Source organism: Armigeres subalbatus, chromosome 3 (genome assembly GCF_024139115.2).
Source record: "Armigeres subalbatus isolate Guangzhou_Male chromosome 3, GZ_Asu_2, whole genome shotgun sequence".
Lineage (NCBI taxonomy): Eukaryota > Metazoa > Arthropoda > Insecta > Diptera > Culicidae > Armigeres > Armigeres subalbatus.
Genome location: NC_085141.1, coordinates 189112743 through 189256921, shown reverse-complemented (window position 1 = coordinate 189256921; position 144179 = coordinate 189112743). Strand labels below are relative to the sequence as shown.

The window sequence follows — 144179 nt, the reverse complement described above, 5'->3', positions numbered from 1 at the left end:
AGTCGTGAAATACGAAGGCGCATCATCTGTGGAAATCGGGCCTACTGCGATCTCCAGATTAGGTACTATGTCAAAAATGTTTAACTTGAACACATCATCTGCAAATAAAATAAGTTCTGTTATAATTTCGAAGGATTTTAAAAACAATCACTTACGTCGCTCGGTCTCATCGGTACAACGCTCTGTATACATAATCGAGGTAGGCTCGTAAAGAAAATAACAGTTCAAAAGTGACGTGATTGCTATCGCAGTATGAACGAGTACAAAAGAAGGCCAAACTCAATCGTAGAGCGTTGGATTACTTCATCCCGAGCAGCGATAGCAGTGACGTCAATTGTTTGCAGTGACAATTTATGTTTACGTACGTGTCGATAGTGCCTTATTTTTGTATGCCGTGGATACAACACATAGGACAGACATGGTAAAGTTACCCGTTAAGCCGACATTAATGACCAGAGCTACAATTCTTCATAGTGATTATACAATTAATCTCCTGGTGAATATTGCGCTTTTTGCACATTACAAGAGTTTTGCGAGATTTATTTCTCACACTCAATTCACTAAAAAAAAATTGATTTTCCGTGAATATTATTTGTGTGTGAGTGCGCAATCTGAAAACAAATAGACGTCAAATCATGGCGGGAATCGATTTAGTGTACACGCTTACATGTGACTAACGAGTAATGAGTTATAATTGGGTTCTGTACTACATTTCTGTACCAAAAAAAAAATATATATATATACATTAAACATCTAGTGAGAAAAAACCATGGTTTTGTTCGAATATTTAAATTGTACAACAGTCTTATAATGGAAATTTGACCTATATAATAAAAATATATAATGCTATAAATATTTATGAAATCAATTGTAAAGTCTTATAATCTTACTGTTTTAAATGTGAGATGTTTTCTACAAAGTGGCCCAACTTCACTTGAAAAATTATTAATGTTTTATCGCCTATAAGCAGAATGAAACACCAGAGGCCACCATAACAATATGTACGTTCGTATCCAGATACCTACGTGATAAAATTTTGATTAGTGCAATTTATTCTCTCACTTTCGCGTCAAGAAAAAGTTATTTACGGAACAACAGACTCCCGTGTTGATACGAGTTACGATCATTGGCATCGTTACCTACATAAAGGGAAAACAAACTTTCCATTCTGGAAAATATCGTCTGTCTGTTCCTTTCGCTAACGCACCCAAGCACGTACGTATGTTCCACCGACGGTGGTCAACGACGATGAATCTTTTATATATCAATGAATTCGGCCTTCGCCCAATTCTGCAAACACGTTTGAGAGGTTTTTTGGTGAGATACGCAAAAAATTTCACCGTCCTGCTCGGGAGCCTAGGATGCGATGGTCGAGGCCGCGTGTTGCCGTTTTAAGAAGAGCTGTCCCATGATGATATTCACAACAAATCGAATCCAATTTAGTAGGAAGCAAGAAATGTATTTTAAATCTAGTGTGGTGGGATGGTGGACGTCCAAAAATGAGACGTTTTTTCTTTATTACTGAGAAAATCCTCAGCGGACCTTTTCGTCACCTGTTCATTAGAACCGTATTATTCAGTAGATGCGAAAATTAAACTTTTTTATGAGGGTGTTAGCATGGGACCAACTTGCTTGTACCGGCAGCAAAAAGACAGCGTTTTCTCATCATTATCATGATACTATCAACCGCTTGTAGTATGAGAGATTCCGTAGAGTCGTAACAGCGCTTTCGAGTAGTTCGGATTTTCCTTTTGCCCTTCACTTGTCGTTAGTTTGCATTTTTAATCGATCCATTACTCTGTTCTTGTGTTTTTCCTCTATTTCGCTCACCGGCCATCTCTAGGGTTGTCGAAGTTTGCCAAACTGGCCCGATCTGTTACGAGGAGTCGTCAATTCAGTGCGCATTTGCCTACGCTAAAGGATCCAACCAAGCAATCAAATCTAGCTCATGTAAGTAAAGTACTTTGTAAACCCCTATCATGCCGTCTACAGTATGATTTATTATGTAAAGCTTTTTTGTATATGTTTAGGACCTTCCGTATTTATGAAATACTTTGATAATGCAAATCTTTGCACGTGATTTTTCTCAACTTAAAATAGTACACTATGGCCGATACAAATATTTAAAATCAAATATGTCTCTCTCTCAGATTTTTTTTGTCCAAAAATAATATTTTTAGGGGGCAACAAATTTTGTGGATTTTCAAAACATTCTTCAGTAAATCCGAGGAGATTTTTGATTTTTGCCTTTCTCGTACAACAAACTTGTACCGAAAGGCTATCATTTCACTCCGAAAACGAACTTTTTATAGAAGCTTCGGAGACCCATAGTGTTATATACCATTCGACTCAGCTCGACGAGCTGAACAAATGTCTGTCTGTCCGTGTGTATGTATGTGTGTATGTGTGTGTGTGTATGTGTGTGCACAAAAGCTAAGAAAAACATTAGACAACTTTTCTTATAGTAATCCTTAACCGATTTCTTCGCAACAAGTTTCATTCGACAGGGGGCAAAGGCTAGTTGATCACTATTGAATTTTAAAACGATCGACCGTTGCGTTGAAAAGTTATAAAGAAAATGGTACATCGAACCATATTCACCATATAAGGTTGGTGTCTTGGCTAAATGCGAGAAAGGCAATATCACTACTCGGTGAATTAAGTTGGGTTTTTTATTTTAATGTTTATTTTTAATTATCTCTCCCCCTTTGAGCTTTCAGAGACCATAGGACATAATTTAAATTAAATATTTATATCAGCCTTTTAGTACATAATACAATAAGAGCAAAACCGTATATGATAAATGTAAGAAAATGACACGTTTAGATTCAATGCAACCATCTCAGGATCATGCTTCATATGATCAAACTATCTAGATAATAATTGTTGAAGCGATAGCGGTCAAAAATCAATTCTTGAGAGCTGGCTCTTTGCTGGCCTCTGCCTGATGTACAAATGCATGTTTACAGCACTCCTAACGTGACATCAAATTGAGGTTGATCTTCTGAGGCTGGTTTTATGCTTTCGACAATGGAGCGAGTCCCCGACGGATAAGCACATACGCAGCAGAATGTAAATACACTGTGTAATAAAATGTCCGACCATCCTGAAGAATCTCTCTATCATCGCTGTCTTGACAAGAAAGCGATTTTGTTATCTGGTCACGTTTATCTTTACGGAAGACAAGGGGTGACCTCTATAGTCACGGAGACGTAGTTTCGGAATTCAGTTGAACCGTATTTTTTTGGGACATTACATATATAGTCTCGACTCCCTGGGCATAGTGTATCCATTGTACTTGCCGCACGATACATACTCAATGGCGGGCATATAAAAGCTTCAATTAATAATGCCGTTACAAATATTTAAATAACTTTTTAACCTACTGGTCTCCGGAAGGTCAAGGGGGGGGGGCGGTGTAAGCGGTGATAAAAAAAATTGTTAAAGAATGTTTTGAAAATCCTCAAAATTATTCGAATTTTATCTTGAAGAAAGAATTCCTCTACGTTAATGAAGATTTCCGGAGAACTCGAGGAAAAAAGAATACTTGTATTATTCTGGAAGAAGATAGTCCATAAATCTCCTGGGGGAGGAATTTCTCAGAATTCCTGGAGAGCGCATATTCCAGAATTTATGTTTCATAATTGCTGGTGGAAGGTTTCATCAGAATTCTAGAAAAGGGAATAACTGAACAAAAATCCATAAAATACTTGGATGAAAAATTCCCCACAATTCTTGGAGCAGTAAATTTTCAGATTTCCTGGGAAGAAATTCCCTAAAACTCGTGAGGAAGGATATTCTAAGAATTTAAGAAAAAAGAAGTCTCCAGAACTATTGATGAATTCCCTAGAATTCTTAAAAGACAAGCTCTGCAGAATTCCTTCAGAAAGAATTGCTAATGGCGGAATTTTCTCAGAACACCTGTAGATAGAATAAAGGCTGTCCACGCTGAATTTGGGACACTTAAAAAAGGTTTTAGCTTAAGCTTGATTGATCGCCTGTAGTTGCTACTCTATTTTTGCCTAATCAGCTGTATTTGTACAGGGATCCAACAGATGATTGCTTGATTTTAACATTCGTCTCCAATGTACAAGTAGGACTGGTGACCTTATTTGTTTGGCAATACTGGTGCCTTACACGTCATAATGCAGATCAATGTAGTGAAAGGGATGGAATTGATGATGAATTTGTTCGTGGCCACTAGCCGAATATAACTCTTCACTAATGCGGATTTTCATGGGTTTGAGAAATCAGTATTTCGTCTTGGTTAACGGATTACGGATTATTGATGCGAGGATTAGCTTGAGAAGGGATTAAAAGAATATGGAAAGGTGGAGGGTGTAATACGGATAGGTTTTAACGAAAGGTTATTCTTTTGTTTCTTTCTAAAAATTGATTAATGGAATATATTCACATGTCGCACTCACGTGATCGTTCTCCGTGCTAATCAAAACAAAAACAAATGCGCATTTTTACTCACCTACTGCACAAAGTAGAACCACAAACTTGCATTGTTCTGCGTCCTATATCCGAAACACGAACAATCGCGTTGATTCACTTTCCTACGCACACAACAAATCTAAACCCCCGCATCCGTGTCCGATACGAAACACGTTCAATCGCGAACTAATTGATTAGTGTTTTGAGAAAGAATAAGAAGAAATATATATATAGTATATATAGTATTATATTTTAAATAAAAAATAATAATTGGAAAAAGAAAATATTTTTCTCTTCTCGCTCCATATAAGTTATAATAAATGGGAAGCCGGTGTTAAATAAAAAGTAAAAAGTGAGAAATGTGTAGTATGAAATGAAAAGTTAGCAGTGAGGTGTAAAAAGTGAGAAATAATAAGTGAAATTCAAACAACGAAGCATTTGGCAAAGTTGTAGAAAAACCTTCGCACTAGAAGTCCACCATACAACACATTTTGAATTTCAGCTTCTGGAATGAGTTATTGACAAACTACTAAATGATCGAACGCAAATTACTAAATGATCCATAACATCCTTGGTGAGCAATGAGCTGTGAGCACTGGGCAGTAAGAAATAAGTATTGAAAAGAGAGAAAACAATAAATTCTCATTATTCTTCCATTGCCTTTTTGCCTTTCTCGTATACTAAGTATACGAAAAGGCTATATGATCGCTCCAAAAAAAAAAAGACTACTTAAATCCTATTTGATTATTTCTTTTTCTTTCTTTTTAATTCTTCCTTCAACTCTTCTCCTTCCCCACTTTGTTCTCACTTCTCAACTTTCACTTCTTTTCTCTTTCTTTTAACATCCTAACTGTCATTTTTCTCTTTCAATCTTTCGCTTTCTATTTCTACTTACTTTATATTTTCTCACATTTTACTTCTCAATTTCCATTTAACTTCTCATTTTCACCTATGTTCCCATCTTATACTTCTCATTCCTTACCTATCACATCTCACCATTCCCATCATTTACTTCTCACTTCACAATACTCGCTTCTCACTTCTTATTTTTTTTCTATTTGGCATCTTATTTTTTACTTTTCTCTTCTTACTTTCACAACTCACTTCTTACTTCTTACATAACTCACTTCTCAATTCTGACTTCGAACATGTCACTTCTCACTACTCATTTCTCACTTCGAACATCTCACTCCATAATACACATCTTATTTCGCATTTCTCATTTAAATACTTAATATGCTTAATGAGAAAAACAGTCCAACTATTCGGCTAAACGGCACTTGACCAGTTGAACATTTCGGTTGAATGGCATACATCCAAACGGTATTCGGCCTAATGACCTTTGAAAAAACAATCACGGCAGGCGTAGCATCGTCAACGACAGCCAGACGCTGCTCTTGACCATTTTGCTCCCTTCCAAAAAATTGTATAACGTATGATCGATTTTAGGTTTTCTCCTTACCGGGACGGGAGTCGAACCCACACTCTACAGCCCATGCGTCTTGACGATTGACGTCGCTGACCGCACGGCCACGAAGGCCACGTGATTATGCTGTAGTTTATAAGGGGCTTGTTTAATACATAACATTATTATTTATTATAGAACAACTTATGAGATTGTCAGAAGAGAGAGAGAGATAAATCCAAATTAAAAATGGAAAATCACAGCAAATCAAATAAATTGAGAGGCGGTAAGTGAGAAGTGAGTTGTAAGGAATGAAAAGCTAAGGCACGAATAAGAAATTAAAAACAATAATAATTAAGACGTGAAAAGTGGTAAGTTGCTCGTGAAATTAAGAGAGAGAGAGCAACATGCAAATAGTAATGGAAAATATGAAATGAAGAATGCGAGGGAAACATGTTAGATAAAACGTTAAAAGTTATAAGTGAGAATTGATAAGTGATGAGGTATGATAAATGAGAAGTATGAATCAAGAATTAAGAATTGGGTATCAGAATACTACGAGTAAAAAGTGAAAGGAGAGAAGCGAGAAATTCGAATCAATGTTCAGAAATTACTAGTACTAGAAAGTAACTAAGAGAAAAGCTAGTGTTAAGTGAAAATGAAGAGATAAGGTGACTAGTGATAGGTAGAAAGAAAGTGGGAAGCAAGAAGTGAAATATATAAATTTATAAGTGGAAATCGATGAATGAAAAGTTACATGCCAAAAACGTTTACATACGTGAGAAAATAGACGCAAAAAGAGAGAAATGGAATGAAGGAAAAGAAAGTGAAAAGCAAGATGTGACATGTGTGAATTGAGAAGTGATTAGAGAGCAGTAGGACAGAGAGGGAAGTGAGACGCGACAAGCGAGACATGTAAAATGACATCTGAGATGTGAGAGCAAAGAGAATATAAAAATAAAATGAGAAGCAAGACGTGAAAAGTAGGAAGTGAGATGCTAAAAAAGAGCAGTAAAAAGTAAAATGTGAGATGTTGAGATGGGTCAAACTTGAGACGCAAGAAGTGGAAAGTGAGAAGTACGAAACGAAAAGTAAAATGTTTGAATTGGCAAGTGAGGCGTGATAGATGTGTGATGTGAGAAGATATGTGTGATGTGAGAAGCGTGGTATCAGATATGAGAATCCATACGAGCAAAATGTGAAATATGGATATGTTGTCAAACATCAAGTTATGTTGATTAATAATTATTATTTAGCGTCTTAGTTACAGAGTAAAAAGACTTCACTATTCCATTTACTTCCACTGTGATCTGCATCTTTAGTCTTTTAACTCTTAACTCCCCAATCAATTTATGTGTTTTACTTATTTTGTGTGCTACTCGATTGATGTTTGATTCTTCAAACATTTTCAGTGCTCTTTGTTCTCCTTTTCAAAGTGGCTCGGAGCGGCGCATTTCCACTTACATGGTTTGGATTTGCACGGAAATGCAAATGGTTTCCCGGAATTTAATTGATTTATCTTCCAAATTTTTGTTTGATAATATAGCTGATATGTATGTAAATTATTGGTAAACATTTGAAATTGACACATTGTGGAATTCAATTATCGTTAAATTGAAAGATTTATTAGGTTTTTATTCTTTATTAACGTGATTTTTAAGTTTACACAAAGTTCATCACTACAGATTTATTAGGGGAGCACGTTAGGTGGATGTTCCATGTGAAAAAAAGTAGAGACTGCAGCGTGATCATATAAGCAAAACAACTAAAGCCAAGAGCTTGAACTCGCAATGAGCATGGAAAAATAGAACACCTGCATTTTGGCATGAGCTTTGAGCAATTCGCACAAATTCGTAAGTGGTACAAGCCTAGACTATTGTATGGGAGACGGAACTCTTCCATCCGTTATCACAGATATCGATTCGAGACTAGTTACTTATTTCTTGGGCGGAGGTAAGGCACTGTCCAGCAATCGAGAACTCTCCTGGTCACGTCCACTAATTTGTGTTACAATCAGCTAATAGAAAAAAAAGGCTAATTGCTAATTTGCTAATTTTAGCTTGCTAATTTTCTCCATTTGGGAACAAATATTATCCATATGTCCTTTCTCCGTATAAATATGCTGTTGTGGATACCATGTTCCTTGATGTTTTAATTCATATCAGAAGTCGTGAACCGAGATGACATTGACTGGTATCTTGACTGGTACAGTCGTGCAGCAAGCAAACAATGTGATGCTTAGCAGTAGTGCCTCGTAATGAAATAAACTCGAGCATTCTTTCCATGCACACCAGCAGCAGACTCATCGTCATTGCTGCCATCGACATAAATTATTCAGCTTTCTTTATGGGTGTCTTATATATCACTATTTTAATTTTAAATATCCCCGTTTTCTGGTTTCTTTGCAACTTAAATTACGGTGTCTTTGGCTCCTTTAAAAATGTATCTAAAACTCCCACTACATAAATGTAAACCTTTCCCTCTCATAAAAGGAAAAGTTATGTTCAGGGTTCTTCTCCCATTTATTAATGGGGTTTCAAATCGACATTTGAAAAATAATTTGCATTAGGGGGGACAGCATATTTTCGATTAACAAAACTAATAATCATTAATTTATTTGGTTTATGTTTCAATGATATTGATTTTCTTTTTGTTAAACCTTAATCTATCGCAGAGACGCCGTGTGGGACTCGTTTTTCTTCTATTCCTATCTATGTTTTCATAGCGTAACTAATTCCTGTCATTTTGTCCTTTCTTGGCACGTCTCGCTGCTTGTGTGGGATGCCACCATCCCTGGACCGGACATCGCGGTGCGACGAACCAGATGATGTCATTAAGTGCCGACGTTATGCCACAGTACCGTCAGGAAGCGCCAAAAACACCGCCGCATATATTACTGCATTATTGTGCATTTAAAGCAATCTGGGATTGGGTGATATTGTGTTTAACATTTTATACTGCAATTATGGTGAGTATTTTTTTATCTAATCTAAGACAGAATTTCTTCCGCAATGTGGATGGTTTCGTTTCTTATCATTTCGAGGGTGGGCATGAGCAGACTGCAGACCGTTCTGTTTTTTTTTTTTCAAATTGATTTATTACTGCCAACTTACTATGTACATAATTTGATGATGAGGGAATCGAAAGTTCTGTGGTGTTTCATAGCTTCAATTACGTGTTGAGGCTTTCCAGAGACAATTTGTTTTTTTTTAGTGAAACAACGATTATTCCCTCCACAGGCTCTAAAACGACATGCTACTACCATTACTTCACGGTACACTTTTATGCTGATTCTAAAAAATTACAAGAGCTTTATGCTTTTCACGCATTAAAAGCCATTGGGTCGTATGAATAAAAAGTAGTAAGTTCAACTTTACTACATTTTCAGTAGTAAACGTCACTTGTGGAACATGTTCGTATGAATAAAAGAGACTTTACTACACTACATTTCGAACATACTACAAACAACTCATTCGGTATGAATAAAACAAGAGTTTACTACTGATTTCTTGTAGTCTGCTCAAGACGTTGCTACTCATGTTTCAAATGCAGATTATTCATCAGAATCGAAGCGAATCGGCATTGTTCTTAAAAATAGAAGTTCAATTTAGGGAAAACAAACAAAACAGACATGCTTTTTGTTGATTAGCCGCAAAAAAATGATGAAATCATCATCGTCATCATGGGGTCTATTTTGTTTGGACGTTTCTCCGTGTAGTAAATGGTAGCAAACTGTAGTAAAGGCTAAGTTCGAATGTAGCATATGCCATAAGTTCGAAAATGTTTTTATTCATATCAAACATGTAGTTTTCTCTGTGGACTTTATTTTTGAGTAGATACTACAAGCGTTGAGTTTTGCTACTGTTTATTCATACGACCCATTGAATCGCCACTCGCTATGGTTAACGACCATGCGTCTCCATGCACGTGTGGTCGTAATTGATGTGTATGAAGAATAATTGAATTTAAATTATTTTTTGAAATTGAAAATCCAAAACGGCTTGTTCGACATATCTATTTTTTATTTCTATTGTAGAGGAACTGTTCACGCGTGCTCAATGTTGTTACAATCACACATTTTTTGAACAAATAAAATTTCTTTCCATTGCATTGTTTTTTATGTAATGAACATAGGAGCTATGAGATGATTACAGGAGCAGAAACCCTACATCTTTGAAGAAATTCTTACTGAACATTGGGAAGAAAAGTAATGCATTGTAATACAAGTCACCTCAATCAAAACAAAGCCACCGCTCAGCAAGCTGCAGAGCTAGGGATCTGATTTTAGCCGTTTATTCGATATTCGTGGACGGATTTTATTCATTAATTAAACTAACTATTCGTAAAAGTGTAATCTCTCGAAAATATATTTTCATGCGCTGCAGAAAGAACTACAAAAGAGTGTAGTTTTATGTAATAATTAAGAATTTCCAAGTGCTCAGTTGCACCAGATTTCGGTGCCCACAATAATTCTTTATCTGTCCACAATAATTCTTCATCTATACACATTATAAGCAAACCTTTACTCTTTGTCTCCATATCTTGTATCACTGATTTCAGTTTTTACCGGATAACGAAACGACACAGAGATCCAACAGTTATATTGCTTTGATAACCATACGTTTGTAGTCACATTCAATTAGTATGATATTGTTAATGTTCACAAATAGGAGCAAATGCTATTTTGGGTAAAGCTTACCATCTCTGCACTCGCATTTCACGCGACTATCACGACAATCCTTTATGCCCAGAAATGTGAATAAAGTTCAAGAATGTGTTCTATTATAAATAAGTAATGTTCTGTGCATATTTAATCGCATATTTACAACTACCTAGATGGTTGGTAGCCTTAGCTTGCAACAAGTTGTATCCGACGCGGAATCCTTCCTATTTTTTTGCCCAATCGGCTATTGCGTTCCAGGGTTATTAAAAAACATTGATTTTTCCCCATTTTTCCCCATGGAAAAAAAAAATTCAAAACCGATTTTTTTTTTAAACTGCTGCAATGCATTCAAATAAACGCAAATAAATGTGAATTGATGGAAATAGCTGAATTTATATTCCTAAAGTGCAATTTTGGCCTCTCTTATATGCTTTTCTTGTTACTATTTTGTATTTTCTTGTCTTATAGTACACGAGAAAGGCACCATCACCGCTAGGTGGATTATTCTGGGTTTTTTATCTTTTGCATTGATTCAAGACAATATATAAGCTATACTATAGCCCAAAATGGCAAAATTAAAAAGTAAGAAAAATTATACTCCTTGTTCACCTTCGTGGAAACGAAACCAATCGCATCATCAATCGACCCAATACGGAATTCCCACTCACAATATGTCTTTCCTTTGGACCTTTTGATTTCGATCCCGCCCAGGTACCATACAATGTAGCCTTCAAAAACAAGACATCCGAGGATGTGTCACTACTGGTAGTCGATTCGATAGTAGATGTAATATTTTTCATAGATATCGGTAAGTACGCCTTTGTGCTTTGAATTGCTATTTGCATTGATTCGGTCCAGACAAAGCGTATCAATCAACTCTGAACGCTCCCCCTATTCAATTATTTATAAATCCAATTGAAGCCCAATTGCAGAGACAATAAGATTCCGTAATGGATAGAATTTAGTGTCTGGTATAGAGCCCGCACTTCTGCAAAATTCCAATTATTTTGTCATTGTGGGCTGGAATATTTGAATTGAACAAAAATGCACAACATTGTTAGCGTTTTTATTTCTGAAAATGCGTTTCTGGCATATTTTCACTCGTGACGCTGATGTTTATTACAATGTATCTAACGAGCTTTTATTATCTTATTGCAGTATTAAATTTCCACACCACGTTCGTAGGCCCGGGTGGTGAGGTGGTTAGTGATCCGAAGGTTATTCGCATGAATTATTTAAAATCATGGTTCATCATTGATTTGCTTAGCTGTCTGCCATACGATGTCTTCAACGCTTTCGATCACGATGACGACGTAAGTATTTTTTGGTATTGTTTTTGTACTTGTAATTTGATTTCTATGGGTTTTTGTTATATTCGACATAGCTGAAGTTTGTTTGTGCAAATAGTATTATAGAATATAAGGACAATTGTGTAACAAGTCAACGACAATCAGCAATATCGAAAGTTTTTAGCAGCGTCTTGAAGAAACCCGTTCAAACTACATTAGAGATGTCACATTTCGAAAGTTAGGACTTTGAACGAAATGAAGCTGTAACAGAAAAATGTCAATTACGGATGTTCTGTTTTGGAAATTTGATAAGTTTTGAACAAGAATACAATTTATTGGTGTTTTTGAACGGGTTAGAGTTTTCCTGTTAGAGCTTTCCGAATACAACAACTACCTTTTGGTAATATTGCTTCATCTCACTTAAGGTAATTTAAATAGTTTCATAAAATGAAAAATAGTTCTTTGATTCAACTAAAACAGTAGGAAAGTGTTCCCAAATCGATCCTCCTGTCTATCTCATTGATGGCATTATCGGCAAATATGCCCGTATTGTCATTAGAACACTGCCGCACTACTAAGGGGCTGTCCATATACCACGTGGACAGGTTTTAATCAGGTTTAGATACCCCCTCCCCCAGCGTGGACATCTGCCCATATACATTTTCAAAAAATTGTATGAGTTGTGGACATTCGCCATACTCCCCTCCCTCTAAACTGCCCACGTAGTATAAAGACAGCCCCTAATTTGGACGTGGGCAGCTATGTTCCAAAAAAAATTTACGGAGTTTCCGAGCCATATTGTGTTTGAATTGATTTTTCGGTTGCAGATGATATCGGTAAAATATTTTTAGCATGTATTGAGAAATTGAGCGATAAGTAATCCTTATTGCTTATGGTCTTAGATATGTTGCACGCTACTTAGGTTAGGTCAAGTCGTATGAGGTGGTATTGTTGAACAGCGCGTCATTCTGCAAAAAAAAGTCGGAGTGGTCCGAAACAAACCGGCAGGCAGTAGTCCGAAAACAACCCCCCATTTTATTGCACTCTACCTTTTTAACTGCATGTTTCGAAAAGGGAAAATAGAGTGAACGAGTTTTTAAATGATTTCATGGATTGTAAGACAATTCCCCGAAAACCAATTCCCCGAATGCAATTTCCCCGAATGAAATTTCCCCGAATAACAATTCCCCGAACGTAACATTTCCCCGAATGTAACAATTCCCCGAATGCAACATTTCCCCGAATGTAACATTTCCCCGAATTGTTTCCACAGTGCAGATAAAACTAAATCTGAAAAAGGAATCTGCGTCGTTTAACATAAGGTCGCATAATTGGCTTTTGACATACTTTTGAGTTGCAACAAAAGTGAGGATCGCGGGACAACTCGCTTAAAAATTGTAAAAAAAAAGATGCTGAGACATTGGGCCGAAGACAATTATGCCGAACCGTCATTAGGCCGAGTGAGAAGTAAGAAGTGAGAAATGAGTAGTGAGTAGTGAAAAGTGAGAAGTGAGAAGAGCGTAATGAGAAGTGAGAAATGAGAAGTGAGAAGTGAGAAGTGAAAAGTGAGATGTGAGAAGTGAGATGTGAGAAGTGAGAAGTGAGAAGCGAGGAGTGAGAAGTGAGCAGTGAGTAGTGAGTAGTGGGAAGTGAGAAATGAAAAGTAAGCTATGAGAAGTAAGGACAGTAAATAAGTACATAGTAAGAAAAGAAAAGTATGGAGTAAGAAGTGAGAAGTGAAAAATCTGATGCAAGAAGTGTTATGTGAGGAGCGGGAAAGGGCGAAATACGAAGTGAGATGTAGGAAAAGAGAATGGAAAAATAAGGAAGAAGGAGAGAGATAAAGGAAGAAAATTAATGTGTCTTCCGGTATAAGGTGAAGGGAAGGGATAACGTTTTTTTATAATCGCTTCGCCCGGTATTAGGGGAAGACGAGTTATAATGCCTTCTTAAAATGAACACGTTTGCCCGGTATAAGACAAAGAGGGTAGATGGACCCTTCTTCAATTGTACACGTTTGCCTGGAGTAAAGCGAAGGAAGGAGATAATGCCTTCCTTAAATGATCGCGTCTACGAAGTATAAGGACAATGGAGGAGATATTGTTTTCTTTGAAAGAACACGTCAATTTTTTCGGTTTATATAATTATTGCTAGATGCGATCTCATTTATTATATCTATGCCAGCCAAACTCGTCTACATCAAAGGAAGAGACTACATTTATCATAACCTTATTGCAGGCAAATTCCTACTTCTGAAAAGGTAATTTCATTCTACTTTGGCTTATTTCGAGCTAACGCCTAACTTTAATGAATTGATCACATCTACCGTTTCCATATACCAGGTAGAAACAGATTTTAAAAAAAGGAATAACATTCACTCCTTCATTATTCTGGAAAAACACCTACTTTCAAAGTAGAGATCAAATTAATCCATTGCGTTGAATCCGAGTAGATGTACTACTTTTAAAGAAGGGATCACATTCACCGTTGCCTTATTCCGGGAATACGCATTATTTTTTTTAAGGATTTATATCCACGATTACAGTAACTTCTTAAGAAGAGATAGACCTTACATAGGACAGGAGTTTGATTTCACAAATTTTTACCATGATGCTTTCAAACGGCATTTCTGTTCGCGATTCTGCTCCACCAAATAATATCAGCCTATGTTCGACTATTTTAGAAAAAAAAAAATGAATAGGAAAACACTTTATTATAATATCTTTATAATTTAACAATAAGATATATAATTTAACAGTGCGGAAGATCAAGGGGATACAATACTATCGAAAGATTTGGTCCTGTTCGGCATGTCCAAAGAGACACTCTGGAACAAATCTTTGAACGCTGCTCTGTTCGGGCGCCAATAGTCGATGACAATTATGTGTTTTCAAAAACTACTGTATTTTCGGGAATTTGTTACATTCGGGGAAATGTTACATTCGGGGAATTGTTACATTCGGGGAAATTGCATTCGGGGAATTGTTACATTCGGGGAAACTGCATTCGGGAAAATTGCATTCGGGGAATTGGTTTTCGGGGAATTGTCGTACAATCGATTTCATGATAGATTATTTTCTGAGATGGGATAAAAAGGGGGGGGTGGGGTGATGGTTTCGAGTTCGGTGGAATTCCACTCGGCATATGGTCGGCTCGTATGCTTATAAAACGCAACATCGATTTGTGGGTCACGATCGATGGCCAGCAGGCGTATATCGTCTGCAAGGGGCAGATTTAAGCCCCAAACGCAATACAACGGAACGGCGACGGAAACGGCAAATTTGACAGAAAATATATGGGCAAACTGTCAAATTTTCCGTTTCCGTCACCGTTCCGTTGTATTGCGTTTGGGGCTTTACTCTTGCAACCACTGAAAGAGCAGGCCCACACTGGCGTTTCTTGTGTACAAAACAAGAAACTACTGGTCCAAAAGCCAACGTGACGAAGCAAGCTGGACCACGACAACCACCGCAGAAGGCAAACGGTGCTAAGCCCCCGATCGCTAAACCGGTCGACCAGCGCTCTGTCGCTCCTCGACCAGCATTGCTGGAAGCCTTTCCCGTGCTACCGAAGCCGACGAGAGAGACCGAACCGTGTAGCTTCAAAAATCAACCAACAAGTTAGCCAGGAGCAAGCACCGCACGAACGGTGTCCCCCATTTCACTTACAAACACAACAGGCACGCAGCTCTTCATCGTCGTCGTTGTGAACAACCACACAACCACAATGCGCCGAAGTGGTATTAGTGGATAAATTCAGAAAGCCTGTTGTCTGAAAGCTATGTTGTCCTCCCGGCAAGAAACAACGATGCGACGACGGAGACGCGAGCGGGACAAGAACTACACACCACAAATGGCTCTCGCGTCACGTACCAAACGAAACTGAACGCACTCCGAACCTTCATCAGCAGCCAAAGTCTAGATATCGTGTGTCTGCAGGAAGTCGAGAACGAACAGCTTTCCTTGCCTGGCTACGTCGTTTTCGCGAATGTGGATCACACGAGAAAAGGCACAGCTGTTGCAGTGAAGGAGTACAACCAGGTCTTTCACCTCGAGAAAAGTCTGGACAGCCGGTTGATAGCGCTGAGAGTGCACGACACGAGCATCGGTAATGTTTACGCTCTCTCCGGTACTGCGTAGCCAGCGGCCGAGAAGCCGGCACGCTGGCCTAGTACCTCTGTCACCACACCGCGAACGTCATCATCGTCACCTACTTCCAACACAGCCTCCCGTATCGGTACACCTGGAGCTCACCACTGCACACAGAATCACAAATCGACCACGTTCTGATTGATGGACGGCACTTCTCCGACATTATCGACGTCAGGACATGTCGTGGCGCTAACATCGACTCTGACCACTATCTGATGATGGTTAAACTGTGCCCAAAACTATCCGTCATCAACAATGTTCGGTACCGACGACCGCCGCGGTACGACCTAGAGCGACTGAAGCAACCTGATGTGCATACGTGCAGCATCTCGAGGCAGCGTTGCCGGAAGAGGGTGAGCTCGATGGGGCCCCTCTTGAGGACTGCTGGAATACAGTCAAAGCAGCCATTAACGACGCAGCGGAGAACAACGTCGGGTATATGGGTCGAAGTCGGTGGTTCGACGAAGAGTGCAGACAGATTCTGGAGGAGAAGGACGCAGCGCGGGCGGTCGCGCTGCAGCAAGGTACTCGGCAGAACGTGGAACGTTATAGACGGAAGCGGAAACAGCAGACCCGCCTTTTTCAGGAGAAGAAACGCCGCCTGGAAGAAGCGGAGTGCGAGGAGATGGAGCAGCTGTGCCGTTCTCAAGATACACGTAAGTTCTATCAGAAGCTCAACGCATCCCGCAAAGGCTTCGTGCCGCGAGCCGAAATGTGCCGGGATAAGGATGGGAGCATCTTGACGGACGAACGTGTGGTGATCGAAAGGTGGAAGCAGCACTACGAGGAACATCTGAATGGCGCTGAGAGTACAGGCAGTGAAAGTCAAGGCAGCGGAAGAGATGACTACGTCAGTTCAACGGACGATGGAAACCAACCAGCCCCCACCTTGAGGGAAGTTAAGGATGCCATTCAACAGCTAAAGACCAATAAAGCAGCTGGTAGGGATGGTATCGGAGCTGAGCTCATCAAGATGGCCCCGGAAAAGCTGGCCACTTGCCTGCACAAACTGATAGTCAGAATCTGGGAAACCGAACAGCTACCGGAGGAGTGGAAGGAGGGGTTATATGCCCCATCTACAAGAAAGGCGACAAACTGGAGTGTGAGAACTTTCGAGCGATCACCATCCTTAATGCCGCCTACAAAGTGATATCCCAGATCATCTTCCGTCGTCTGTCACCATTAGTGAACGAGTTCGTGGGAAGTTATCAAGCCGGCTTCGTTGACGGCCGCTCGACAACGGACCAGATCTTTACTGTACGGCAAATCCTTCAAAAATGCCGTGAATACCAGGTCCCAACGCACCATCTGTTCGTTGATTTCAAGGCGGCATACGACAGTATAGACCGCGTAGAGCTATGGAAAATTAGGGACGAGAACAGCTTCCCTGGGAAGCCTACCAGACTGATCAAAGCAACGGTGAATGGTGTGCAAAACTGTGTGAAGATTTCGGGCGAACACTCCAGTTCGTTCGAATCGCGCCGGGTACTAAGACAAGGTGATGGACTTTCGTGCCTGTTGTTCAACAATGCGCTAGAAGGTGTCATGCGGAGAGTCGGGTGTAACAGCCGGGGTACGATTTTCAACATATCCAGTCAATTTATTTGTTTCGCGGATGACATGGACATTATCGGCCGAACATTTGCAAAGGTGGCAGAACTGTACACCTGCCTGAAACGTGAAGCAACAAAAGTTGGACTGGTAGTGAATGCGTCAAAGACAAAGTACATGCTTGTGGGCGGAACCGTGCGCGACAGGGCCCGCCTGGGAAGCAGTGTTACGATAGACGGGGGATACCTTCGAGGTGGTCGAGGAATTCGTCTACCTCGGATCCTTGCTAACGGCTGACAACAACGTTAGTCGTGAAATACGAAGGCGCATCATCTGTGGAAGTCGGGCTTACTACGGGCTCCAGAAGAAACTGCGGTCGAAAAAGATTCGCCACCGCACCAAATGTGTCATGTACAAGACGCTTATAAGACCGGTTGTCCTCTACGGACATGAAACAGGGACAATGCTCGAGGAGGACTTGAAAGCACTCGGAGTATTCGAGAGACGGGTGCTTAGGACCATCTTTGGCGGTGTGCAAGAAGACTGTGTGTGGCGTTGAAGAATGAACCATGAGCTCGCCCAACTCTACGGCGAACCCAGTATCCAGAAGGTAGCAAAAGCCGGAAGGGTACGATGGGCAGGACATATTGCAAGAATGCCGGACAGCAACCCTGCAAAGATGGTGTGCGCTACCGATCCGGCAGGTACGAGACGGCGTGGAGCAGCGAGCGAGATGGGCAGACCAGGTGCAAAACGACTTGGCGAGCGTGGGGCGTATCCGAGGATGGAGAGATGCGGCCTCGAACCGTGTATTGTGGCGTCAAATTGTTGATTCAGTGTTATCTGTTTAGATGTAAACTAAATAAATGAAATGAAAATGAATGAGCCGCATAAATTGGAGCAAATCTGCTTGCCATTTTCTCGAGCCTTTACACGGAAGCAGCGGCAGACAACAACAAGGACGGGTTTGTTTGTGAGCGAATACCACCAGACGATCCTTTGAATGAAGCATGAGCGGAAAAGATCACAACAGCAGACATTTTGTCTGCCATTAGAGCTAGCGCACTGAAACGATCCCCCGGAGCCGACGGTATCCCACGAGAGTTCTAACTTCATAAGTTCAACGTCATCCACCATGAACTGAACCTGTTTCTCAATAAAGCACTCGCCGCTACATCTTCCAGGCGACTCTTTCTCTGAAAGATCGGATAGCTAGCCTCCGTTACCACCGTCGCCCCGGTAAGCTTATCAGTTTTGATCTCGAAAACGCCTTCGAACAGGTGCGGCATTCGTTTCTCTTCGACACCATGCAGTCGCTCGGATTCAATGAGGAACTCATTGCTCTTCTCGCGCGCATTGCCAGCCGGTCCACTTTCCGGCAACTTGTGAATGGGCGCCTCTCTTGTTCGTTTGATATTTCTCGTTCGGTGTGGTAAGACGACCCTTTGTCCATGCACGCCAGCGTGATCGTGACGTCACCGTGGCAGATCGAGGCGATGAGGGATATCTTTCGTCGTTTTGGTCTTGCCACCGGCGCGCAACTAAATTTGCAAAACTGTTCCGGTGAATGTGGGGTTTTGCGAAGGGAATATGTTTGAAACCCAGTGGCTACAGACTACTCATGTAGTCAAAATTTAGGGTATTTCCTTCGCAAACTCAATACGGTTGATGACAACGATTAATTGGAACGCATTGGTGGGCAAGTTTGCGCAGCAAATGTGGCTGCAATCGTTAAGGAAGCTCACAATGCACCAGAAGGTAATCATGCTGAACACGTTCGGCACGGCGAAATTGTGGTACCTACCTATCTTCGGTGCTGTCACCATTCGGCGTTCATACGGCCAAAATCATGTCGTCGATGGGAAAATTTCTGTGGAGAGGAATAGTCGCCCGCGTTCCCATAATGCAACTTATCCGGAAGAAGCAGCACAGTGGCTTAGGTCTGCAAGTTCCGGCACTGAAAGCGAAGAGTCTAGCAATCCATAGACATATTACAGAGATCGATTCCATTCCTCACTACAAATCCCTTTTTTCCACGCAATTCCTTGCCCAGTATCTCTAATGGACAATCCCGACATCAAACAAATCCTTTTCAATTTATCCCACATTACCCGCCAACTCCTACAAACTGCTGTATGTGCTGCAATTGGTAGCCGACGAAAACTGCCAACACTGTGGCAATCTTGAAACACTTCAGCATAAATTCTTTTCCTGCGCTCGTGTCGACTCGGCATGGATGGTCATGCAGCAGAAGCTGGTGGAAGTAATAGGTGGATGAAGACGACTATCATGCCAAGACCTCGCCAGGCATTCAGAAGACAACTCGAGTGACAATTATTCTGAAAATACTTCATAATTACAACTGCTTCATTCAAAATGTAATGATATAATTGATGTTAACGTTTTCAAGTTTGAATTAATCTTAGATTTTTGAAATTGCAACAACATTATAAATACTAACACTATTTGACAATATAAACTAAATTTGTCATGATCGGGATTTGAGTCAAAACGTTACTCAGATTCAATTATATGTTCAACAGTTCTGTTTACACATATCAAGTGTATGAAAATGTTATTAGTTTTTGAGAGAACAGGGAGGATTATGTGTCCCAGGGGATCACATGTGTCCAGTTTCCCTACTGTTGTTGTCCACGTTCGAAAAACTCACTATAAAGTTTGAATCATATAGAAAAAAAAAATTATAAAATCATGCACAGCTGTTTCTCAGTTCGTCAACCTTGTTTTCGATTAGTTTTTGGAGTAAAATTTTAGACTTTCGGTATATAAATTCTGAACTGCCTATCAGACTGTGCAATACTGTTCCACGTCTCACTACTGACAGTACGGTAAAATACAAACTTGCAAGCAGCATTACATAGTTAGGATTTGTTTTTCGATAAAAAATGCCCCAGGAGTAATCCATTATGCTTGCGGTGCTGCAGCAGTAGTGAGATAAATATTCATGCAAACAATCTGCATAGCTCAGAGTTGTCAAACTTTCATTCATCTGATAGTTCTGGGTGCCAACCCAATTCCAAGCTCACAAGTTATTTTGCCGTTATGGCAGAGTTTATGCAGTCCCCGTCTTGTTTCGACTATTAATCACTAATTCGTTCGTGATAAACGTTTATTTTCCAGGGCATTGGATCGCTCTTCAGTGCATTGAAAGTAGTTCGATTGTTACGATTGGGACGAGTCGTAAGGAAGCTGGACCGTTACTTGGAGTACGGGGCGGCGATGTTGATTCTGCTGTTATGCTTCTACATGTTGGTGGCCCACTGGTTAGCGTGCATTTGGTACTCGATTGGTCGCAGCGATGCCGACAACGGGGTAAGTTCAGGCCAATTAGCATTATCCAAATTTAGTGCCCGCTTTGGTATAATAACAATTACACAAACTACATGCCGGTTCAAATGTTCTTTCTCTGCACATCTCCCCCACACAGGTTCAGTACAGTTGGCTCTGGAAGCTGGCGAATGTCACGCAAAGTCCGTACTCGTACATCTGGTCCAACGAATCTAATGCCCCGGAACTGGTCAATGGACCGTCAAGGAAAACGATGTACGTTACGGCGCTCTATTTCACGATGACATGTATGACATCGGTAAGCAAATTAAAATATTGATCCAATTTTCAACCACTCTCTCGCTAGGGCTCTCTCTGTGCATCTAAAATTGATTCGAGTGTTCAACACGTTACAGATCTCCCGTGGGGGATTGCCCGCTACATCCAACTCAAATTAAGTTTTAAATTTTAAAACAGGTGCATCAGCACTATTCCAGGATCACTGGTGTGCGCAGATGGGGAAAGGGGGTTAATATAGTATTACGAGATGCTACGAGTTGAACCGGAATAGGGCCGAAAATCTCGTAGATAAAGATAATAATAACAATAAACTATAAGAAACTCACAACGGTCCACGGGTGAATGGCGGAATGTTTCAACCGTACCGTGTTGAGAGAGTTACTGGAAATCATCACTCATCTTCTGCCGAAGGATCGAAACACTTTGAATCCAGCCAAGTACAGACCAATAACGTATGTTCCGAGTCTGTACAAAGTGCTGTCACCGGTAATAGCGAGGAGGGTGCAAGGTTCAGTTCATCATCGATGCAGTCGTTGTTGGACAGGCCACCCACAAGCAAAGAAACCTGTGCATGGCCGTATGTCGACTTCAAGAAGGCGTTCGAATCTCGTAGTTTTTTAAGTTACTGCAGTTGGACAAGATAAACGTTAACGTCATCAGGCTGAGGCAGCACACTATGGTGATGTGGAGCATATCCCTACACATTACCGACGGAGAAAGGGTTTTACGGTCCAGGAATCTCAGCATTAGGAGGAGCATTTTCCAAGGCGATACCTTCAGTCCTTTATGGTTTTTCCTTGTCATGCACCCTTTTAGCAGAGCACACACAACTATGGCTCTCACTCGTAGAGTGGGAAAAGGAGTACAAACATTACCCACACTTTTTTATGGACGATTTGAGGCTGTTTGCGGAATCTGTGGAGAATCTGCATCAATTTCTGCAGCTCGTAACGGTATACAGCAACTACATCCGGATGGAGTTAGGAATCGATGAATGTCGATCCATACATCTACACTGCTGTAACCTGGTGGATGCCAACCGTTTCCTGCAACTGAAGGGAAATCGCCACATGATGATCAAGAAGGAGCTGCACGAAAAGTTCTTGCATCGTGTCAACGGAATTTTAAAGAGCTTCTTGTCGACGGGCAACAAAGTGAAGGCAATAAACACTTTTGCCGTGTCCTTGTTGACGTACAGTTTCGGGGTGGTTAAGTGGACCTAGACTGACTTGGAGATTGACTAGGAGGCGTTAGAACGAGCAGTACGAGTGGCGTTCACCAAGCATCCCATGCGCCATCCAAAATCGTCCATTGAGAGAGTCACCCTACCATGCTCAGTAGAAGGAAGAGGCGTCACCGATATACAAACACTATCTCGCGCTTAGTCCTATGATACTAAGCGCGAGATAGTGTATTGATCGATTTTTCTTAATCGATTTTATATTTTGTTAATAACTCAATTGTTTCAAAAGCTACAGCCGTGATTATCGATTCTGGTGCAAAATATATTCATCCTTTATCACACCAAACCATTAAATCATCGACAAACTAGCGCAATTCGCTATAATAATAAAAAGAAAACACTGACGAAAATAAATCGGTCAATACAGTTACCCCCCTATGAAACTAAGCGCTAGCTATGTGTTTCCCAGATCCAGCAGTTGCAGAAATACTTCGTGGAGAGCCAGAACCGTCACGAAAAATCTATCGCGGTGTATGTGAAGCTGACCATGGATTCAGTGCCCTGCATTTACAAAGGAAGATTATCAGCTGAATTGCGACATCAAAACTGTCGACGAGATTATCGCATAGTGGAAGCATAAGGAAATACGTAGGACGCACCCCCCATCAACTGGAGCTGGAATATATCGACACAGCGGTGTCGAATACGTGACTGGTGTGGGGTGAACTCTTCTCAGAAACAGAAGGATTTATGGTAGACATCAAGGACAGGATAATTGCGATGAAGAACTGCGGCTGCAGGAAGTGCAATTCAGTAGGAGAATCGATCGAGCATATCGTGTCCGGGTGTTTAGCCTATCTTGATCGCCATAACGCTAAGATTGTGTACCAACAGATTGCTTTAAAGCACAACTTGGTTGACTAGTTTGTCGCCTACTATGAATATGTGCTTGTCCCGGTTCTGGAAAATAGTTTTGTAAAATTGTACCTACTGGGATCGCGAGATCAGATAGGATTTCTCGCTTAACTTTTCAAAAAGACCTAAGTAACATTTTTTTCATGAATTAATTTGAATAGCACAATCAATAGCTTTTATGTTTTTCTGTTGATTGCGCTATTCAAATTAATTCATGATAAAAATGTTACTTAGTTCCTTTTGAAAAGTTAAGCGAGATTTGCTCATTCGTGCCAATCGGCTCGATATTGTGGTCTACGACAGAGGACGTGCGTATAATTCCGATAGTCATCTCAGCAATCGGAATCGTCCTGAAAGCCCCTTAGGAGAGCTGGAACTATCTTATAACCTCCATAGCATAAAAAACAGTGGTTCTTGGAACTTGCAGCATCGTTAGAAAATACTCGAACCACCATAACTAATACATCCGGTACAAACGGATTTTAAATCAACCGGCGAATGAGATCCACAGAGCCTTATCCCCTTTGGCATTCAGATTGCCCAAGGCGTTTTCACCTTGCTAGCTGCTTTTTTGCCCATTAAGCTCTAAAAATATATGAATATATTGGCAAGCATTTTTGTTTTCTTTATACCTGTACTTACAAAAGTCAAATCGCTTCGCTACAACAACTGGCTTTCAGTTTTGGAAGTGTTATATGAAGGTCACGCGTTGATTATATTCAATTAGATTATGGGAACGGCTTTTCACATAAGTAGCGATTTCCATAGTAATTTCTATACTAACTTCAAATGAGGCGTGCACATTCAAATTACATCCAAATTAGCTTAAAATTTAGGAAGTCTATCAAAATGATAAATACGATCGATTGAGCATAGGGGAGCAATAAAGTCAAAATTTGAATCACTCTAATGTACTCTAATGGGCCCTCCTTAGCCGTGCGGTAAGACGCGCGGCTACAAAGCAAGACCATGCTGAGGGTGGCTGGTTTCGATTCCCGATGCCGGTCTAGGCAATTTTCGGATTGGAAATTGTCTTGACTTCCCTGGGCATAAAAGTATCATCGTGTTAGCCCCATGATATACGAATGCAAAAATGGTAACCTGGCTTAGAAACCTCGCAGTTAATAACTGTGGAAGTGCTTAATGAACACTAAGCTGCGAGGCGGCTCTGTCGCAGTATGGGGATGTAATGCCAAAAAGAAGAAGAAGAAGAATGTACACGGTGTCGTGCCATTTGGCCGAATGTCGTTTGGCCGAGAAGTTAAAAATACACTTAGATTGTGAATAATGAAAGTATGTAGTGAGATGTGAAAAGTGCGAAATGGGAGTGAGAAGTAAGAAGTGAGAAGAGAAAAGTGAGATGTATATGATAAGAAGTTAAAAGTGAGTAGTAAGAAGTGAGAAGTAGGAAGAAAAAAGCAAGAAGTGAGAAGTGAGAATTGAAATGTTAAAAGTGAAAAATGCTGAGTTAGCTTTCTCCTTTTTTAATCCCCTTTTCTTTTTACTTTATTTTTTTGCCCTTTTTCTTTTTTTTTTCCCTCGTTTGTCGGGTGAAGATCACTGCGTCCAGATTTTAGGACTATTGTGATATACCCTTTTGCTGTGAAATACGCAAGTTATCTCAGTAACATGTTTGTCACTGAGATACCTTGGTATCGACTGAACTCAAGACCATCTATTATTGATGAATAGAGATCCTGAGTTACAGTATGTGACTCCCCCATTCTGGCGAGACTAGCTTTATGAAGCCAACCACGTCCTTGGGGGATAAGATCCATATGTTAGCAGGCCCTAAAAAGGGCTTGCTGAGAACTTTGAACCTACGTTGGGTGAGTGCACTGCAATAGCAGAGGATGTGTTCTGATGTTTCTCTCTCCTCGTCACAGAAGCGGCAATTTGAGGTTTGGATTGCTCCGATCTTTTGTAGATGGTATCTGCAGGGGCAGTATCCAGTTATTAGACCGGTGTAGATGTTGAGATCCCTTTTGTTGAGACCTAATAGTTGTTGGGTTTTCTTGGGGTTAATCGTTACGAGCCTTTTGGATTGGCTCGTATGGGGAAGTGCATTCCAGTTTGATGTGATTTGACTGACCATATATTTGTTCAGTTCCATTTTACAGAGCAGTCTGAGATCCCGCAGAAGGGCTCAGGGCCAATGAACCTTTCATTAGATCCATTCCTGGCTAGCTCATCAGCAATCTCGTTTCCCTCTAGACCCGTATGTCCTGGGATCCAATATAGGTAGACTCGATTGCGTATGGATAAGTTTTTCAAAGCCAGAATGCATTCCCACACTAGCTTTGAGTTACAAGTGTAGTTATTAAGCGACTTAAGTGCCGCTTGGCTGTCAGAGAAAATACATATTTTTGCAAATCTATACTTTCTCCTCAGGCATAATAACACGCATTCTAATATTGCATATATTTCCGCCTGAAATACTGTGGGCCACTGTCCTAAGTGGACAGAAATTTTTGTTGTAGGGCCATAGATTCCGGATCCTGTCAGATTATTCATTTTCGAACCATCTGTGAAGAAATTTATAGAGCCTGTTGGAACGCTGGGTCCATCTCCTTCCCACTCCTGGCGGGAAGGAATGAACACATCGTAAGGTAAGTCATAATTGACTACCGTTTCCATCCAGTCACTACAAATTCCTATTGTGGGATTTATGGCAAATTCATTTAATATGCTGAGGTGACCCGTAAGGTCTCCCGACAGCAGTGTTTTTGTTCTCTTTAACCTTAGAGCACTTTTTTCCGCTTCCAGCTTTATGAATTGATCTAACCGGGGCAGGTGAAGCATTGCGTCTAGGGCCAAAGTGGGTGTACTACGAACTGCACCAGTGATGGCTATGCAAGCGGTGCGTTGGATTTTGTTGAGCTTAGCCCTTGCAGCAGCCTCATCAGTTTTAGGCCACCAGACAAGGGAAGCGTAAGTTGTCCTGGGACGGACAATGGTTTTATATATCCACATGATCATACTTGGTTTTAGGCCCCATCTTTTACCAAGGGTTTTTGAACAAACCCAAAGTGTATTGAGACCTTTCTGCACAACTGATTGGAGATGAGAGTTCCAATTAAGCTTTGCGTCGAGTATGACACCTAGATATTTTACTTCACTTGAATAAACTAATTGTGTTTGATTCAAGAAAAGGGGTTTCAGTTGTACCTTTCTCCGTTTGGTGAAAGGGATAATGGAAGTTTTGTAGGATTTAGGCCTAGTTGATACTTTTGACACCAGGAAAAAGTGTGATTTAGGGCAGATTGCATTCTTTCCACGATAACACTTTCGAATTTGCCTCGTACAATAATGACAACGTCATCAGCATATCCAACCACTTCGAAGTCTCTTCTCTCTAAGCTGTCTAGAAGCTCATCCACCACCAGTGACCACAACAAAGGAGAAAGCACTCCGCCTTGCGGACACCCCCTTGTTGCTTTAACAGTGATGTATGAATCGCTAAGCTCAGAGGAGATTTTCCGATTAGCTAGCATAGCATGTACCCAGGTAGCAATGCATGGGTCGAATTTTCTCCTCAACATTGCTGACCCTATAGACGAATAAGAAGCGTTATCGAATGCGCCCTCAATATCAAGAAATGCTACAAGAGCAATTTCTTTTGCATTAAGTGTTTTTCGATTTTTGAACTACCGTATGTAGTGCAGAGATCGTAGATTTTCCACTTTGATAAGCGAATTGGTTTTTGACAAAGGCATTGCTTTCATAAATTTGTGATTTATGTACTCGCATAGTACCTTTTCCATAATTTTGAGCATTACAGAGGATAAACTTATCGGCCTGAATGCTTTGGGGTTGGTTTTATCTCTCTTGCCTGCCTTCGGAATGAAGACAGCCCGGATTTGACGCCAATCGTTAGGTATGTGCCCCAAAATCAGACTCGCCTTAAAAATCTCAACCAAGGGTGGAACCAGTGTTTTCTCCTCTTTTTGGATCAACGCTGGGAATATTCCATCCATGCCAGGAGACTTAAATGGCTCGAAAGATCTCACAGCCCTCTCAACCCTGGCCCTAGTGAAAGCTTCCTTTGCAACCTTTATTGCGTCTTTTTTAGATCCAGAAACCCATGATTGGATCTCTTGTGGATATGAGACAGCAATTCCAGTGCCTTGGTCGCCGATGCTCGACTCAGGGATTGAATCAGGGAAGTGGATCTTTAACAATTCGCTCAGTGTATCGCTAGGCTCTACAGTGAGCGAACCATCCATCTTTCGGAAGCTACCCACACCATTGGAGTGGTCTTTTGAAAGAGTTTTTTGAAGTCTGGCCACTACGGGTGTATTCTCTATGCTTTCACACATTAGAATCCACGATTTCCGTTTGGCTGACCTTATTTCTTTGTTGTAGTTCGTCAGGGCCTTTCTGTATAGGCTCCAATCGCCGGTTCGCTTAGCACGGTTGAACTCCCTACGCGCAGTTTTCCTAAGCTTCTCAAGAGTTTTATTCCACCATGGAACGTCTCTACTCGAACTAGTTGATTTAGTTGGACAGCTCTCTTGGTAGGCGTTAAGGATTTTGTTTTTAATGGATTTGGACGCATCTTCCAATTGTGTTATGGACTTGATGTGACTTTCTATGATGTACTCTTCGGATCGTAGGATAGCTGAGTAGGATTCCCAATCAGTTTTCTTAGGATCTTTAAACGTTTTTCCATCGTTAGACCCCTTCCCATTCGAAGATGATGTGTTTATGGTCTGACATTGATATTTCTTCAGAAACATGCCAGTTTTTATTTTATCAGAGATAGACCGACTACATAGAGTCAAGTCCAAAACTTCCTGACGAATGGAGTTTTCAAACGTGGGCTTGTCACCAACATTACAAATGTCAATGTTCTTGGAAGAGAGAAACTGTAACAGGTACTCACCTCTGGTGTTTATATTGGTACTTCCCCATACGGTGTGATGTGCATTTGCGTCGCACCCTATGACGAAGGGGATGTTGTATCGGTGGCTGTAGGCTACGAGCGCAGCTATTTCTGGAGGAGGGATTTCGTCCACGTCACCTGGGAAGTATGCCGAGACCACCAAGATCTCTCTACTCCCTCTGGCGGAAGGTACCTCCATCCTGACCGCTACGATGTCCCTTTTTATGAATTCTGAAATTGGAAAGTATTTACAGTTGTTATGTAATAAAATAGCCGCTCTAGGAGAAAGCTGGCTGTCATCATATACCAACTTACATGAGTGTTGTGGAATACCTTGTATTCTGGATTTATTGACCCATGGCTCTTGAATGAGGGCCACGGTTAAATTCTCTTTGGTGAACCTCCGACAGAGCACACCCGTGGCGCTTTAAGCATGGTGGAGGTTCACTTGCAGAACTTTAGTCGCCATTTCCGGGGTTCCCGCTTTTTTCCGGACGACGACTGTCCGGCTTTGGATGTTGCGGATCATCAGGATGTCGTTTGATATTACAGTTTGGGTTTTCTCTCTTCCCTGTAGCAACCTGGCCCGCCAGTTTCGCCTCTGTGGTCAAACTGTCGCTTTTTGCACCCCCTTTGCCCTGTTTAGATACCTTTGGTTTGGTACCACTAGAGCAAGGGGTCGCATGTAAGCTTCGAGCTTTTCCTTTAGAGGCGGACAGACTAGCCTTTATGGTGCTTTTGGGGTGAGATTTACTAACCTCGCCCGAACCGGAGGCTTCCTCAGATTTCTCTTGGGTCGGCCTTCCAGTTAGTGAACCTCGCTTGAACAGGAGGCCTCCTCAGATTGCTCTTGGGTCGGCCTTCCAGTCGGATTGGCGGTAGCGGCAGTCGGTTGATCTGTAATCTTCCTTAGTTGGATTTCACCAAATCGGTAGTTGAGGGTGTATTTGGACTTCTTCAACTTTTCCATCGACGCACCCTCTACTGTGAAGATCCATTCAACATGAATATCTTTCAGAATGGATCGTTTCACAATACGCCAATTAGTTGTTGTGATGTCATTTTGGCTTTCTATGAGAGCCTTTATTCGGTCGTCATCATAGCTGGAGCTTTGTGGGAAGAATGTTCGGATCATCTCTGGACGTGGAATCGCCACTTCGTCCATTGCCATCAGCTCTGCACCTTCCCAGGGTTTCATGGATGGGGATATTCTCTTTAACCACTCAGCAGTCTCTTGATCCTTACAGATTAGAACCATGTAACCGAACTTGTAGATGAGGTTGTTGAATTTGGGTTTTATTGGCTCGTTTCGCTGTTGAACTACTCTGAGCAGGAGGGTTTCTTGTAGAAGGTCTAGCTGGGCTGTAGTGAGTTGGACGGTGGGAAAGTCTTTGGGTATTATCCCGACCTTCACGCTTTTGGCCATATACCAGCTGATACCAGCTGTTTTCCTCATGGGTGGGTTTTTCTCCAGACACGTTTTTCTGAGGCGCGCGGTTTGAGGACTGTTGGGCGCGCTCTCTCGGATCCAGATGGTGCTTCACCCTTTTTTGTTTGGGGTCCTCTGTGGCGGATTTGTCTAGGTCGTTTCTCGAGCGTTTTGAGGAAGTGGGCTCGCTCTCCTTATTCAGGATTATGGACAAGGCCTCATTCCGGTCTTTTCCCTTCTCCCGGAGAGTTCTAAGCTGCTTCCTCTGCGAGCGTGTGAGTGTGGGGATTTTCTTTCTCGGAGCACCCTTGGCTTCCGTAGAACCCTTGTTATCTTCGGATCCTTTGCTACTTGCTAAAGATTTTTGGGGGTTGATGACGATCCTTATACCATCATCTTTGTTATCTTCCATGTCCAGCAGGTTGGAGTCGGTCGATGAGGGGGGTTGTAGATCTGGATCAGCTTTGTCGAAACATGTGCTGCTCCGGGAGATAGGCGTTGAGGGGCAGGATATTTCCATCTTCTCCTGCGAACTACTGAGTAGCTGGTCTTCGGTAAGGCCAAACTGATTCAGAGTATTCTCCACTTCGCTCTCACACGACTGAGAGAGGCAGTCGTCACCTTGAGGGTTGTTTGTAGAATTTGTACTCATTTTTGGTCCCACGAGTAGCTAGAGAAATAAATGTCCGCAGCACCAGTGCCCCGCCGTAGTGCAGTAAGGGCTGCTTACTGGGGTGTTCGCCCTGGTGCACCCCAGGCTCCGTTCGCGGTTGAGCATGTTTAGAACCCCCTCAACCATTCAGCCCTCGGCACGGGTCGCATGACACCATTTTTTCCATTACTCTTTCCCTTCTTCTCTCCCTACTTTCTTCCGCATTCTGCTTCTTCCTTTCTTAGAAAGAAGTGGGACTTGAGAAATGAGAAGTGAAAAGTGCATACATAAAACTCGATGCAAGGCCGAACACAACACACAACACTCGATGCTGCCCAGCCCATCAACAGGACGTGGACCGCTGCCCAAAGTGTGACAACCAATTCAAAAATTTTAGATTCTCCATACAAAAAGTGTGACATAGTGGGGAGGGGGTTTGAAAATGGAAAATTTTTGCATTACGTAAATAATTTGCATTACGTAAATAAATTTTTGCATTACGTAATTTTGCAATACGTAAATAATAAGCACAATCTCTAAAAAATGAGTGAAGTGAGAAGTGCTATGTGAGTAGCGAGCAGTGGAAAGTGAAAAGTGAGAAATGAAAAATAACAAAAAGAGAAGTGACAAATTCGAAGCGATGTGTAAGAAATGAAAAGTGAAAGTGAGATGTGAATAGGTAGCAGTGCTAAGTGAGAAGTAAGTTGTGAGAAATAGGAAGTGAATAGTAAGAAGTGAGGAATGGGAAATGAGAAATGAGAAAATAATAGTGAGAAGTACTAAGCGATAAGTGAGCAGCGAGAAGTGAAAAATAGGAAATTGGAAGTTAGAAGTGAGACTGAAGACCGAGAAGTGAGAAGTAGGATCGGAATGCTAAGCAGCTAGATGTTAGAATTGAAAATTGTGAAATTAATCCTCATTCTTCCCAATTTCCTTCATTCTTCCTATTGTTATTTATATATGTGTTCCCTATCTCGATACCTCCCTAACTCGATGGTCCCTTCAATATCAAGTAAGGGAGAGTTCACTGTACTACGGAAATTGTTTATTGTATAATTTTGATTGCCTACCTCAGACCGATTTGGTTATCTATTCATTTTGTTCGGAACGGTAATATTTTTATTTTATTTTATTGGATCATATTTGACATAAGCTTGGACTAGTATAAACAAACATCAATCTGCACAATCAGAATGAACGGTATCACAACATCAGTATAACATATAGAAATGCTTAACTTTGGTTGTTCCTGAAAGCAGGATGTGTGTGGATGGACTGCTTTAATACCCATGGATTCATCATATTGGTTTTTAGTATGTATTAGGAAATTGAACACATCGGCTCTTTTGTGCAAGACAGAGACAACTCGAAATCTGTGTCAACATTGACTCCGCCCAATGGAAATAGACAAGTTGACCGTCGTAGAGCTGTCCGAGAAACCAAGTTTGTTAATTTATGGGGGCAACCGATTTTCCTTGCGTTTTGTCCGGCAGAATGACAGAAACGTTTCGGACATGTGCGCAGACTTTGTTTCATTCGAACTATATTTCTCGGGTACTTATTCAAAAGGACGTATGTGATTTTGTAAACAATGATTCAAACGTCGATTTGTCCAATCTGATAGCACTCCCACGCAAACCATCACCACAGACAGGTAGGGGAAGCCTTCGGCTAGCTGTTGGTGGTGTTGGTTTGCGTGTGAGTGCCATCAGATTGGACAAATCGACGTTTTAATCTTTGTTTACAAAATCACATACGTCCTTTTGAATAAGTACCCGAGATTTGTTGATGGTAAGCGAGAAACGACGTTTGGAGCAATGCGAGTGGTTGAATTGGTATATCCGGTTAGCTTATTTATCGTAAATAATGCGCTTCGGATTTAAGATTTTAAAGGAGCTCATACTTGAAGAAAAACCAAACATCAGCGAAAATATTATTCCTTGTTGGTTTTATTGAAGTCTCCTTAAAAATATAATTTTGTGTTGTGTTGGTTAGATTTTACATGTTAGCATTTAATTAAATTACTTAAAAATATCTTATCAGTACAATTTTCGGCATTGTTCAATATAAGAGTATGAAATCTTCTCAGTTCTTAGAGACTTAAAATACTTTTTTTTTCGAGAAAACTGCGATCAACATTTTTATTTTGAATAACTGTTATATGAATAAAATATCTAGCTAAACATTTGAAAACAGCTTTACAGCCAAATTGTATTCTTTCTGATTTTTTGTCCATGTATATAGCTCTGTATGTAGACGAGGAACCGGTAAGAATCAATTTTGGCATTTACGCCTTTTTCAAATGTTGGTCTAGATATATTGTTGTCTTTGTATTAATCCCCTTATTATCACACTGAAGTACCTAACCTGTGCACATCATTGTATATTATCTCCACCTTGTGTCATTTAGGCCGTGGCGGTTCTCTTTAATGGTTCTAAATGATTGCACTTACAACCATATGCTCACCATATCCCAGCCACTACATATATAAAAAAACTCTTTTCTCCCATTCTCCTCGTTTTAGGTTGGATTCGGAAATGTGGCGGCCGAGACGGACAACGAGAAGGTATTCACTATCTGCATGATGATAATTGCAGGTGCAGTGTTCTACGTTCCGTTGCCACGTCCTGTTTTTTGACACCGTTTTTATGCGTAGTTATTTTTAGCAAAATCAACTGTCCTATGCGGCTCGCTCTCACTCTGTCCCCACACTACCTTGTCGGCTTGAGTGCAAATATTACACACTGTTGCTGAAAGCTCAATAGGCGTGTGTGTGTGCGTCCTACTATTGGTTTTATCTAATCTGGAAGCTAACAACGATTGGCCAAAGTTCTAACCAAATTACAGTATATTCTGTTGTCTTTACGATCGCTTGTTTTTAAATCGATATTCTCGCTTTCGTTTCCTGTGCTTTCTGTTTGTTTTATGTTTTGAACGCGTCCTGTTTGAATTGTGAATTTTTAAGCACTTATGATTTCTTTTGTTGTGTCTTTTATATGTTTCTATAAATGTGTTTGGATTCGCTTCGGTATCATAGGGAGTAAGTGATATTAAACTTTTATTATACTTGTCATAGGAAGCTTGATCCTTTGGGAATAAAGATTCATTCCTTCCATATTTTATTGTACCCCGCACTATTTGTTCATTGTGTTGAAGCAAAATTCACTATTTGGATTGCGAAGTTTTGCTCAAAATCGTCAAATAGTTTTGTTCGTTTATCAAAGTTTCAGTGCATGATAAGAACATAACAAAGAAAAATCTTCAGCTTTACACCGTGTTCTGACATTACACTATGTTTCAATCCCATTAGTAATGTTATAATACTTATGGTTTTCTACATTTAATGCTGAACTCCAACTTTAAGAGATATCATGAATCCAAGTTGGTGGGAAATGGGGGTCTTTTTTTTGGAAATTGTTGATATATATGCTAAATAAATTAGAATAAATCGAGACAGCTTTGTGATTTGGGCGTAACCTATTTTGTAAACAAACATTATAGCGTTTGTATTTAATACTAATTCCCTTATCTGATAGAGGAAAGCTTATTCTGTCGGATACATACCGCGATTTTCCCAGGAAATACTTGTTTAGCAGAAATTCATTTTGCAATGTTTGTTTACATAATAGTTACGCCCAAATTGTCTCGAAATGTAATAATTGTTGGACAATTTGTGTTGTTTTGGTGATATGAAAGACCATGAAATTTATATGAAATGAAAGAATATTGGAAAATTTTGCAGCAGATTTGTCACTTACGCCTTTTTGCTTCTACCCCCCTCACTAATAAGCATTGAATTTCATATTCGGTACCTACTCCAGAAATTAAAAAAAAACTGAGTTAAACTGTCTCCCCACTGGTACGTGCCGAGAGACCCAATATCTCTTTCACTCATTGGTAATGACCACCCCTAGGGGTACATAGGGCCAATAGTTCTCCCTCCATTCTACGTTGCTCCTTGCTTCACCCTTGACCTGGGCCAGGTCAGATTCCTATAGTCTTTCTTTTTTTTTTTTTGTTGAGGCTTCATCGGTCTGCCTCTGCTGCGATGTCCTTCCGTATTCCAAACCAGAACTTGCTAACAGATTTCGTCTTTTTTGTTTCGTAATGTGTGACCAACCCATCTCACTTATTGATGGTATCAGCGATGAAGCTCAGCATTTGAGATCCATTTGTGAGACAACCTGGCTCGAATTATAGAACTTAGACATTAGTTGATGTGTACTTGAAGCTTCTTTGTGTTCTCTGCTGATACACACAGTTGAATATTCGAAATTTTGGTTAATCTGATTGAATCTCCATTTATTTCGTAAATTTGTTGAAGCAGCCTTAGTCTTCCTAATCCATGCTAGATATATACTTATGTTGGGGGGCCCTCCTTAGCCGTGCGGTAAGATGCGCAGCTACAAAGCAAGACCATGCTGAGGGTGGCTGGGTTCGATTCCTGGTGCCGGTCTACACAATTTTCGGTTTGGAAATTGTCTCGACTTCCCTGGGCATAAAAGTATCATCGTGATAGCCTCATGATATACGAATGCAGAAATGGTAGCTTGGCTTAGAAACCTCGCAGTTAATAACCGTGGAAGTGCTTTATGAACACCAAGCTGCGAGGCGGCAATGTCCCAGTGGGGTATGTAAAACCAATGAAGAAGAAGATATGTTCATGTTGGCTCCGTAATCCATCGCTAACGGGCTGCCAAGATATTGAAAGCTTCTCCATCGCACCTTCTCCATCGCATGCCAAATGCAGGGGTTGTTCGTGTTGCTATTCAACAGTTTAATCTTGTTCACGATGATGGTAAGACCTGCCGTAGATGAGCAATTGAAAGCGACTTGTGGTAACCGGAAGTGGTCAGAAATTATTCAAAAGTACACTGTAAATTTACAGAAGGCACTTATTAGCGGCCGAAATAAATTGTGAGTGAATCAAAATATACTGTGAGTGAGGAATAGCCGGTGACTGATGATTGACTAGAAGTAGGCCGTAAGCAACTATGTATGTATGACATAAAAGCTCCAAGAAAGATTTCGTAGTCTAAAAGCAACTACATAAAATCCATCTGTTTGATACTCTTTTTTGAATTAGTTGTAAAAGAATCCAACCTTTTTTAATACGAATGTAATAATTTTGTATATGCTGAGCGTTACACTGTACCGTTTTATACATGAGGATTGCATCGAAACAAAAAAAATGGAAGCAGTTATATGTACCTTTTAGCTTCGGATTAAGAATCTCTTTTAAAATGCTCAGTTCCTTATACATAGTTCTTTGAATCATTTTATTTTAATAAATTCCTTACTTTCCCTCCTTAGAATTTTCGCTAGTCAGTGCAAAACAGGCTGGTTTCCTTCCTTGGAAACCAGAACAGCTTCCTTTAGATAAAACCCTGACCGAACCCGTAGACTTGTTTTGCTAGAAATAATCCTCACCATCGCCCACCGAATGGGACATAAATGTCACGTAACGCTAGTCATAAAATCTCGACTCACACATCGGACTGGTGGTTCGGATGCGATGAAGCGTATCTACAGAACGTGTCCATAAAACCGCAGAACATCGAGTGAATCGGATTCGGAAAATCCTGCTCAACGTGTGCTCTCGTGATCAATGTCCATTTTCATATATTTTCCATCTATTATCTGTTAAGCTAGAACGCATTTTTCTCTTTTGTTTGTCATCCCCTAATCGCTCAGCCACAAACCTATCGTTTTCGTTAGTTTGGAAACACTTGATTTCCGTACTCTCACCACATTCCCGCACCCAGCCAAGCCACCCGCCGAGCTTAACCGGTTTCTGTTTCCATTTCATTTGCGGCTATCAACAGCACTCCTGTACGCCACAATTTTCGGTCATGTTACCACAATTATCCAGCAAATGACATCCGCCACCGCAAAGTACCATGACATGCTGAACAACGTGCGGGAGTTTATGAAGCTGCACGAAGTCCCCAAGGCGTTGAGTGAGCGGGTCATGGATTATGTGGTTTCCACGTGGGCAATGACCAAAGGGCTGGACACGGACAAGGTTAGTATGGTACTTAACGTGATTATGATATGATTCAGTGTTTCCCAAGCGTCATAAACCAAATAGTTTGTCATTTGATTGTAAGTAACACATTCGGTCATCAAGACGCTCATGGTACTCTATTGTAGAGGGTTAACTAATTAAATAGTCATATGTCAGTTTAATTTGGATTTTCGTCAACTTATTAACTATGTTCGTTAATAGTGTAAAATAATTGGGTTTTTCAGGGGTATTGAGATTATTACATATCTTGAATCTATCTTAAAAACTGAGCCCAAATTCAAAATTTTATGAATTTTGGAGCACGGGAACTATTTTAAATCAATTTCGAAAAACCTAATAATTTCGCGTATTGAACACCCTTAACTTGATTTTACTATGGGTCGAGCTGTCAACCTGTGAGCTAACTGCCAAGCAGTCAAATTTCCAAAAACGTTTAAAATGGATTTTAAACATCAAATTTAGGGGTTTATGAGTGTGAAAAGAAATATGTCGTGGCTCAGAAAAAGGCGTTCTATCGAATGAATAAAAAAAATCAACATGTTTTACAAAATTGAAAAAAAAAACCCAGATTAATCCACCTAGCGGTGATGGTGCCTTTCTCGTTCGTTCAAAAGGTTTGAAAAAATCTAAAATAACACCAATATGTGGATTGGTCTTATTTTTAATATTTCTTAATATGTCTAAAAAAAATTCTCGCCAAACGCAATTTGTTGCAAACAAATCGGATGAGCATAAGAGCAAAAAATGGCATTTTATTTAGTAGTTTTAAAATTAGTATTTCCGCCATAACTTTTGACCCAATTTTACGATCCGGCCAAGTTTCTATAGGAAACAATGGGACAAGATTCTGCGTCGAATGCAATCTGTTACGAGCGACCTGAGAAGCACACATATTGCACCTCAATCACAGTAACTTATATATGACCGGATTCAGTCACAATATGATTACTGCAACCAGATTTGTTGAACTTGTATTGCTTGGGGAATAGATGAAGTCTAAGTGCTAAGAAAGTGAGCTAGACTTTTTTGAACTCTTTTTCACAATAAATAGTAATTTGACCATAACATCTAAGCCCATAGTCCGATCTGGCTGATTTTCAATAAGAAAATATGAGACATTCCGCGTCGAATGCAATTTAATGCGAGCAAATCGGTTGAGGAAAAGTGCCTGCAAAATGAGTGACATTTTTTTTACCGATTTTTTCATAAAAAATGGTATAATTTTCGATCCCATAGTCCGATATGGCCAATTTTCAATAGGAAATAACGGGATTCTACGTCGAATGCAGCTTGTTGTGAGCAAATCGATTGAGGATAAGTGCCCGGAAAATGAGTGACATTTTTTACGCGATTTTTTCGTATGAATTTGTGTTTTGGCCATAACTTCTGATCCCATAGTCCGATCAGACCAATTTGAAATAGGAAACAATGGGACAGGATTCTGCATCGAATGCAACTTGTTGCGAGCAAATCGGTTCCCGGAAAATGAGTGACATTTTTTACGCGATTTTTTCGTATGAATTTGTATTTTGGCCATAACTTCTGATCCCATAGTTCGATCTGGCCAATTTCAAATAGGAAACAATGGGACAGGATTCTGCATCGAATGCAACTTGTTGCGAGCAAATCGGTTGAGAATAAGTTCCCGAAAAATGAGTGACATTTTGTACGCGATTTTTTCGTATGAATTTGTGTTTTGGCCATAACTTCTGATCCCATAGTCCGATCTGACCAATTTCAAATAGGAAACAATGGGACAGGATTCTGCATCGAATGCAACTTTATGCGAGCAAATCGGTTGAGAATAAGTTCCCGAAAAATGAGTGACATTTTTTTTTTGATTTTTTCGTTTGGATTTGTGTTTTGGCCATAACTTCTGATCCCATAGTTCGATCTGGCCAATTTCAAATAGGAAACAATGAGACAGGATTCTGCGTCGAATGCAACTTGTTGCAAGCAAATCGGTTGAGGATAAGTGCCCGAAAAATGAGTGACATTTTTTACGCGATTTTTTCGTATGAATTTGTATTTTGGCCATAACTTCTGATCCCATAGTTCGATCTGGCCAATTTCAAATAGGAAACAATGAGACAGGATTCTGCGTTGAATGCAACTTGTTGCAAGCAAATCGGTTGAGGATAAGTGCCCGAAAAACGAGTGACATTTTTTACGCGATTTTTTCGTATGAATTTGTATTTTGGCCATAACTTCTGATCCCATAGTTCGATCTGGCCAATTTAAAATAGGAAACAATGGGACAGGATTCTGCGTCGAATGCAAATTATTGCAAGCAAATCGGTTGAGGATAAGTGCCCGAAAAATGAGTGACATTTTTTGAGTAGTTTTGCGCACACACACACACACACACACACATACACACACACATACACACACACACACACACACACACACAGACATCACCTCGATTCGTCGAACTGAGTCGATTGGTATATAACACTATGGGTCTCCGGGCCTTCTATAAAAAGTTTGTTTTTGGAGCGATCATATAGCCTTTACCGTATACTTAGTATACGAGAAAGGCAAAACTATTAACAATAGATCCCAATAACGGTATTTTTCACTTTCTGCTATAAGTCGAGTTGCAAAATAGATATTAATAACAAAAAGTTAATAAAATACTCATGTTTACGACGTTTTTTGTTGACATTAACATTTAAAAGTCTGAATTAGCACAATAATTAGTTCATAATATTCCTATTGAATCTTTTAATCGACTCTCCAGCTCCACTTAATTTTCATGTTCTTCTCTCCTAATATAGACCCCAAAATAATTCTATTATGGACAGATAGCGTTCATTTTTATAAAAATTGTGAAGAAATCAGTAATGTCTGTACTCTCCCAAAACGAAAACGAAAAAAAATATTGGTGCCATTATTTGTGAAAAACGGTCTCTTGGTATAATCAACGTTAGAGCCATCTGATTGATGACTATGATTTAGTCACGGTGCGTACACCATACGGCAAATTTTCACTATTGGAATTTGAAAATATTTTTCTGTTGTTCTTTTCCATTTTCAAACTTTACTGATACTGGAGAATGCAAAAGAAAAATAAAAACCCAGATTAATCCACCTAGCGGTGATGGTGCCTTTCTCGACCTTCGTAAAATGTGTGTGCTTGAAAATAGATGAGCTAGTAGCTAGGAGTAAAAAAGACAAATTTCTTTGTCCGTTCTATGAAAATCAGATTATTTATGGCAAAGATATTGTAGATCCAGTTGAAAACCGAAAATCATATTTTGTCCCATTCCCGGATGTCGCGACTGCATCGCGAGAAAATGCGATTGTCGCGAGACCTCGATTCGGTTTTCAGCTTGATCTACAATATGCTAATAAGAATTTCGACATTTTTGTTTCCTTTTCCAATCTTTCTGACGTACATACCCCTGTTTTATTTTACCCAGTCATATATTTTAAGGATATCACTTGTGGATGTGAATTGAACTGAAGCTCCGACTACACAAAATGAAAACGAAAATGTCATTCCCATCAAGCGAGCGGAGTGCAATATTTGTTATGATATAAATCTCATGACCGTCTTTATGCCAAACTCCCGTATGAAGAGGGTGGGAAGTGTATCAGTGTGGAAGCATCCGATAGTTCGTTTTCGAAAGAAATTATAGCCTTTCGGTACAACTTTGTTGCACAAGAAAGGCAAAAAATATTACAGCCATAATTTCTAAGGTAATAGTTCAATCTGGCCAACTTTCAATAAAAAATAATAGAACAGAATTCCGCGTCTAATGCAATTTGTTGTGAGTAAATCGGTTGAGGGTAAGTCCATTAAAAGTCAGCTAGGCTTTTTTACTCGCTTTTTTATAACACATAGTATATTTTGGCCATAATTTCTGTGCCCATGGTCCAAATTTTCAATAGAAAACAATACGAGAGCGGGGGGTCCCGTAGCGTAGTTGGCTACACGTTCGCCTTATAAGCGGACGATCATGGGTTCGATTCCCAGCCCCTCCACCAAGCCCTTGTAAGTCGCCTGAGGTGCAGCCCAAGCGGTGGCGTTTTGGGGTGCGCGTCTTACCGACACGGCTGCCCGATGACGACTAACAAATTGTTCTTCTCGGAGGCATACCTCCAAAGTACCCGGATGAGCGGCAACCGAACAATGCAACGAGCAATTGGATACACGATACGGACAGAAGGACACAATGGACTCACGATGAGATGGACCCGGCAATGATAACAAAAACGAATGTCTAAAAATAGATTCTGTGTGGATTCTGTACAGCAGAATACCACAGTAGATGACGGCACAGTAGCGGTTAAGATACACAGAGTGCCTACCAAATAAAGAAATGAATAAAAAAAAAAAAAAACAATACGACAGGATTCCGCGTCGAATGAAACTTGTTGGAATTATAGATAGTGGAATACATAGATGAGTGAAGATAAATCCTCTGTCTCCAAACTGTCAAACGTGTTTCCAAACGAGCATGACGTCACGATTTCAATGGAAACGTTAAGGGCTGTGACGTCATATGCGCGTGTGCACGGGCAAAAAAATCGACTCAGCCATGCTTTCGCTCATCTATATATTCTACTATCTATAGTTGGAATTAAATCGGTTGAGGATGAGTTCCAAAAAAGTGAGCTAAACTTTTCGCACTTTTGGTGCGCGCACACACACACACACACACACACAGACATCATCGCAGTTCGTCGAGCTTATACGTATATAACACTATGAGTCTCCAGGCCTTCTGTAAAAGTTTGGCTTTGGAGCGAACATACAGCCTTTTCGTATAAAAAGGCAAAAATGGTGTTTCAGCCATAAATTCCGATCCCATAGTCCGATCTAGCCAATTTTCAATAGAAAACAATTGGACAAGATTCTGCGTCGAATGCAATCTGTTGCGAGCGACCTGAGAAGCACACATATTGCACATCAATCACAGTAACTTATATATGACCGGATTCACAATATGGTTACTGCAACCAGATTTGTTGAACTTGTGTTTCTTGGGGAATAGATGAAGTCTAAGTGCTAAAAAGTGAGCTAGACTTTTCGAACTCTTTTCACAATAAATAGTAATTTGACCATAACATCTAAGCCCATAGTCCGATCTGGCCAATTTTCAATAAGAAAATATGAGACATTCTGCGTCGAATGCAATTTGCTCGCAAATCGGTTGAGGAAAAGTGCCTGAAAAATGAGTGAGTTTTTTTTAGCGATTTTTCCATAAAAAGGCAAAAAATGATATAATTTTCGATCCCATAGTCTGATATGGCCAATTTTCAATAGGAAACAACGGGGCAGGATTTTACGTCGAATGCAACTTGTTGTGAGCAAATCGGTTAAGGATATGTGCCCGAAAAATGAGTGACATTTTTTACGCGATTTTTTATATGAATTTGTATTTTGGCCATAACTTTCGATCCCATGGTTCGATCTGGCCAATTTCAAATAGAAAACAATGGGACAGGATTCTGCGTCGAATGCAACTTGTTGCTAGCAAATCGGTTAAGGATAAGTGCCCGAAAAATGAGTGACCTTTTTTACGCGATTTTTCGATAGTCCGATCTGTCCAATTTCAAATAGGAAACAATGGGAGTGGATTCTGCGTCGAATGCAATTTGTTGCGAGCAAATCGGTTGAGGTAAGTGCCGAAAAATGGTGACATTTTTACGCGATTTTTTGTATGAATTTGTATTTGGCCATAACTTCTGATCCCATAGTCCGATCTGGCCAATTTCAAATAGGAAACAATGGGAGAAGATTCTGCGTCGAAAACAACTCGTTGCGAGCAAATCAGTTGAGGTAAGTGCCCGAAAAATGAGTGACATTTTTACGCGATTTTTTGTATGAATTTGTATTTTGGACATAACTTCTGATCCCATAGTCCGATCTGGCCAATTTCAAATAGGAAACAATGGGAGAGGATTCTGCGTCGAATGCAACTTGTTGCGAGCAAATCAGTTGAGGGTAAGTGCCCGAAAAATGAGTGACATTTTACGCGATTTTTTGTATGAATTTGTATTTTGGCCATAACTTCTGATCCCATAGTTCCATCTGGCCAACCTCCAATAGGAAACAATGAGACAGGATTCTGCGTCGAATGCAACCTGTTGCGAAACAAATCAGTTGAGGTAAATGCCGAAAAATGAGTGACATTTTTACGCGATTTTTTGTATGAATTTGTATTTTGGCCATAACTTCTGAGCCCATAGTCCGATCTGGCCAATTTCAAATAGGAAACAATGGGATAGGATTTTGCGTCGAATGCAACTTGTTTGCGAGCAAATCAGTTGAGGGTAAGTGCCCGAAAAATGAGTGACATTTTTGAGTAGTTTTGCACACACACACACACACACACACACACACACACACACACACACACACACACACACACACACACACAGACATCACCTCAATTCGTCGAACTGAGTCGATTGGTATATAACACTATGGGTCTCCGGGCCTTCTATAAAAAGTTTGTTTTTGGGGCGATCATATAGCCTTTACCGTATACTTAGTATACGAGAAAGGCAAAAAGTTAAAAGGACGAAACAATGTAACAATCAATTGCAACGGCACGGCAAATTATAAGTGATGCGTACCATTAGTACTTTGCGTACTTGAAGGAATAAAATAGACCCCATCTCGCGGTCCTTAGCAGTTTACCCAGCAAATCCTATCCCTATCCTACCTCCGAGCATCCTTGGGAAAGGTCGTCTATTACCCGTGTTAGGGGCGGCTGATCATCGTCCGAGTGCCAGTGAGTAACTCTAAGCAAAATTGTGCACCATGGACCTCGGAAATTTAGGCGGAATGGTCCTCCGGTAATTTAAGGGTTGGTGTTAGGTCCTGCCAGGGGCAGCAGGGACCATGTCCAAGGGCTTGACGATCCCTCCCCAGGCCATCTGCGAGTTGTGGGGCTTGCCTAGAATGTGGTGGGGTTTGACAGTGGGCCCTGTTAAACCTCTATAAAAATCTGCATGTAGCCGCAAGTAGGCCCCACCAAAGCGACCGTGAGCCGCTCAAAGTGCACAAGCCCAAGTCCTGGTGTTAGGTGGGACGCTAAACAGCCCTGACACGACGGCCCTCCGACGAGACAAGAGGTTTGCGCAGGCCCAATAAGCCGCCTGGAAAACCTATCATTACGAACAATATAAGAGATACTGCGACTCGATATAATCGGCAAAGACCTAGGCGACGAATACAGGATCACGATTGGAAGCTTGGAAAATGGAACTGCAAGTCGCTAGGTTTCGCAGGTTGCGACAGGATGATCTACGATGAATTACATTCCCGCAACTTTGACGTCGTGGCGCTGCAGGAGATTTGCTGGACAGAAAGTGTGGAAAAGCGGGCATCGAGCGGCTACCTTCTACCAAAGCTGTGGCATAACCAACGAGCTGGGAACCGGCTTCATAGTGCTGGGTAAGATGCGCCATCGTGTGATTGGGTGGCAGCCAATCATCGCAAGGATGTGTAATTTCATTTATTTAGTTACCATCTAAACAGATAACACTGAATCAACAATTTGACGCCACAATGCACGGTTCGAGGCCGCATCTCTCCATCCTCGGATACGCCCCACGCTCGCCAAGTCGTTCTGCACCTGGTCTGCCCATCTCGCTCGCTGCGCTCCACGCCGTCTCGTACCTGCCGGATCGGAAGCGAACACCATCTTTGCAGGGTTGCTGTCCGGCATTCTTGCAACATGTCCTGCCCATCGTACCCTTCCGGCTTTAGCTACCTTCTGGATACTGGGTTCTCCGTAGAGTTGGGCGAGCTCATGGTTCATTCTTCGCCGCCAAACACCGTCTTCTTGCACACCGCCAAAGATGGTCCTAAGCACCCGTCTCTCGAATACTCCGAGTGCTTGCAAGTCCTCCTCGAGCATTGTCCATGTTTCATGTCCATAGAGGACAACTGGTCTTATTAACGTCTTGTACATGACACATTTGGTGCGGTGGCGAATCTTTTTCGACCGCAGTTTCTTCTGGAGCCCGTAGTAGGCCCGACTTCCACAGATGATGCGCCTTCGTATTTCACGACTAACGTTGTTGTCAGCCGTTAGCAAGGATCCGAGGTAGACAAATTCCTCGACCGCCTCGAAGGTATCCCCGTCTATCGTAACACTGCTTCCCAGGCGGGCCCTGTCGCGCTCAGTTCCGCCCACAAGCATGTACTTTGTCTTTGACGCATTCACCACCAGTCCAACTTTTGTTGCTTCACGTTTCAGGCGGGTGTACAGTTCTGCCACCTTTGCAAATGTTCGGCCGACAATGTCCATGTCATCCGCGAAGCAAATAAATTGACTGGCTCTGTTGAAAATCGTACCCCGGCTGTTACACCCGGCTCTCCGCATAACACCTTCTAGCGCAATGTTGAACAACAGGCACGAAAGTCCATCACCTTGTCTTAGTCCCCGGCGCGATTCGAACGAACTGGAGTGTTCGCCCGAAATCTTCACACAGTTTTGCACACCATCCAACGTTGCTTTGATCAGTCTGGTAAGCTTCCCAGGTAAGCTCGTCCATAATTTTTCTTAGCTCTACGCGGTCTACACTGTCGTATGCTCCATTTAAATCAACGAACAGATGGTGCGTTAGGACCTGGTATTCACGGCATTTTGAAGGATTTGCCGTACAGTAAAGATCTGGTCCGTTGTCGAGCGGCCGTCAACGAAGCCGGCTTGATAACTTCCACGAACTCGTTCACTAATGGTGACAGACGACGGAAGATGATCTGGGATATCATTTTGTAGGCGGCATTAAGGATGGTGATCGCTCGAAAGTTCTCACACTCCAGTTTGTCGCCTTTCTTGTAGATGGGGCATATAACCCCTTCCTTCCACTCCTCCGGTAGCTGTTCGGTTTCCCAGATTCTGACTATCAGTTTGTGCAGGCAAGTGGCCAGCGTTTCCGGGCCCATCTTGATGAGCTCAGCTCCGATACCATCCTTACCAGCGGCTTTGTTGGTCTTTAGCTGTTGAATGGCATCCTTAACTTCCCTGAAGGTGGGGGCTGGTTGGCTTCCATCGTCCGCTGAACTGACGTAGTCATCTCCTCCGCTGCCTTGACTTTCACTGCCTGTACTCTCAGCGCCATTCAAATGTTCCTCGTAGTGCTGCTTCCACCTTTCGATCACCACACGTTCGTCCGTCAAGATGCTCCCATCCTTATCCCGGCACATTTCGGCTCGCGGTACAAAGCCTTTGCAGGATGCGTTGAGCATCTGGTAGAACTTGCGTGTTTCTTGAGAACGGCACATTCCATCTCCTCGCACTCCGCTTCTTCCAGGTGGCGTTTCTTCTCCTGAAAAAGGCGGGTCTGCTGTCTCCGCTTCCGTCTATAACGTTCCACGTTCTGCCGGGTACCTTGCTGCAGCGCGACCGCCCGCGCTGCGTCCTTCTCCTCCAGAATCTGTCTGCACTCTTCGTCGAACCAATCGTTCCGTCGACTTCGACCCATATACCCGACGTTGTTCTCCGCTGCGTCGTTAATGGCTGCTTTGACTGTATTCCAGCAGTCCTCAAGAGGGGCCCCATCGAGCTCACCCTCTTCCGGCAACGCTGCCTCGAGATGCTGCGCGTATGCAGTGGCGACATCAGGTTGCTTCAGTCGCTCTAGGTCGTACCGCGGCGGTCGTCGGTACCGAACATTGTTGATGACGGATAGTTTTGGGCGCAGTTTAACCATCACCAGATAGTGGTCAGAGTCGATGTTAGCGCCACGATATGTCCTGACGTCGATAATGTCGGAGCAGTGCCGTCCATCAATCAGAACGTGGTCGATTTGTGATTCTGTCTGCAGTGGTGATCTCCAGGTGTACCGATACGGGAGGCTGTGTTGGAAGTAGGTGCTGCGAATGGCCATATTCTTGGTAGCGGCGAAATCAATTAGTCGTAGGCCGTTCTCGTTCGTCAGCCGGTGAGCGCTGAACTTTCCAATAGTCGGTCTAAACTCCTCCTCTTGGCCAACCTGAGCATTCAAATGATTTTGACGTCGTGGCTTGGGCAGCTGTCGTACTCACGTTCCAGCTGCGCGTAGAATGCGTCCTTATCATCATCAGTGCTTCCGGAGTGTGGGCTATGGACGTTGATTATGCTGAAGTTGAAGAACCGGCCTTTGATCCTCAACCTGCACATTCTTTCATTGATCAGCCACCACCCGATCACGCGCCTTTGCATATCGCCCATCACTATGAAAGCTGTTCCCAGCTCGTGTGTGTTGCCGCAGCTCTGGTAGATGGTATGATTACCTCTAAACGTTCGCACCATTGATCCCTTCCAACAAACCTCCTGCAGCGCTACGATGCCGAATCCACGGTCCTTGAGCACATCGGCGAGTATGCGTGTGCTCCCGATGAAGTTGAGAGATTTGCAGTTCCACGAACCGAGTTTCCAATCGCTAGTCCCTTTTCGTCGCAGTAGTCTTCGCCGATGGTTCCGGTCCGTACTCTCTTGTTGATTGTTCGTTGCTTATGATTTTTAAAGGCTGGCTTGCAGGGCCTGACACCAAGGATGTGTAAGCTGGGGATTAAACGCCGTTTCTTCAACTATAGCATCATCAACTTGCACTGCCCACACGAAGGGAGACCCGACGACGAGAAAGAAGCGTTCTACGCACAGCTGGAGCAGACATACGATGGAAGCCCACTGCGGGACGTCAAAATCGTCATCGGTGACATGAACGCACAGGTAGGAAGGGAGGAAATGTATAGACCGGTCATCGGACCGGATAGTCTGCACACCGTATCGAATGACAACGGCCAACGATGCATAAACTTTGCAGCCTCCCGCGGAATGGTAGTCCGAAGCACCTTCTTTCCCCGCAAAAATATACACAAGGCCACATGGAGATCACCTAACCAAGAAACGGAAAACCAAATCGACTACGTTCTAATCGAAAGGTAAGTTCTCTCCGTCATCACGAACGTCCGCACTTACCGCAGTGCGAATATTGAATCCGACCACTACCTCGTTGCAGTATGTCTACGCTCACAACTCTCGACGGTGTACAACACGCGTCGAAGTAGGACGCCGCGGCTTAACATTGGGTGGCTACAAGACGGTAGACGCGCAGCAGCTGGAAGTGGCACTCCCAATGGAAGAGCAGCTAGGCGCAGCGTCTCTTGAAGATGGATGGAGAGATATTCGATCCGCCATTGGTAGCACCGCAACCGCTGCACTTGGCACGGTGCCCCTGGATCAGAGAAACTACTGGTATGACGGCAAATGTGAGCAGTTAGTAGAAGAGAAGAATGCAGCATGGGCGAGATTGCTGCAACACCGCACGAGGGCGAACGAGGCACGATATAAACGGGCGCAGAACAGACAAAACTCGATATTCCGGAGGAAAAAGCGTCAGCAGGAAGATCGAGATCGTGAAGAGACGGAGCTACTGTACCGCGCTAATAACATACGAAAGTTCTATGAGAAGTTAAACCGTTCACGTAAGGGCCACGTGCCACAGCCTGATATGTATAAGGACCTAAACGGGAGCCTTCTTACGAACGAGCGTGAGGTAATCCAAAAGTGGCGGCAGCACTACGAAGAACACCTGAATGGCGATGTGGCAGACGAAGATGGTGGTATGGTGATGGACCTGGGAGAACGCGCGCAGGACATAATTCTACCGGCTCCGGATCTCCAGGAAATCCAAAAGGAGATTGGCCGGCTGAAAAACAACAAAGCCTCTGGGGTTGACCAACTACCAGGAGAGCTATTTAAACACGGTGGGGAGACACTGGCTATAGCGCTGCACTGGTTCATTACCAAGATTTGGGAGGAGTTGCCACAGGAGTGGATGCTGAATGCCGCCTACAAGGTACTCTCCCAAATTTTATGCCGTCGACTAGCACCAATTGCAAGGGAGTTCGTGGGGCAGTACCAGGCGGGTTTTATAGGCGAACGCTCCACCACAGACCAGGTGTTCGCCATTCGTCAAGTACTGCAGAAATGTCGCGAATACAACGTGCCCACACTTCATCTATTAATCGACTTCAAAGCCGCACATGATACAATCGATCGAGACCAGCTATGGCAGCTAATGCACGAACACGGATTTCCGGATAAACTGACACGGTTGATCAAAGCGACCCTGAATGTCGGACAGTAACCCGGTGAAAATGGTTCTCGACAACGATCCGACGGCCACAAGAAGGCGAGATGCGCAGCGGGCAAGGTGGATCGATCAGGTGGAAGATGACTTGCGGACCCTCCGTAGACTGCGTGGTTGGCGACGTGTAGCCATGGAGAGGTTTGTTGAAAGGGATCAATTGGTCGGGTTCAGCCAAACCAAGCGGCTTTTTAACTTACTTGTGATACTAGGCGGAATTTATGGGTGAACGCTCTACCACAGACCAGGTGTTCGCCGTACGTCTGGTATTGCAGAAATGCCGCGGATACAACGTGCCCGCGCATACATCATCTATTTATCGACTTCAAAGCCGCATATGATACAATCGATCGGAACCAGCTGTGGCAGCTAATGCACGAAAACGGATTTCCGGATAAACTGATACGGTTGATCAAGGCGACGATGGATCGGGTGATGTGCGTAGTTCGAGTTTCAGGGGCATTCTCGAGTCCCTTCGAAACGCGCAGCCCCTCTGCGGCAAGGTGATGGTCTTTCGTGTCTGCTATTCAACATCGCTTTGGAGGGAGTAATACGAATGGCAGGAATTGACACGAGTGGTATGATTTTCACGAAGTCCGTCCAGTTATTTGGTTTCGCCGACGACATTGATATTATGGCACGAAACTTTGAGATGATGGAGGAAGCGTGTTTTTTTGTCATCAAACTGAATAGGTCATTTGGTCCAATAGGTCATATGGCCGAACAGGACATTTAGCCGAGTGGAACATTTTGCCGAACAGAAGATTTGGCCGCATAGATCATTTAGTCGTATAGTAAAAAACTGAGAAGTGAGAATTGAGTAGTGAGACGTCTCACTTTTCACTCAATCTTTCTAACTTTTCACTGTGAAAAGCGAGTAGCGCGAAGTGATAAATGGAACGTCTCACTATTCAATTTTTACAGATTTGGCCGAATAGATCATTTGGTCGAACAGTAAAAAACTGAGAAGTGGGAATTGAATAGTGAGACGTCTCTCTATTCACTCCTTATTTCACACTTCTCACTGTGAAAAGTGAGCTTAACTTTTCACTGTGAGAAGTATGAGATGAGGAGTGAGAATTGAGACGTCTCACTCCTCTCTTCTCACCCCTCATTTCTCACTTATGATTTTTCAAAGCATAAAGTCAGAAAGGGGGCGCCTCTCTTCTCACTCATCTCTTCTAACCTCTTCTTTCTCACTTTTCACAGTAAAAACTTGTTCGACCAAATGACTTATACGGCCAAATGACCTTTTCGGCCAAATAACCTATTCGGTCAAATGTTCTATTCGAACAAATGTCGTATTCGGCCAATTTTCTTACTCGGCCAAATGTTCTATTCGGCTTAATGGGTTTCGGCCAAATGTCCTATTCGGCCAAATGTCCTATTCGGCCAAATGTCCTATTCTGCCAAATGTCCTATTCAGCCATTTTTTTATTGAGGTTTCGCCGCCATGAGCCTCTGGGTCTGCCTCTGCTGCGATGTCCCGCTGGGTTCCAACCTAATGCTTGTTTACAGATTTCGTTTCCGCCCCTACGTAGAGTGTGGCCGACCCAGCCCCACTTCCGATCCCGAATTTCTGTTGCTATCGGCCTCTGGTGACAACGACGATGGAGCTCGTTGTTTGAGATCCAGTTGTGAAGCCACCAGGCTCGAATTATATACCGCAGGCATCTGTTGATCTTGGTACCGCCGTCTGACGCCATTTGGCCACCAAGATATTTGAAGCTTACAACATTCTCCACTGGTTGTCCGGCTACTGTGAAACTGGAGGACGTTGATGACTAAACCTGCCGAAGAGGAGCGCTCGGCAAAGTCGTTGAGCTTACTCTGCATATCAGTGCACCGTTAAGCGAGGAGTGCAACGTCATCAGCCAATTCAAAGTCGTTCAGGTGCTCCATGGTTATAGGCTGCCATAACAGCCCGCGGTTTGGTTCACGGTCAATCGCACCTACCAGAATCTCGTCAATTACGATGAGGAACAGTAGCGGTGATAGAATACATCCTTGCCTCACACCAGCTTCAACTCGGATAGGGTCGGACAAGACCCCGTTGTGCAGCAATCTACACGAGAAGGCCTCGTACTCTGCCTCAATGAGGCCATGGGCGTAGCCAGGATTTCGAGAAGGGGGGGGGGCAACTTTTTTGGTCTTCTAAATCGTAGTTTTATAGAAGTTTTATAAAAACACATGAATATTAACACATGAAACCAAATCCTAACCAAATCGAAACAATAATGATTAAAACAATAATGGATTTAAAAATGCGTGATTTATTGCTCAAAGTGAGAAAAATATTAACGAACTTAGTATTCAGAAAGAATATAAAATCGGCTATAACAATTATTATAAAAATCCTGCATTTCCCATAAGTTTAAGAAAACTAGAACCATACATCTGAATTTCTAAACAAATCCTCTCTGAAATAATATTTATTATAAAATAGGCAGAAAAATCAATATGCAAGCTTTCTCCAGGAATTCCTTCGACAATTGCTTCTGGCATTCTATCCGAAATTCTATCAGGGATTCTTTAGGAATGTCTCCAGCAATTTCTTCGGCAGTGTCTTCAGGAATTCCACCATAAATTTTGCCGGGAATTGATCCGAAAATTCCACCATTATTTACTCCAAGAAAAACTTCACGAACTTCTTTATAAGCAATTCCCTGCAATAATTCAAATAATTTCGTCCTGTTTCCATATTTTTAAAAAATAAGAATATTCCGTGGAAATTCCGCAGAATTGGCAGTAAACATTCCTGAAAATTTCACGAAAAATCCGAATGTCTTGTGTAAGTTCCATAAAATTTTCCGTGAATTGTTTCGAATAATTTCTTGTGAAAATTTCAAAGAATTTCTCTAGGAATTCCACCAGAAATTTATACAGAAATTATACCGAAAATGAAATCAACAATGGAATTTTCGGAGGAATTCCTAGATTAATTCGCAATGAAATCCTGAAAGAATTCCGGTGGAAACTTCAAGATTTCCACTGGGAGATCCTTCAGGAGTTTCTCCGAAAATTCCTCCTGGAATTCTTCCAGGAGTTCCACCGGCATTTCCACCAAGAATTTCTCTAGGATTTCCTTCGAGAATTATTCCGGTAGTTCTATCGGCATTTCATCTAAAAATTCTTCCGGGAATTTCGGCAGAATCGGCCTTTTTTTTTTTTTTAGCCTTTTTCAGGAATAGCCTTCTTCAGGAATTTATATGGATTTTCCATTAGAAGCTACTCCGAGAATTTCTCTGCGAGCTCCTCAGGGAATTCTCCGGGAGGTCCTCTGATGATGATATTAGTTCAGCTACAAACCCCGACAAAGGTTTCAGCTAGACGAGATTTTTTTGTTAAATATCTTGGCTGTGCATATGCACAGCATATGTTTCGAAATGGACAAATTGATATGAAATTTGCGAAAAAGAATCCACGTGTCTTGGAGGGACTCGAACCCTCAACCTCCTACTCTCTAGATAGGCGTGATAACCCCTACACAACAAGACCACTTAAAGGTCACGTTTGCGGAAAAGCCATCAGAATCCAGTACCAACCTCCACCGCGGTTAGCTCTCTTTTTGCAAATTGAATATCTTTCGGATGTGATTTGCCCAATCTCACATTTGCTTTACTGTTGTATATCCACAGCCAAGCGAGTGCACATTGTTTATTAAACGAGAGGATCGCACTCCATGCCCCAACAACAGACTGGGCAGGACAGTATAGAATGCAATTCAATCGCACTCTGCTGTGCCAAAAGCTTGCTTGGCTAAAGCATTTGATGAGTTTGATTGCCTTTGTACGTCCGCCCAGTCCGTTGCTGGGGGCATGGAGTACGATCCTCGTTTAATAAACAATGTACTCGGGCGGATATACAGTAAAGCAAACAATCAAACATCGAAAGATATTCAATTTGCAAAAGAAATTATGTGGTACTCGGATTCGAAGCTTTAGGACTTTAAACTGTTGTGTAGGGGTTATCACGCCTAGAAATAGGAGGTTGAGGTTCGAGTCCTCCAAGTATTCTTGTGCAAATTTCATATCAATTTGTCCATTCGAAACATATGTGTATATGCAGCCAAAAGATATTAACAAAAAATGGTTTCAATGTACGAACCGAGTTGCCGAATAATATGCAATTAATTGTAATCAAGTGTCGGTCTTTTCTCCGTCATTAGTCGTCTGAGTACACGCGACCGTTTACGTAAAGGCAATCAAACTCATCAAATGCTTTAGCCAAGCAAGCCTTTGGCACAGCAGAGTGCGATTGAATTCGCATTCTATACCGTCCCTTGCCCAGTCCGTTGCTGGGGGCATGGAGTGCGATCCTCTCGTTTAATAAACAATGTGCACTCGCTTGGCTGTGGATATACAACAGTAAAGCAAATGTGGAGATTGGGCAAATCAAGCATCCGAAAGATATTCAATTTGCAAAAGAGAGCTAACCGCGGTGGAGGTTGGTACTCGGATTCTGATGGCTTTTCCGCAAACGTGACCTTTAAGTGGTCTTGTTGTGTAGGGGTTATCACGCCTATCTAGAGAGTAGGAGGTTGAGGGTTCGAGTCCCTCCAAGACACGTGGATTCTTTTTCGCAAATTTCATATCAATTTGTCCATTTCGAAACATATGCTGTGCATATGCACAGCCAAGATATTTAACAAAAAAATGGTTTTCGTACGGCCGAGTTGCCGAATAATATGCAATTAATTGTAGACGAGATTTGTCTATAAGATGAATTCTCTTGTTTCCGAGAAGGCTTCTGGTAGTTTCCCCGGGGTTCCTTTGAAAATTCTCCCGGGAGTTTCTTTAGAAATTCTTCCAGAAAATTCCTTCGAAAGTTCCTCTCGGAATTCCACCAGCAATTCATCCGGGAGTTTCTCCGGAAATTTCTCCGGGAGTTCCACCAGAAGCTATTCCAGGAAATTATTCAGGCTTTTTCAGGAAATCATTTAGGCTTTCTTCAGAAATTAAGCTTGAAATTGCTCCCGAAGTTCTTCCGATAGTTTCTCTGGGAGCTCATCCGGGAGGTCCTCTAGGAATTCTTCTAGGAGTTCCTCCTGAAATTCCTCCGGGAGTTCTTACGGGAGGTCCTCCGGCAGTTCCTTCGGGGATTCCTCCGGGAGATCCACCAGCAGTTTCTACGAGAATCTCTCCGGGAGTTTCACCGGCAGTTTCTCCGGGTGTTTCTCTGAAAAAGAACTCCCGGGGAATTTTTATAGGAATTTTCAGAGAAATCATCAGAGGAATTCTCGGAGGAACTGCCGGTGGAACTTCTGGAAGAATTTATTGAAGAACTACAGGAAGAATTTCCGGAGGAAATCCTGGAGGAAATCTCGTAAGAATTCTAGGATGAACTCCCAAAGGAGCTTCCGTAAGAATTCCAGAAGGAACTCCTGGAAGCATTCTTAAAAGAACCTCCCGGAAGAATTCCCGTAAGAACTCCCAGAGAAATTCTTCGAGGAACCTCTGGAGAAATTTGTAGATAAATGCCTAAAGAAATGCTAAATGAATTCCTGGAAGAAAGCCTGATTGAATTCCCGAAGGAACTAGTGGTGGAACTTAAGAGGAACATCCGGTGGAATACCTAGAGGAAGAGAAAAAATATTTCTGAAGGAACTTCCGAAATCCCATTTCCAATATCGTCCCAATCCATCCCAATATCGTCCAGGAATTCCCTGTGAAGTTCCTGAGGTATTACCGAAGAATTTCTTGGAAAAACTCCTGGAAGAACTCCCGGAGGAACTCCCACAAGCACTTCCGGAGGAATTCCCACATGGAAGTCCTGAAATAATTCTTTAAGAACTTCCTAAAGGAATTTCCGAAAAAATATCTGAAGGAATTCCCAGAAAAATACCAGGAGGAATTAATGCAGAAATTCCCAGATGAAATCCTGAAAGTATTCCCAGATGAATTGCTGAAGAAAATCCCTGCGGATTGTTCCGAAGAAATTTCTGGAAGAACTCTTGGCAGATATCCGAGTAAATTTCGAGTGAATTCTAGTACACTTCCGCGGAAAATCTCCCGGAGAAATTCCTGGAGAAGTACCTGAAGAAACTCCCGAAAAAATACCTGTAAGAATTTCTGGGGAAATACTTGGACGAATTCCAGGAGAAATTCATGAAGATATTTCTAGAGGATTTCTTGAAGGATATTCTGAAGTAATTGCGAAAAGAATTCCAGATTGGAATGCTAGATGATTTCGCTATTGAATGTTTGGAGGTATTCGGAAAATTTCCTGGAAGTAATCGGAGGAATTAAAGGTAGAGTTCCGAGAGGAATGCCCGGAGAAGTTCCTAGAAGAATTTCCGAAGGAATTTCTTATAGATTTACAAGTGAAATTATGGAGCTAAATCGGAGGATTTCCGTCATAAATTTTTGAAGAAACTTCTAGTAGAATTTTGGGAAGAAATTCCGTATGTATTCTTGACAGAACTCTCAAATGCATGCCAAAAGGAAATGCCTGATTCTTCCTGAAGAGAGAATAGCCGAAGAAATATCTAGAAGTAAATCTTGGAGAGAAGAAAAGAAATCTTCAAGGAATTTCCTCGTGAATTTACTAAAAAAAAATTAGGGGGGGGGGGGGGTTGTTTTCTAAATAAGGAGGAATTACAATTACATGAAAAGGATTTTCGAACGATTTTCAGAGGAATTTGTGGATAACTTTCCGGAGGAATTCAGAAGTTCCCAGGGGAGCTTCTAGAAGGATTTGAAGGAAATTTTTTAGCCCGAAATGTTTCTAGTTGTTTTGAATTTTCTTATACAATGGATCCTGGATGCCCTAATAAGTTTTGGAAATCTTTTGAATTTTAACCACCTATTTCTGTATATGATTGGATCGTAAAGTGCACATGTTTGAGGGAATTAATTTCAGTACCCGTTCAATCTTTCCACAATTTAGGGGAAGATTTTTACATATTCTTCATTGCATTCATTAAATAACCTTTTTTCACTTAAAACAATGGCTAATAAATCCATATGTGGACAAAACATACGCCTCGATTGAGTTTAGACGCTTTTTAGAGAGAAATCATTTTTTGGTGAATGGGCGAAGTTGTGCAATTCTGTCAAAGAAACTCAAACTCGCAAGCGAGTTTGCTCGTGCATGAAGTCTTGATGAGTGAGATTTGAGTATGATTCTACCAACACTGGGCGTAACCTCAACGGCTTGCCATCCTACGAAAGCCGATGCCGATTATTGTGATTGAACTCTTCTGGGTGATATTGGTGCTTCTTGGATTCTGACTCGGCCTCTTTGACAATGAAGCTTCCTTAGACTACAGCAACATCAAACTAATTACGCGCAACAAGATCCCATAAGAGGCTTTTTAATTTATGTTATGATGATTTCCACTTCAATTAGTAGTAGTGACTTTCGAAACCGTGTAGTATATTCAAATGTGTTTAGTTCATAGTATTTCTATTCATGTAGACAATCAAATTCGATGGATGTTTTTGGTGATAGTAATACTAATAATAAGCTGTATGCGGCGACATCTAAAAATATGACGAAAACTAATGGAGGCTTATCGTATTCCTTGAACATTTTTTACCAAAACAAGTACGAACACTGTCTTTATATCTATTTTGGTGCTGTCTAATATCATTGGGGACCACTGGATCAGTTGGCCAACTTTAATGATTCATATGTTCTATAACATTTCTCATTTATTCATTTGCAGGTTTTGAACTATTGTCCCAAGGACATGAAGGCAGATATTTGTGTGCATCTGAACCGGAAGGTATTCAACGAGCATCCGGCCTTCCGATTAGCGTCAGACGGTTGTTTGCGAGCGCTTGCCATGCACTTTTGTATGTCCCATTCAGCGCCAGGTAGTTGCATCGTTGTTTTGAATGTCCCAAAATCGAAATCGGCTATTAATGATTTAAATAATTGTGTTTTGTTCTTCTGATATTTCGGTCAGGTGATCTGCTGTACCATACGGGTGAAAGCATCGATAGTTTGTGCTTCATAGTCACCGGGAGCCTGGAGGTGATCCAGGACGACGAAGTGGTCGCCATTCTCGGAAAGGGCGACGTGTTCGGTGACTCCTTTTGGAAGGACTCTGCGGTCGGTCAAAGTGCGGCCAACGTGCGAGCGTTAACTTACTGTGATTTACATGCGATAAAACGAGACAAACTACTCGAAGTATTAGATTTTTACCAAGCTTTTGCTAATAGTTTTGCAAGGAATTTAATTTTAACGTATAATTTAAGGCATCGATTGATATTTAGGTAAGTAGTCACTACATTTTTCAACAATTTAGACTGTTTGAAAAGAGTGAGGAAATTGACTGTAAAAATAGTGATAAGAAAAATTCGTCCGTACTATTTTACTATATTTAACTTTCTCATGTACTTTGAGCGAAAAGAACTCTGCAGTAACAAGTTTATGCGGGAAATTAGATTCTCACGCGAAAAAAAGAATAAAAGTTGTTTACTATTTAACGAAAAAACCTGACATCACCATTCCTCAATTTCAGGAAAGTAGCAGATGTGCGGAGGGAAAAGGAGCTGGCCGAGCGAAGAAAGAACGAACCCCAGCTGGGCTCTAGCCAAGACCACCTGGTAAGAAAAATATTTTCAAAATTTAGAAGAGCTCAGCAAAATGCACAAGGACCAAAGGAACAAACTGGCTCCACTCAGAGCGACGTTGAGAAAGGAGATACAGATACAGACAAAGTGAAGGTGAATATTAAAAGAATTCTTCTACGAAAAACAAAATATGCTAAAATGTTTGGAAGTTGATGTGCAATAAATGAGTTTAAACTTGTTTCATTGCTATTTAGCAGTGTAGTGAAATCGTAAATCATTTTGCTAAGTAGAAACATCGTGTGGAGTATTTAAACCTGTAGATGCACAGTGAAAAAATATGTGATGTGTTCGAATTTGTTTACTAGTAGAATATTTTGAAATAAATCAATTCGGAATTAACTATAATTAGCACATTGCCTTGATTGTCATGTAGAGATTCAAATGAATCGAAGCCTGTGAAATACTTGCAGTATCCTCATTAGTCGGTGTTCGTTCTATAAATTAAGTCCTGAGTTTTTCGGTTTGTTATGTGCACGTGCTTTGTTGCTTGAAATTGGATACTTATAAATCCCCTGCAATTGAAATGTGATCCCAATCCAATAATAGCTCGATTGATGTTGTATAAGAGAGCAACGAACACAGAAAGGCACAATTGGACAATCAAAAATGTTTTCACTCGATTTCAGCTACCAGCCAAGCTTACACTAACCGAAGACTCTCGCGTCCTTACAACCGTCCCATCTCCGTCACCATCACCGTCGCCTTCTTCGGGACCTCCATCGGCGAAAGGGGCCCGAGCAAGCAAATGGGGCCGCCTGTTGGGTAGCTCCAGTGTCGATTCGGCCAGCGATACAAGCACAAAGGTAGCCGTGTCTAGAAGTTTAAGTGCACGTGAGAGTTTGCGTGAAAGTGCACAAGGTAGAGCAAGTAGTAGCTCAAGTAGTAACGGCGGTCAAGGCAATAAGGTAGTTTCCACTGTTTAGAGGCACTTTGCACGAATAATGCACCCTAAATGAGATTCCTTTTTCACGTGTTTTCTGTTCCGTTAGATATTCCCCAAGACACCGAAGCTAACTCCAAACCCTGCGACATTGGCGCGGCAGGATACAATCGATGAAGGAGGAGAGGCGGACCAAACGCCCAATCGGGAACGGCCGAACGTAGTGCACATCGAGCGCGAGCCAGTGAAAGCACCTTCCCTGGAGCGCCAACCAACGGAGAGGGACCGACTGCTGGACACGAGTACAACTACGACCCGGGATCGTGAACGGGAACGGGATCGAGAACGCGAACGTGAACGAGAACGGGAGCGAGAAAGGGAGCGTGAACGCGATAGGCACATGGAACGTAATTTGTCATTCGAACGGGAACGGCAGATCGAAATGGCACAATCCAGGGCGACAACGTCCGATACCTACGATACGGGACTTCGAGAGCAGCCCTCAACATTGGCACAGCGAGATCTGATAGCGACAGTACTGGATATGAAAGTAGATGTCCGCTTGGAAATGCAGCGGATGGCACAAAGGATGAGTAAAATAGAGGATCTAATAGGTGACCTTATCAGCCGGATACAAGTTGATTCCTCTGGACAGAGTTCTCCAGGCGATATGACCGGCACCAATTTGGTGCCGACGTCGACGGCAGGCACAAACCCCTCCAGTTCTAACAACCCTTCGACAAGCAATCTGAATCCGGTGTCTTCTCTGGTGGGACCAGCTACCCCCTTGGGGTCCGGCGGTAACGGACTTGGACCCATTCTGTTGCGGAAACGAAGGTCCAAAAGTCGGAAAGCACCTGCCCCGCCCAGACAAAGTCCCGAACAAACCCGACTGCTGGATACCGATCTGCCATCGTCATCCACCCGGAAGCGTGAATTTCTCTAGCCCCGGATTCTACTGCGTCATCAATCAGACAACTTGAACGATCAGTAGTGGTTCAGTTCGCACCTGTTTCCCCCACCCTGCAAAACGTGATCTGCTTGATGGCGTTCTCCCATGCACACGGCGTTAAATTTTTACCCTTGATCGGTTTGATGTGTGTTTCAATTGCTTTTTTTTTTCTGAAAATTGTTTTCGATAATATTTTCTAAAAGCGGTGCGAACATAAATGTAGTTGATGATGAAATAGTGTCATTAAGATTGCACTTAACGTATTCATGATGGACGAAACTTCAAAACCACGCGTAACGTAAGAATAAGACCAGAGAACCACGCGACACATACGGTATATGTTTTCCTGAAGTTCCAACCACTTAGGGGAACTGTTCCGCTCTCCATTTTACTGAACATATATTCATCTCATCGCAAAACAGAGAAATACAGCACCAATCTTGTCGCTTTTTTTTGCTAACATGCGTGCTCACTACTGAAAAGAAAACACAAAAATTAAAACAAATCAAATTCCTTTTCATTGCTTTGTTATTGATGGGATGGAAATGGGAGCTATGAGATGAAGTACCGAACCGTTCCCCAATCACTTTGAATTTCGGATACTCTGACCAACACAGACCATTCTACATTTTTGGAAAATGTTCGTTGTTAGCGGCTTTGGTGTCACTGACAATTAAGCCATCCATCGTATCAGAATGCCGGTGAAATAAAAGATTCATTTTTTTTATCTATGGACGTTTTCCTAAATGACATTCCATTTTCATTTACTTAGCCTTCATGTATACATCTATACAGATACGATGAATCAACAATTTAACTCTACAATACTCTGATCTCAGGCATATCTTCCCTCTATGCTCGGCTGGGCCCCAGACTCGTCAAGTAGTTTTGCAGCTGATTTGCCACCTAGATCGGTGCGTTAACGTGGTTTTGTACCAGCCGGCTCTGGAGTGTACACCGTATATGCAGGGTTGCTATCCGGCATTCTTGAAACATTATCTGTCCATCATATCTTTCAAGTTTCAGCTACCTTCTGAATACGGGGATATCATCTAGTTGGGCAAATTCGTGATTCGTTCTTCAGCGGTATCCCACCGTTCTTTTGCACACCTAAAATGGTCCTACCTAAATAAAATAATGCTTTTAAGCTAGTTTCATAGAAGTCATGTAGGGCACATAATGGATCTTAAGGCCGTTATAAAACCAAAAAAGTCACTTGAATAAGCCACCCACTCAGGTGATATAAGCCGTACTTGCGACTATAACTCTATCACAGAGCTAACACGCTATATACTGACTCTATCATAGTCCTACAAAGCCGAAAAGGCGGAATATTGTGCTAATGGCAACTTAGGTGCGCTCGTATAGCTCGAAATCACCAACTACTAGTAAGGCCTCCTCGATCATGCTCATAGTCTCATGTCCATAAAGGAGCACCAGTCTTATGAGCATTTTAAAAATTCGAAGAACTTGGGAGAATTTCCTGGGGATTAGAATATTCCGCCGAAAAAAGAAACTTTCCCGTTAATGTCTTAAAAATATCAAGAAAAAATCTATCTAACGCAATAAAAAATCTTCCCGCCACCGGTGGCTAGACTGGGTGTGACGCCGACCAAAATGATGACAAACGCCGCAGCCGACGATTATTGGATTGGTGCATAAAGCTAGTCACAACCTATAAACGGAACAACGGAATATTTTTTCAGCTTTTATTTAACTGGAATTAAGATTTTCAGCAACAACAAAAAATGGCTCGATAACCGAGTCCACCCTTTATTCAAAAGTAGGTTATTTTACATATAGTACGCATGATCATTTTGTAGGACCTGCCGTACGGTTAAGATCTGGTCCGTTATCGAGCGGCCATCAACGAAGCCATTTTGATTCTTCTTTTTCTCCCACAATCAATCGACATTAGTTGTCAAAAATAAGGGTTACCAACTCGACAACTATCCCCGAGTCTGGCGCTTAGTGCTCGGCGCTGAAACCCAAAGGTTGTGAATAACATTTTGGGATTTACGCGCAATTACTTCCCTCGAACTAATTTACTATGCCTTATGGACGAGGACACATTCGGGGTATCCTGATCTGGGCCCTATCTCCCAAAAGAGGCGGTCTGCTGCCTCCGTATCCGCATACTATAGTATCGTATTCTTGTAAGTTGTACTACCTCTCTTAGAAATACTTTGGGTCAGATCAGTGTTTACCGGGTGCATTCAAATAACATTGGTATTAGACAGGGCATTCGTATTCCGACCAAAGACCAGGACGCACGTGTCTTGTCGTACGGCTTTCCACAGGATACTACACATACAACATCCCACGTTCTGTCGGGACTCATGGTACAGCATGAACGTTCACGCTGCATCCTTCTCCTCCAGAATCTGCCTGCCCGTCGCCTCCGTCCTACACACCTGACATTACCTCTCAGCTGTTCCATCAATGGCTGCTTTCATTGTATTCCGGTCCAGTAGTCCTGAAAAGTAACCGCTTTCAGCAACGTTGCCTCGAGATAATAAACTCAACTTTCTATTTTAACCTTCCTAGTGCATTGGGGTCCATTTCGACCCAAGCACACCTAAAACAACGCTTTAACTTTGTAACGCAACGAGATAAAATCTGAAAAATTCTGACTTTTCCTAACTTTTGGAAACTGAGATTCCCTGAGAAAATCAGCTTCCAGCGACATCTAGGAAAGGCGCCACAAAAAAATTGACACATTGTGCATTGGGGTCCATTTGGACCCAAGATTTCATCACGATCCCAGAAATTCAAATTTCAACCGATTTTCGATCTCTAGGCACCAAACGAAAGCTGTAGGTAAAGTGTACTATACACATGTGGAAGTGTTTGCTTGAGAAATGGATTGCGAGTGATTTGACTATGCGTCCAATTTGGGAATCACGAGCTCATTCAGTAGCCGCTAGGTTGCGAAGGCCGACGGAGGTCCTTCGTAGCTTAGTGAGCAATTCACTGTGAAATCGAAGGTCGATTTATTTTTGTATTTATTTATTTTTCTGGAATTTCACAAAGGTGATGAAAAAACATAATTTGCATCATTGGTTTGCCATATTGTCTTTAGCTTAATTTTTGACAAGGGCCTAAGCAAAAACACCTCGAACACTTAAAAAAAATATCTTGAAAACGGCTTGTCCGATCGTTTTGATGTCTTCGGCAAAGTTTTAGATAATCAATGAGGCTATGTGAAAAAAATATACACTGCGAAAAAAATTGTCCAAACATTGAAAATAAACCTTAAAAATCGATTTTCTCAAAAACGATTTTTTCAATATTTTTTTGTTTCATAGTCATAATGGAGAAATGATGGACAAAAAAGTTATATTTTTTTTAAATTAGTTGGTTTTTCAAAAATGGTGGAAATTTTTTTTTACGTTTTTATCGACCCGATTTTATGAAAGTGCGTTAAATATCCAACGCTAACGGCTTTTTTTTCTAAGTGCTACCGTTTCTGAGATACAGCAGTTATAAGAATAAATATATCGATTTTTTAATTTTCAGTCATTTTCGAATTTTTTTTCGATTCTATTCAACCTAGAATCAAATTTTACTGAACCGTTAATATTTATTGACAAATGCTTGTAATGTAGTAGTGGTTGACCATTTTCATGGTATGAGATGGTGGAGCAAAAATTCTTTACTAAGACAAAATCAAATCTGAATTTTCAACCTTACTAATGTTTGGTATATCATTTAGCCAAAGGCTTCTATTCAATATTGAATAATCAGGATGGACTAGTGATAGACAAATATAAGAAATAAATTTGAAAATTACAAATCTACGATGAAACGGAAGACTATCCTTGGCCAATAGTAGAGGAAACGCCGTGTGCATGTTTCAACCCTTTGGCATTTGTTGCAGTATATGAATTAGTATTCCAATTGTTCTAGTCTTGCATGAATTGAGAAATATAGCCAAAAGTTGAAATTGTAGTGTACTAACAGTGAATTTTCTTGAAAACTTTATTGAACTAAGATCAATCATTCGAATATTTTCCTTTTCATTACACAATAAATCATTACCACTAGATTGGGTAGTTTGTCTGCCCAATTCCAAATATACAGCAACTTATTTAGCAATCAGAAAAAAATCTGAAACGTTTTTTAAGCACGTTTAGTAATCCTTGCAACAGGTGTCCATCTTGAAATGCATTATTACCTTCTGAACTATCTTAAGCTTGTTATCTGCTTGTCGTTGTCACAATGAATAAAATGCTACTTCTTTTGTACTTGCCAACTATAACAGGAGAGCGTTTGATCGAAATATCATATATCATTATATAATATATAAACATTTCGGAAATATCCCGTCTTTTTGTATATTTTTTTAGTTTCAATTTTTGCCCACCTTGATCTACTGTGCAACAGCTTTCTCCTATAACGCATATCAAAAGTAGTGTAGTTGAAAATTTCTTTCTCAAGGTGGTTCACTTAACAAATTATTTGTTTTTTCTTCTACGTAAGGTTTTTTCCACAACCTCATATAATGAAAATAATCAACCACTGCTCCAAAACTAGCATTTGTTAATAAAGGTCAATAACTCCGTAGAATTTTATTCTAGGTTGAATAGAATCGATGAACATTCAAAAACGAATGAAAATTTTAAAAATCGGAATGTTTTATCTTATTATTATTATTATTATTTCAGACTAAGGCCGAAGTGGCCTGTGCGGTATGTAAGAGTCTTCTCCATTCGGCTCGGTCCATGGCAACACGTCGCCAGCCACGCAGTCTACGGAGGGTCCGCAAGTCATCTTCCACCTGATCGATCCACCTTGCCCGCTGCGCACCTCGCCTTCTTGTGCCCGTCGGATCGTTATCGAGAACCATTTTCACCGGGTTATTGTCCGACATTCTGGCTACGTGCCCGGCCCACCGCAGTCGTCCGATTTTCGCGGTGTGAACGATGGATGGTTCTCCCAACAGCTGATGCAGCTCGTGGTTCATTCGCCTCCTCCATGTACCGTCCGCCATCTGCACCCCACCATAGATGGTACGCAGCACTTTCCTTTCGAAAACTCCGAGTGCGCGTTGGTCCTCCACTAGCATTGTCCAGGTCTCGTGTCCGTAGAGGACTACCGGTCTAATGAGCGTTTTGTAGATGGTCAGTTTGGTACGGCGGCGAACTCTATTCGATCGAAGCGTCTTGCGGAGTTCAAAGTATGCACGATTTCCAGCCACTATACGCCTCCGAATTTCTCTGCTGGTATCATTTTCGGCAGTCACCAGTGAGCCCAAGTACACAAATTCTTCTACCACCTCGATTTCATCACCACCGATGCCAACTCGCGGTGGGTGGCTCACATTGTCTTCTCTTGAACCTCTTCCTATCATGTACTTCGTCTTCGACGTGTTGATGACTAGTCCGATCCGCTTGGCTTCCCTCTTCAGTCTGATGTAGGCTTCCTCCATCTTCTCAAAGTTACGTGCCATAATATCAATGTCGTCGGCGAAGGCAAATAGCTGGACGTACTTATTGAAAATTGTGCCACTCGTGTTAATCCCTGCTCTTCGTATTACCCCTTCCAAAGCGATGTTGAATAGCAGACACGAAAGACCATCACCTTGCCGTAACCCTCTGCGGGTTTCGAAGGGGCTCGAGAATGCCCCTGAAACTCGAACTACGCACATCACCCGATCCATCGTCGCTTTGATCAACCGTGTCAGTTTATCCGGAAATCCGTTTTCGTGCATTAGCTGCCATAGCTGGTCCCGATCGATTGTATCATATGCGGCTTTGAAGTCGATGAATAGATGATGTGTGGGCACGTTGTATTCGCGGCACTTCTGCAGTACTTGGCGAATGACGAACACCTGGTCCGTGGTGGAGCGTTCGCCCATAAAACCCGCCTGGTACTGCCCCACGAACTCCCTTGCAATTGGTGCTAGTCGACGGCATAAAATTTGGGAGAGTACCTTGTAGGCGGCGTTCAGCAATGTGATTGCGCGGTAGTTGCTACAATCCAGCTTATCGCCCTTTTGTAGATAGGACACACGACACCTCCCATCCACTCCTGCGGCAAAACTTCCTCCTCCCAAATCTAATGACCCAGTGCAGCGCTCTAGCCAGTGCCTCACCACCGTGTTTAAATAGTAGTTGGCCAACCCCAGAGGCTTTGTTGTTCTTCAGCCGGCCGATCTCCTCCTGGATTTCCTGGAGATCCGGGGCCTGGAGATTATATCCTACGCGCGTTCCCCCAGGTCCATCACCATACCGCCATCTTCGTCTGTCACATCGCCATTCAGGTGTTCTTCGTAGTGCTGTCGCCACCTTTGGATCACCTCACGCTCGTTCGTAAGAAGATTCCTGTTTATGTCCTTACACATATCAGGCTGTGGCACGTGGCCCTTACGTGAACGGTTCAAGTTCTCATAGAACTTTCGTGTGTTATTAGTGCGGTAGAGTTGCTCCGTCTCTTCACGGTCTCGATCTTCCTGCTGACGCTTTTTCCTCCGGAAAATCGAGTTTTGTCTGTTCCGCGCCTGTTTATATCGTGCCTCATTCGCCCTCGTGCGGTGTTGCAGCAATCTCGCCCATGCTGCATTCTTCTCTTCTACTAACTGCTCACATTCGCCGTCATACCAGTCGTTTCTCTGATCCGAGGGCACCGTGCCAAGTGCAGCGGTTGCGGTGCTACCAATGGCGGATCGAATATCTCTCCAGCCATCTTCAAGAGACGCTGCGCCTAGCTGCTCTTCCGTTGGGAGTGCCACTTCCAGCTGCTGCGCGTATTCTTGGGCTAGCCTACCGTCTTGTAGCCGCCCAATATTAAGCCGCGGCGTCCGACTTCGACGCGTGTTGTACACCGTCGAGAGTTTTGAGCGCAGGCAAACTGCAACGAGGTAGTGGTCGGATTCAATATTCGCACTGCGGTAAGTGCGGACGTTCGTGATGTCGGAGAAGAATTTACCGTCGATTAGAACGTGGTCGATTTGGTTTTCCGTTTCTTGGTTAGGTGATCTCCATGTGGCCTTGTGGATAATGTTTTATCTTATAACTGCTGTATCTCAGAAACGGTAGCACTAAGAAAAAAAATACTGTATGCCTTTTCCGTTGGAAATTTAACGCACTTTCATAAAATCGAGTCGATAAAAACGTAAAATTCTCACCATTTTTGAAAAACCAACTATTTAAAAAAAAATTATAACTTTTTTGTCCATCATTTCTCCATTATGACTCATAGTGCAAAAAAATACATACATTATCTGCTACAACATATCAAAAAATAAAAAATATTGAAAAAACTATTTTTGAGAAAATCGATTTTTTAGTTTTTTTTTAATGTTTGAACCATTTTTTTTTACAGTGCATATTTTTTTCACATAGCCCCATTGATTACCTAAAACTTTGCCGAAGACATCAAAACGATCGAACAAGCCGTTTTCAAGTTAAATTTTTTTGAAAGTGTTCAAGATGGTTTTGCTTAGGCCCTTGTCAAAAGTTAGGGAATATAGGAAAATATGGAAAACCGCAATGATGCAAATTATGTTTTTGATCACAAAGAATGTACCGTCGTCGGGGGTGACAATGGGTCAAATGGGGGTGAGAATGGGTCACTGTTTCAAGTACTAAAATTTCTTGTAGAATAGATTGAATGTATCTGAGGGCAAGAAGATTAAAATATAAGAGACCTTTTTGAACGATTTTGCTCTACGACCTCCAGACTGCCTGTGAGAGCGATGACCCATTCTCACCCCCCAGACCCACTGTCACCCCCGATGGCGGTATATGCAAAATTTCAGAGAAATCAAAAAATACAAAATTGAAATCTCGAAAATAAAAACCTGATTTCACAGAGAATTGCTCTAGTTGGTTAAAGCACCAGTCTAGCGTACTGTAGGGTCATGGGTTCGAGTCCCATCAAAGGGAAAGTGGTTACCTCCAATACATTTTCCAAATCAATATCTTCCACATAATGTACATATTCACATATGAGTTTTCACAACATTGTAAATTAATAGTAAATGTTTTCTGTGACCCCTAAATGCCCCAGAAAAGGTTCTTCGGAAGATCTATAAAATTCGTAAAATGGCCAATTCCAAAAGTTCATCCCAGAGCTTCACGATTTTTTGGTTACCATTCATTCTGGCAAATTGTGGGTGCAATCAATAGTTCAAGTCTTCTGTGACCCCCAAATGTCCCAGAATGGGTCCTCCGGGAGATCCGGAACATCCGTGAAAGTGGTCAATTCCAAAACAGAATTCACGGAGCAACTTCTGGATTTATCTGGAAGAACTTCCTTGAGAATTTCCGGAAGAATTCCGCGAGGAACTTCCGGAAGAACTTTCAGAGGAGTTCCCGGAGCAGCTCCCCGAGCAATTACTTGATGAACTTCTGCAGGAATTTGCGGAGGAATTCTCAGAAGAACTTCTAGAGGAATGCCCTTAGGAACTTTCCTGGGGATTACTTGATGAACATCCGAAGTGATCACCGGAGGAACTTGTGGACGGACTTCCGGAAGAAGTTCTTGAAGAACTTTCAGAGGAGCTTCTGGAGAAGCTTTGGAGGAATTCAAGAAGGAACGCCGCCACGCTGCCGTCGCTGGCTAATGATGATCTGTTACGCTAACTATTGGAATTGGCCTCTTTTACGGATGTTCCGGATTTTACGAAGGAATTTTTATTATTAATTAGAAAATTAGTTTGAGCTATCAGTGGCATGCCTTTACTTGCCATCAGACGAGTTTGTTCAATTCTATTTAATTCCACCACTTGATTGTACCTTTGACAGATCAAGGGACTGACACTTGTATTCCTCCACCACAGTTTGTTTCGTAGCCACCATCGGACATTCTGTATCTGACAGCCATAAGGATAATTATGGGAAGGAAAGAGATAGGTGCGTTCCACACTGACAGTTCCATAAACGAAAAGCAGAAGAAAAGAGACTGCATCTATACTACGAAAACACAATCAAAACATCAGATCCCCGTGACAGATACGTGTTTCGAACTTAACAGTGAGGCCGTCTTCAGTGTCTCGTATTTGAGTCGACTTCTATTATTGTCATTGCATAAGGACTGTATCGAGAATAAGTTATCCACTTTCAAAGAGTTGCTTCTCATAGACTCATGAAGGCATTGTTTTGTTTTACCCTGCATTCGACGTATTCATATGTTAAGGTTCAAATCAGAATTTGATTTTTCGTTGAAAATTTGTTGTTTCCGATGTATCACAAATTGAAAGTGATATGGAATTTTGAGTTTTGGACACATGGCTCCATAAGAAGGGCATCGAGATGGATTTTTTGACCAAGTGTTTCGCTATCCACCCCTAAAGGTAAAAATTCATGGTCAACAAGCTTGGGGAACTACACGTTCGCTAACCTGTCGGAAAGAGGAAGAAAATCAAAATCAAGTGACCGGAATTTGGACCAGAAAGTAATCATGTTTTAAAACGAGGCAATGTTATGCCGATTTGTGACCAGGAAGAAAAATGCTTGAATAAGTGTTGGAATATGGCAATATTTATTCACTATTATATTTTTTCATAAAACTTAACAAACAAAATTAACATATGTTGCTAAACAAATTTTAATAAATTTTTAAAATTCATCCAATTTTATTGGAATAAAGTAGTGTGGATAACTTATTTTCGATACAGTCCTTATCACATAATTCACCCATATGAATGAAAGCGAAAATTAGCAAAGCTGTGGGATGAACTTTTGGAATCGACCAGTGACCAGTGAAAACTGATATTCCTGATCTCCCAGAGGACGGTTTTGTGGACATTCAGACGTCACAGAAAATTCCCTCTATTGATTGCACAATTACTTCCCCGCTATGGATGGTTTCGAAATAAAATGTGGAGCACTGGGATAAACTTCTGGATTTAATCATTTTAGCGGATGTCCCAAATTTCCCGGATAACCGATTTGTCAACTTTTGCTGTCGACAGACGTAACATGCCGATAACAATGTTTTCTAAAAAATCGAATGTGGTTAACTTTTGGTAGGTCACAGAGGACTTTCACTATTTGCTCCACATATAATTCACCGTTACTACGTGAATGCTAACTAAAATGCTCTGCTCTGGGACCAACTTTAAGGATTAACCTATTTTACGGATGTTTCGGGTTTTCTGAGGACCGTATTGTGGCCATTTCGGGTCACAAAAGATTTTCACTATTGATTGCATAATCAATTCGCTGATACGAACAGTTTCTAAAATTTGTTTTGAGATGAACTTTTGGAATTGGCCACTTTTGGATGTTTCGGATTTCCCGAAGAACCGTTTGTGGTGATCTTAGAAGACTAAAACAATTTATTGCGTACACAATTTGCCCGTATGGATGGTTGCGAATAAAATAGCAAGGCTCTGGAATGATTTTTTGGTATCGGCCACTTTGGGGAGCATTTGCGGGTCGCAGAAGACTTGTACAATTGATTGCACAGGCAATTCGGTTATGAGGAAATTGCGAAGCTCTGAGATGTACTTTTTAAATTGGCCACTTTTACGTATGGTCCGGATCTTTCGGATAACCGTTTCGGGAGCGAAACGGATTACGAAATAATGCGAATCTCTGGGATGAACTTTTGAAATTGACCATTTTTATTGATGTTCCGAATCTTCCGAAGCACCGTTTTGTGAGCATTTGGTCTCAGAGTACTTTCACTATTGATTACATACACAATTCGCCAGTATGAATGGTTACGAAAAAATCGCGAAGCACTGGGATGAATATTTGGAACTTGTCATTTAACGGATTTTCCGGAATATGCGGATGACCGTTCCTGGGACATTTAGAGGTCACTAAAGACTTCACTATTGATTGCACCATCAGTATACCAGAATGGATGGTTACCAAAAAATTGCGAAGCTCTTTTGGAATTGGCCACTTTTACGGAAGTTCCGGATCTTCCAGAGGACTCTCCGATGACCGTTCGAGGGATGTTTTTACCCAGAAATGGCATATACAAGATAGCAAATACAGTTGGGATCATCAGAGCACATATTTGCAAGCAGTTTTATGTTTCATAACACGAAACAAGAAAATTGAGAAGCTCAAACAGTACCTCTTTAGTACAGGTTCCCCAGGGACTAGAGAGGTCGATTTGGATGAGTCACCCCATGGGCTTATTTTAGGAACCTATAGCTTTCGATTGGTGCCTGAAGATCGAAAATCGGTTGAAGTTTGATTGTTTGAGATCGTGATGAAATCTTGGGTCCAAATGGACCCCAATGCACAATGTGTAACTTTGTTCTAATTCATTAGGAAGGTTAAGAAGCACCATTTTCTATAAAGTAGTTCAAAAATCTGAAAATTATGCTATAGAAATATTTGAACCCATATTATATTTGTGTTTAATAGCTTCTACTTCTACTCTTCTAAAGACCATGCTGAGGGTGGCTGGGTTCGATTCCCGGTGCCGGTCTAAGCAATTTTCGGATTGGAAATTGTCTCGACCACCCTGGGCATAAAAGTATCATCGTGCTAGCCTCATGATATACAAATGCAAAAATGGTAACCTGGCTTAGAAACCTCGCAGTTAATAACTGTGGAAGTGCTTAATGAACACTAAGCTGCGAGGCGGCTCTGTCCCAGTGTGGGGACGTAATGTCAGTAAGAAGAAGAAGAAGAAGAAGAAGAAGAAGAAGCTTCTACTTTAAAATTGTTTTCTTGTACGCAATATAATCGAATTGAACGGAGCCTTTTTTGTTACATCATATGTGATGTAATATTTTATTATAATGCGTAGTGCTGCAACCAGGGCCAGATTTTAGGGGGGTGGTCTAAGGAGGCCATTCCCAGTGACATTTAGAGTTTATAATGGTTTTATGGAAGTTTTGTAGAGTTAATAATAATTTTCAAGACCGTTATTAAACTAAAAAAAACCACCCGCAAATCGTCGAGCTGCCTTCGTAGTAAATCCATGGTTGCAGCGCAGACAGACGTTTAAGCTCATACATTTGAATTCGTTTTTCTTGTGTAAAATTTCAAATCTAAATACGTTGGAATTTCATAGCACGCTAGCGCCGCCTATACAACTTATTGCTACATGAAAACTGACGTTTAGCCATATCGCCTTCTATCTCACCCACGTTTGCCACCCACCGAACCATGGAAGCAAAACAGAAACACTCAACAAAGATCTTCCCGCATGGCCGCAAAAATCATTTTCATCTGAACGACTTTACCATCGACTTTAACAGTGTGGCTAAGCGAATCACTTTACTTGCAGTTCTTGCCACGATATAGTAAAGAAATTGTGAAGCTGTGTGTATGATATTACCATCTTTTCGGAACTTTCGCGTTGGCTCTTTTACGTAGATCCTTTTACATGCGTGTTATTTGACAATTGTGATTCAAAACATGTACCTGGACCGAAAATCATAAAGGTTTTCGTTGCAAAACCAATGAATAGTCCAGTCAAGTAGGACATGGAAAAGAATTAAAAAATCAAAAATGAAATAACCCCTCCTGAGTAACAAATATCATCTCTGGCGTGCTGATCATTTTTCGATTAATTTCTCAACAGCGCGTGTGTGCGTGATCATGCATTTTTAATAAGAGTCCCATCGAACAGATCCGATCAAGAAACTAAAAGATTTTGACGAAATCAAAAATCAAAACAAAACGGGAAATAACGTTTGCCGTTTAAACATGTGGCGCCATCTCTTCGCTTATTGCTACTTGGCAATCCGACGGCCATGTTTTTTACACAAGTTAGTGAGTCGAACTTGAACGTCTGTCTGCGGTTGCAGCAAATGTAATTGCCCTCGAAAACTAAATCGACATTTTTTCAAAATTCGCCATTAAAAGTCCTTCAGCAACATAAGGTTTTGAAATCAATACTTCTATTGCGCATTCTATCTGGAAGTGGATTGCGTAAAGATTTTTTTTACACGAATGCGATTTCAGAAAAAAAATAATAACAACGAAACACAATCAAACTTATTTTAAACCTCACTCACTGCTCATTAGATCGTAGAATTAACAAAATATCGATCACAAACACTGTTTCAGATTAACCGTACTTTATATTATTCATCAATAAGCAAAACAGATCAGCATTTTTATATGACAAAACACGAATAAAACAGAATCTTCCTACAAAACAGTTTGATAAACTTTTCACAGATTATTGCTTTGGTATTTTTAGCTTTGGAACGGAACTCGTATTTAGACTAGGGAAAACAAACGAAAGATCTTGAATTATTTACAATAGAACGGACAAAATATTCGTTGTAAGTTTCCTAACACTAACCAAAACCTGGAAACATAAACAAACAAAAAAGGCAATCAATAGATTTTTTTCACTCCACAGAAGTTTGTATTAGTTAAGTGTAAGAACAATTAAGAAGATTTTCTTTGTATTTTGTTGAGGTTTTGAGCTTTCTGCACTTGCAAGCCGTTTTGCGTGCAACAAGAAGTATTCATTCAAAACTATTGAAGGAAACGAAAAGTATATGAAACATTTAGGTTTAAATGAGACTGATTTGACAACAATCATCTGTTTGAGAGTGCGACGCATTTGTAGTGGATATTTAGGCAAAGTTACGTACGAACATAACAATGAGATTTAATTAATTTTTGAAATCGCACCTCTTTCCATCATTGCATATTACCTAGAGAACAAAGATAACATTGGTAATGGTTTCGCCGCACTGTTAATTCAGAGTAATAAAACTTACAATGCAGGATGAATATTGAGAACAGAGTAACTATTGTGTAAGGAAGAGAACTAGAGAGCGTGCTGTAGAGGATATTGAATAGAAAACCGCGTGTAAATAAAAACTTTTTATAGAACAAAAACGCGATAGGAACGAAACTGTAGACATTTTTAGGACGAAATTGAAGGCATAAAGCGGGTACATCATTTAGGCTCGTTTTTTTTACTCTCGATAGCAAACACGTGTGATAGTATTTTAATGACGTTTGAGTTTATTTCGCAGTAGTTACCACATTAAGCCACATTAAACCATATTGCAGTTGCACAACTCGGTTGCATTTGTGGCATGATGGAATCGATTATAGGAAAATTATCATTAAATTGCTGAGAGTGCTAACTTTTTAATTCCAAACGCGTAGTTCAAGCATCAAGGTAAGAATAATGAAGATTCTCTGAGGAGATCGACGATTGTAACAAGAAATACTTCGCCTTAAACCGCTGAATGGTTACAAGCACTGCATAATCACTGTTATAGGAAAAAGGTTCACTTTGCGTAGCAATTATATCATCAAGTTCATTACGTTGGATATTGAAGTAATCCCCATTCACAGTTATTAGAGCTAGCATTAAGTAGATCAACGCTCATCGTGAAACTCTCGAGAAGTTGAATCCTTCACAGTCATATTCCATGAATTCTGATTCATTCTACTAAGTAGAGCAAAGTCACAATAAATTGTTTCTCATAAACTAGAGGCTCGTCAAATTGTATGTGTATGTTTCATCCAGCTCCTTACGTCTCATAATGACTGATGGTCAGTAAAAAGCTGAGCAGTATAGATACGGTTTGACAGTTTAACCATGGGAAAACTGGCAAAACTCACGCAAACGTATCTATTCTGCTTAGCTCTTTAGCCGAAACGCGTCACGGAATAAAATGCAGTGTAGCTTAAGGACGAACTTTTCGAAATCTAATATTTTTTCACCTCGCGTTTTCAAGGGCACCACTACCAATACTGAAGCAACGAGCAGCTGTTATTATTTTTTTATTGCACGCTTGCTGCGACGCAGCAAAGCTAAAATAAAAATATGACAATCATTCGTTGCTTCTTTGTTGAGGTTAGTGCCTTTGAAAATGCGAGGCATTTTTTTCTAGTTCTGGACAGTTTCACCTTAAAAATTACCGAAAAAGCCAATCTTGTGGATCAATTAACTTAAAAATGTTTTTTCCGCGTTTTCGGTAACAAGTACCCTACATTTTAAACGAGATTAGCCGAAAGCATTGCCGAGATCTCAGCTGTTGGATTCTCGGCAAGTGTTAAGCCAAAGTAGTTGGCCACATCGGTCATTGCTAGAAGTATCGACATCCGAAAGGCTTGATTGGGATTGCTTTAGCTGATTTCCAAGCCGAGAACAAGAAGTTATTCCAGAAGACCCATTTAAAAATTGCTTATGAATCTCCACCTAGTATCGTCAGAATTTTCACGTGTTATTGTTTTCTTCATATTTTCGCAAAAAAAGCTCTTTTATTTTCAGCTAAAAATTAACATCGGTATTCAAATTGACGAGTCAAAAGTTTTTTTTGTTACACACATCCCTATTTTTTCAATCAACTTGGTGAATCCGCCTAACAACTGTTTGTTTAAAACCATAAAAAGTTTAATTTTTATATTCGTTTTCATCGTATATTTTTGATGTTAATCCATTTTATGCACAAATTGAAGGACATTTTAAATGTTTTTAATTCAATACTCCCTGTTATAATTGGATATCGTGATGACAAAGGTGCATAGCGCCTTGATGAAAATTATTTGCGTTTTGTTGTAAACGGATCAAATTCTATTGTTTTGATTATTTCTAATCATAAGCAAACTGCTGTCCCTCTAGTTTACATTTACTATTGGATAATAAATAATGAAACATAAATATTGAATTTAAATCGCTCAATAATCTTGTTTAAATAGGAATTCTCCTGAATCTTTAATTTCAATAGGAATTGTGTAGAATTTTTCAAATATAACAGCAGATAATAACACTTCATTTTCAGTAGTTCATTGATAATTAAATCCTGTCCAAAAAACTCATAAAATCAAACCTGTTTGTAAAAAGTATTAAGTACCGGGTATATTTCTGAAAAACAAACTAATACAACACAATAACTATCGGATGCATATACTACTGTATATAACACAAAGATCACATTATACAAATAAAAAATGAAAAAATACACAACAAAAAACTGAAAAATTCTAAATAAAACGCAGCCATGCAAGAGTGAATTAACCCTCCCCCGTTTGTATTTATTTTTTGCTCTAAGCGAGCTTTATGAAAGAAACCCGATTGGCAATCCCGCACAGGTTCTTCCCCACCTGTATCTTGATGTAGCCCCGATCGCCGAACTTCGGTCCCCATGAATTTTTCACCAGGTAATAGGGAATCTTTCCCTCCAGATTGTAGCCAACGATTTCGACCGCGTGGTTCAGGTCCTCGTACGATCCCTCGCAGTGGTACTGGATTATGCCGCCCAGATAATACTTCCACGAGGCGGCATTCACGGCGGCCACCATCGGGCCTTGCGTTGCCAGATAGCGCAGCATCAGATGTTCTCGATCCACCAGACTGCAAGAAAGAAGAAGCACAGAAGTTTAGATATCGCTTTGGTTTCAGGCGTGAATAACGAAATCGGCAGACGGCAGCATAAGTCTTTAACGAAGAGTTTAAACGCAGGCTTAACTTCGGTATTCCGGATGGCATCGCGTATAGGTATGTGTCGGACTTTGCAGCATCTATTAACAAAAGCGGATTTTACAGTCAACCAAGTAGAAAACGGTAATTTACAACATTATGAATTCCACCTGACCGATTAATAAGAGGCAATCGACAACCTTTGTTAGCAACACGGAGTTCGACGCAGAATCCTGTCCCATTGTATCCTATTGAAAATTGGATCGTACAGACAATTATTTCACCTCTCGTTCACAAGTATATATAACATGTATATACCTACAATAAACCCTTTTTTTTTTTTTTTTTTTTTTTTTTTTTAACTAATTTTATTTGCTAATTATCTAATACATGCATTTATCTCTTAGACTAGGTGTTCCGTGTTTTCTTAACACTATCATCCTTATTTGCTATGTTACGCTTTTAGATATTATTAATACATTTCAATTGCCTCTGGCAGTTACGATATTTCCTCTGGTTGAATTAAACCATGTAGGAATTACAATGTTTTCTACTTAAACTAAACTTAACCTAATTTATACTAAGGGTACAAGGAGCTAATCGTTGCAATAGAAGATTGCAACGATTTTTATCTAAAATTGGAAATTATTTTGTTGGACATTTGTTGCAATGTCTCAATATTAGAAATTCTATGAAGTTCATTGGTACTATATACCACATGGAGGTAACTTCAGAATCGTTTTCAAAATTTTATTTTGAATCCTCTGAAGTGACTTCTTTCTGGTATTGCAGCAACTAGTCCATATTGGCACAGCATACAACATGGCTGGTCAAAAATTTGTTTGTAAATCAAAAGTTTGTTCTTAAGACAAAGTTTTGATTTTCTGTTTATAAGTGGATATAGACACTTAATATATTTGTTACATTTGGCTTGAAGGCCTTCAATGTGATTTTTAAAAGTTAATTTTTGATCTAGCAGAAGTCCTAAATATTTAGCTTCGCTAGACCAATTAATTGGAACCCCATTCATAGTGACAATATGTCTGCTAGAAGGTTTCAAATAAGAAGCTCTCGGCTTATGTGGGAAAGTTATAAGCTTAGTTTTGGAAGCATTCGGGGAAATTTTCCATTTTTGCAAGTAAGTGGAGAAAATATCCAAACTTTTTTGCAATCTACTACAAATGACACGAAGGCTTCGCCCTTTGGCTGAGAGACCTGTGTCATCTGCAAACAAAGATTTTTGACACCCTGGTGGTAAATCAGGTAAGTCAGAAGTAAAAATGTTATACAATATGGGCCCCAGTATGCTGCCTTGGGAACACCAGCTCTAACAGGTAATCTATCAGATTTAGAATTCTGATAGTTTACCTGCAGTGAGCGATCTGATAAATAATTTTGGATCAGTTTAATAATGTACAGAGGAAAATTAAAATTCATCAATTTTACAATCAAACCTTCATGCCAAACACTATCAAATGCTTTCTCTATATCAAGAAGAGCAACTCCAGTCGAATATCCTTCAGATTTGTTGAGCCGAATTAAGTTCGTAACTCTTAATAACTGATGAGTGGTTGAATGCCCATGGCGAAAACCAAATTGCTCATCAGCAAAAATAGAATTGTCATTAATATGAACCATCATTCTATTTAAAATAATCTTTTCAAACAGTTTGCTTATTGAAGAAAGCAAACTGATTGAGCGATAACTAGAAGCCTCAGCTGGATTTTTGTCCGGCTTCAAAATTGGAACAACTTTGGCGTTTTTCCATTTATCTGGGAAGTATGCCAATTGAAAACATTTGTTAAATAAATTAACCAAAAAGGATAAAGAGCTCTCAGGAAGTTTTTGATAAGTATGTAGAAAATACCATCATCACCCGGGGCTTTCATATTTTTAAATTTTCTAGTAATAGATCTCACTTCATCCAAATTAGTTCCCAACGAAGGGTCAAAAACATTATCTTGGTTGAGAATGTCTTCGAAGCTTCGTGTAACCTGATCCTCAATTGGACTAGTGAGACCTAGACTAAAATTATGGGCACTCGAACTGCTGAGCAAGTTTTTGAGCCTTTTCGCCATTTGTTAATAAAATTTTATTTCCCTCTTTAAGCGCTGGAATTGGCTTTTGAGGTTTTTAAGAATTTTCGTTAATTTCCAAAAGGGTTTCGAACTGGGATCCAACTTCGAGACATTATTCTCAAAGTTGGTATTTCTCAGAATAGCGAAACGTTTTTTAATTTCATTTTGCAAATCTCGCCAAATAACTTTTAAAGTAGGATCGCGAGTTCTTTGGTATTGCCTTCGCCTCACATTTTTAAGACGGATCAGTAGCTGAAGATCGTCGTCAATAATAATGGAGTTGAATTTAATTTCACATTTAGGAATTGCAATGCCTCTGGCTTCGACAATTAAATTTGTCAAAGATACGAGAGCATTATCAATATCACTTTTGGTATCGAGAGGAATATCAACATCAAAATTCCTATCGATATACGTTTCTATAAATCCCAATCAGCTCTATGATAATTAAAAGTAGAGCTGATTGGATTATAAATGGCTTCTTGTGAGATTTCAAATGTCACAGGAAGGTGATCAGAGTCAAAGTCAGCATGAGTTACCAATTGGCCACACAGCTGACTTGAATCCGTTAAAACTAAATCAATTGTAGAAGGATTTCGACTGGAAGAAAAACAAGTTGGTCCATTGGGATATTGAATAGTATAATATCCCGCAGAACAATCTTCAAATAAAATTTTACCATTGGAATTGCTTTGAGCATTATTCCATGAACGGTGTTTGGCATTGAAGTCACCAATTACGAAGAATTTTGATTTGTTGCGAGTCAGAATTTGAAGATCAGCTTTCAACAAATTCTTTTGCTGCCCATTGCATTGAAAAGGCAAGTAAGCTGCAATGAAGGAAAATTTTCCAAAATTTGTTTCAACAGAAACTCCCAAGGTTTCAAAAACTTTGGTTTTGAATGAAGAAAATAATTTATGTTTGATACGTCTATTGATGACAATGGCGACCCCACCACAGGCGCTGTCAAGACGATCATTTCTGTAGATAAAATAATTTGGATCTCTTTTAATGGAGAGTCCTGGTTTTAAATAGGTTTCTGTTATAATGGCAATATGCACATTATGAACTGTTAGGAAGTTGAATAATTCATCTTCCTTACCCTTTAGAAAGCGGGCATTCAATTTAGAACTTTCACACAATTATTTGGATCCATTGAAACGGAGTCCGATAACAATTTTTGTGTGTACTTTATACCAACCTGAACAGCTTCTGGAATGGTATTTGCTTTGAACATTGCATCAATCATGTGATGCAATTGTTCAGTTAAAAAATCAAAATCGGAAGCAGTCATGCTACCTGAATCGGCAACATGACCATTATTTCCCGTTGGGACATGGGTATAAACCTCATTTTGAGAAGAGAAATTTTGTCTACCAGCAGCGATGTTTGCATACGTAGGTACATTCGAAAAATTGGAATTTACTGAAGTGCTCGCTACCCGTTGACGAGCGGCAAAATTTGTTTGTGAATTGTGGTGGGTATGAATTGCTCGACCGGTAACTGGTTTCGAAATTTGAGCGTTTGAAAAATTTCTACCCGTCGAATCTGGGATCCGATTGGAATTTCCCGTCATCAATTTTGCACGGGAATTCAAAACTTTTTTGCGTGAAGGGCATTCCCAGAAATTGGATTTATGATTACCCCACAATTTGCACACTTAAATTTATTGGAATCTTCTCTCACAGGACAAGCGTCCTTGGCGTGAGAGGTTCCACCACAAATCATGCATTTAGCATCCATGTGGCAATGTTTGGTTCCGTGACCCCACTTTTGGCACTTACGGCACTGAGTGGGATTTTGGAAATTTCCCCCAGGCCTGCGGAAATGTTCCCATGTAACACGGACATGGGACATAATACAGGCCTTTTCCAAACTTTTCATATTATTTAGTTCACTTTTGTTAAAATGAACTAAATAAAATTCTTGAGAAATGCCCTTTGGGAAGTACCAGAGTGGGATTTCTTTTCATCTTAATTACTTGGACTGGTGAAAATCCAAGTAATTCAGAAATTTCAATTTTAATCTCATCCAGTGATTTGTCATCACTGGGCAGACCTTCAAGACGACTTTGAACAATCGCTCAGTTTTGTCGTCGTATGTGAAGAATTTATGGCGCTTCTCAGTTAAATACTGGAGAAGACGTTTGCGATCGTCAAAGGATCCCGGCAAAACGCGGCAGTCACCCTTCCTAGCTATCTGAAATGAAACCTTGATCCCCGAAGGTTACTCAAGATTTCATTCCGAAAGCCAGAAAACTCGGCAACAGATACCACAATTGGCGGAATCCGTTGTTTCTTCGCATGAATCGAATCACCTGGGCTAGAGGTAGATTCGATTTCCTCAAATTCGTTATTAATCAAATCGAACTGATTGCTCAGTTCGACGGGAGAAGAAATAATGTCAACGTTAGATTTAGAAGGAATATCTGAAGTCTCCAGCTTCCTTCTATTTTTTCCGCGCTTGGGCAGGACGGTCTTGAAACCTTGTTTCTTTGAAGGAAGTGGAGAATTCAGAGACTCCCCTTCCTCTTGTTTTTATTAATACTCATTGCTGAGCGTGGAGACGTGACCTTCTTAGAGGTTTTTTCCCAGAACGGTGTCCCTGCAGGATTACCACCGCTTGTCGGAATTTTACTTCCGCAAACGGGTCCAACGTAAAACGAAGGCACGGGTCCTTGCAAAGATCGTAACGGGATCAGTGGGTAGAAATAGCGCTAAGAAGCACCGTTGAAATTAAAATAGCTTCGGGTAGTATTAAAAACTTCCTTCCGCAAAGAGAAAGAACCGCACAGCACGAAAGCACGATGCGGTCATACAATAAACCCTTAATTTTATCATTTCCTTACAAATTGTTATATAATTTGTTGTTCTGGTGAACCGGATCTCTCAAAAAGTCGAATCATTCATTCACTTCAAAGATCCGAATCATTTCAATGGTTCCGGTTCTGAACGCCCATATCTAATTCAATAACAGGAATGAAACGCTTTTGGTCCCCATTTGTATAACACGGCAGGCGAAGTCCTGCATAATAGAGGACAATGTGCTTTGGGAACTGCCCAATAAATTCATATGCATATTTTTTTCACGATTTTCACAATTTTACTCGTGATTTTCCTACTCGAAGATATATTGTAAGGAATTAGTAAAGAACAAGAAAATCCATTCAGCTAAAAAGTAATTCAAATACAAATACAATCATCATCGATAGTGCTTGTTTTGCTATTAGAGGAAACATTCCATAATCGATATGTTTTTTTTTACAAGGAGTAATGCATTAGGCACTGACCCAGCACCTGCGTAGTAGTTGCCAAGCCACCACATGGCAGTGTACCTTACCCACTAATGTGTATCCAAGCCTTTATTTGAAATCGACATATTTTTCTTCAAATAGATCGTTATTAAAGGAAATTGTAATGTCGTCTGTCACCATTAGTGAATGATATCGTGGGAAGTTATCAAGCCGGCTACGTTGACGGCCGCTCGACAACGGACCAGATCTTTACTGTACGGCAAATCCTTCAAAAATGCCGTGAATACCAGGTCCCAACGCACCATCTGTTCGTTGATTTCAAGGCGGCATACGACAGTATAGACCGCGAAGAGCTATGGAAAATTATGGACGAGAACAGCTTCCCTGGGAAGCTTACCAGACTGATCAAAGCAACGGTGGATGGTGTGCAAAACTGTGTGAAGATTTCGGGCGAACACTCCAGTTCGTTCGAATCGCGCCAGGGACTAAGACAAGGTGATGGACTTTCGTGCCTGTTGTTCAACATTGTGCTAGAAGGTGTCATGCGGAGAGCCGGGTGTAACAGCCGGGTACGATTTTCAACAGATCCAGTCAATTTATTTGCTTCGCGGATGACATGGACATTGTCGGCCGAACATTTGCAAAGGTGGCAGAACTGTACACCCGCCTGAAACGTGAAGCAACAAAAGTTGGACTGGTGGTGAATGCGTCAAAGACAAAGTAAATGCTTGTGGGCGGAACCGAGCGCGACAGGGCCCGCCTAGGAAGCAGTGTTACGATAGACGGGGATACATTCGAGGTGGTCGAGGAATTCGTCTACCTCGGATCCTTGCTAACGGCTGACAACAACGTTAGTCGTGAAATACGAAGGCGCATCATCTGTGGAAGTCGGGCCTACTACGGGCTCCAGAAGAAACTGCGGTCGAAAAAGATTCGCCACCGCACCAAATGTGTCATGTACAAGACGCTAATAAGACCGGTTGTCCTCTACGGACATGAAACATGGACAATGCTCGAGGAGGACTTGCAAGCACTCGGAGTATTCGTGAGACGGGTGCTTAGGACCATCTTTGGCGGTGTGCAAGAAGACGGTGTGTGGCGGCGAAGAATGAACCATGAGCTCGCCCAACTCTACGGCGAACCCAGTATCCAGAAGGTAGCTAAAGCCGGAAGGGTACGATGGGCAGGACATGTTGCAAGAATGCCGGACAGCAACCCTGCAAAGATGGTGTTCGCTTCCCGATCCGGCAGGTACGAGACGGCGTGGAGCGCAGCGAGCGAGATGGGCAGACCAGGTGCAGAACGACTTGGCGAGCGTGGGGCGTATCCGAGGATGGAGAGATGCGGCCTCGAACCGTGCATTGTGGCGTCAAATTGTTGATTCAGTGTTATCTGTTTAGATGTTAACTAAATAAATGAAAAATGAAATGATGAACTGAATGTATACTTCATCCACCTTTATTGATTATTATGCAAATACGGATTGAAAAGAATGCATGAAGATTTCCTCAACCAAAACTTAAAGCTAACTACGCCTGATGACGCACAAAATTACATTACCTTTTCAATACGGTCTTGGCGAAGGACCACCGCGCATCATACTAGGTGGAGGGCCTCTCATCGGTGGGGGAGCTCCTCTAGCCATACCGGCCATTTGGGCGAGTCCTCCAGGTCCGGGCATCATTCCGGGAGGAGGTCCACCAGGGATCATTGGACGCATCTGCGAGGAGCAGAAACCTGACCGCCGCGACCCACTGGGGTCATGTGCTGCTGAGATGGTCCACCAACACCACGCACCGGACCTTGCAGGCCTGCTGGAACTGCGTTAATATTCGCCGGCATTCCGCGACCGGCGACACGTCCCATACCCGGTCCAGGGGCACCTCCCGGAATCGGAACGCGGGGAGACCCTCCTCTGGTGGTGGTGGTCCTTCGACGGTTAAAGAAACTATGTTGCCGCCCCGTAGCAGAACGAATCCCAACACACGCTTCTCTTCCCGCTCGGGCAGTTTGGTGTTTTTTGGTTTTATTTTACGGAATTCCTCGCAGTCCCCTAGGATCAGATTCATGTGCTTGTCGAATGCTTTGAACGTTCCAATAAACGTTCGCGAATCCTGCAAAACAATCCGCACCCGATAGTTCAGGAGTTGGATCATTTTGTTGTTCTTGCCGATCGTCATTTTGAGTCCGGATGAAAACGTTTTTCTGTCGCAGGTTGATTTTTCAGTGGTTTAGTTATGTATTTTAATCTCAAAATACACGCGAAAAGAAAGACTACTGCACCCCGTAAAGGCAGCTTTTTGCCAAAATAATCACTGAACCCTCCTTTGGCACCAACACTAATCCAACCCGATACTCCGCTACGACACTCCTACCTTGGCACAAGCAGATCACTCACTCTACTGCCGAAGCAGCCCACGCGCCCTCCCGGGACAATCACTATGCACCTTGGGGGTTCTGGAACGTCATATTGTCAGCTTAAGAGTAGAACGTAGCCTGGCTGGAGATATGACCGGATTTACACCGTTACGCACTGGTTCAGAGTACGTGTCTAAGCGTAACGGGACATAATCGAAATTATAGACACTATAGGTTCCATAGACGAGCTGAGGCGAAGGCGAGTGTAGCCAAACGAACTGTCAGTTAGTGTAGCCAAACGAGCAGAACGTCACTATTGCAACCCAAGCAACGCAGAGTGTGACGTCAAATTCGAGTGGTACACTATGAAAAAGTGGAAAAACACACTTAATCGAAATAACCCAACCGTGCCTGCGCTCGTCTATGGAACCTATAGTGTCTATAATCGAAATGTGTGAAATCGTGAACACTGTACAGTTTCTATTTCCTACGGGCAGTCTTCGTCATATTAATGGATTCGGAATAATGATCGGCGTTGGATCGATCACTCTTAATGAAGTTTTTAATCACGGAAGCATTGCGAAAAAGGGAGACCCAAGAAAGTTTACATACGAAAATGAAAAGTTTGTAGAGGTATGCATGAGCGTCACAGGAACAATTGTTCAATAGTTCGCAATGAAAATAAATTCTATCTATTCTCATTGATACGTTCGTGTGTTCGATTTGGCACCGGAGTTAATTGATGAGATTTCATCATTGGCGCTAAGCAAATATGAAAAAGTGGAACGCGTTGTTCGTGAACAATTTCCAATGGAATCGGGTCTTGGTCATATGTATACCGGAGTTCGTGGAGTATATTTGGTTGTAAAAAAGGACATTCCACCGACGATTGAGGTCGGTAACCGAAAAGGAAGAGTATGTTACAACGGTCTTAAGAACAAGTGTTTTCTATGCGAAGCTCCTGGTCGTAGGAAAGAATCTTGTCCTCAAAGCGTCCAAAATAATCATCAAAGGCAACAAACAGAGGTAGCCGGGGTTGTCGCAGGAACGCATACTGAACCAGAAGCATGAGCATGAGCATGATTGACCGCCCACGGTTGCTACTCCGTTATTGCCAGGTCAGCTGTAATTACACAGAGAACCAACAGATGAAGTTTGGGACTAACATCATCTTCAATGTGTAACCCTGGTAACATCTGGTGACCCAAAAATAAGCAATACCAGCGCCGGCCTTGTCCGAATGCAGGTCAATTAAGGAAGGGGAAGGATAATGTTGACATGATACTCGCTTTGATAGAAGCCTACGAGTCATCTGCACTTCCACGAGAAATCACTGGGATGTTGGATATATGGGGTAGGAAGTGTAGCAGGGTTCGTTTTGGTAAACGGTTTGCCGTGTATAGCGTGTAGTTTAATCGATGAAAACAAAACTAATAATTTAATATTAAAGGCCGCACAAAGCAGAACAAAAATTCGGTAACCGTCGATCGTTCTGCTCACCGCACAAAGCAGAACAAAATTGTGATAACCGGCCGATCATTCTGCTTACTGAAGAAAATATGTCTGGACGCGATCTAAACTTTTACTTTCTAATTAATTTACTCATCCGCATGCAGCAGAACAAAATTTCGGTGACCGGCTGATCGTTTTGCTCACCGCACAAATGATGTGTTCTGCACAAAGCAGAACAAAATTTCGAATACCAGCCGATCGTTCTGCTTACTGACGAAATATGTCTCCGATCGACTATCAAAACAAAAAGAACTAGCATTTATAACATTTTAAAATGATGGGAAAGAGAAAATATTTCATTATTTTGTTCATTTAATTATATGTTATAAAATAGTGTCTCGTTTTCATCATACCCTGATTAATTCTGGTGTGATAAAACAAAAAGACTGATAGAAACGGTAGAGCTCAATAAACTTTCTGTGTGACTTCTAGCTAAAAATTCACGTCAATAAGTAGTTAAAATAAACTTGTGAGGTGGAAATTGAAAATATTATCGCATGGAAAATCAAAAGAATTTACCTTGAAAGCTGAGACTTATAAAAGGAGTTCATATAAAGTGAAAAAGGTTTGATCTCACCAAAACAGCAGACTGGAAGGGAAGCTTCTACAGATCAGTAAAGATGTTTTGCAAATGTCCATCGTCGAACATTGCACGTTGGCCAATCGACTGTGAACCCTTGAATCCTGCCGTGATCATCTTCCAAAGTTCCATAAGGATTAACTGCTGGTTCATTGTTGAAGTGTTTCTTAGATGAACCATGGCATTGCAAAACTTCTTTTTGGCGAGTTTTCCAATACGGTAAGATTTGATATTCGTTCTCAAGACTTGGTTTGACTTTTGAAAGTCACTGAAATTTGAAGATTTTGCTAGATTTTTCGTTTATTCGCTTGTATTGTCTTCAGCGTAAATTCATAAATTTTAATTTTGGCAGATTTGAGTTATTTTTGGATGCGAAAAAAATCGGGCGTCGTGAAAACACGTCTGATTGTCACGATCACAGGAACGCATACTGGACCAGAAGTGTTGCAGAAGTATTTGATCGAAGAGGAAGTCATTGATAGAACGGAAGCAGAAGAAGTTCTACTAATCGATGATGATACCAGATCGGAATCTGGTTGAACTGTTCCAATGGCCACCTTGGTGGGGCATAGCAGCTACAATAGAACACACCATTGGTCTTGGCTATCGCGACACCCTCAGCAGAGGAGTGTACCACCTCTTGGACCGGTTACCGTCCCGTAGTACAAATAGTCGCCATCCTAGATCCCTCCGCCACCCTTTACCAACAGGGACGTTGTACGGGTCGGACATGAGGGCGACATCGGTCCCTGACTCCGAGACCGACTGCAACAGCAACTGCTGGGCAGTTGCACAGTGGTAAAGATTCAGCTGTGTTACTTGCACGGCTTCTTCTTATTTGTCTCTCCAATGGGACACGAAGTTCCACCCATGGTGGTTACAGGCTTGCTTTTTGCTGGCGCAGATGAGATACTTTGGTGCCTTATCGCATTCCTGCGCCTTGTGCCCTTCCTCACCACAACGACGACACAGGTTGCTACGGTCTGGGCCCTTGCAGTTGTAGGACTTGTGTCCCAACTCTAAGCACCGATAGCACCTGTCCCCTGAAGGCGGCTGGAGTTTGCTCACTGGGCATACTGACCAGACGATATTCAACTTCCATCGCTCCATTATCTTTTTGGCTTCCGCAACCGGTAACATAAGGTAGGCTACCTGCGTGCCAAAGGGACCGCCTCTTAGGCGTACAGAGGTCTTTTAGACCACCGTACCGCACTGGTCTCTGACGGCAGAGACGACGTCGTCCGCGTTCGTAACCTCGTCCAGTTGCTTGCACTGGAGGGTCACTTCCGCCCCCAACGACCTCACCTCAGCACCGTCACCCAAGACCTCTTGGGCCAGCTTCCTGTAGTCAGTCCCACTAGCTTGCGCTCCACGTTTCAGAACCAAGATCATTTCACCGGTTTTGGTACGTCTGACGCTTCGCACGTCCTGACCCAGCGCGGAAAGTTTTTCAGCCACCCGCATCGATTTACGGACTTCAGCGTACTTTGCCTTATCAGTTTCCACCAACAAGGCCTCTCCTCTGTCCTTAGCTTTCTTTGCGGGTCAAGATGTGTTCGACTTCCGCTTTGCCCTACTGACCAGCTGCCAGTGATTTTAGGTCCCTTGTGCCAATGGCACAGGCCGGCTGGTATCCTCTTGCGGCCCGGCGACTTGCGCCTGTCTGGTGCCTTTCGCCTTTTTGGGCCGAAAAGTCACCTTCTCCGGTCGACGCCCTTCGGGCTCCTCTGCACCCCGATCTGCTCCGTCCAGACGACGTTTGGCCTTTATGGTCGCACGTCGTTTGGCTTTGCTCTGTTCGGCCAATCACTTTTTTATATGATTACTGACACTATAACGAGTTACAGAATAATCGATAAAAAATAAAAGGAAAATAATAGAAATAACAAAAAAATAATATAAAATAAAGTAAAATCTAACTTGCATACAACTTGCTTTTCGGAGCGGTGATAAGTCAGTGGTGTTCATCTTTTGATAAAGGCCTCAGGAAGTGGATTCCTCATAAAGGCCGAATGAGATGATCTACTTCGGGTTCGTAAAGCGGTTGTTGGCTAGACAGACTGCCATAGCTGATTCTTTCATAGTTTGACTATCAAAGCGTTAATAGCTCTGTAGCAAATGAGTCGCAAGTTATAAGCCACGAGCTTGAGAAGCCATCGCGGTTAATATACCAGATGCGCTTCACGGCAAGTAATACAAGCTTGCCTGGCGCTATAGTGGAGTTGTATGCAAACCAGTCTTAATTGATCGTCTACTCCCGTTTCAACCCACAATCTAAGATCTAAAAACTCGGACGTTGCTTAACAAATTAGACGTTTGAACGATCTTTAACTAACTATATTATTTTGTATATCTCGATGTCTAATAAGAATATCATAAAGATCCACCAGACGGTTACCTTCTTTGTGCAAATTTGGGGATCTTTCAAGCATTATTATTGAACTTACCTAACACATGAAAATTGATCCAACCATAGAAAATCTCCTTTTTCCGCTTTCTTAAATGTGCATGTTGAACCATTTTTTCCAGATTCCAATGCTTGACATTGCTGCATCGTATTGATCATGATATTTTCTGCTTTCAACCACTCCAATAGACGGCAGGTGTCACCCCCATCGCAACCGTAGTTCCCATTCCTAGCGCAGTTGATCACCTGATCGAGACAAAGTTCAGAGTAATTCTGGTGCCGTTTGATTGCCGACATGGACGAGATTGTGTCCACCACGCTGATCGCCCAGCAGGCACCACATTTTCCTTGTGATCTCACCGGCGATACTACTCCCTTATCTCGCCTGCAATTAGTTAAGAACAAATAAATTCAACAGCTCACAGTTCAACGCATCACCTGTTGACACCCACCAATCAACTGCCCTCGGAAGATTGTCCGGAATTTGAAGGTCCCGTTTGGCGCGGGAGAAAATTATGTCGTTTTTCATTTCCTCGCTTTTAGATTCTATGAGGAACTTATCCAGAATATTTACAACAATGTTGCCAGTTTTTTCAGAAACAGTTTTATGCTTTAGGTCAGCCAAGTTCATGTAGAGAAACTCCTGATCGGTCAAATCTGCGTACTGGGTGATGCCGTAGATGGCCGTATCATTTTGCGAGCGACGTGCATTCAGGGAAGTTATTTTATTCAGCGACGATCGGAAAATTTGGAACCGGTGATCATACTCACGGACGTTGTAACGGTACGGTTTGTCGTACAGTTTTATGAAAGTGTCGAACTTCTTACGGGCTTCGATTACGGAGTTTGGTTGCAGGTTGAATGGTATCATGAGGAAACAGAGTGTCACTATGATAAGGATCATTATCATTTCAATCACTTCAGACATTTTGGCAACCAAATTTACTTCGAATGACTGGATCGATCTTACTCTTCGAAGAGCACAACACAGACTGTCTGTTCTAAGGGCTTTCGAACAGTTCTATCTTCGAGGCCTTATCATCTAATTTTCTTTTCTTGCTATGGAAGTGCGCATCCCAATACGACACCAATGCAGATCATCGCATTGGAAACAGGCAGAACATAATATTTTATTTACGACGGTGATTTAATCATGTTATTGTGTTGAAGTGTTATGTTCTATATGGGTGTCTCCAATTTCATTAGTCATCATCTTTTTATGCAGCTGAATTTATTTCAGGAATAAGATATACATAAAAAAATCAATAGTGAAAAGTAATGCTTTGCAAATACTTTTATAAAAACAATGAGATTTTCAAATCGATAATTTTGTTTGCTTTTTCAATTACCAGAGTACAGATCTACTTTGGCAGCATGCCCATATCGTCTCCGGCTAAAATGACTCACTACCACACTAGAAGATCATATCAAAATTATATCATACTATGTTATTATGTTATACTAAATTTTTATAACAGAATTTGTTAGAAACATGGTGCAGGATATGTTGTTAAAATAACTAAATTTCTATAAAAAACTGCACTACTGGAAACAAAAAACTATCAAATTTTGTTACAATTTTATCATAAAAATAACATATTCTGTTAGAAATTTATAACAGAATCAGATACAAAATATATTGTTTCTGTGCAGTTGGAATTTTTACAGGTCGTGATAGGTCTCCAGATTGTGATCAACAATCATTATTTTTTTGTTTTTGTCTGAACAAGAATATTTTTCGAGAACATGAAATTAACAACATAACAAATAAGGCAACCTTCTCAAATTATATCAGCGTTGTGATACCTATGGCAGGGAGACTTTGCTACATCTTTTTTAATTGCCTACTATTGGGCAATTCGGTGTTAAGCATTTTTCAAATCATATAATGATATAATCCTGTTACAACATTTGAAAGATAATGGCTACTGAGAACAAAATTGTATCAAAATAAGTTATAAATATCACAATATGTTAAAATTGTGTTCAATTTTTGTTATGCTCTTCTAGTCGGGTAGTATTTCAACCAAATGGAATATTTTCCCTTACATCACTAGAATTTTTTTTTCTGATTATTATGGGGTCTTATTGATTGCAATCGGTCTGTTTAGGGGAAAATGGCTATAAAATGGATCCCGAATGCAGAAAACTGTTGGTAGAGGTATTGTACAGAATTTTATGCATGCATTTAAGATGAAAGTTCGGGTATGTAAGTAAGCCTAAATATTATGCCAAGATTGTTTTCGGATTCAGCGGATGCCATATTTCAGTACCGTTATGTATAAAACCTTGCAAAAACTGTATAAAACTTTAGGAGATTTTAATGCAATTATTATAAAAAAATCTCACAATTTTGTGTTAACCACATGTTTGAATTGAGGTGCAGCAGGGTGTATGCCCAAGAGTTTGACGACCCCTCCGCAGGCCACTGCAAGTTGTAGGGCTTACAAAGGATGTGATGGAATTCGACATTAGTGTCTGTGAAACTATACAAAGCATGTATCCGCAAGCAGGCGCCACAAAATAGACCTTGTGCCGCTCAACGTGCATTAGGATAAGTCCTTGCGTTGGATGGGATACTGAACAGACCTTACACGACGGCCTCCGGCGAGACAGAATGTTCACGCAGGCCCATGTTGAACTGATCACTACAAACGACATAAGAAATAATACGACTCGATTCAATCGACATCGACGACAATCGACCAAGGCGACGCATGAAAGATCACGATTGGAAGTGTTGCGGCGGATGCGACAGAAGGATTCTAGGACGCCATTCTAGCAGACCCGTTTTTTTTTTCTGGGAGAATGCTTTAAGCTGCGGAGTTTATTGTTTCGTAACACCGCCGATAGAAACTCGTGGTGGGTGGCTTACATTGTCCTCTCTTGAGCCTCTTCCTATCATGTACTTCATCTTCAACGTGTTGGTGACTTATCCAATCCGTTTAACTTCCCGAGCAGCACAAGTCACACACAAATGGTTGCAGCAACTAGATTGTGACCAAATCTGGTCCCATATGAGTTGCAGTAACCTACGTGGTACATGTGTGCTGCTTAGCAACTAGTAGGGTTCCCTTTTCAGTCTGATGTAGGCTTCCTTCATCTTCTAAAAGTTACGTGCCATAATATCAATGTTGAGGGCGAAACCAAATAACTGGACGAACTTCGTGAATATCGTACCACTCGTCTCAATCCCTGCCCTTCGTATTACTCCCTCCAAAGCGATGTTGAATAGCAGACACGAAAGACCATCACCTTGCCGTATCCCTCTGTGCGTTTCGAAGGGACTCGAGAATGCCCCTGGAACTCAAACTATGCACATCACCCGACCCAACGTCGACTTAATCAACCGTATCAGTTTATCGGGAATTCCGTTTATCTCCGTTCTCATGCATTGGCTACCATAGCTGGTCCCGATCAATTGTATCATATGTGTCTTCGAAGTCGATAAATAGATGATGTGTGGGCACGTTGTATTAGCGGCATTTCTGCAATACCTGACGTACGGTGAACACATGGTCCGTGGTAGAGCGTTCGCCCTTAAATCCAGCCTGGTACTGCCCGCGAACTCTCCTCCAATTGGTGTTAGTCGGCGGTATAAAATTTGGGAGAGTACCTTGTAAGGGCGTTCAGAAATGTTATTGCGTGGTAGTTGCTACAATCTAGCTTATCGCCCTTTTTGCAGATGGGACACACGACACCTTCCATCCACTCCTACGGCAGAACCTCATTCTCCTAAACCTTAGTAACTTCCCAGTGTAGCGCTCTAGCCAGTCCCGCACCATCGTGTTTCAACAGCTCTTTTGGTAGTTAGTCAACTTTGTTGTTTTTCAGCCGGCCGATCTCCTCCTGGATTTCCTGGAGATCCGGAGCCGGAAGACGTATATCCTGCGCACATGCTCCCAAGTTCATTACCATACCACCACCGTTGTCTGCTACATCGCCATTCAGGTGCTCTTCGTAGTACTGTCGCCACCTTTGATGTGGCAAGTGGATCGTATGTGAGCGGTTTAACTACTCATAGAACTTCCGTGCTTCATTAGCGTGGTACAGTTGGTACGTTTCTTCACGGTCTCGATCCTCCTGCTGGCAATTTTTCCACCGAATAATCGAGTTTTGTCTGTTTCGCGCCCTTGGTATCGTTCCTCGCCCATACTGCATTCTTCTCTTCCACTAACTGCTCACATTCGCCGTCAACCCAGTCATTTCTCTGATTCAGGGGTACCGTGCATAGTGCAGCGGTTGCGATGGCGGATCGAATATCTTCAAGAGAAGCTGCTATTCCGTTAGGAGTGCCACTTCTAGCTGCTGCGCGTAGTTTTGGGCTAGTCTACCGTCTTGTAGCCGCCCAATGTTGACCCGGACGACTCCGACGCGTGTTGTACACCGTTGAGAGTTTTGAGCGCAGACACAAAGCTGCAAGTTTTCGACTCATATGCCGTCATTCGTGATGATTTTCTTACAACGTTGGTTTACACTCGTCATTTTTCCGTTTCTGGTTTGTTTTCTTCGTTTGCAATGTTAATTATAATTCATAATATTGTACGTGGATTCCCCTATTGGACCCGACCGTTCGAAATAGTCGCTTCTTGAACAGTCGTTGAAATCGCCGTTTTCACCTTCACACACGTTTTCATAGTAACATCTGTCAAAACTGACAAGTCTGCCACGTGCTTTTGGCTGTTTCCCTCGGACTTCTCTTTCTTTTTCCGATGTTTTGACATCTGTTTTGATAGACAAGAAGCAAAAAACAAGGTAATCTATCAAACATTTATTGATTTTGGCAAACCTTGCTGTAAAAGGTAACGTTTGAAATAGGCAAGTGAACCGACCTTCGAATCCATTGGTCAAGTAAATCCAAAATAGATTATTAGTGCAAAAAAAAACAATTGTATTTCTCTGAACAGAGGGGGGCTGCTATCGTACGGAATCAATTCTTATTATTATTATGTGGGGCATTACCCTACATTAAGATTAGTACCGCGATCTTTCCAGCCAACGCAATGAGCTAGAAGAACTGGATGAATGCTGTCATTAGAGAAAAAGTAGAATCACAAAAATTTACCACGGCAAGGTATAGCCAACGGAATTCAAAATAATATTAAAAAATACGAGCTGATTTTTGTTTTGAAAATGGTTTATTGCACGAGACTAGACATTCCAACTTTTTGCCTTTCTCGTACAATAAAATTGTACCGAAAGGCTATCATTTCACTCCTAAATCGAACTTTTTATAGAAGTCTCGGAGACCCATGATGTTCTAAATCAATCGTGTCAGCTCGTCGTGCTGAACAAATGTCTGTCTGTTCGTGTGTATATGTGTGTGTGCACACGAAAACCGAAAAACATTAGCCCTTTTTTATATATAGTAAAGCCGTTACAAATATTTAATTTAAATTATGTCCTAGTAGTCTCGAAAAGGTCAAGGGGGGGGGGGACAATAAAAAATCAATAATAAAATGAAGGAAAATTAAAAAAAAAAACTCATCGGATTTATTAAAAACCCAGATTAATCCACCTAGCAGTGATGATGCCTTTCTCGTGCATTATAAAATATATTGAAAAAATCACTTTAAAAAGGTCAAAAAAGCTCTTTGGGTGAATAGATCACATTTTTTCGATCATTTTTAATATTTTTGCCTTGCCACCATTCAAAAACAATTGTTTTTTGATTTTTTTTCCAAGGGGGACCTGTGGGAAAAAACAATGATTTTTCAATAATTCCGAAAAGCAATGATCATGCCCATTTTCAATAGCAAACAATTCCCTGTCGAATGCAACTTGTTGCGAGTAAATCGGATAATTCTAAGTTCTAAAACGTGTGTCTACAAAATTTGTACACATACACATACATACACAAAAAACAGACGTCACCTCAGTTTGTCGAGCTGAGTAGATCGGTATATAACACTATGGGTCTCCGGGCCTTCTATCAAAAGTTTTTTTGGAGCAATCATATAGCCTTTCGGTACAACTTTGTTGTACGAGAAAGGAAAAAATGCATATGTTACAAATATGCGATCGTGGGTAAATAGTACAATAATTAGCGCAGCGGCACGTTTTAAAAAATACATTATAAAATACAATATGGATTAACTGTCCAGACAGCGCGTCTACAATTGTTTTAGGGCCGATTCCCACGTAGTGTTTTTTTCACCAATGTAATATTAAAGTTCAATAAAACTAGTTGTATTTCATACATTGATTTTGCATGCCTTTGTGTAATAATTGTACAAGAAAATTTGTGAAAATTAACAACACAATTCACATAAATATCAATGGAAAAAAGCCGCATAATATGGAAATAATGAGGTGTATGAAAACGAACGTTATGTTCAAATCACCCAAATGCCCAAACTACACCATCATTCCACCCAACCCAATAAGCAGTTAGCCTCAATGACACGCCTCTTCTTTCCTTCCAAAGCAGGAAAAAATGGCAGCAAACGTAACGAGCGCACGAGAAAGCATGTACGAATGCGATTTTTATTTCCAACGATGAAATTTTTACAACTGTGTTGATGCGAGCGGATAAAGTCATCGGCTTCGGTCTCTATAGCGCGTGTGTTAGTTTTCGTGTTCCACATTTGAAGCTTTGCTTGAGAGGTTAGCATCATCAATAAAGCACGAAAGAAGCAACACAAACTTTAATGCTGTCAGTATACACGGTGCGAAATTTATTCATTGAATGTGGAAATGCTACACACTTAATTTGTTTTACTCAATATTGTGGGGTTACTTGCTGAGTTTTTTTTACTTTATTAAACTGTTTTTTTTAATCTACAGATTATATTATCAATTTCCCACCTTATCGGCCGCGACGATTTGAAATCGTCGCAAAACAAATTGACGCCAAAATCGTCGCCAGCAGAAATGGCCATAAGATCTGTCAAATCAACTGTGAATAAAATTTTATATACTCAATAATCACATTATTTCCCAAAATTGAGCCCTGTTTTTAATGCAGATTGACATTATTTTCTAATTAAACTAACCTAATTTTAGTATAAAGATGTTGGCGACGATTTTGATAGTGCCTAAAAAATGGTCGGCGCGTTTTGTTACCAAGGAAACAGACAATATTGTCGGCGCAGCACCAACTTAGAATTCGGAAGTCGGGACTTCCGAACCGAACTTTCTTCCGAAGTTTTATTTGTCAAACTAATTGATGCGTTGTTTAGCGCATCTTTAGACGAATCCAGCGCACCACTTCCGAAGTTGGGAAAGTTGCCTGTATCTGGAGAAAAATCCAACTTCGGTATAAAGAGCGGTATAAATTTATTCCGGATAGACAATATTCAACACCATACTTGCTAAATGGACACGGTCGGTTAAAGTGGCTGGTCCTTATTGCCTGATTTTCTCAAAATTGCACGCGGCGAACCTTTCATGAAAGGTACCGCCGCGCTTTCTGCACCCCGTTTACTTGATTCTTATGGATGAATAGCATTGCGGTGTATCGTTTGGCGTACCTTTCGACAGTCATTCGCCGCGTGAAGTTTTGTGCAAGTACCCATTTGGGAACATTACAAACGCCGCGCAGTGTATCATATCCAGAAAATCTGACAATAAAGTGTTCGTGAAAGTAGTCGTTAGATTATTCGCTGTTGGTTTGAGCGAGACAGAATATGAAAAAAAAAACAACCAGCAACTTGCGGTTTTTGTTCGAAATGAACGTTTGTCAGCAATGGAATAATCCATCTAGATTTTCTACTAGATGGCGTTTTGCTGTACTATAAATCTCGCATAACTTTTCAAAAGGGCCTAAGTAACATTTTTTTAATGAATTAATTTTAGTACTGCAATCAACAGAACAACATGAAAACTATTGATTGCAGTATTCAAATTAATTCATGAAAAAAATGTTACTTAGGTGCTTTTGAAAAGTTAAGCGAGAATTCATGAAAAAATGTTACTTAGGTCCTTTTGAAAAGTTATGCGAGAAATGTAATAGAAATGCATGAAGCCAAATAGGACTTTTTGGGAACTTGCAAGTGTTCTTATTGTTAAGTTGACTTTTTGTCAATTTATTGGTCAATACTTAGAAGGTGCTGTAAAAAGAAAAGTGCATACTTAGGTTTTCCAAATCTGATGCAGACTGTCTTTTAAAAAGGGTCAAACTTGTTTTTACTGATTTTTTCAAATGGATATAATCGATAAACGACGCTTCCTACAAAAAAGTGTTGTATGGGTGACTGTCGCAAAATCATTCAAACTTTCTAATAAAACTTTTGAAAAACTCTAAATAGAACCCTACACTAAAAAATCAATTTAAAAAATAAAAGTCAATTTGCAAAAAACGCTCTTTTGATTTGGAAGAAATTTTTGTCTCAAGATAGGTGATTATATTCCCTACCAACCGTCCATACCTCGCAAGCTGGGCACTTTCAAGGGAAAAAGTTTTTCTAACAAAAACTTTTCTTGACGGAATTGATTCTTTCAGTGTCTTTAAGGTGTGGATTTAATATAGTTATTCATATATTCTCATATTAAGTATTTCTGTACAGTCAGGCAGAGTACAATTTTTTGGTCGTAACTGGTTGCAACTAAAGAAGCTAATAATTGAATATAATATTTTTGAAGATATAAACCCCTTTTAATATTACTCTTAATTTAAAACAAACTACATTTAGTGACTAAATTAGACAATGTATCATAAAAATAGATTTGCTTGGGGTTCTATAACGATGGCTTTCATTGGTTTAGTTTCAGATGAAAATACACTGAAAATAATTCCGACAAGAAAAAGGTTTTTGTTAGAAAAACTTTTTTCCTTAAGAGTGCCCAGCTTGCGATGTATGGACGGTTGGTAGGGAACATAATCACCTATCTTGAGACAAAATTTCATTTAAATAAAAAAGAGCATTTTTTCGCAAATCGACTTTAAAATTTTTAAACTGATTTTTTTCAGTGTAGGACTCAATTTGGATTGTTTCCGATATTTTCACTAGAAATTTTGACTGATTTTGCGATGGTCACCCATACAACACTTTTTTGTGGGATGCGTCGTTTTTCTATTATATCCATTTGAAAATATTAGCAAAAAAAATTTCAGCTCTTTTCAAAGGATAGTCTAGATTAAATTTGGAAAAACATTTTTGTTTTCATTTCGGATCATCCGGTGATTTTTCATTTCTCATTTTTCATTTCTTACTTCTTACTTTTCACTCCTCACTTCGCACTTCTCACGTCTCACTTTTCACTTCTCACTGCTCACATCGGCCCATAGGGGAAAGAAATGTCAGAAATGACGCCTAACTTTTAAAAAGAACATATGTCATCTTTTTTTCATGAATTAATTTGTGTACCGCAATCAAAAGCTATCATATTGGTCTGTTGATCGCAATATTAAAATTCATTCATGAAAATATGTTTCTTAGGTCATTTTGAAAAAATAAACTAGAATTTTCAGTGTATACATGAAATCTTAAAATAGGTACTTTTTAACTCATTAATGGGTTTCTATGTTTCTTTGTGAAGTTTTTTTTCTTCCGTGTAAGCTGTGTATTCTATGCTGTCAGTGTGCCGGTTTCGAATAAATTGTGTCTTGGGAGAACATAACCTAGAAAATCGATAGCTTATTTGTTACGAAATAATGATGTCTCATAACTCTTTGAATATTTACTATTTTTTGAGCCGTGCCATCATTATGAAATTCAATAGCGAACAAGAAGAAAACATTCCCCATCGAATGCAACTTGTTGTAGCAAAATCGATTCAGTTTTAGTACTAGAAAAATTGGCTAATGTTTCAATGTGCACACACATACGCACACACACACACACACGGACACACACACGGACAGACAGACATTTGCTCAGTTTGTCGAGCTGAATCGAATGGTATATAATACTATGGGTCTACAAGCGCTCTATAAAAAGTACGTTTTGGGAGTGAAATGAAAGCCTTTCAGGTACAACTTTGTTGTACGAGAAAGGCAAAAATGTTTTGAAAATCTTCAAAATAACCCAATATTTTTTTGTTGCCCCCTCAAAATATTATTTTTGGGCGAAAAAATCTGAGGGGGGGGGACACATAATTGTTTTTAAATATTTGTATCGGCCTAATTCTTGAACAATTTTCTCAAGTTGCACTCGACGTGAATATAATCACGATCGATCATTGTGTTCAAAAGTTATGAAGAAAATGATGTGTTGCACCATATACTGGTTGGTTGGTTGGTTGGTGGTTGGTTGATTTTCCTTACATGTGGAAATGTTGGTTTGACAAATGGGTTGTAAGTGATTTGACTATGCGCATTATGGGACCCCATGGTCAGGAACTAATAACCGGGACATCGGAGTCCCGAAGAACCGATTTAAAATTCATGCAACCCAGATGAGCTCACGAGACCAGCACCGCCAGAGGCGCTAGTGTATTTAACTCACATTTTGGTAAATATATTTGAAAGTGTTTGCTGTGAGTTTTGACAAATTCCTAACGTCAACACTTATACGTTTTATTTATTTACGTTTCCCGTCCTATTCGATGTACCAGCTACGTCAAGGCCTGTTGCTGATTTGAGCTTCTATTATTTGTTGGATTTTGACGATTTGCGTCGGAAATACAAGAGCTCTACTTCAACACCGGAACAAGCCATTTTACCAGTGCAGTGCGCACATATTTCTAAAGCAAGTGTCGTCATTAACCAGTACCAACAACATCGCGTCCCGTGGACTACCATGTGAAAGTATTCACTCGCAGCAAGGTATTTATGAAACAAATTAAGTGTAATGCAGCAGTGATAGTGCTGTGCTCAACATAGAAAAACCAGCACAGATAATGTTATTTATATATTTGCGATAATAATTATTAGAAATCTTGTAATAATTGTTTCAAATGAGTAAAAACTTAATACATTTTTCTTGCTTCCAGACAGTCATCTAAGCATCGAAAAATGTGTGACCAAAAGTAGCAGCAAGGCTGGCAAAAATGCCAATCCAAACAGAAGTGCAAACCATAGAGATAACCCGGAAAACTCGCCGGATAACGAAGCACCACTGCCAAAGTTTCATCGATCAGGTTAGTTAAGATGGCATCGGCCACCGCACTCGAGCCATACTACAGTTCCGAAATATGCTGGAAATAGTACTGATCTCCGATTCGACAACGGACAAACGTGAACAGGAAACTTTCCTTGCCGAAAATCACATGAGTTGACCCACAAGCATCCGATGGCTCGGAACCAATGTTGAGCGTCAATGTGTCACCAGCAAGGGGCTATCCTAAGTCGAAACTCACACATTCAATTTTCGGTCGCCTGATGTGACTCCATACAGCGTTCAAGGATGCAAAGTAAAATGACTAATGGCACATTAGTAACTTGACAGCACAGGCCATTCTTCAGGGTGCACCGGATGTTACCAGTATACACATCTACTCCTGCGAATGGTGGTACCGGTAGATTATACGACTGGCGGTCACATTTAGATGGTCGATGTGATGCGCAACATCTATGCTTTGGCCATCAACCTGTACGGAAGTCAGATGGTCATTGTAGAGAACCAGGATGGAAGTGCAGAAATCGGTTGTGCGAATTTACAGCGTTGGCCAGAAGAAGAACACCGAAGATGACGCAGAGGAGAAAAAAGAAGAGATGGAGAACTCGGAGTATTGATCGATTTATTTAAATGCAGCATTTCCCAACCTGGATTAGAACAACTTTATTAAATGCTATTATTTCGGAAGAAAAGGCTCAAGGAAGAAAACAGTAATTCATTTATGCTATCAAATAATATTTTATAGAACTCTAACATGTCGGATGTCGGTACTTGAACAAATTAGATAAAATAAATAAGCAAAGGCCAATTTAGCCAAATAAGACAAACGTTCTATCTAGTTTTTATTTATCTCTAATTAATTAAATTTAGATTGAACTTAACTTCCCTTTAATTTAAATTGATATTATTCAAATAAATTTACATCACAATTTAATTCAAATGTAATTTCATTTAAATTCGATACGAATTTTATACCAATTTATTTCTATTCTAACATCATTTAAATTTAATTCATATTCAGTATATAAGTTTAGTTTATTATTTTTCCCTATTTAATTTCAATGAATTATTGGCAGTGGCTGCTTTTCTACCCGCCGCTGCTACATCCAGGCGCTATAGTATATGCGCAAAATAGCCAGCATGAGTTAACCGCCAGAAATTTGTATGGCGAAAGACATCTAACGCGGGTTTTCTCAAAATTAGGAACTTTTCATGAAAAACTATTTGGTACCGGTTATGAAGGATGGTGTCCGCTACTACGCCTACCAAATATTTTTCGATTAAGGTTCTTTTTTTCGAAATATTAAACATTAGATGCCTTTCGCCATACTGATTTCCAAAAGTTAACTCCTAGTGTGCCGCTGTAAGCACGCTCAAAGCAGGCGATTCATTGAGTTTTAATTTACTTCAGTTCAATTTTAATTTCGATTATCTCTGGGCATAAAAGTATCATGATATATACAACTGCAAAAATGGTTACATGACCTTGAATCCTCGCAGTTCATAACTGTGAAAGCTCCTTGATGAACAAAGCTACGAGGCGGCAATGTCTCAGTGAGGGATGTTATGCTAATAATGAAGAAGAAAATGCTAAATGAGAACTTCAATCTTATTAATTATATTTATCATTCAGTTCAGTTCAAATTCAATCCCAATTGTAATATCAATTAAATCTTAATTAAATTTAGACCTACATTTTTATATTTTCATTAGTCACATTAAATTTATTTTTTGAATAAGTTTCTGGAGACCCTACCAGTTATCCTTGCGAGAAAAACGTAGGATTGCCAATCTGGAGATGGCAAGTTCGATTCTCGGTCCAGTCTAGGATGTTTTCGGATGGAAAAGATTATCGACTCTCTGGGCATAGTGTATCCATTGTACTTGCCATATAACATACATACTCATGCAAAGGCGGGTATAGAAAGCTTTTAATTAATAACTGAGGAAACGTTAATAGAATACTTCCGTATACTACGTTGAAAAGCAGGCCAGAAGCATTGTTAATTTGGTTCAAAACCAAATTAGTTTTCATCTAGTTTTATTTATTATAATTTACCTTCAATTTTATTTTAAGTCAATTTGAATTTATTTTCAAAGTTTAATTGAAATTCAATTTGAAAAAATCCTAATATGAAATAAATTCCAAATTACTTTGAATTCTTCTTCTTATTGGCATTACATCCCCACACTGGGACAGAGCCGCCTTGCAGCTTAGTGTTCATTAAGCACTTCCACAGCAAACTGCGAGGTTTCTAAGCCAGGTTACCATTTTTGGATCCGTAATTCATGAGGCTAGCACGATGATACTTTTATGCCCAGGGAAGTCTTGTTATTCTTGTTCTTCTTGTTATACTCAACGTATCCCCGGGCCGTGGCCAATCTACGTTGTATGACACTAGGCAATACGTTTACACTGCTGGCTTAAATTTTCAACGTGACGATTAATATATAGAACTCATGAAATCAATGTGAACTCGACTCGTGGAAAACTTATTCCAGGTTATCCGAGGCTTGTGATAGACCCTTTATCACAACGGACCTTTCCATCCACTGACTGGTAGGCTCGAGCGTCCCGTCCTCTGCTTCAGACCCATAAGGGGTCCGAAACAGTTCAGTTTCAGGGTAGTAAACTTGCGAGAGAATAAAAGATAGAGGAGGAGAATGTGGAGCGGCTTGTTAACCGCTTCTGGCTCTAGCGACTGCTATGGAACCTATTTATTAAAGAATTGTTTGTAGAGATAGAAACGGTTTTGTTTATGTACATGATAGTTGTTCAGACAGTTCGGGATCGCAACGATAGAGTTCGTTATAGCTTAGAAACTTTTCAGATGATTTATACTTATGGTAGAAGGGAAATGATTGAAATCCGTTTTCTGATGATTGTCGAAAAAGCTATATGTAGATTGATATGATATAGGTATTTAAAATATCACGTAAGAAAGGTCAAAAAAGCACTTTAGGTGAATAGATCGCATTTTTTCTATCATTTTGCATGTTTTTGCATTAATTACTATGCATTGCCAACATTTTTGAAGAAAAAACTATGATTTTGAATTATTAAGAAAAATATTTTGAGCTAAAAAACTCGAGTCGAGTCAAGTACGAGACACTGCAGACGACCTTACTGTTGAGGTCGAAATACGTGTCTTGTATGTATGTAACTTGACCTACAATCAAGTGGTGGAATTAAATGGGATGGTACAAACTAGAAATACTACAATAAGAGATCGGCGAAGACGCCATCTTGTTTCCAATCGAACCGTCAAAAGCGGTTCCAATTCGACTTGTTTACTTTTTGCATCCATAAGAAGCAGGCAAAAAGTTCAAGTGATGCCGGTATTATTTTCACGATTTCATGCATTTTCATACGTTGCCATTTCGACAGTTTTTCACTCCGCCGGTCTCTGGTTATAGGGTGGCTAGTACAAACTAGAGGCCTGAATAAGAGAAACGCGGATAGAAAATATGACTCTGCCAACACTGCATTCAATCTTCTTCATCAAAGAGCAACACATGAAAAGGAAGAAATGGTTTATGAAGATAAAATCTCACAATCCGCTATTTAACCCGTTTCGGTCTGACCTAAAAATCAAAATTGAAATAACCCGTGTAGGCTCATTTTTCGTCCGATTGCCATAAAATTTTCAGGAAAGAAGCGTCATCATGTCTATTTTTTGGTACATGACTTGATTTGACCATGGTGCCAATCCGGCCGGATTTATTAAGGGGGGGTCCTGGGTCAGGTGCAGTCAAAAACGGGTCATTTTTTTAAAACCATTGATAAATGAACGAAAGTGCCTAGAATGTTGATGCAAACGTGGTCAATCATCATTGACCAGCATCAGAAGTTAGTTTTGATACAATTGAATCACCAGGACATGGTTCCGGATGTTCCGGGAACCTGGTTCCCTGGGGTATCCCTGGGGTGGTGGACACTTTTCAAGTGGACACAACCCAGTCTTGCGACATATCAAACTTCATGGTTTTGAAAGAGAATCCTAATAGATGAGTTTTTGGGACGTTTTGGACACATTGGCCACATCCGGAAGTGTTCCCGGGAGCCTGGTTCCCTCAAGGAAGTGGACAAATTTCGATTAGCACCGAAACCCATCTTGCGACACACCAAACTCCATGATTTTGAAAGACAAGCTCAATAGATGAGTTTTTGAGAGGTTCTGGACACATTGGCCACGACCGGATATGTTCCCGAAAGCCTGGCTCCCTCAGGGAAGCGGACACAAATTTCGATAAGCCCCGAAACCCATCTTGCGACACATCAAACTCCATGATTTTGAAAGACAAGCTCAATAGATGAGTTTTTGAGAGGTTTTGGGCACATTGGTCACATCCGGAAGTGTTCCCGGGATCCTGGTTCCCTCAAGAAAGTGGACAAATCTTGCCTAGCACCAAAACCCATCTTGCGACATATCAAACTCCATGATTTTGAAAGACAAGCTCAATAGATGAGTTTAGGATAGATTTCGGACACATTGGCCACGTTCGGAAGTGTTCCCGGGAGCCTGGTTCCCTCAGGGAAGCGGACAAATTTCGATAAGCACCGAAACCCATCTTGCGACACATCAAACTCCATGGTTTTTAAAGACAACCTCAATAGATGGGTTTTGAGAGATTTTGGACACATTGGCCACGTCCGGAAGTGTTCCCGGGAACCTGGTTCCCTCAGGGAAGCAGACAAATTTCGATAAGCACCGAAACTCATCTTGCGACACATCAAACTTCATGGTTTTGAAAGACAAGCTCAATAGATGGGTTTTGAGGGATTTTGAACACATTGGCCACATCCGGAAGTGTTTCCGGGAACCTGGTTCCCTCAAGGAAGTGAACAAATTTCGATTAGCACCGAAACCCATCTTGCGACACACCAAACTCCATGATTTTAAAAGACAAGCTCAATAGATGTTTTTTTTTAGAGATTTTGGACACATTGGTCACGTCCGGAAGTGTTTCCGGGAAATTGGTTCCCCCAAGAAAGTGGACAAATCTTGCCTAGCACCAAGACCCATCTTGCGATATATCAAACCCATGATTTTCAAAAACAAGCACAATACATGATTTTTTGACAGATTTTGGACACGTTGATCACGTCCGGAAGTGTTCCCAGGAGCCCGGTTCCTTCAGGGAAGTGGACAAATTTCGATTAGCACCGAAACCCATCTTGCGACCCATCAAACTCCATGATTTTGAAAAACAACTCAATAGATGAGTTTTTGAGAGGTTCTGGACACATTGGCCACGACCGGATATGTTCCCGAAAGCCTGGCTCCCTCAGGGAAGCGGACAAATTTCGATAAGCCCCGAAACCCATCTTGCGACACATCAAACTCCATGGTTTTGAAAGACAACCTCAATAGATGAGTTTTTGAGAGGTTTTGGACACATCGACCACATCCGGAAGTGTTCCCGGGAGCCTGATTCTCTCAGGGAAGCGGACAAATGTCGATAAGCACCGAAACCCATCTTGCGACACATAAAATTCCATGGTTTTGAAAGACAACCTCAAAAGATGGGTTTTCGAGAGGTATTGGACACATTGGTCACGTCCGGAAGTGTTTCCGGGAAATTGGTTCCCCCCAGAAAGTGGACAAATCTTGCCTAGCACCAAAAACCATCTGGCGATATATCAAGCTCTGATTTTTAAAAACAAGCACAATACATGATTTTTTGACAGGTTTTGGACACGTTGATCACGTCCGAAAGTGTTTCCGGGAGCCCGGCTCCCTCAAGGAAGTGGACAAATTTTGATTATCACAGAAACCCATCTTGCGACCCATCAAACTCCATGATTTTGAAAAACAAGCTCTATAGATGAGTTTTTGAGTGGTTTTGGACACATTGACCACATCCGGAAGTGTTCCCGGGAGCCTGATTCCCTCAGGGGACCGTACAAATTTCGATTAGCAACGAAACCCATTTTGCGGCATGTTCAACTCCACGATTTTGAACGACAAGCACAATACATGAATTTTTGAGAGATTTTGGACACACTGGTCACGTCCGGGAGTATTCCCGGGAGCCTGGTTCTCTCAGCGAAGCGGTCAAATTTTGATTGGCTCCAAAACCCATCTTGCGAAATATCAAACTGCATTATTTTGCTTGACTTTCAAAATCATGGAGTTTGTTACGTCACAAGATGAGTTTCGGTACTAATCTCAATTTGTTTACTTCCTTGATTCCTCCCTCCCTCCCTTGAACCAGGTTCCCAAGAAAACTTCCGGTCGTTGCCAATGTGTCCAAAATCTAAAAAAAAAAAAAATCATTTGTTCAATTTGTCTTTCAAAATCATGGAGTTTGATATGTCGCAAGATGGGTTTCGGTGCTAATCGCAATTTGTCCGCTTCCCTGAGGGAACGCTCCCTTGAACACTTACGGACGAGGCCAATGTGTTCAATAGATCTCAAAAAATCAAGTGATGTGCGTGTCTTTCAGAATCATGGAGTTTGATATGTCGCAAGATAGTTTCGGTGCTAATCAAAATTTGTTCACTTCTCTGAGGGAACCAGGCTCCCGGGAACTCTTCCGGACTAGAAAAAGGTGTCCAAAACCTTGTCACCACCCCCTTGGGAGGGGAGGTCGCATGAGACGGAGGACAAAATTCGGTATGAAATGGGAGCTGCGATTCACTTACCAACTCCTCTAAGTGGTTCGTATGGAAAGAACCTTAACGATGTGATATACTCGAACCATCCCGTCACAACACAAAAGCATCAGTTTTACATGCAGCAATGAGTAGGTGATAATTTATTAGGGTTTGTACTTACGATCTATCGTCGGCTTACTGACTAAGGTTAGACATAATTGTGGTGTTGTGTGACGTCAGTGTCTACGAGTATCCCCCGGCGGCAGCAGAGCGAAGATCTGTCCGGACAGACGATGGCCTCGACGATGATTCGAACCACATTTTATTCTCCGCGCCAGACTTCTCACTAGCCTTAGTGGAACCCTTAGCCAATAGATCACACGACACAAAGAGCACAGCCATCGATGTAGGCTAAGAATAGAAAGGCCGATCTCTAGCAAACATACGCTCTACTCCATTTCGCCCCTCAGCATGCACATATTAAGAGGTGGTCTGCAGGAAGACATCTCTAATAATCGAAACACTGGTTTCTTCACTCTAACACCACCGGTATCAAAGCACTTCACTTTCGGCCAGGCTCTTTTAATATTGGCTAGCTAGACTTGCCTGCTTGATATTTAACCGAAAACTAAAACTCGATCCGTGTCCGTGCAACGATATTTTAGTGGGAAAAATAACTGAGAGTGAGATCTGAGGTGGTGATAATTTTTAAACATCTGGAGCAATAATGGATAGAGGATTCGAAGAGAGATGAGTGCTCGAATCCTATAATTAACGATCACGTCGCTAAACAATTTGCATACATGGGGTACTTGCAGGTAGTTTAATCTCTATATCTGGTGCTCTAAGCTCTGATTCGGCTCAGTCGATGTGGCATGGGTATGGCTCAGATGATATGTTCTGTTGTGATGTGCTGAAGTGTAGTGGATTTACATGGTAAGGTAACCCATACTCTTGTCTTGTACGGTAGATGCTTGAGCTTCAATATCAGCTCCCGCGAATCAATATAGTGATAAAGTGTAGGTCACAACCTCTCAGAAACTCATTTATTGAGCTTGTCTTTCAAAATCATGGAGTTTGGCATACTGCAAGATGGGTTCCGGCGCTAAATTTGTTCGCTTCCCTGAGGGAACCAGGCTCCCGGGAACACTTCCGGACGTGGTCAATGTGTCCAAAATCTCTCAAAAACTCATCTATTGAGCTTGTCTTTCAAAATCATGGAGTTTGATATGTCGCAAGATGGGTTTTGGTGCTAGGCAAGATTTGTCCACTTTCTTGAGGGAACCAGGTTCCCGGGAACACTTCCGGATGTGGTCAATGTGTCCAAAACCACTCGAAAACTAATATATTGAGCTTGTGCTAATCGAAATTTGTCCACTTTCTTGAGGGAACCAGGTTCCCGGAAACACTTGCGGATGGGCCAATGTGTCAAAAATCTCGCAAAAACTCATCTATTGACAATTAATTGCATATTATTCGGCAACTCGGCCGTACGAAAACCATTTTTTTGTTAAATATCTTGGCTGTGCATATGCACAGCATATGTTTCGAAATGGACAAATTGATATGAAATTTGCGAAAAAGAATCCACGTGTCTTGGAGGGACTCGAACCCTCAACCTCCTACTCTCTAGATAGGCGTGATAACCCAAGGAAATTTGTTCACTTGCTTGAGGGAACCAGACTCCCGGGAACACTTCCGAACGTGGCCAATGTGTCCAAAATCTCTAAAAAAAACCATCTATTGAGCTTGTCTTTCAAAATCATGGAGTTTGGTGTGTCGCAAGATGGGTTTCGGTGCTATTCGAAATTTGTCCGCTTCCCTGATGGAACCAGGCTCTCGGGAACACTTACGGACGAGGCCAATGTGTCCAAAACCTCTCAAAAAACATGTGTTGTGCGTGTCTTTCAAAATCATGGAGTTTGATATGTCGCAAGATGGGTTTCGGTGCTAATCAAAATTTGTCCACTTCCTTGAGGGAACCAGGATCCCGGGAATACTTCCGGATGTGGCCAATGTGCCCAAAACCTCTCAAAAACTCATCTATTGAGCTTGTCTTTCAAAATCATGGAGTTTGATATGTCGCAAGATGGGTTTGGTGCTAGGCAAGATTTGTCCACTTTCTTGAGGGAACCAGGTTCCCGGGAACACTTCCGAACGTGGCCACTTTGTCCAAAACCTCTCAAAAACTCATCTATTGAGCTTGTATTTCAAAATCATGGAGTTTGATATGTCACAAGATGGGTTTCGGTGCTAATCGAAATTTGTCCACTTCCTTGAGGGAACCAGGCTCCCGGGAACACTTCCGGATGTGGCCAATGTGTCCAAAACGTCCCAAAAACTCATCTATTAGGATTCTCTTTCAAAACCATGAAGTTTGATATGTCGCAAGACTGGGTTGTGTCCACTTGAAAAGTGTCCACCACCCCAGGGATACCCCAGGGAACCAGGTTCCCGGAACATCCGGAACCATGTCCTGGTGATTCAAATGTATCAAAACTAACTTCTGATGCTGGTCAATGATGATTGACCACGTTTGCATCAGCATTCTAGTCACTTTCGTTCATTTATCAATGGTTTTAAAAAAATGACCCGTTTTTGACTGCATCTGACCCAGGACCCCCCCTTAATAAATCCGGCCGGATTGGCACCATGGTCAAATCAAGTCATGTACCAAAAAATAGACATGATAACGCTTCTTCCCTGAAAATTTCACGGCAATCGGACGAAAAATGAGCCTACACGGGTTATTTCAATTTTGATTTCTAGGTCAGACCGAAACGGGTTAATGTGTCCACATCACATGACAATAGAATCCAATAAACAATGCAATTGCATTTCAGAATCTATAAATGACTTGCATATATTATTGCAAACTAATGTAAAATGCATTCAAATTTGTTTATTTAAAAATGGCATAAAAAGAAATTTAGCCGTTTTCAGTATTTGAGCCAACATTTTGGCTGCTTGACAGGTTGGTCAAGCGATTGGCTGCTGTTTTTTGACGGTTCGATTGGCGGCACATACCTATCCGCGTTTCTCTTATTCAGGCCTCTAGTACAAACTCGTCTTATGACAAGTAATTTGATTTTGATGTTTTTTTTTCCAAGGGAGGACCCTTGGGAAAAAACAATGATTTTTCAATAATTCCGAAATGCAATGTCCGAGCGGGCCAATTTTCAATAGCAAACAATGGACCACATTACGTTGAATGCAGTTTGTTGCGAGTAAATCGGGTAATGCTAAGTTCCAAAAAGTGTGTTTACAAAATTTGTACACATACACACACATACATACATACAAACAGACATCACCTCGGTTCGTAGAGCTGAATCGATCGGTATGTAACACTATGGGTCTCCGGGCCTTCTATCAAAAGCTCATTTTTGAAGTAATCCTATAGCCTTTCAGTACAACTTTGTACCAAAAAAGGAGAAAACTACCATCCTGACGTAATTAGCATATCTACCGCGTATAGAGAGGCTCAACATGATTGTCGAAAAATCATTAAAGCCTCCAAGGGAAAAGAAGAAAATCTGGAATTGCCTTAAACATAGACGGTACAACGTCCAATGATCCGGATGATTGCGGATGCTTTAGTTACCTATTTCCATGATATGTCGGCTTTCGACGGCTACTCTACTAAATTCCTTAACAAACATAAAAACTATGCGACTGCAATCCAAAACGTTGCGATTAATCGATACCATCGATAGTTGGAAATATAGCTTGGTAGTTCTGATTCCCAAGTGTACCGGCTCCTCAAACGACGTGCGAAAGTATAGACCCGTTGCTCTAACAAACTGTATGGTCAAAATCCTTGAAAGGATGGTAAACAGACGCTTGATGGAATTCATCAACACGGAGCAAAAACTGACTATCGGCAACATGCTTTTAGTCCGGGTCAAGGAACCGGAACGTACCTTGGGGCGCTGGGACAGATCATTGAAGATGCAATTGCAGATGGAATGCATATTGAAATCGCAACGCTAGATTTAGCCAGAGCGTATAATAGGGCTTGCACCACAGGAGTCCTACAACGACTCTCGTCCTGGGGAATCACTAGCAACATGCTCAAATTCTTTAACTTTAGAGTGATGATCAGAAATAACAAATCCCGCCAAATGGATGAGGAAACCGGCCGCCGGATCGATGAAAGCGGTCGCCATAGTAAGCAGCCGACTTTTTTATGTCCTAGAAATAATTTGCATCAAATACGACGACCTGAACGAGATACTCCTGCCCTCCACGCCGGCGGTAGTTGCATGCGCAGAAGCTGGAATTTTACAGTTTCGATATCGAGCAACGGCAACACTATGTGGTAGGACTATCAGTTTTACGGAAAGAACAGAGGACGACATCCCCAGCAGTTTCCTGATTAGGATCACGGATCAAGTCCTAACCAACACCATTGGCGCCGGTCTTCCACCAGTTTCCGGATGGCACAGACTACGGCCCAACCACTGGAACAGCAAACTGATCGGTGTGGATCACTACCTAAACCAGAGAATGAGCCAGTAGCGTCCTTATGAAACGAAAAAAAACCAATGTTATCAAATAACTATTTCTATTGAAAATTGGGGAAATTGCAAAAAAATACTTACGAAAATATAAGCGATAAAATAAACCGAATGCTTGACACACAGGTTTGACAAAAATAACAAAAACATCGATGCTGTCAGTAATGCACGGTGAGAGAAACATGCATGATAACTGACAGCGTATTTAGTGTATTTTCAGTTGTATACCTAGGACTCCTACACACCGATTGAGAATTAAGTGCAACACGAGAAAATTGCGAGTGTCGCGTCCCGGTTATTAGTTCCTGCCCATGGTATCGGAGAAGATTTTTTGTTAAATATTTTGGCTGTGCATGTGCACAGCACATGTTTTGAAATAGACAAATTGATATGAAATTTGCGAAAAAGAATCCACGTGTCTTGGAGGTACTCGAACCCTCAACCTCCTACTTTCTAGATACCCCCCCACACAACAAGACCACTTTAAGGTCACGTTTGCGGGAAAGCCATCAGAATCCGAGTACCAACCTCCACCGCGGTTAGCTCTTTTTTTGCAAATTGAATATCTTTCGGATGCTTGATTTGTCCTATCTTCACATGTGCTTTACTGTTGATATCCACAGTCAAGCAAGACCAGAGCATCACACTCTATGCCCCCAACAACGGGCTGGGCGGATTTGTAAAGAGTGCGAATCAATCCTCTGGTCTCGTTGATCCTCCGACCTATCCGTGTCTTAGTTGGTGTGATGCAAGGATGAATTATATCACCGTTACTGTTCTTCATCGTAATCGACGAGATTCTGGTAGGTGCGATTGACCGTGAACGAAACCATGGGCTGCTATGGCAGCCTATAACCATGTAACACCTAAACTACTTCGGATTGGCTGACGACGTTGCACTCCTCGCTCAACGGCGCTCTGATATGCAGAGTAGGCTCAACGACCTTGCCGAGCGTTCCTCTTCGACAGGTTTGGTCATCAACGTCAAGAAAATCAAATCGTTGGATGTAAACACGGCGACTCCTTCCAATTTCACAGTAGCCGGGCAATCAGTGGAGAATGTTGAAAGCTTCTAATATTTTGGTAACCAGATAGCGTCAGATGGCGGTACCAAGATTGACATAGGCGCACGGATCAAGAAAGCAAGGACTGCCTTTGAGAGTTTAAGAAATATCTGGAAAAACAGGCAGATAAGTGAACGCACCAAAATACGAATTTTCAACTCTAACGTGAAATCTGTGCTGTTATACGCTAGCGAAACATGGTGTGTATCAGTGGAGAATACTCAACGGCTGCAGGTGTTCATCAACAGATGCCTGCGGTATATAATTCGGGCCTGGTGGCCTCTCAATTGGATCTCAAACAACGAGCTCCATCGTCGTTGTCACCAGGGCCGATAGTAACAGAAATTCGGGATCGGAAGTGGGGCTGGGTCAGTCACACTCTACGTAGGGGTGGAAACGAAATCTGTGAACAAGCATTAGACTGGAACCCAGCGGGACATCGTAGCAGAGGCAGACCCAGAGGCTTATGGCGGCGAAGCCTAAAAAAACCTATATTATAGCTTCATGCTAGTAAGGAAAAAGAGTTCAAAATGTAACGGTACCCTCTAAGAAAAAATCGGACGCATAAGTCGGATTAGAAGGCCGACGATCAGTCCGACTGAGACCGATATATGACATTCAAGGGTTGGCCGATCCGCCTCATATCCAACGATTTTGCTCCGTTTGCGCCGAGCGGATCGAGCGTTGAAAGAACAAATGAGCCTCGACGAGGAAGTCCGATATCGGACGGATGTCGAGCTATGCAAAATCAAGCCCTCTGAGCCTGACGTAGAAGTCCGATATCGGACGGCTGTGGAGCTATGAAGAATCAAACCCTTGTAGAGCAATATAATTTTTATTTCTCCGTTTCAATTAAAAAAAGACAAAAACAAAATTTGAAAACAGAAATATATTAAATATTTATTCAAATGCTAAACCATGCTTATCCAATAGGTGACGTTAAAGGAAAACACATTTAACTTGCGAACTCCGGGAATGTAACCGACGGTGTGACCCTTACGACCGAAACCGGCAACCAGGACCTCAACGTTCTCTTCAATGTAGTTCAGGCCCTGGGTACGAAGGCGGTCATTTTCTTGCCGTTCTTGATGAGCTGCACTCTGCGGCACTTATGGAATGGATGGCTGAGTTCCTCTGCTTGGCTTCGAAGCTGACCTTTTCGTGCACGATGCCCTTGGCGTGGGAGGCTCCGGCGAACGGGTTGGACTTCCAGCGGGTGCCCAAGTGGGCTTCATTGTAGTTCTTATCGGCCCATCGCTGCTCCCTGCGGTAATGGATGTGCTTCCGAGCGGAACCTATGTAATGACGTCTGAACCGAACGAACACTTGCTGGAATCTGAGTTTCTGCGGTGTTCTGCCTCATAGTTCTCAGTGTCTCACATAGCAGCTTCACAATTCGTGGTGGATTTTGCCATTTTCAATATTTAATTCCTGTTGAATTAGCATCTTATTATTCATTATAGTTCATTTTGTTCAATTCCATAAACGTTTAATGAAATACACTGGATTCTGTTTTTACACGATTTACATTTTTTCAATTTTGTACTAATCCTGAATGTTTAACGCATATTAATTATCATGTGATTTTTCTTTGATTTATTCTGGATTTTTTGAAACATGTTGCGAAGATTTTGGTGTTAACTTGAAGTCACACGATCAAAAATACGAGCGAAAAAAAATCGTGTAAAAACAAAATCCTGTGTACTCACCAATTATGCTGGAAAATTAAAAATATATTGTCGGGCCGGCACCAAACCGGACCGCGCGATTGAGCACGGACCACGGACCACGCGAGTCGCGACAATTTGAAATATTTCATTAGTAGTGCCCATCATGCACGCATGGATGTACTATCATGCGCACTAATCAGAAATGAGTTGCGACGTCTGATAACTGCAGATATTTCATTTTATTGAAAACAAATTTTCGATTTTCTACTATACACGGAATATTTGTGGTGCACGATGATACGTGCTTGCCGCTAGCAAGAAAACTTGAAAATAAATTGTGGTGTGAATGCCACTGCCAGCTATGTCGAGCAAAAGGTGAAAATGAGACAAAACATGCCGATAAAGCGCGTGCAATGTCCTTCTCATTTCTGCACACAGTTCAAATGTAAACGTCAGATTATGTCGCTCAACGCGCTTGATTCTGAGCTCCATTTTTTTCAGTGGGTAAATGCTTCAAATCAAGATTCGATTTTCAAACGATTTTTAATCGCTGGCGAGTTTTAATCACTTGATAATTTAAAAGTAAAATCGCGGGTGAGTTTGGTCATTCTTGATTTTATGAAAATTTGATTTTTCCCAACCCTGTGTACAGGACCCATAACTAACTAAGTTGCGATGGCCGACGGAAGTCATTCGTAGCTTAGTTGATTAAAATCACCAGACTAGCGTACCGAGGGTCTTGGGTTCGAGTCCCATCAAATGGAAAGTTGTTACCTCCAATAAATTTTTCAAATCAAAATCTTCCACATAATGTACATATTCACATATGACACACATTGTAAATTAATGTCCATGTCCATGGGTGGTTTTATAATCGGAACATAGGCAATTAACTGTGATTGAACTGAATTCTAAGTTGTTGAAACATTGACCTATATTCTCACCAATACAGTGTCGCCCCGATTTTGTCACTCCCCGATTTTGTCAACCCCCGATTTTATCACGTTTTCGACTCGATTTTATCATGTCCCGATTTTAACACGTTTTCGACACGATTTTGTCACCCCCGAAAGTTTTGAAAATTTTAGTCTTTTTTTTCTATTTTTGCAAATAATACCGCAAACAAAAATGATTTTCGTGAAATAAATTGTACCGTATGTGATTTATAGGGATGAAGTGGGATCGAACAAGATAAAATTCATGCTAGCTTTATTACTTTATTCGTCAAATTGTTCAATTTCCTAGAGATTCCATTGGCCTAATCTAAGTTTTTAGCCATCTATCTGATACATCCAAACAGAAACGAAAAATGTATTATCAAATGGAAACGCCGTTGATTTGCTTTGCTTGATGCACCGGAGACCCCCAGGCGAGATTCAGCGCCCTTTGCATTTCGCTGGTAAGTGGTGGAATTGAGCCACGAGGAATAAGGAAAGTTGACAGATTGAACAAATCGATGAATACCTTATAACGATCGCTAAAATTGAAAATTTGATTACTATTAGATTGCACTTCGAATTGATTCCCGGTTTCACCTCAAAGTAGATCGCAGATATTGATATCCAGACGATCCACCTGTTCCCAGCTGTTGCGAGCCAATCATTCTCTGCACCATGATCACGTGATTGTCTGAAACGATGAGTGTGGGATCGATGTTGAAGCCTTATTGGCACGAAACTTGAAAGCCACAAATTAACTTACATCGCCATTTGGTGATGAGGGAATCGATATCCATGAGTAGCATCAGCAGTTGATGCGGTTGGCTGAATCGTGGTTCATCGCGATAGAACGTGATCATAATTGCTCCCTGCAGCGCCTGATGCGTAAATCTACGTTCGCCACGTGCGACCAGTGCGTCATGAACACTCGAGTCGAAAATTGATTTGTACACTTCCCGGCGTTTCTCGATGTCCATGAGACGGTAGTTTTTCACATTTTCATGTTCTTCGTTCTGGAAAATACAATTAAATTTTCAAAAATCATATGTCTTGTGTGTCATGTTGTAAGGACAGAATTACCAAAGCGCTCGCTTCCTGTTCAGCAAGCAACTGTTCTACGCTCTCTTGGAATTTGCCCCAAAAGTTGAACCCATTGGTTTCCAGACCAGGGGTGCGTTCGAGCCACTTTTGAACCAGGTCCGCCAATGATGGTTCCTTTTCTGTGATCGCAAGTCTCTCGATGGCACATCGGTCGTTGGCGAAGACTTCGGAATATTTTTGATTGTACTTGACACGGTGCTCGGTTTTGACACCCAACTTATTCTCCAGGAGCCGGAACTGTAAACTTTGGAATCCAGAAGCCGGTGACAGGTAATCACGAAAGTCCATGAAATCAAGCGGAGTCATCGTTTCCAATATGGGTACCTGATCAACAAGTAGCTGCAGGAAAGAATAGTCGAATAGACATTTAGTTTAAGATGGCGAAATCCGTATTTACTAAAAACGAATCGTAATGTAGGAAACATCCTAACAAAGATAATTTCAATTATTCAGAAATTTGGGTTTGATCATGCAGTAGTTTGTCAGAAACACATTTTATCAATCTCAAAATGTAGTGTACGGTGAACCATTGGCGCGTTGTTTTTCTACTACTTTGCCTAATAGTTCGTTGCCTGAATTCCGCTAGTAAATGAGTTAAAGGGCTAATTCCAGTAACTTAAGACATGATATTTTATCGCACAGACTGGATATTCAACACATTTGTGTTTCTCAGGATGAACACTACGTACATTAAATTGAACGTACTATGCCCATGTCCTTTATTTAGTGCAAGTATACTTACTCCATTTGCTAGCAAGTCGTTTTTTATTCAGATATTTCAAAAACTTGATGTGAAGGTACTTTTGAATAAGGAACCGCTATTAAGGCGTACACCAACTCTCGAAAGCGCACCTCTCAATCAGTTTCAGAGCAAAAACATGAGATATTACTGATTTAGACCACCCCAGTAACATTTTGGTTTTATACTGGTTTTATGAAGGTGATGAAGAGCAAATTATGGTTTTGAAGATCGCTAAATTCTGAAAATGTTACTTGGGCATGCATTGGTACTGAAGTTCAGACATATTTTTGCTTCTTCATATAAGGTCCGTTTTCTTTTTGTACAGAGATCTTATTTCTTTGCGTTTGACATTTCGAAATCTCACCTTTCCACAGAAATCAAATCAGTTCGCCAAATTCGTATCCGCTTGATTCCTAATTAATTGCGTATTGGCGTATTGAAGTTTGGAGTTCATGACGTCGGCATGTCAAAATCAGCCTAAGATTGATTGAGCTACCGTCACCGGGGGTGACAATGGGTCAAATGGCGGTGAGAATGGGTCACTGTTTCAACCACTTAGAATGCTCGTAGATTGGATTAAATGCATCTGAGGGCAAGATAACTAAAATATAAGAGACCTTTTTGAACGATTTTGCTCAACGACCTCCAGACTGCTGGTAAAAGCGATGACCCATTCTCACTCCCCAGACCCATTGTCACCCCCGATGGCGGTACATTTTTATAATTTACTCTATTGACTCTATTGACTTGTGGGCCCTCCTTAGCCGTGCGGTAAGACGCGCGGCTACAAAGCAAGACCATGCTGAGGGTGGCTGGATTCGATTCCCGGGGCCGGTCTAGGCAATTTTCGGATTGGAAATTGTCTCGACTTCTCTGGGCATAAAAGTATCATCGTGCTAGCCTCATGATATACGAATGCAAAAATGGTAACCTGGCTTAGAAACCTCGCAGTTAATAACTGTGGAAGTGCTTGATGAACACTAAGCTGCGAGGCGGCTCTGTCCCAGTGTTGGGATGTAATGTCAATAAGAAGAAGAAGAAGAAGATTGACTCCATCTATAAAATAAAATCGGTGGGTCATCTGAAAGCAAATTATACTTCCATACTCTTCCGACCATCACTCATAAGTATTAACAATAATAAAAAGAACTAGAACACAATGTGGTACACGGTTAGAAAAAAGTACCTTATTTATATATTTTATATATATTTTATATATAATGGCTGTAAGATCTTTCCGGAAATGGTTCATGCTCTATGTGATCCATATAACCAAATTGGAAGTCAAATCCTATTTGATTCAAATGCATGTTCATTTATCAAAGGAGAAAATAGATCTTTCGTTTCAGCATGTAATTCAATACTTCTAATTTTTGGACGGCTTGGGAAGGAACATGCATTCAATTCGAAATCTATTATTTCCAATGGCCACTAAGAGCAGTTAGTCTTAGTCTCCAGTTAGCCTTGCGAAAAAAGGCGTAGGATTACCAATGCGGAGATGACGAGTTCGATTATCGGTCCGGTCTAGGATGGTTTCGACTGGGAAACATTATTGACTCCCTGGACATAGTGCATCCATTGTACTTGCCACACAAAGATACATGGCGACCATAGAAAAGCTTCCTACTAATAACTGAGGAAATGCAAATAGAATACTAAGTTGAAAAGCAGGCCAGTTGGAATGTAGAGCCATAGAAGAAGAAAATTAGGAAGAAGAGGATCACTAAGAGCATGTTTCAATTCTTAAAGCAGCTAATGAATGTTTTAAGACGCGTATATTCCTTAAGACCCATATTCTTGTGTTACCTGGAATGGAACACATAGTGAAAGCATGAACAATTTGGTCCTTGAATAGCTATGTATACTAATGGATATCTGGACCGCTGGGAGTAGGTACCATATGTAAAGGGCCGGAAGATATTAGTTTATGCGTGGAAATCTGAAAGCCTAAACTCTAGGAAACAGCTAAAAGACCTGAAACATTTGGCGATAGCATACCCTATGTGGACCTTTGATTTGCTAAAATTATGTGTCATATTTAAAATAACCCAAAGATCAATAAAGTAAGTGAAAAACAAATAATCTAAGCAAAGAACCTTTTTATGTCATATTTTTTTTTCAGATCCTCCCAATAAGTAACGTAAAAAGTGATTTGAGTGTACGATTGGGATTGTACGATTTTTTTCTTTCAACGAATTGCGGGAGCAGCTAAGGCACTGAAATTATATCATCGGCGCCTTAAAAAAATCACCGGTGGCGCGGTCAAAAAATAGTAGCGGCGCGCCGGTTGAAAATGGTGGCGGTGGAGGTGCTTAAATATCATCCGGTTGTGATGAATCATTCTCATACGATAATTATTGGAATGATCATTTGAGAACTTCTCAGGTGTGAAAAGTAGGCGAGTTTTCATCGGCGATAGCACGGCATACAAAAAACAAGGCAGGCTCATCACGTATGTAAACATTCAGTTTGAATGTAAATATGTGACGTCACTGCTATCTTCGCACTAACTGGACCGAGACGATGCTCTACGGTCGCAGCATGTTTACTTTTAAACTCCAACATGTGGCGCAGAGTGTATGTAATTAAGAGTGGCGACACTATCAGAATTGGAACAAAATTCATCTGTCATTCCCATACAAAATCGTGTTCCAAACGAGCAGGAGACCTGTCAAATGCGGCACATGTCGCCACTCTTAATTACATACACTCTGATGTGGCGATAAAACATGCGTCACATTCGAAGTGTCATTTTTCTAACGGGCCTACCTTGTTATCTGTATACCGTGGGCGATAGCTTTTCAAATCTAGCAAATTATTGATAACAAACACAAAATAATCATTTTAATGTAAACCTAACTAATACCAATTTAATGCCAACAATGAAGTTTAATAGGATGTTTGACATTGTGGTTTGGTGTTGTAGGGAAAAAAGTTCAAAAGTAGCATTTACCAATGCTTCAAATCGAGATACACTTATCAAACGATTCTTTCTCACTAGCGGATTTTTATCAATTGATATTTTGGATATGTGATCGCTTGAGAGTATTGTTCACCCCCGATTATTTGAAAATCTTATTTTTATCATCCTTTTCAAATGCTGGTCAAAGAATTATATACATCACCAGGGCTCATTATGCTCACTCAACATCAAGAGCACCAAAATATCCGGATAAACAACGAAAACAGATTCACCCTGCGCTTGAAAAACGCTTGCTTTGGACTCATCGAACACAAAAGTCGAAAACCTGTACGTTACATACAGTTCCGTAGTTCAACGTCACCTTTGCGTACAACCCGATTGGTCTGATGCAGAGTCTACTATCTAGAATTTACGTTACGCATGAATGATTACGATCAGCATACTTTTTGTTAAGTAGTGCCACAGAAATCATTCACTACTTGATTTTGATCGTCTTTTTTCAAGCTGTCTTTTCGTTATATTAACGTCCATTTCCGAACTCATGATTGACCAGTTAGGTGGGGATTTTGGATGGAATATAACATTTATAACATAACATTTCTCCCATAACCCGGGAAAAAGTCCAGAAATAGTGGTCCGATCTGGGCCGTTCAGCACTTGTGGTGCAGAGTGGTATAAAGATGTGTACCTTAAGCGGCACGATTAACCGCTATCGTATCGATGTTTGAAGGGAGGGGAAGGGGGTGGGCGAATTTAAAGGTAGTTACGCAAAGATGATCTTCTTACACTTATTCTGAATGGTACTCTTGTTATTCTGTTGCCAACTTTTACTTTTGCTCAACCCTTCAAGTGACTTCACGGGAGCGTTCACTTCTAAAGCTTTTTAATTCAATAACCTAGTCACCCACAGAGTGCAAACACGTCAGTTTCTTTTTACTACTTTATTGGGGAATGTGTTACAATAAAAAGTTTTACGATCATACAAAAATAAATAATTAACACTACAATCAACAAATTATAATAACTGACGATCTCTCTGTGCCCCGAGAGAAACGTCCAATGTATTGCCCATTACGAGATGTGACGAGGTTTCCTTATAAGATTTTTGGTCCATCAGTCAAATCCCGCAAATGTGTTTTTATTGCGTTCTAGCTCAATTTGGTGTAGGATTCAGATCCTGTTTGGGCACCTTGAATTGTCTGGGAATTCTTCTATTTATAATTTTAATTGCCTATCTTCTGGCCCAAACACAGAACATTCAGGAATGGAACATTCACAAATCCACTCAAACAATTGTCACTAACATGTAAGATAAAATGAATCGTATCAAATGTATTGATGTTTTTTGAAGCTGTTTCTAGATCAAGACAAAATTTTCAAAACGACTTATCTGCTTTTGTAAACAAAGATTCAAACGACGATTTGACGAATCTGATAGCTATCCCACGCGAACCAACACCATCAATAGGTAAGTGAAGGATTCCGCTACCTGTTGATGGTGTTGGTTTGCGTGGGAGAGCTATCAGATTCGTCAAATCGTCGTTTGAATCTTTGTTTACAAAAGCAGATAAGTCGTTTTGAAAATTTTGTTTCGAGATCAGATCTAATACATTTCTCGCTTAACTTTTCAAAAGGACCTAAGTAACATTTTTTTCATGAGTTAATTTGAATAGTGCAATCAACATAACAACATGAAAGCTATTGATTGCAGTATTCAAATTAAATCATGAAATTTTTTTTTTCTTAGGTCCTTTTGAAAAGTTAAGCGAGATTTCAATTCATGCGTTTTAATTCGCCATAATAATCATTAGGCGATAACAATACTTCCGACTCACCAACAAGCATTTGTTTACTTTGCTCGATAGGTAGACGCTAGGATAGGATGTGACAATTCAAGACAAAATTTTCAAAACGACTTATCTGCTTTTGTAAACAAAGATTCAAACGACGATTTGACGAATCTGATAGCTCTCCCACGCAAACCAACACCATCAACAGGTAGCGGAAACCTTCGCCTACCTATTGGTGGTGTTGGTTTGCGTGGGAGAGCTATCAGATTTGTCAAATCTCGCGTGATTTTTGAAAACGTCGTAAGTCCAAACGAGAGACTCTCTTTCATTACGCTCTCTTTTGCTAATATCTAGGCTAGTTTAAAATTTGTTGCAATATTTTCACCTCAGCGCACTAGACAAAGCTATTTTCTTCAGATTGGTGCAGGAAAATCCAATGTAAATGTTAGTATGGCTTTGTAATAATCGAAAGAGAAAGTAAACAAAGAGAGCCTCTCTTTTGGACTTACGACGTTTTCAAAAATCACGCGAGAAATCGTCGTTTGAATCTTTGTTTACAAAAGCAGATAAGTCATTTGAAAATTTTGTCTTGAATTGAATTGCGACTGCCTTGTTGTTTCCTCAGTTGATTGCTTCGACGAGGTGGTGTCCAGTGCTTCCAAATATTTTTTATGCAAAATCCGCCGAATAATATATGTATAAAATTAATGTTTTCTCGTTCATTTCTTCTATATTTAGTAATCAAAGATGCTACGTAATATCAGCAAAAAGTTTTTACTTGAAATTAGATGAGTTTTATAGTGAAATGGGTAAAAACTTGCTTAATATTTCTTCAAATCGAGTATTTCAAATTAGCATAACCGTTGAAAATTATGCATACGTATTTTACAGTCTAGCATAAATTCATTTTGCCCAAAAAATCGAAAAACAAACTTTTGAATTTTGTCATAAATTTCAATTTAATTACCCAGCAACATGGCCAAGGTAACAACAAGCTGCCCTTTTGAAAATGTGATACCGCCGATCGAAGTAATCGATTGTCATTTTCACCCAATCAGCAACCGGTACGATTTTAACAGAAAATCGGTACGATTGTTAATGACTAATTGGCACATCCTATCCTATAGGGTAGACGGTTTGAGAGTTCTCGCTTAACTTTTCAAAAGGACCTAAGTAACATTTTTTCATGATTTAATTTGAATACTGCAATCAATAGCTTTCATGTTGTTATGTTGATTGCGCTATTCAAATTAACCCATGAAAAAATGTTACTTAGGTCCTTTTGAAAAGTTAAGCGAGTGTTCAATAGGTAGATTTGGCTTCACTCTTTGCGCAACTTCAAATGGTCTGATGTACATTTGAGTTTTTTTTATCTAACTGTCAATCGTTTGTTTGATTGCAGCGTCGCACTCTAGATCGATTTAAAGACAATCCTCACGGAATACAAATTTTAAAGTGCTCGCGTTTTCAAGGGCACACCTCTCAACACGGAAGCAACGCACAACTGTCATTTTTATTATTTTAAAGCTGAAAAAATAAAAAAAAAATGACAGTTGTGTGTTGTTCCCGTATTTAATGGTGTGCCCTTGAAAACGCGAGTACTTTCAAGTTTGGATTCCGTGAGGATTGTCCTTAAATTTAAGCTGATGAATTTATTCAAAACTCATAAAAACGTTGTATTTTGACAATATTTTCAACTTTGCTCATCGAATGCATTGGCTTTTTGTTCATATAAACACAGAAGAGCCCAAGACAAATCGATTTGTGAAAAAAAATCTTGCAAATCAATCAGCTTTTCGTGAATTATTTTGCCTCAATAGAAATGCAAACTAATTTTTATATATAGAGACACAGCAACACTTATTAAGACATTATTCAACATACTAGATATAAGAAAAATAAATTGGGAACAAGATGCAGGTATCGATCCCACGACTTTTGAAATTCAATAGCTTACATAATTTTTCTCAACAAAATATAAACCAAACGAATGGCTGAATGAATAATGAACAAAAATGACAACAATCCAACAAAACTTTAAATGCTCGTTTTGTTCAAGCGATACAGACCTTCCCAGTGGATGCAAATGCTAACCACAAGATTTCATTCATCGTAAAACAGTTCAATGAGATTCGCGCTAACGTAACTAGAACGATTAATGTTAAAGCTAAACTTAAGAACTACTGTCCATGGATGACCGTAGGGTTATGGAAACTTATAAAAAAAAAAGAAAAAAAATTTACGACAGCCTCTGAATAACAGTTTAAACGAAATGTTGCAGCAAGTTTCCAAAATGCTAAAAGCGAGAAAAAGGCAATGCAAACGTGATTATTATCAAAACTTGCTCCAGAGCAATTCCATAAAGCAATCATGAATCGTAGTCAATGATCTTCTTGGGCGAACTAAAAAAAAGGAGAGAATCTGTTTGGAGAAAATCAACAGCGATTTAGAAACAAGCAACACATTCAACGATTTCTTCTGCTCGGTTGAACATGATTTGGCCTCAAGCATCAACAGTGATCGAAATATAACGAAGTTCGACACAGTTATCAGAAATAGTTCTTCAATGTTTCTACAACCTGTAACAGTTCAAGAAGTTATTCTACTGATACGACATCTGGACATCAACAAGTCTTCTGGACCGGACAACACTACGGCGTCTTTTCTCAAAACATATCATCTCATAACATAATGAAAGATGTTTTCAACGACATTATAGCCTCTGGACAGTATCCTGAATGCCTTAAAATTGCTCGTGTTGTACCTATTTACAAGTCGGGAGATCGAAGAACCGTTAACAACTACAGACCTATCTCTACGCTATCACTACTCAATAAAATACTTGAGTAACTTTTGTCATCGCGTATTATAAGTTTCCTGGAATCGTCGAATATTCTCTACACGCACCAATACGGATTTCGTCAGGGCTATACCTAGTACTTTCACAGCCGTTAGTGAACTACAACTAGTTGATAATGTATATGGAGCCATAGATAAGCAAAAAATTTCGGGTGTTCTGTTCCTGGACCTTCGACCTTCGCGTTCGATACAATCGACCATAGTCTCCTGCTACAAAAATTAGAGTATTATGGAATACGCGGATCCCCTTTGAATCTTAGAAGTTATCTTTCGAATAGGTATCAATATGTGTCTGTCAATGGAGTGAACAGTGAGCAACGGGCCATGAATATTGAAGTCCCCCAGGGAAGCAACCTGGAACCATTGCTGTTCTTAATGTTCATCAATGATCTATCTCGTCTTCAACTGAACGGCAGTATTCGATTCTTCGCTGATGACTCTGCTATTATATACGATCAAGGGAACGAACAATTAATCACACAATGCATACAGCGAGATCTTGACAAGCTGCATGAATTATTCAACTCAAATGTGTTGTCCTTAAATTTGAAGAAAACAAAATTTATGCTATTCCGCTCGAAAAGAAGAAAAGTACTTAACATTGTCCCAATACAAGTCAATGGAGTAACTATAGATTTTATTTATTTAATCAGACTAAGGCCGAAGTGGCCTGTGCGGTATATAAGAGTCTTCTCCATTCGGCTCGGTCCATGGCTACACGTCGCCAACCACGCAGTCTACGGAGGGTCCGCAAGTCATCTTCCACCTGATCGATCCACCTTGCCCGCTGCGCACCTCGCCTTCTTGTGCCCGTCGGATCGTTGTCGAGAACCATTTTCACCGGGTTACTGTCCGACATTCTGGCTACGTGCCCGGCCCATCGCAGTCGTCCGATTTTCGCGGTGTGAACGATGGATGGTTCTCCCAACAGCTGATGCAATTCGTGGTTCATTCGCCTCCTCCACGTACCGTCCGCCATCTGCACCCCACCATAGATGGTACGCAGCACTTTCCTTTCGAAAACTCCAAGTGCGCGTTGGTCCTCCACGAGCATCGTCCAGGTCTCGTGTCCGTAGAGGACTACCGGTCTAATTAGCGTTTTGTAGATTGTCAGTTTGGTACGGCGGCGAACTCTATTCGATCGGAGCGTCTTGCGGACGCAAAGTACGTACGATTTCCAGCCACTATGCGTCTCCGAATTTCTCTGTTGGTGTCATTTTCGGCAGTCACCAGTGAGCCCAAGTACACAAATTCTTCTACCACCTCGATTTCGTCACCACCGATGCAAACTCGCGGTGGGTGGCTCTCATTGTCTTCTCTTGAACCTCTTCCTATCATGTACTTCGTCTTCGACGAGTTGATGGCTGTCCGATCCGCTTAGCTTCCTCTTCAGTCTGATGTAGGCTTCCTCCATCTTCTCAAAGTTACGTGCCATAATATCTATGTCGTCGGCGAAACCAAATAGCTGGACGGACTTATTGAAAATTGTACCACTCGTGTTAATCCCTGCTCTTCGTATTACCCCTTCCAAAGCGATGTTGAATAGCAGACACGAAAGACCATCACCTTGCCGTAACCCTCTGCGGGTTTCGAAGGGACTCGAGAATGCCCCTGAAACTCGAACTACGCACATCACCCGATCCATCGTCGCTTTGATCAACCGTGTCAGTTTATCCGGAAAACCGTGTTCGTGCATTAGCTGCCATAGCTGGTCCCGATCGATTGTATCATATGCGGCTTTGAAGTCGATGAATAGATGATGTGTGGGCACGTTGTATTCGCGGCATTTCTGCAGTACTTGGCGAATGGCGAACACCTGGTCCGTGGTGGAGCGTTCGCCCATAAAACCCGCCTGGTACTGCCCCACGAACTCCCTTGCAGTTGGTGTTAGTCGACGGCATAAAATTTGGGAGAGTACCTTGTAGGCGGCGTTCAGCAATGTGATTGCGCGGTAGTTGCTACAATCCAGCTTATCGCCCTTTTGTAGATGGGACACACGACACCTTCCATTCACTCCTGCGGCAAAACTTCCTCCTCCCAAATCTTGGTAATGACCCAGTGCAGCGCTCTACCCAGTGCCTCACCACCGTGTTTAAATAGTTCTCCTGGTAGTTGGTCAACCCCAGGGCTTTGTTGTTCTTCAGCCGGCCAATCTCCTCCTGGATTTCCTGGAGATCCGGAGCCGGTAGAATTATGTCCTGCACGCGTTCTCCCAGGTCCATCACCATACCGCCATCTTCGTCTGCCACATCGCCATTCAGGTGTTCTTCGTAGTGCTGCCGCCACCTTTGGATCACCTCACGCTCGTTCGTAAGAAGGTTCCCGTTTATGTCCTTACACATATAGGGCTGTGGCACGTGGCCCTTACGTGAACGGTTTAACTTCTCATAGAACTTTCGTGTGTTATTAGCGCGGTACAGTTGCTCCGTTTCTTCACGGTCTCGATCTTCCTGCTGGCGCTTTTTCCTCCGGAAAATCGAGTTTTGTCTGTTCCGCGCCTGTTTATATTGTGCCTCGTTCGCCCTCGTGCGGTGTTGCAGCAATCTCGCCCATGCTGCATTCTTCTCTTCCACTAACTGCTCACATTCGCCGTCATACCAGTCGTTTCTCTGAACCGGGGCACCGTGGCAAGTGCAGCGGTTGCGGTACTACCAATGGCGGATCGAATATCTCTCCAGCCATCTTCAAGAGACGCTGCGCCCAGTGGCTCTTCCGTTGAGGTGCCACTTCCAGCTGCTGCGCGTATTCTTGGGCTAGTCTACCATCTTGTAGCCGCCCAATGTTAAGCCGCGGCGTCTGACTTCGACGCGTGTTGTACACCGTCGAGAGTTTTGAGCGCAGGCATACTGCAACGAGGTAGTGGTCGGATTCAATATTCGCACTGCGGTAAGTGCGGACGTTCGTGATGTCGGAGAAGAATTTACCGTCGATTAGAACGTGGTCGATTTGGTTTTCCGTTTCTTGGTTAGGTGATCTCCATGTGGCCTTGTGGATATTTTGCGGGGAAAGAAGGTGCTTCGGACTACCATTCCGCGGGAGGCTGCGAAGTTTATGCATCGTTGGCCGTTGTCATTCGATACGGTGTGCAGACTATCCGGTCCGATGACCGGTCTATACATATCCTCCCTTCCTACCTGTGCGTTCATGTCACCGATGACGATTTTGACGTCCCGCAGTGGGCATCCATCGTATGTCTGCTCCAGCTGTGCGTAGAACGCTTCTTTCTCGTCGTCGGGTCTCCCTTCGTGTGGCAGTGCACGTTGATGATGCTATAGTTGAAGAAACGGCCTTTAATCCTCAGCTTGCACATCCTTGCGTTGATTGGCTGCCACCCAATCACGCGTTGGCGCATCTTACCCAGCACTATGAAGCCGGTTCCCAGCTCGTTGGTGGTGCCACAGCTTTGGTAGAAGGTAGCCGCTCGATGCCCGCTTTTCCACACTTTCTGTCCTGTCCAGCAAATCTCCTGCAGCGCCACGACGTCGAAGTTGCGGGGATGTAATTCATCGTAGATCATCCTGTCGCAACCTGCGAAACCTAGCGACTTGCAATTCCATGTTCCAAGCTTCCAATCGTGATCCTGTATTCGTCGCCTAGGTCTTTGCCGATTATATCGAGTCGCATTATCTCTTATATTGTTCGTAATGATTGGTTTTCTAGGCGGCTTATTGGGCCAGCGCAAACCTCCTGTCTCGTCGGAGGGCCGTCGTGTCAGGGCTGTTTAGCGTCCCACCTAACACCAGGACTTGGGCTTGTGCGCTTTGAGCGGCACACGGTCGCTTTGGTGGGGCCTACTTGCGGATACATGCAGCTTTTTATAGAGGTTTAACAGGGCCCACTGTCAAACCCCACCACATCCTAGGCAAGCCCCACAACTCGCAGATGGCCTGGGGAGGGATCGTCAAGCCCTTGGACATAGTCCCTGCTGCCCGAGAACTATAGATAGAGTATCAAATTATAAATATCTAGGCATCATTTTGAATGAATCAATGAGCTGGGACGCTCACATCGAGGAACTTATTAATAAACTATCTCCTTTCTGTGATGTCCTGCGGAAAGTTTCTTCGTTTGTACCAATAATATGGTTGAAGACATTATATTTTGCCCTAGTTCACTCCAGATTGCACTTTCTCATAGGTGTCTGGGGAAATGCGTGCGAATCCAGACTAAGAGAACTACAATGTATTCAAAATCGATGTTTGAAAGCCGTATTGAGGAAACCGTATCTGCACCCTACCGCTTTGCTGTACAATGACGTCAACAATCCCTTACTTCCGATCAGAGCGCTACATTAGTTCCAAATTATTACTCAAATCCATCGGATACTCTCTGGTGAAATACATAACAACCTAGTCTTCGATAGAACGTTCGTCGGTTGCTCTCCCAGACGAGCTGATAATCTGAGATTGATCTCAGAAGCAGGAAAGAAAAGGTTTAGCTATGCTTCATTATTAGACTTCTTAATAAGCTCTTGTTCGAACTTAGATTGTAGAAGAGCTTTCAAACATTTGTTCGATGGTTGAAATGCAAATTATTTGAACGAAATCATAATTTTTGGTATTTTTGTTTTGTTATTTTACCTCTTATGCAAGGCAAGTTCATACCAACTTCTGATATCGAGGCCTTCGCTCATGCTTGGGTACTTATACAAATACAAAACTAGAAGAAAATGGAATGACCATCGAGAATAATGGCTACAAATTACTCGCAAATTACTAGACATCGAGTATAGCAAAGTTCCCAACATGGAACAGCATCGAGCAAAGCATAACAAAATCAAACGTATACTTTGTACCATTCTTCATTTGTTATGTTGCAGCTATGTTTGATGGTTGGATGACCCACAAGTGCATTCTGTTCACACTCATCGATTGTGCTTGAGTTCGAGTTTTCTAACACCGGGTATCAAATTACATTGAATCTCACGTATTTCTTTTACAGGCCTACAATGATTAAGTCACAACAATTCTCAGAACTTTTGCTAGTGCTTTGCTTGCGTTCCGATATCATTACCACCTTGCAAAATAGGATTCATTTAGCGCATACACAGTTATAAACTGAGAGGTTCTAAACCATTTCGGCATTTGTGTGTCATGCGACTAACATACCATACCTACACTATTCTCTGAGACAGTGGAAATTTTTCATCCGCACATCTCGAATCGGCATTCTAATCTTGTCACTTTCTGAATTGATTGCTTTGAAGTCACATGTCCTACCGTTGAGCTACGAAAGCCTTAGGTGACAATGGTGTTTAATTAAGTACCTAAGCTAGAAATTAACCATTTGAATTGAATTCAAATGTCCACGTAAATCCTAATTTTAGTTTTTCGCGATTTACTCAAATTTACTCGTAATTTTCGCATGAGGAGATATCACAAAATATAACGAAAATATATGCTGAAGACATGAAGGAAATCCATCCAGCCATTTTCGATTTATGCGGATACGAACACAGACCAATTTATTTTCATATTAACATATTGACGTAACAGCTATGATCTGTGATGATTTATAACCCACAAATTGCGAGGAGCTATCAAACTAACTGAAGGTCATCGACGCGGCTATAACATTACCTTAAGAATCATGACGATTCGATTGAGTCGCTTCAAAATTTCCAATGTTCTTGACTCCTCCATGTGTTCTGTGCTGAAAAGGTGACGAATAGAGTCCAGTTCAAATATGATTTGCTTGAACCACAGTTCATAAGCTGTGAAAATAAAATTTAAAACAAAACTGTTATGGGCGAACTAGATTGAAAACCTGCCTCAACCTACCCTGGTGAGTTACGATGAAAAGATGCTCATCATGTACCGGTTTGTTGCTCTCAACTGAAAGCATTCTTTGTGCGCTAAGTACTTTATCAAGCATGAGGTATTCTCCGTACAACATTCCAGCTTCGGATCCCAGTCGTTCGCCACTTTGGGCGTCCCTGTGAATGATAATAAGTTAAATAGAAAATGTAATAAATATTCATAGTCAATCAGGAATAAATTGTAGGGGATGAAGTTCGGTTGTTGGCACCGTTCGGTTAAGGGCACCCCCCGGGTATCTTTTGACAGAAAACAGATGCTGTCATTCTAAAAACTGTCATTTGTTTGATATAGTACAACGATGTTTTGTGGTCAATACCATTACAGGGTTATTACGTCTACGCGGATTTCGCGATTTTCGCGGTTTTCGTGGATTTGGCGCGGATTTACATAATGATTTGAAGACTTCGGATTTGGCGCAGATTTAGTTTTAGGTGATAATTTAAAAAAAAATCTGGATCTGATGCATGGAGCTTCCTTTCTATAGTAAAATAATGTTGAGAATAAAGTCCTTATTGAATCTTATGCATTACACTTTTATTCAATCGTTCAACAAGTATTATAAGAGGATACCCGTCACTTTTGGTCATTAATTATTGATTCCTAAAATCGATTTTTTTATCTCGTCAAATCTTCCCGTCGGGATTTAGTTTCTTCTTTTATAGTATTGAAGGTTTTATATTGCTTTCATAGCATTTCTCTAGAATGAATCAGAGAATATACAACAAATGCAAACGTAAACATTGACTTTTTCCGCTGATTCCACGAAGATTAGAGCCTGCTCACGGTATTTTCTACTTCAATTCTGCAGAAGGCGCGGAGCTCTACCAGTTCCCAGTGATAGTTAGCAGAGAGTGATCCTAATGAATGAGAAATTTGCGAGAAAGGTCAAAGTTTACGATTGCGACTTTCGCCCTTATGAAACAACCATGTCGAAATGTTCTTTGATGTGATGCAGATGTCTCATTATAATAAGTTTTTTCGCAGTGATTGAAGAGGAATTTGTTCAGCAATTGAAAGATCAAAAGATCAATTTTCACAGATATTTTCGGATTTTTTTTGCGTTATTTGGGATAACTATTATATAAGTTTTTCCTTCGAAATTCCAGCCGAAAAATTACGAAGGAATTCCCTCAAGGATTCTATGAGTAAAGTAATAAATGAAATTCCACAGAGAGGATTTCAGCAGAATTTTGCCATGATGAATTGTAAACATTTTTTTTTTGGAGAAATTTATAGAGGAATTTTCACGGTAATTCCTGTAGCGATAACCACAGACAAAATTTAAAAATTCCACTTTGAATTAGGAAAAGAATTGATTTTTTGTAGGAATTGATCAAAAAATGTCTTCAGGAATTCCCAAAGCGATTTATTAAGAAACTTCCACATGCATTTCCAAAGGAATTTGTGCAAGGACTTCTGGAGCAGTTTTCCCATGAATTCACATGGCAATTTCCTAGGAATTTCCTGAAGCTATGACAGCAGGAATGCCTGTAAAAATTGCGCAGAAATTCCGCTTTGAATTTACGGGAGAATTCCCGGAAGTTCTTGTGTTTTTACCAACTTATTTATGTAAACAAATCCAAAGCGATTTCAACAGGAATTCATGGATGGATTCTCGCATGTATTGTCGTAAAAAATCCTGCGGATTATTCTGGATAAATTCCTCCAGATTGAATTCCTCCTCCTCCAGATTGAATTTATGAAAAAGTATTCGAATGAATTTTTGCATAAATTCTCGGAGGATCTACCGCAGCAATTTTCAGACAAACTTCGACAGGAATCCCGGAGAAAATTTGTGCAGATACCCTTGGAGATGTCCAATGAAATTCAAGTAATACTGACACAGGAGTTCCTGCTACATTTTTCAGTAGAATTTCTATAAATAACCCTTAGAGAAATTTCTGCAAAAAATCTTGTTGGACTTTCCGCATGACAACTTTCTTCAGGAAACTTTTACGTTTTAGAAAATAGAACATTCAACGAAACCTGAGCAAGTATGTTAGATTTGAAATTATTTCTATTTGGATATGAATTCAAATAATTTTTACTCGGGAGTTTTGTTCAAAAACAATTTTACATAATCTTTTCACCTAATCTCTACGCAAGTTTGTGTTATGAACAAAAATTACATCAAAATTGCAACCATCCTGCTTCTATAAAACGGTGAATATAGAAATTGTTTAACTGCATGATTTTGGTTTACTTTGCCTTGCTACTTCTATTGGTGAATATGACCATCTAGAAGGGTTGTAATACAAACTGCGATATTATTTTTTTTTAATTTGATACAAACATGTATGAAGTAGCTCATATTAAAAAATGAATAATATTGTATAATACGCACTTCAAAAGAAAACGTTCAAAAAATTGTGATAATTGTGATACATTATAAAAAAATGATATTTCGCACGTATTGGGCCAGAATTTAGCTCTGAGTCGCGCAGATTTGGCGCGGATTGAATTTCATGCCGCGCGGAAATGGCGCGGATGTGATTTTGGTCGGCGCGGATTTGGCGCGAAAAATATTACTTAACTACCAAAGTGAAAAGGGTTGGTTTAGAACACTGTATGCTCTGGTGGGTGCGGCTTTGTTTGGTGGCAGCATGAATGCTTCCGTAGTAGCAGACATGCTAGAAATATGGCATTCGTAACCGATAATAATGTGGACCAGGATGCTTTTATTGGGAGGTGATCTGACTTGCCAATGTCCCTAAGTCAGTTATCTTGGATTTTTGTATGGAATTTATGCTCGTTTGTTTACGCGCTGGTTATTCTCATCTAATGACAAAGTCGTTTAACCTATACATACGAAAGGGCCAAAACGGGGGACCGGCAAGCGAATAATAGAAAGGCGTGTTCTCTTGGATTTCAGAAATGCCAGTAGATGGTTGGAAGAAAATTTACCTATGAAGGTTTATTTGTGCAAAGTTTTTGTTGGCTGGAGTGCCGATACTTCTACCGAAACCGTTCACCTTTGGGTCATGGTTTATATACAAGACGCGACCCGTGATTCGGTGACAATTATGTCAGTTATGTTATCCTTTAGTCAATTATGCGGATCGGGAATCCGTGACCAATCATACTAGTCGACTATTCTGGAGAATCGTGTCATCCATTGGTCCTTGCGGAGTACGACATTATCCATCAGCTGTTCTGAAATCATCATTTTATTTAAGTAGTAACTTTTACTCAATTTTGGGTTATCATATTTTTGAAGAAAATTAGTAGAATTGGGCTTAAAGTACAATTACATTTTTGATTTAGAAGACTTTCATATAACAGTAATATTGTTTCCATTCAAAAAAGAACAGATAGAACATTCAGTTAAGCGCTAGATAACCCTGTTTAACTTATTGTGACTACCAAACCTGCATACATTTGACGAACTTTTATTGTAAGGAAACATTTTTTTACCACAATGATGTCGTGTCCAGAGTTGAACATCTATTAATCATTCGGAAACAGTAATGGAACAATTACGAAAAACCTCTATAACAAACAAAGTGTTCGGAATATATAAGTGTATTCAAGATTGAATTGAAACGGTAGGCACATTTGAGCGCTTGAAGTTCTTAAGACCCCACAATTATTTTCGAAGTTTTTACGAAAATGTATTGATTTTCACATATTATCGAAAAAAAAGATGAATAAATTTTTGAGTTTTAGCAGATGAACAATAGATTTAAATTCTGTTATAAGTAATTTTGAGAATATTCAACAAAGTTGCTCTGAAATGCTTTTATTTCTCTCCGAAAGCGAACTTATGATAGGAGCCTTGACGAACTGAGCAAATATCCGCACCATATTATATTAAATCGAGGAATACGAATTCCGCTTTCTGCTTGAACATTTCTAACAAAACGATAAAAAGGTTTTCCAGTGAAAAACTAAATATATAGGTACTTATTGATTCAGAATAGGATTGCGTAGAAAAAGTAAATAAAAATATTTGTAAACATTATATTTTTCAATAAACCCTTAATTGTTTTATTCGTACCGCTGAACAATAGACGATTTTTTTAGATCACATGAAGCTTGGTATTGGTTAAAATTTGTTTCGTAATTCCTCGAAATTCCGTTTCATTTCGTTAAAGCCCAGTTTTTGTCGGCGAAATTAACGAAATTAAAAATTCAGATTTCGCCATGCTCAATTTCCGCGGAATTTCGTTTCGAACCACCTGAAACGAAAATTTTCGAAATACCGCATATCCCTAGAATAGATTATTCGCACTGAAAACGGAAAAAATATCGCATAGTTATGACCATTGCCTTTTTTCATGCGGCAGACATTTTACTTTTTAACGACGAAGCCAATGATATCAAACTACATCTGATTGAAATCCATATAATATATGAATATCGAAGACAACAATCATCAAGGATGTTATCGATCATTTAGTAATCTGCGTTCGATCATTTGGTAGTTTGCAATCATTTAGTCTAAGTTACTGCTACTAGCGCTATAGCTTCGTTATTAGTGAAATTCAAACAACGAACTGTTAGGCAGCGTTGTAGATAAACCTTTGCACTAGATGTCCACCATACAACACATTTTGAAATTTAGCCTCTGGAATGAGTTATTGACAAACTACTAAATGATCGAAGGCAGATTACTAAATGATCGATAACATCCTTGACAATCTTAAAACATAGGGGGGTCCTGTAGCGTAGTTGGCTACACGTTCGCCTTACAAGCGAATGGTCATGGATCCGATTCCCAGCCCCTCCACCAAACCCTCGTCGATCACCGGATGCTCAGCCCATGCGGTAGCGTATTGAGAGACGCGCTTTATCGTCACGGCTGCCTGATGACGACTGACAACTTGTCATTCTCGGAAGCATTCCTCCAACGTACCCGGACAAATGGCAACCGAACAATGCAACGATCATTGGATGCACGACATGGACAAACGGACACAATGGACTAACGATGAGATGGACTGGCAACGACAACAATATGGTAATGGAAATCTAAAAATAGATTCTGTGTGGATTCTGTACAGCAGAATACCACAGTAGATCTCGGCACAGTAGCGGTTAAGTAACACAGAGTGCCTAACAAATAAAGAATGGAATAAAAAATAAATAAAATCTTAAAACAGTTAAAATGGCTCTATCGAAAATGTTGTTTAGTATATTAAACCTTGTATATTAAAACTCAAGGGCAAGTGAAAATAGCAGATTTTGGCTTTAATTAAAACATTTAAATCGTTTTCGATGTCACACAATTATTCAATTGCTCAAAATATTCCCTTGCTACATCTTTTGCTAGGTATATAAAAAAATGAGTTTGCATTTCTTTTGAGGAATACAACTCACGAACGCTTATCAATTTGCAAGATTCATTCACCAATCGAATCGTTTTGGGCTGGGAAAGTAGAACAAATGTAAAAATGCTACATTTTTATGAATTTTGAAGAAAACCATCAAGCTCGAACTGAAATCGATCTAGAGGGCGACAACTAAACGTTTGTCATTTAGGACGAAGAATAAACAATACGAACAAGATCGAGCAGGTTCGACTAGTCAATAATAAATTTAAAAACGACTATTGGCTGCAAAATGGTGGGTTGACTTCAAAGAAGGAGCGCCCAACATAGCTTTGGCCCCCACAAGTTCCTACTTCACGCTTCCACGGGTCGTCCGATGACAAAAGACCGCCAGCTAAGGGTTCTGTACTTAGCTGGTAGTGCATCCTGGGCACTGTTGTCCTTATGGCATCAGCTAGAGTGAGAAGGTACGCCTCGAGCGTATGTTCACCAGGAGGTGCGGCTCAAACAGCGTCTGCCTGGTACCCAGCGGCTGATTAACGAAATGTTGTATCGCGTCAGCTATACCTGAGATGGCAGCCCCACCAGCGCAATGTAGGTAACGCGACCCCGACCCCCACGAAAAATGGAAATAGAAGAAATAGAGAACGTTATTTTTGGCAACCGATCCGGCAACAAAATAAGGACTATGATTGGAAACTCGGTACCTGGAATGTGAGGACTTTAATGAACCTGGACGATTGAGCCTTCTGGCTCGTGAACTGCAGAAGGTTGGAGTGAACGTGGCCGCTATTCAAGAAGTCCGATGGCCTAGATCCGGAGAACGCGAATTCCGTGCCGTGGACCCCACTACCAACACTGCATTCAAATATAACATCTATCACAGCGGTGGCGGAAAAGCACAGCATGGAGTTGGTTTCGTAGTGATGGGCAAGCAGGTGAAGCGATTATTGCGGTGAAAACCAATTAGCGAACAAATCTGTGTGTTGAGGATACGGGGCAAATTCTTCAATTGCGCACCGACAAACGATAAAACCGACGACGCGAAGGACACGTTTTATGAATGTCTTGATTAAGCACATGCGGTATTTCGAAAAATTTCGTTTTAGGGAATCCGAAACGAAATTCCGCGGAATTTTAGTATGGCGAAATCTGATTTTCTGATTTCGTATCGTTTAATTTCAAAAATTTCGACGGAAAAATCATGCTTTTAACGAAATTAAACGAAATTAAACGGAATTTCAAAATGAATTTCTAATATTTCAAATTTTCATATCATAAAAAAATTTGGCTGCACCACTGAATAAAGCAATTCAAACTTTATTTAAAACTAGCAGACCCGACAAACTTCGTTTTGCATAAAATTGATTTATTCTCTGATTAGTTCTCGAGCCCCCCTTTCCGAAGGGTCGAGGGGTCTCGAACCATCTTAAGAAGCTTCCCCGGCCCCAAAAACCTCTGCATACAAATTTTCACGCCAATCGGTTTAGTAGTTTCCGAGTCTATAAGGTTCAGACAGACAGACATTTATTTTTATGTATATAGAAGAAGAAGATTTTATACATATAAATTCTTTCACTAAATCTTCAGAGATCATTGTCATGACCTAAACTTTTACCTTGAGATATTTTTGATTCCTGCAGATGCAGATGCATATAATTGAAATGCTTCAAAATTGTATGTATTTTCTGTCAAAATCGTACCGGTGCGGCGCGTTTCCCGTAGGGCAGTTTGTTGTTTGCTTGGACGTGCTGCTGGTTTTAAAAGTTAATATTTAGCAATGAACGTAAATGTCTGCGTTCGAGTTTGATGGCATAAAATTAGTTTAAATTTAATAGCTAAAGGCTTATACATTGTTCTCAAGGGCTGCAAAGATTTGTAACTGTAAATTTTTTCCCATCTAGCAGTTATATTTTTTCAAGTAAAATCTTTTGTGTTTGTAACTTTCGCTTCTCTTACATAAATAATGAATATTTCTATAGAGTTTGGATAGTTTCTATCGAGGAAGATAAACATCGAGTTTTGAAACATGTTGTATGAAAGAATCTGTAACAAATTAATTTGGTTACACTGGCGACCACCTCGTCAGAGCTACCGACTGAATAGGAACAAGGCAGCAGACTACGGTGGACTGGACACGTTGTTTGTATGCCGGAAGAACGTTAAGCGAAGATAATATTTAGTAGAGAACCCGGAAGAGGTCGCAGGCTTCGTGGAAGGCCGCTTACACGATGGCTTTTTGCAGTTGAAGAGGACCTGAGGGCGCTCAATGTTCGGGGCGACCGGAAGCGATTGGCCCAGGATCGAGTCCACTGGAGAAGGATACTTCATTCGGCCTAGGTTCATCGAAGAGCTGTATCCCATCAAATATCAAGTTAGTATTGTGTTGGAAATCCATTGAATAAAAGTAAAAATAATATTTTTCCTGGTAGTTTGATGTAGCGATCAGTATGGTGCCTCAAATAATTTTGATTACAACTATTTTTGTGTCGGTTGAATTCGTTGATAATTCTGCTTCATCTTTCTAGAACATTGTTACGTTCATCGATTCATCGGCTTTGGCTGCCACTTACCCCGTATTTTCAGTTGCCCTGGGGTACCATAATCCACTGATGATGGCGGTGTCTTTATGAAAAAAAAAATATTTTGGCCAACACATTTGATCCAATAGTCAATTTTCAATAAGACATAATGAGATGAGCACGGTGTCTTTGGCCAGAGATGCTTATTTTATAGAAATACTAGAATAAGAGATCGGCGAAGACGCCATCTTGTTTCCAATCGAACCGTCAAAAGCGGTTCCATTTCGACTTGTTTACTTTTTGCATCCATAAGAAGCAAGCAAAAATTTCAAGTGCTGCCAGTATTATTTTCACGATTTCATGCATTTTCATACGTTGCCATTTCGACAGTTTTTCACTCCGCCGGTCTCTGGTTATAGGGTTGCTATTATTTTAATAAAACCAGTACACCCAAAAAAATCTAATTGAATCATTTGTTTGAGACACTGCATATATCCATTCTTTTGTTGTTTGTTGCAAAAGGGTGGTCTTTTTTTTTCTTTAGTATTGAGGTTTTCACCCCTGGGTTGGTTCACCTCAGACATTTTGAGATATTTTTTTTCGTGTTTTCCGAATTTTTATGAAATGTCTGAGTGCGTGTTGGCTCTTGTTTCGGACAGCAGAACGATCACGCGATTTGCCGAAATTTTGTGTTTTGCATTGCGCGGCCGGTAAATAATAAAGTTAATTAGTTCAGTGCGTGTTGGCTCTTGTTTCGGACGGCAGAACGATCGCGCGAAACATTTGTAAAATCCAGGTTATTTTGTCCTCCTTTGGACGGTTCATAAGTAAATTGATGAATATTTTTTTATTATTTTTTCAGCATATACTGTTATTGACAAACGGTCTATATTGTCTAATAGAGCTCCCTATTATTCACCTTACCCACTAACACAAATTTTCCTTCCCGAGACATCTATGAAGGTAGTATGAATTTCCTGCATCTTCACTAGTAGATGTTGAACTAACATTCCTTCCCTTCCTTCCGTGATTGTAAGGACGTGGCCAGGTATACAACTGCCACTGTATAGGAAAAGGTACTAATCCCAAGTACCAATTTGCGACAATATACAGTAGATTGCTCAATTGAGCATTGTATAGCCACCCACGATTTGTACAATCACATATGCTATGCTATGCTATGCTATGCTTTCCGAATTTTTATGAAATGTCTGTATTTTTGAATGTGGGAAAATAGGGATCCATTTCCCTGGGTTAGACAGAGGAAACGCTCAGGATTGCTCTTCATATTTTGGTTATATGGAATTTGACAGAATAAGGAATGAGGGATTTTGAATCATTTTAAAAATTGTTTTTTTCGTATGAGGAAATTAAAATGATAAGTTCTAGAAATGTTATAAAACCGAAAAATCCGCTCAATTTGTCAAACACAAAATGCTCATAATAATCAGAAGGCTTACATTTTACTAAATCAGAAATATAGACGTGCATGGAGGCGCCGATATGTCTGTATCATTTGATCTTCAGCCTATCATATCAAAGTGACTTCATAATATCACACCCGATTCTGTTTTTTTTTTAACGCAGCAGTGTAAAAAATCCCATGCCAAGTTTTTGCAAAGCTGCTCCATTTCGCATGATTTGATGAAACACCCCATGTGAAAAAAAATGTGTTCCAAGCCTGGATCAATTCCACGTTGCATGCTACTATTGATTGAATACTTGAGCAATAATCCATTGTAAACTTTCTAGGCCAAGATATCTTTTCGCAGTTGCATACACATGGAATAACGAATTCTAGGCTGGGGAATGGCACGAAAATGCGCTTTACCACATCGGGACCCGCACCCAACTACGAGCATAGTCCCACTTTATAGACACACATCTAATCGCTAAACAGGCTAAATATTTGAAATAAAAAAAAGAGTTAACAAAGAAAGCGTGTTTTGGAATGGACGATGCGTACTTGAACAAGATTAGTACTTATAAAGGCAGTACGAAAAGCACAAATAGCAATCTCATAACAAAATATCAACATAATATTATAATGCCGTTTGTGTGGTCCTGGAATATCTTGTTATTGCGATTCTTCAAAGCGGCGTAGCCAACAGATTCGAGTGAGTTCCAAAAAAATCTCGTTTATTTTCAGTTTCTTGATTAGTTCTTACTGGGAATAGGATGGCTGTGTGACTTCATCTTGACGTATTCGACAATGATAAGAAGTGGATTACTCGTAATCTCAAACAAAAGTTTGCTCATATCATTAATTCGATTACCAAGTGCTTTAGTTTGTTTTATAATATGCAGAGATTTTGAAAATGTTTTTATATACAGGAATGCAAATACCACTTTTGTACAAACACTTTGATATTCGTGGTTAGATTAAAGAAATATCGAGTTTGGCTTGAAAGCTATCACCAAAAACTTACCCATTATAATTCCCTACGGGGCAACTCATCGTAGACGATGTCCAATTCAATTGTTAATAAACTAATCACAAACAAACTCAACAACTCCGTTCCACCGATTGCCGTAACGACCGAACACGGGAATGACTGCGAAGCGACTGAACCGAAATCCTTTAGTTTTGGGACGATCCGTTTGAAACCTGATAACGATGGGAAGCCGACAAACAACACGATTGAAAATACAGGAGCTAGCAGCGTGGAGCAAAGGCGCGGCTGAAAATAGTGAGCCCAGTGAGGAAGTACATTGGAATCGATACAGCTGGGAACTGGAACCTGCGGACAGTTCTTGTCTACAATAATCTATTTCAGTCGGAAGCAACTGATAAAGCAGTTAAAAGTTTGAAAATTTTAAAAGCACCGAAATATTTACTGCATTGACCAAAGTGACGAGTAAGCATTCAGCATACATTTAGCACAACATTTAAAAAAATAATTATCCTTCAGTAACAATGGTCTCCAGTTAACCCGGAGATAGCGAGTTCAATTTTCAGCCTGCCTAACGTCGCAGACCCCTTGCCACACAAGATACATACTCGTGCAATGGCGAGCATAGAAAACCTTTAAAATAATAACTGAGCAAATGCTTATAGCAGTGGTGCTCAGCATTTTGTGCGTTTTTTGCCTTAATTTGCTTGTCACACAATAATAATGAGCTTTCACCTCAGTTAGTACTTGACGAAAGCTTAAATATATCTATCAGCTGAGGACATTAAAAACGAATATTGGTGCTAAATTCACCTGTATGACTTAATCAAAGTAATCACTAAAGTGCGCAGTCTGCGGGCCGCACTTTTATTTTGCTTTTGACTGTTTCGCACGGAGTGAATTCTAACACCAATATCCGTTCTATTACCCCAGCAGATAGATATATTTGTGCTTTCGACCAAAGTGCTAATTTGCATGGTTAAAGCTCATTTCTATTATTAAAGTAAATTAGGAAAAAAACGTCAATGCTGGTACCACTGGCTTCTCAAATACTGATTGAAAAGTATAACAATCTCCAGAGGACACGTAGAGACGTAAAAGAAAAAGAATGAGAAAATATAGAACAAGAAGAAGTGAAAGAAGAAGAATATTATGAAGAACCATACTAAATTATTCTGTGTTGTCAACGAGGCGGTTGTGTAAAAGGTGTATTTATTGATTGTTTTGATATCCTCGTGCGAGTTTTTCCTTACTCCGGCGACTTGGATTTTTAGATTTCTAAAAAAAATTAAATACCAAATTTGAAACAGAAAGTTGCCATCCAACTATCAGCAAGGCAACCAGTATGAAAGCCATTGAATGCAGTACTCAAATTAATTCAAGAAAAAAATGTTACCCTTTTGAAAAGTTAGTGATTTCTTGTTTTAAAATGTCCAAAGTAGCCTCAGATTTGTCAAAAGACGGTAGACTGTTCATTCGATCAAACAAAACTCCATTGTCCCATTTTAATATTTGAATATTTTTTAAAATAATTTAGTTGATTGGAAAACGCATAATTTAAGTTTTACTGTAGCCAAACGTACAGGCCAGGCCGGAAAGCAGACACGATGAATGAATCCTCACCGCTGCATGTGGGGTATAACCAACCACTTAATACTCGAGTATATTGTGTGAGACGGTACACATGTAAACTTCACTCTTATCACTGTCTCCGTGGAACTGTATTTGCACGTTAGCAGCACCTGTTTTCGCATGAAACAACTCTAACATTTCTGCCCGGCGCGGGCAAGTGCATCAGGTAACTGGGCGACTGTGGATTTTCCCAAGTAAATCCTATGCAAAGGCATAAACTAAATACTTCTAAATATATTCTGTTGGTAACCATGGTACATTTTCTCAGACAAAAAATGATGGTAAAATAAATAATTGAAGAAATAAAGACGTTTACGCATCGCTATTTACAGGAAAAAAAAAGAATGTATTTTTAATGTAGTTTGACTAACATCAGATTTAAGGTTATTATGATAATATATTATAGTCACATAAGCCACTTTTACTTTTATGAGTAATTGAGTCACAGTGTGGAGCATTAGTTTTGAAAAGTAAAACATAATTTAACAATCAATGTCAAGGTATCCATCTTCACTTATGATCAAAATAACATCTGGAAAGCATAACATAATCAGTTCGACCACACGCTACGGCGCTATTCCGTGAATCAATTAATCAAATGCATGGTGGCGATTGGGACCTGAAAGCAAACCTTTACAAATGTATGACGAATAAGTTGTCGAATGCGATTTTTCTCTAAGGTGGGGATTTTTATCGTACAAGTAACCAGTACCATGAAGATGTTCGTTACTACGCCCTCCACTTTTTCGGCAATTTCATACACTTTTGCTTTCGATAAACTCATATTTTTTTTGTTCTAGCCCTATTCTTAGGCAATGGATGCAGCGTTACTATTGCATAAAAGCCAGATCTCAAGTGTGGTGCTAAATCGCACGCAACATTTTGCTTTCATGGGAGACATAGGGGGGAGCTGGGAGTAATATGGACACTAGAGTGATTCAAATTTTGACTTTTTCGCTCCCCTATCCTTAAACGATTGTTTTTGCTAATTTAATAGTCCTCCCAAATTTTTAGCTGATTTGGATGTAATTTGGTTGTGCACATGCCGTTTGAAGGTTATATGAAAATTACTATGAGAATTGCCACTTATGTAAAGGATCGTTCCGTGAAGCAGGCCAGAATCTAGTTGAATATATTTAACGCATCGCCATCATAGAATAGATCCTAAGCTGAAAGTCAGTTGTTGTTGCGAAGCAATCTGACTTTTGTGAGCAAAATTATAAAGAAAACAGAAATGCTCATTATTGATATTGATGTTATTCTTTTACGTGTTAAATTGAATTTCCCACAATTCAGTATTTCCCTAATAACTTTTGTTGCCAGCATCAAATCGTTTAGCAACAACGACGATATTTTCCCTTGTTAAATTTTCTATGTTGCTAACGTATTCAACCATTTTTAGAGCTTAATGGGCAATGATGGGGAACGGTTTTTCACAAAAGTTACTGTTTTCATTGTAATTTTCATACAAGCTTCAAACTGCTTGTGCTCAGTCAAATTACATCCAAATTAGCTAAAAATTTAGGACGTTTATTAAAGTGGCAAATGCCATCGTTTAAGCATAGGGGAGCAAAAAAGTCAAAATTTGAATCACTCTAATGGACACCCTAAGGAATCGCACTACTTTTAAAAGAAAAACGTCGTAATATTGGATACCTAAACCACTTACGAGAATCTTAAATTGAAGCACCACGATGCCTTGAAGTCAATTTAGTGGAAAACAATCGGATTTCGTGATTTTTATCACAATGAAAATCAGGATGAAAAAATCCCTATTAAAAAATATGTGGGTGAAATGGACATAGAGTGTGGGTAAACAGACATGTTAAGAAATTAGGCTAATAACAAATAATTTGGATAATCAATTGTTTGCATAGACTGAGTATGTTTAAAATGTGCCTCCTGAAATAAAAACGGTGGATATAAATTGATATATTGGTAACTTAGAAAGGTTTTACAAAAAAGCATGTTTCATCAATATAAATCTCTTAAAAATGCCTTTGGTCTGTGCAAAACTCAAAAAATCAAATTACTAAATGAATACCTGGCGATCCCAGCACAGTGGGGCGTTTGGCGAAAATCGTGAACATTTTTTTCCACTTCAGGGTGTTATTTTTTGGCATCGGTGTCTTCAGGAATAAATTTTACAAAAATATGGCGCATCGAATGACGAAAAGTTGTAGTTCCAATTTTTGCCCAGGTGGCGCTGCAAAATGTAACTTCTATAATAAACGATATTTAAATATGGTGTCTTTGGCAAAGTTGTAGTGTAATTTATTATTAATTTTATTGCTGAAGACATCGATTGCCCATCTATCATCGTTTTTAAAATATTTGGATGTTTTACTTCCTAGTTTTCCACAAGTTATCCGTTCTTCGAAAGTCCACGAAACAAGTTTTCAGAAACTTTTTGAAGAGTTGGAAAAAACTTTCTGTAGCCGAAGATATTGGCAGTTGAATAATACATTTATTTTTCAAGAACTAAAAAGTATCTGGTGTTGATGTATCTTGATAACCATATGGCTTAGAGTGCTGATATTCCGGGGTTTAATGCTCCAAAACATAAGCATTTAGTAGGTCAACTTGAATTACGAATCGGAGAAAGTCGATATTTTTATTTTCGGCCACCTGATTCCCTATAGTGGAGCGTGAGGCTGAGGCGTATTCGAGGATGAAGAGATGCGGCTTCGAACTGTGTATTGTGGCGTCAAATGGTTGATTCGGTGTTATCTGTTTAGATGTAGACTAAATGAATGAATGCTTGGCGTTTCGGAGGTAAACAAAACAAACTTTTCCAGTTCAATCAAAGGTAATTGCCTATTTCCGGGGATTAAACCACCCGACTTGGACGTTAATTTACAATGTTATGAAAACTCATATGTGAATATGTACGTTATGTGGAAGATATTGATTAGGAAAATGTATTGGAGGTAACCACTTTCCCTTCGATGGGACTCGAACCCATGACCCAACAGTACGCTAGACTGGTGCTTTAACCAACTAAGCTACGAAGGACCTCCGTCGGCCTTCGCAACCTAGCGGCTACTGAACGAGCTCGAGATTCCCAAATTGGACGCATAGTCAAATCACTCGCAATCCATTTCTCAAGCCAATACTTCCACATGTGTATTGTACACATCCACATTAGAGGAGCGTGAGTATTTAGAATGTCTGGCGGCTATACACATTCTTCATCAGCAACGGTACTGACCAAGTGAGGTTGTGTAAGCTATTTGCCAGTCGGTCGTCAAGCTCAGACCCGACCGCATTGCGTAGGCAAGAGCACGCAACTCAAGTTCAGTTCAATCAAAGGTAATTGCCTATTTCCGGGGATTAAACCACCCGACTTGGACGTTAATTTACAATGTTATGAAAACTCATATGTGAATATGTACGTTATGTGGAAGATATTGATTAGGAAAATGTATTGGAGGTAACCACTTTCCCTTCGATGGGACTCGAACCCATGACCCAACAGTACGCTAGACTGGTGCTTTAACCAACTAAGCTACGAAGGACCTCCGTCGGCCTTCGCAACCTAGCGGCTACTGAACGAGCTCGAGATTCCCAAATTGGACGCATAGTCAAATCACTCGCAATCCATTTCTCAAGCCAATACTTCCACATGTGTATTGTACACATCCACATTAGAGGAGCGTGAGTATTTATCTTCCACATAACGTACATATTCACATATGAGTTTTCATAACATTGTAAATTAACGTCCAAGTCGGGTGGTTTAATCCCCGGAAATAGGCAATTACCTTCGATTGAACTGAACTTGAGTTGCGTGCTCTTGCCTACGCAATGCGGTCGGGTCTGAGCTTGACGACCGACTGGCAAATAGCTTACACAACCTCACTTGGTCAGTACCGTTGCTGATGAAGAATGTGTATAGCCGCCAGACATTCTAAATACTCACGCTCCTCTAATGTGGATGTGTACAATACACATGTGGAAGTATTGGCTTGAGAAATGGATTGCGAGTGATTTGACTATGCGTCCAATTTGGGAATCTCGAGCTCGTTCAGTAGCCGCTAGGTTGCGAAGGCCGACGGAGGTCCTTCGTAGCTTAGTTGGTTAAAGCACCAGTCTAGCGTACTGTTGGGTCATGGGTTCGAGTCCCATCGAAGG

The 144179-nt window shown here is 40.8% G+C and overlaps 3 protein-coding genes, 1 long non-coding RNA gene and 2 pseudogenes across 5 annotated transcripts in view; 2 read left to right on the top strand and 4 right to left on the bottom strand.

Annotated features, from left to right (window-relative positions):
• LOC134228012 (potassium voltage-gated channel protein eag) overlaps positions 1-59134 on the top strand; it is a 183081-nt gene extending 123947 nt beyond the window's left edge. Inside the window, exons 6-18 of the mRNA XM_062709769.1 lie at positions 1844-1950; positions 8670-8813; positions 11220-11316; positions 11667-11821; positions 20641-20832; positions 20948-21106; positions 32677-32749; positions 35978-36177; positions 55952-56102; positions 56195-56504; positions 56753-56957; positions 57491-57769; positions 57854-59134. Of these exons, the coding sequence (XP_062565753.1) occupies positions 1844-1950; positions 8670-8813; positions 11220-11316; positions 11667-11821; positions 20641-20832; positions 20948-21106; positions 32677-32749; positions 35978-36177; positions 55952-56102; positions 56195-56504; positions 56753-56957; positions 57491-57769; positions 57854-58690 (2909 nt within the window). The 3' untranslated portion in view covers positions 58691-59134. The remainder of the gene's footprint in view (positions 1-1843; positions 1951-8669; positions 8814-11219; positions 11317-11666; positions 11822-20640; positions 20833-20947; positions 21107-32676; positions 32750-35977; positions 36178-55951; positions 56103-56194; positions 56505-56752; positions 56958-57490; positions 57770-57853) is intronic.
• Positions 59135-73400: 14266 nt separating this feature from the next.
• LOC134227739 (cathepsin O-like) lies at positions 73401-88186 on the bottom strand. Its single transcript, XM_062709404.1, has 3 exons — positions 87654-88186; positions 87242-87586; positions 73401-74947 (listed from the first exon to the last, which is right to left on the bottom strand). The coding sequence occupies exons 1-3, from the start codon at positions 88127-88129 to the stop codon at positions 74641-74643; spliced, it is 1128 nt and encodes a 375-aa protein (XP_062565388.1). The 5' UTR covers positions 88130-88186; the 3' UTR covers positions 73401-74640.
• On the bottom strand, positions 81894-82643 carry LOC134227740 (small nuclear ribonucleoprotein-associated protein B-like; annotated as a pseudogene).
• Positions 88187-97483: 9297 nt separating the features above from the next.
• On the top strand, positions 97484-101787 carry LOC134227660 (uncharacterized). Of its 2 annotated transcripts, none has more exons than XR_009983717.1 (3): positions 97484-97595; positions 97699-97909; positions 98077-101787. It is a non-coding gene; the product is annotated as an uncharacterized LOC134227660 (long non-coding RNA). The 2 variants fall into 2 exon arrangements; XR_009983716.1 differs by having other exon boundaries at positions 97506-97620.
• Positions 101788-111297: 9510 nt separating this feature from the next.
• Positions 111298-112812, bottom strand: LOC134222191 (small ribosomal subunit protein uS12-like; annotated as a pseudogene).
• A 441-nt stretch (positions 112813-113253) lies between these two features.
• LOC134226809 (tryptophan 2,3-dioxygenase) lies at positions 113254-138606 on the bottom strand. The gene is made up of 7 exons (XM_062707807.1): positions 138450-138606; positions 128190-128344; positions 127989-128122; positions 114075-114434; positions 113758-114007; positions 113592-113685; positions 113254-113533 (listed from the first exon to the last, which is right to left on the bottom strand). Exons 1-7 carry the CDS (start codon positions 138476-138478, stop codon positions 113374-113376), a joined length of 1182 nt encoding a protein of 393 aa, XP_062563791.1. The 5' UTR covers positions 138479-138606; the 3' UTR covers positions 113254-113373.
• Between the last annotated feature and the right edge of the window lie 5573 nt (positions 138607-144179).

Coding starts and splice junctions, on each gene's coding strand:
- LOC134227739 (XM_062709404.1), bottom strand. CDS start 88,129: ATGTCTGAAGTGATTGAAATGATAATGATCCTTATCATAGTGACACTC. Junction 87,587..87,653: donor CTTCCGAGGGCAGTTGATTG/GTGGGTGTCAAC, acceptor AACTAATTGCAG/GCGAGATAAGGGAGTAGTAT. Junction 74,948..87,241: donor GATCAATTTTCATGTGTTAG/GTAAGTTCAATA, acceptor TCTTTCTTGCAG/TCTGGTGGATCGAGAACATC.
- LOC134226809 (XM_062707807.1), bottom strand. CDS start 138,478: ATGAGTTGCCCCGTAGGGAATTATAATGG. Junction 114,008..114,074: donor AACAGGAAGCGAGCGCTTTG/GTAATTCTGTCC, acceptor TGTATTTTCCAG/AACGAAGAACATGAAAATGT. Junction 113,686..113,757: donor CCTCATCACCAAATGGCGAT/GTAAGTTAATTT, acceptor TCATCGTTTCAG/ACAATCACGTGATCATGGTG.